Source organism: Acromyrmex echinatior, chromosome 10 (genome assembly GCF_024713525.1).
Source record: "Acromyrmex echinatior isolate Ae372 chromosome 10, ASM2471352v2, whole genome shotgun sequence".
NCBI lineage: Eukaryota > Metazoa > Arthropoda > Insecta > Hymenoptera > Formicidae > Acromyrmex > Acromyrmex echinatior.
Genome location: NC_141861.1, coordinates 9660425 through 9788905, shown reverse-complemented (window position 1 = coordinate 9788905; position 128481 = coordinate 9660425). Strand labels below are relative to the sequence as shown.

Below are 128481 nucleotides of genomic sequence, written 5' to 3'. Positions count from 1 at the left end.
TCATTAAATAAAGTGTATATAATTAATGTTTAATAGTATATTGTAATGCGTAATGTACAAAAATCTACATTTATTCATTTATGATTTTTTTATATACACATATGAGCAAATAAAATTATTTTTAATGCTAAACATGCAATAAAAAATATAATATACTTGTGAAAGATCAACTTTTGTGAATACATAATACATTTCCATTAACTATAGTTATTTTTAATGTAACTTTTTATATATCTAACTTTTTACAGATGCCAATATACCTGTATTTATACATTTAATAAATTTAATTGCTAAAGAGAAAGAAAAATCATCGTAAAGAAAATAGCAATATTACATATATTTTATATCCAACAAGCAACAAAATGTGTTAAGACATTATATATACATAATTTTGTAATTAAACATAAATAACATATCAAAACTCTAAAATATCGATAAATTGATTGCAATTTATAGCAATGTTAAAATTCAGTAAAACCGTTGTGTATAAAAATATATATAGGTTTCTCTTGAGTATTAGTCAACAGTGATGTTTTTTTGTATCGATGCAGTTTTATTCCCTCCCTCTTGTAACATTCTACATGCTGCGGCTAAGATATTTGGTTTCATTGATGCGCTCGGCACTTTTAGACTGTGCAGATAATGGAAAAATCGATTGCCTCTTTTGTAATTTGTACTCGAGCGAGATTCTTCTGCGCGGCATATCGTTCGCGCAGTCGGAAGATAATCTAACGCCATGATTCGTCGATCTAAACACGTGGATGTGACATGCGATAGCGCTAAATCCACTCCTTGTTTTAATTGCTTCCTCAGAATAATGTTACTTTGATTTTGCACATGCTTGTTTGCATCAAAGTTTTTATACAGTATTTGGCTGTTTATAAAATCCGCTATATCCGCATTCAAATCGTGTAAGGCGGAATAGAAAGACAGATTTTCAGCTAAGGATAAATTAGGTTGCGTTTTCTCCTCTGACATGTCTAATGTCATATCTTCGACATCAATTAAAGACGACATTAGAGATAAACTGTCCAAATCTTCCGCTAAATTGTTCAATATGTATGTATCATTAGAGTTTTTTGTATTTGTAGTTTTCTTTGTCTTGTGTCTCTTGTTTAGCTTAATCGCAGGTTTGTATAAATAGCGTTGCACGTCCTGCCAAAGTAACGACTTTACAATCATTGATTGTTGTGATAATATCGGTAGACCTGACAATAGTAAATATTGCAACTGGAGCAATGCCTGTCTTAAGTCGCCTTCTTGCAGTAATTTCTAAACAATGAAATAAATTTATTTGCTTGATTCAATAATAAAAGAGTACAGAAGATTGTATAACTTGTGCAACTTCAATAGAATAGTTGAATTTTAAACATTATGATCTTTACATATAATTTTCAAATTTTTCTTTTCATAAAAAAAACTTCTTTAGAATAAATTTTATATCATAATTTAAAGATCACTTACCCTTAAACAATTAGGCGGAATTCTGTAACCTGTCTCTGCAAGCGCAATTAATTCCAGTAAGGTAGACACTCTGTTACCACTCACTTTATGAAAGTAAACTTTGTTTTGTTGTGGTGCCATTTTGTTCAAATGAGGACACGTATTCCTACATGTCATAACAATTGGTCGTTTGGTGTTCGATGCTAATTGATACGCGGCAGAAACAAATCCTTCATCCTCTTCAAAAACAAGATCAATATCTTCCAAAAAAATTAACGAATTTTGCGATATCTTTGAGGTTTCATCTTCATTTGTAATTCGTTCGAATAGAGATTTATGTTTACTTTTTTTAATTCTATGCGACTTTGTGGCTTCCTCTAATTCTTTTAAGATTCTCTTTCCAGTCCGTTTGGAAGATGCATTCACTTCAATTACGCTGTAAAAGCAAAACTTTAATTTACTTTGAATAAGCTAACGTGTAAAGGCGAGACTTTAATTTACTTTGAATAAGAAATAATGTGTTTGAATTTATTTTAGTTTTAATTTATTAATTTAAAGATTATTTTGCATATATTAGGTGTTGGAATTAATTCGTAGCGTTTTACAAGTGATGGGAAGTACTTTCATTAAAAACGCTACGAATTAATTCCAACACCTAATACTTTCTTTGAGTCATGATTACCAACCTGTAGCCAAGTTCCTCTGCTATCGCATATACGCTTGCGCTTTTTCCACTACCATGTGGCCCTAATAAGACAGCAATTTGATTATTTTCAATGTTGAACGAGGAACTGCAATCTGAGGAATAAAACTCATCACCACTACTGTCATCGTTCTCCTTTGTTAAAGATGTTCTCCAGCCACTCAACCAATCTTTTAGCTTATTCGCACCTTCTTCATTTCCAACTATTTCTTGCGCGCTCATCGGTTTATATTTGTACATCCATGCGCAATTGTGCGATTGCTTTTCCTCGGACTCAACATTCTCTATTAACATTCTCTTTCGTTCATGCGCTCGCGTTTTTCTACCTTCTGGAGATGGCGATTTCTTTTTCAAATCCCCCTTAATTGTTGATATAGTCTCCCACATTTTTCGAACATCTGGATAAAGCTTCTCGATTTCTGATAACACTTGCTCCACATTTTCTTTCATGGATTCTTTAATCGTTTTAATCATTTTTGATGCTTCCCTACAATTAGTAATATATTTATAATTACTAATCTCTATCGAAGGCAAATATTGTTTCTCGATTTTCATTGAAAATTTGTGTTCTATTTCAGATCTGATCGAGTCTGATTCATCTTCTAATTGTGTAATATGACTGATAGCAGGAAATGGTAATACAGGTATGCCATTATTTACTTTATGGTCTGTATTTTTTGTGTTTTCTACATCGATTATATCCGATTGTAGGAATAAACGTTTTGCTGCTGTGACTGCTGGATCCATTTTATGTCGTTTAATGAATAAAGGTGCCAGTTTTTCATTCGGTTTTCTTTTCAGAATATTCTCATTGCTGATATTGCATTCGGAATCATCAATTATTATAACTGTTTCACTCATTTCATTAATCTTCTGTTCTTTCTTATTAATTCTGTTTGATTTTTTAAAATCAGTATTTCCATTACGAGCATCTTTAATAATGTTTGAAATGTTGCTATCTTTTACAATTAATTCTTTTCTTTCCTTATTTCGCTCTTTCATTTTAAGATGTTGATTCTTCATATAGACTTCATCATTATCTATATTTACGGACTTTCCAGATTTACTCGAAGCACTAAACTTTGATTTGCTTCTTGGTGAAAACAATTCGTCATCGGTATCTGCAAGTAAAATTATAAATGTTAATTTTACAAATGTTATTAAAGCTAGATACTCGTTTGAAAGAGTATTAAAATCAGCGATCAAAGTGTGAAAAAACAATCATTGCCATCAACCAATAGATATTGGGAGACTCAATTATGTTTTACATCATATATATATATATATATATATATATATATATATATATATATAAATATACATGTATATAATGATAATTGTACTACGTTACCATATAAAGAATCGTTATCTTCAGAAGAATGTAATTTTATGCGCAAGGACCAACGAGGTTTTTCTCGTTTCTGCTTATCTTGTTTGATTGGCTGTAGAGAAAATAAATTTTCAGACTCTATGACATGAATATCATCCATTGTAGAAAGATCTAACTCTGACTTCAGACATTTCTTATTAAAATATTTCTCATTTGATTTCAGCTTCCTCATAGGTTCAATATCAGAGTTATCAGTCCTATGTACATCTGCTTTTACAGTAAAAGTAGACACACATTTTTCATCCTTATTTGTCAATCCCAAGGGTGACTTGCTATATGATAAAAAAATCAGTAATGAAATTTAACAATATAAATTATATTATATAAAATTATACAGATAAAAATATAAATTTAGATCTTACCTAAAATAATTTAGCAAGTTTCCAGATTGTTTGTTAGTTTTTATGGATAATTCAAAGCTGTTATCCTTTTCAAGTATGTTGCTTTTATTCTCGCCCTTAAAGAACCTTATACGATTTTCAATATTCTTTTCTATTTTCTCACCCTCTTCCATTTCAGCTATTTTTTTTCTTGAATATCCTTTTTTATCAGCCAAAGCTATGAGCTTCTCTTTGCACTTAGATCTGAATTCTTTTGATTTCTCTTTATTCTCACTGTCTTCTATGGGTTGCTGTGGTGGTGATTTATATTGTATTGGTTTACTGCGACTCATCAGAACCTGAAAAGCATTTGATTCTTTCCGTTGAGAATCAATTTCATCATGAAATTCTATATTTGATTCAGTTTCATCTTTAGAATTAATATTGTCATTAAGAGAACCGTTTAAATTCATAACAATCTGATTATTTAATTTTTGTTCTTGCGAGATATTCCTTGTTTCTTCAGACTGATTTCGGTTTATTTCCACAGTGGATTTTGAACGCTTAAAAATAAGAAAAATTCAACTATAGCGATTATCAATAGTGACATCAACTGTAATTCTTATTAAAATAAAAAATACCTTCTTAAGATGACGTTTTATGCTTGATTCGGTTAAACCTGATTTTGGCGTTCCATCTTGCAAAGTTCTTTCACCATTATTTATCTCACCATTGAATGGACTGGGCGTTTTGTCGATTAGATCGTTCTTATTCTCGATGTCGTATATTCTGCTTGAAGAACCATTGCTGGATATCCGGATCCTCATACGTTTGTGTTTATTTGTCGCGATATCTTCTTGTTCTTGATCCTCCTCTTTTACATTGCTTAGATCAGTATCAATCTCCTTATCAATGATATTCTTGCCATTGGCAAAATATTGCTTGATATCTTTCATACTTTGACATTAATATCCTTTTTCTACTTTATTTGCAATCTCTCGATCCCTTAAGAACGTAGTACATCGATTTTCCCTTCTTCGATTTCCTCAAAATTTCTCGAAAAGCAATAGAAACATTTCAATGATCAAAAACTAACGGATGTTGAGAACGAAATAACCTGGAATGGACATCAGTGACGAACGTATCAAGTATGCACTCTGTCGAAGACTTCTTCGTTAATGATAAACGATTAAACTCGTGAAAATTACTTTCGCGTTGCAATTTCGAATAAAATATTTATTTTGCTCGTCTTTGGGTCACAAAGCGTAACACGATGACATCAATGGCATGTTGCATGACATGATCACGGATTCCCGCCTTTTTAATAAGAGCTTCGAGAACTCTTTTTATCAACATTATGTTCCAAAACTCATTGAAATTCCATAGTTTATATTTATTCCGATAGAGGACTATCTTTTGTCCATTGCGTTCGAAAACTTAGGCTCTGCGCACAATGTAGAAAATATTGTATTAGAAATAGAAATAAATATTAACATTTCAACTTCGTAAAGAAATCTAGGTAACTGGTATCTGATAGGTAAATATTTTAAGATAATTTAGTTTATAAAAATCAATGAAATTAAGCTTATTCGACGCGTTTTTTTACATGAAACAAAAGAATCTAGCAAAAAAAGTGTCGCTTTATCCTGTGATTCGAGATATTGAGCGTTAAAGTTGATGACTATTGAGATTGGAAAATCTGTCATACTGGCGCGTTTGAATTTCTGCAAATAAACTAAAAAATTGATTGGTTGACAGATATCCTCACTATTTTCAACCCATTGCGCATCCGCGGAAATGGTTCACCTTATGTACCTCCGGTACATCATTATTTGTACTTTATCGTAGTTTGTTTAATATAATATAATATTGACTATATAATAATACTGATAGTTGTCGTTACGCAGCTTTTTCACTATATAAAATATCTGCGCAACAACATCAACAATTGTCGGTAGGCGTATAAAGTCAGTTACAGAATAGGGACAAATTTTCGTGACTATCAGTGAGGTCTGAAGGACCCAGAGATAATTAAAGAACGATGACGTTACCGACAATTAATAAAAATTTATAATTATTAACATAAATGTTTCGGTAATACACTATTAAATTCGTGACTTTTTTTATTATATAAATACTGTATAAATAAATATGTACACATACTTTTAATGCTATAATATCTTATATATTGTTGACAAATTAGAATTTTTTCACTGCAATTATCATCTCTATTGACAATCAAACTTGGATGATACTATTAAAATCACAGTTTTTAATAAAAATTGAATATTATTAAGTTTCAAACATATGTATGTACATGTCTACGAAACATAAATCATGAAATTAGTATTGTATTTACTAGTTTCTTATTCAGGTCTGAAAATCGATTCTGTATTGTAAGAAATTCACTAAATATACACACAACAGAGATACCAACAGTGTCAGAGCGAAAGTCTATTAACTCAGAGAAGAGAACAGGCTTGGAATCGAGATCGATCCTCCAGATTTGAATAAGAAATTAGTAAATACAATACTAATCTGAGACGAGGGGCGCCCTGATATTTTTGTCTGTTGTCGTCAATTGTTTACAGTATCTTGAAATGAGGTGAAAATTATAAAAGTGAGCGAATTTACTAGAATACTGATTATTTCATTGGTCAGTATCTAGTAAATTTGCTCGCTTTTGTAATTTTCATCTTGTTTGAAGATACAGGGATTGATTCTGTATCTTGAAATGAGGTGAAAATTAAAAAAGTGAGCGAATTTATAAGAATACTGATAATTTCATTAGTTAACACCTAGTAAATTTGCTTACTTTTGTAATTTTCACCTTGTTTGAAGATACAGAATCGATTTCCTAAAGTCCCCTATTCTTGAAAAGAAACATATACAAAAGTCTAGAGAAATGCTACAGTATACGTTATTTACAATAATATAGTATTTCCCTAGACTTTCGTACGTTTCTTTTCAAGAATACAGCCCTGGTTACTTTGACTTAAAACTCTATCTCGTTTTAAAACTGAAAAAAAAAAAACAGGAACAAAAAGTTTTAAGCCTCGCTTAAAATTAAAGTAACGTTGATGTAATCGGACCTTAATGATTTAAATTTTAACAGGCACGCGAATTTCGCCGACCGTCTTTAATATCTCGTCGGTGTCGTCAGTGAACGCGCCCATTGATTTTTAAACCTTTGATTATCCACCATGTGATCATTCACGATTCTTATTGATTCTCCGCGCGAATCAGCTATTTTGTCGTGTTCCGTTCGAAATGTTGATGCTGATATTCCTATTATTCCCGCTGATTCTTCTTATTGTGCGTAAATTCTACCTGAACAAATTCAAATCCGGCAATAATGTTTGCGTGCTGGTACTTGGTGATATTGGCAGAAGTCCGCGAATGCAATATCATGCGATTTCCTTCGCCCGAGAAGGTTTTACCGTGGATGTTGTAGGTTATCCCGGCTCATCACCGATCAAGGAGATCAGTGAAAATGCGCACGTACAAATCCATTATCTGCGACCGCCTCCTGAGTTACGAAATAGTACGAATTGGATATTATTATTATCTTTTTACAGATTCCTCATGATCCTTTTTATATAATTTATATTTTGATCTCTCAACATTTTTGTATTTGTTTATAGATTTCGATAAAAATTGCACTCTTGTTATTATTTCAGAATTACCACGTTTTTTTTGTTACATAATAAAAGTGATATGGCAAACGGCTGATCTTTTATGGTTGTTACTTCGTAAACGCCTATCAGATTCAGTAATAACACAGAATCCACCTGCAATACCAACCATTCCAATATGCTGGTTTTATTGTGTTTTAACTGAAGCACAATTTACCATTGATTGGCATAATTATGCCCATTCAATCATGGCATTGAGCTTAGGAGAAAATCATATCTTAGTTAAATTATCAAAAAATATCGAGTCAATGTTTGGTTGCAGAGCAAAGAATAATTTCTGTGTCAGCAAAGCAATGAAGGAAGATTTGGAAAAGAAATGGACTATCCAGTAAGTGTTAGTTGTTACATTTATATTACATTTTAATAACAAATGGTTTACTTAATGAGCTTTTTTTATTACAGAGCAAAGATTTTATATGATAGACCAACAGATAAATTTCATCCAATAACTTTAACAGAGAAGAATGAGTTTTTGCAAGAATTAGAAACATATGGTATATATATACCGCCCAAAAGATCAGGTTTTATTGTATCCAGTACTAGTTGGACTGAAGATGAAGATTTTTCAATTTTGCTAAACGCATTACAAGGTATATATTCTAATAAGGATAGATTTAGTAATCTTATGATAATTTAAAAGGATTACATTTGTAATATTTTTTTATAGAATATGAGAATGCATGTGAAAATGGCAAGTTAAACTTGCCAGATTTGGTTTGCGTAATAACAGGTAAAGGACCATTAAAGGATTTTTATATGGCAATCATTGATTTAAAAAAATGGAAACATGTTAAAATAAAGACACCATGGCTCAAGAATGAGGAATACCCCAAAATATTAGGTATAACATGTCCATATTTTTGCATATTGTTGCTAATTAAAAATGAAAATTATTTTTTTATTAATATTTTATTAAAAACTTCTATAATATTTTGACTTCATCTGTATCAGTATAAATTTTAATATATGTGAACTTTTTTTATCTTTTAAAATTTTTTAATTATAGTGATTTTAGGCAGAGTTGATATAATATAATCATTTATAAAATATTTTTATAGAATACTTCAAATACTTTTTATCTTTAAAATAGCTAGTGCAGACTTAGGTGTGTGTCTTCACACCTCATCCAGTGGACTGGATTTACCAATGAAAGTCGTCGACATGTTTGGCTGCCGTTTACCAGTTTGCGCATACAATTTTAATTGGTATTGTATTAGTATTGTCCTTCTAACTTTTCTTTTTTCCTCCTTGCTCTTCATATACCGATACGATCCTCATCCTTCCCTTATTTATTATTAATTCCGAGTATACTATACCCTCTTCCTCTTTTTGTATAAACTTTCTTCAAATTCATCAACTTTTCCTTTTTCCTATTATAAAATCTCTAGCCCTCCTCCTATTATTATAATACGATTAATGTAACATTACTATATACAGGATGTTTCAGAAATAAAGTAGGAGCCGCATTGGAGGCATAGAATAAGTCAAGAGGAACAAAAAAGTCCAATACTATTTTGAGATATTCGCTGTAATTTTCGAATCAAAAAAGAAAACTTATAAGCTAATGTATGGTGAAGCCGCGTCGCGTGAATCATTCGTAGCGCAGCTCGCGCCTCGCTTGACAGCGGCGGCGTTCGAAAACTACAGCGAATATCAAAATGATATCACACTTTTTTGTTCCCTTTGACCCATTCTACGCCTCCAATGTGGCTCCTACCTTATTTCTGAGACACCTTGTATAGAGTAGATCTGCTTACTAAGAGAATGCGTCTTATTTAGCTTGTCAGAGTTAGTAAAGCATAATGAGAATAGTTTGGTATTCGCTGACGAAAAGGAGCTGGCTGAACAATTGAAGATGTGGTTTCAAGATTTCCCCAATAACAAGATCCAACAACAATTACGTGAAAAGTTTCAAGAGAACATGTTTACATCTCAGCAGAATTGTAATGAGTGGCACAGTAATTGGAAGCTCAATGTATTGCCTTATTTTCAAAAGTGACTTTGATTATAATGTTCCATTATATTTTCATAAACTGAGAGTGACATTTATTATATTAATATGTAAGAATATTTTATTATGTTTTATAATATATAATAAAGTATAAGATTTTAATTTGTAAAAATATGGACTAACGTTACAAAGTTAATGATTTTCTTGGCATCATGCTCATTATTGTATCTTCGATATCTTTAAGTTTCTCAGAGAAATAAGAAGTTCCAATCTTGATTGCAATAACACTTATACCGGTAGGTATACAACATGCTTGACCAAGTTGCTCCTTCTTACATATATAAATATAAGGTATTTCTTTTGTCTCTGCTAATTTTGTCAAACGTGTGAGAAAATCCAATGGTTCCATCAAATGCGTTACATTTTCGGCAAGTACAATAAATTTCACTAAATTTTGTTTCATCGAACTTATCACATCTATCAGTCCGATGATAAGCATACTTCTCTCTGCATAATACATTTGTCGAATCAATGTTAATAATTCGTTACATAATTTCTTTGTTACAGTGAGGTCAGCAATACATTTACATTCTTCAGACTATACAAAAATAAGTAAGAATTAGTGTAAATACTTAAATTATAAGCACGGAAGCGTTATTTTTGCATAACGTTGCATAAGAGAACCAGCTAATCAAAGTTTTTCATTTTATATCCTGCTTGATTGAATCTCTTATGCCTTATACAAATTTTTATTCCCAGCTTTATGGTACGATTTACTTGACGCTGCAATTCATTGAAAAAAACAAAACAAAATTAAAAAAAAAACATTTTACAAATTGATCAATCAGACAATACTTCAAAGTATTTGTAGTGTTAAGTAGATCACGCTCTTAAATGTATGATAATTGTTTATTTTAAATTAAAATGTTAATATTAACTTTTAAAAAACTTGAGTAAATTAGTTGTACACTGAAGAGCAAAAATAGGGTCCTATTTTAGAATAGATAAATGTAGATAATTGTTATCTGCGAATTATGATAGGTAGGATGACTTATATACATCAATCTGCTCCAAAAAAGGACCTCATTTTTTCTTAGCATACCAATTTAGTTTCTTGGTATAACAACAATTTAATGATTCAAGCATTCAATTATTTTTAAAGTTTCTTTTTTTGTAATATGTTATGAAAACAAACTTGTTTTGTTTGGACTTTTTATTAATGCTTTAAGTTTATCTTGTATACAAAAAAATTCCATATGTAAAAGAGATTGAATATAGATTTTTTTTTATAAATATAGGACAATGAAATTGTTTCATACATGTCAAATATTGGATGCATTCAGCGAATACATCAAGTGAGCGTTCAATAATTATTGCTTGTGATTGGAGTAAACCTTTTGATTCATAATCTAAAAGAATATACATATATAATAGCAATAAGCGCTCATTCAAATATTCGCTAAATACACCAATTTGAGTAGCAATAAACAATTATATTATGTGTTACTAATAATGAGGTATTAAAAATAACAAAGAGATAGATATCATTTAGATTAAAAGCCTCTCAATCTCTTGTTGTATGGCTTTGATTTGTGGTTTTAATTGCGAGCCTTCATTGACCAATACTGAACAGGCTACTACTGGTCTTGAAACACCACAAGCTCGTCCTAAGGCCTGCTTGCTCCGCACGAAAACATAGGGTACATTCTTGTCTTCGCACAATAGTGGCAAGTGGAGCAGAATTTCCAGTGGTTGGGTATCTGCAGCCATCACTATAAACTCAGACAGGCCACGATTCAATGACTTTGTAGCCTCGTTTGCTCCCTTCTTCAGTTGACCATAGCTCAATGCCTGCTGTACCAAATTCAATATCTTTATGGTCAGCGATGCATCTGCCAGTGGATACGCCTTTGGTGATACTTCATCCATCTGAAAAAGAAATCCAAAAATCAATATGACGTATTTGGAGCATCTTGATAAAGAGAAAAGTTTACTAATCTATCTCACTGACATGCATGGACATATACAAACTTTTTTCGGAATAATACTAAGACTGACGCTAGATTTTTGAAGCAGAAGTCTATATAGCTAATATTGGGATATTTTCCAGAAAGGATATTATGTAACACGGTGAACCACTTAATCTTTGTTTAACGTTGATAACAAGGATATAATGATACACTATACCTTACTAGAAAATGTCCTCAAATATACAAACAACTCGCGATACATCCACGTGGGAAAACTAACCACAAACAACAGTTGTGCGTATCGCGATAAATAGTGACAAATATTGTGTCAAACACTACTCACCGTATAATCGCCAATGGAGCTTTTTCTGTTCTTTTTTAATTCTTCTTTATGATTACGTATTACTTTTAAAACACAGTATTGCACTTTACTTTTTCTTTCGCCTTTTTCCTAGATTTCATAAGCTTCCTCGGAGCAAAGTCTGTCCTCTAAAGGAGTACCTTGACTGTTCTTTCTATCGCTTTTCTCTTAAACAGTCAACGACTTCAGTTATATGCAATTCAAGTTTCTCGATTACTGTATATTATTGTATATTTCTCAAAAATTATTCACAACTACGCACTGCCGCGCAAGTCTTAAAACAGAAGACCGCGGAACCGCGGAGGATGAATCACCGGCAAACGGAAAGCACAAACGTCCACATGATCTAGCGTAAAGTGCATGAACTAAGCTAAACTATGACGAGATACTATTAAAGAGCGTCAATCCTGAGGAAATTTTCGGCGGTATAAAAAGGGCCTGAAGGTAATTGAACGCTGACATTATCGACAATTGATATAAATTTGTTATTATTAGCATAAATATTTGGCTCATGCATTATTAAATTCATGATTTTTTATTATATATTCCATATAAATGTTCCATAAATAAATGTGCATACTTGTAAAGCTATAATATCTTATATTGCAGAAAAATTACAATTTTTCTTTGCAGTTATCATCTCTGTTGATAATCAAACTTTGACGATAACACTGAAATCACAATTTTAAAGAAAAATCGAGTATTATTGAGTTCTAAATACATAAATACGTCTACTAAACTAATAATAAATCATAAAATTAATACAATACTATCAGTTTTTAACTCTTAATCACTTCAATATTCTCAAGGACGCGAACTCCCGTAAGGATATCGGTCTTTAATATAGTATCTCGGTGGCTAAAAACCGACAATAAGCAAAAACTTCTACAAAATTACATTTTTATACGGCTGATCGATTTCGCCGAAGAGATACTATAATATTAAAGACTGTCAGCGCTTATGGAAATTCGCGTGCCTGTTAAAATTTGAATTATTAAGAGCAAAAAATCTAATAATACAATATTAATTTCACGATTTATTAGTTTTGTAGACTTGTATATATGTTTAAAACTTAATATAATACTCGATTTTGATCAATAGAGATAGTTGCAGAGATAGAGAAAATATTATAATTTTTTAGCAATATATAAAATATTATAGCATTAAAAGTATGGATACTTATACAGCATTTATAATAACTCACAGCACAGAAAATAGAAGCAATATTGCTGCAATGTTGCAATATTACAGATTGTAATGTAACATTGTAGAGATGTAAATTAACAATATGCCTGCAAAATTTCAGTAATATGCCTGTAATATTCCAGAAACGTTGCAAAACTGTAATTCTTTAATTGTTACAATAATAATATAAAAATATAATTTTTTCTAATATTTATATAGTCTTTTAGTTTATCAGCCGTTTTTGATATAATAATTAATGTAATCCATTTTTATATATTTTTTTTTATTTTATATTCGAATTGTTTAGCAGAAAAAAAATTATTGGGAGAGGGGGGGGCTAGCTTAATATTAAGTTAGTCCCCCAATACAAAAAATAAATAATTATTGTGTAAACAAAAAAAAATAAAAAGAGTTTGTTTTTTAATATTATTTAAGGATCTAGTTGTCGAATTAGGTGCTCGTTTCGTTTGATAAAAATTCGAATAGTCATGTTTACCCTTAAGTCATTTAAAATTGCAAAATTAAGTACTCTGACTATGCAAAATAATTCTTTGCTTTATGCGCTACTATTTCCAAGCATTTTTTATTTTTGCGCTGCAACCCTTAAGGCATTTCCCTCTTGGAGCGAAAGTGTTGGACACTTTATGACAGCGAACTTCTAAAATAATGATAAAATAATGATTGGAATACGATGATTCAAGAAATCAACCAAAAAAACTTCCATCTCTATGTCCACAAATCTCTATGTTAAACATCATGTTAAAATCGGAGAGATGAAGAAAATATGTACAAAGTACATGTCAGTCTTGAAAATAATCTCCATCTTTTGATACAATTTTGCCATCTCTCAGATAACTGGCGAATCCCTGCTCGAAAGAACAATGGTGATTTTAATTCAATAAATTCGATTATGGGATCTTTGATCTCTTCGGGTGTTTAAAAATGCGTACTACCGAGATGGTGCTGTAGAAGATAAAAGAGATGGAAATCTGTACGGGCCATATCTGGAGAATAAGCCGCTATGATGAATTTCCCAACCTAAAATATAGATTAATTCTTTGGTTGCATCGTTGAATGGAGTCGTGCGTTATCGTGCAGCAGTATCACCTGACAAGTTCCCTAACCGATATAGAGTTTTCGTTCGATTTCGTCACTTAAATGCATTATTGTTGGTAACGCTCAGACATTATATTGGTTCATCTAAAAAGTATCCGCGGTTTTTTGTCACTAGATGTGTGTTGATCGTCATATATCTAGTGACAAAGTACCGCTTTGTCACTTTTAGATAACCCAATAGTTTTTTCCAGGTTTTTAGCAATTCTCTAGTGAGAAATGATAATCGAATCGACGTCAAATCGATGTCGATTCATTGTTATTTCCCACTGAGTCAAAATATGTAGTACATCTTTCATATCCCACCAAATGCATACTTTTTTTCCGAGTGAATATTCGGTTTTGCAATTGACATTGATGGTTCTCCAGGATAAATGATTTTTTTTCTTTTAGGGTTCTCGTATAGGACCCACTTCTCATTACTAGTTACAATTTTAAACAGAAAATCCTTCTGCTTAAATCTTGATAACAGGCAAACTGCTGTCGTAGCGTCTCGCTTTATTTTCTGTGCCAAGCATGCGGGACCCAACAACTAACCTTCTGTATTCTTTCCAACTTCTGCAATCGATGAGAAATCGCTTGTTGAGTAACACCCAGTTGTTCAGCAAGCTCCCTTTTGTGTTTGACAAGGATTTTCTTACAACAACTGATCCTATTTCTCGTCTTCAACTTTCTTTGGTGCTTCCGAACGATATTGATCGAAATTACCCGTCCGAAACTTTTTTGTACCACCTTTTGCACATACTTTCAAACACCACATTTTCTCCTAAAGCATTCTTTATTTTTGCACTGCAAAAATCATTTCTTTCGCTTCGAGAATACTTTTTTAAATTGAAAAACAAACAGAATATAATGCCTTAGTGATTGTCGACATCATGCTCACTTTTAAAGTTGTCTAGCAAGGTTTCCATATTGTAAACAATTGACAACAGAGAAAAATATCTGTTAAAAATAGCTGTTGGTATCTCTGTTGTGTGTATATCTAGAATTTCTTACAGTTCGGCCCGCCTGACATCACATTCATCCTCGAATGCTTAAATCAAGACCGTAATTGTTGGACAAGTCCCTAATGAGCTCGACCTGCCTGACAACACATTCGATTTGGAATGTCTCGATGGCATTTTCTCATCCATATCCAGGATCTTCTTCTAGAAGTCGTCGGGATCCCCGGGACACGACCGCCATCTGACCAACCAATTCTCGTGTTCACCGTCTAGACATCTCTTGGTCATCTGAATTATTCATTATTTTTGTCTTTGTTTTGTATCCGAGTCTCAGTCTCTCCTTTTACCGAATCATTCCGAGCACACTTCGGGCATTCTCGCCCGGCTCCGATTCCTTATAGAGCTGACTCCAGAACATTTTTCTAAAATCCTGATCCTCTTCCCCTGAGAAGTTAGCAGGCACACTAATCCCACTTCTGAGCTGTAAACAATTGACGACAACAAAAAAATATCAGGGCACTCCTTGTCTCAATCCCAGGCCTGTTTCTCTCCTCCAAGTTGATAGACTTTCGCTCTGCCACTGAGCTACACAGCCCTGACGCTGTTGGTATCTCTGTTGTGTGTATATCTAGTGAATTTCTTACAATATGTATTTTTTTTATCTAAAGGTTGGTACTACGAATCTTCAAAGCAGCGGGAAAACGATTTGAATGTATAGTAAAGTTACAGTTAATTCGGAGAGGTCAGAATTTATTTGTAGACCTTTTACACACACACACACACACACACACACACACACACACACGCACCACGCACACGCACGCACACGCACGCACACACGCACACGCACACGCACGCACACACGCACACGCACACGCACACGCACACGCACACGCACACGCACACGCACACGCACACGCACACGCACCATGAAAATATACGAATTTACAAAATACAGAAAAATTAGAGATGGAGCTAGGCATATTTGTCCACAAATCTAAATTCTTAAAAATTAACAAATTGAATAACATATATATTGCGCGCGTTATCTAAAATTTCCTGAATTACGATTCTAGGAGAATTCGAGATTTTTAATTATCGGCAAAAAGTATTAAGAGAATAGACTTATAGTTTTTAAATTCATTGATTTTGATTAATATCGCATGCGTAAATGCATGTATAACTTTACTCCATGAAAGCTGTATTTGCGAATAATGCAGTTATAATCAGTTAATGAATTAAAACTTGCCATAATATCAGCTAGGAGGTCGCACTATATAAAATTCCAAGAATTTTAAAAAATTCCAAAAACTATGATTTTGAGATTCCAGGATTTTAATCATGACAATCAAGTGTTTCAAAAATCGATGTTCTTATTAATGCATATATATTTCTCTGTGACATTTCCTTTAATTTTTCGTTTAATTATGTCGACGCGTGACACTGAAATATAATAAAAAATATTAAAATTTTAAATCTTATTCGAGTAAATATTTTTATAGGTTAATTCTTTTCTTACAATTGCATTCTTTTCAATCGTGTGTCAAAAAGAACACACGTGTTTTTGTCAGAAGGAAAATATTTTTTATTTTTTTTATTTACTGTGTCTGTTAGAATAATCAATCTAAATATAAGGTAGTATTACTCTCATAGAAAATTTACAGAATTTAATTTAAATTTTAGAATTCATGAAAATACCGAGAAAATTTATTTTAAATAAATGAATCGCGTATTTTTTCAGCATTTTGTCATTCGCATCATTTTAATGTATCAATAAACGTCTAATTGAATTATGATGTACTCTTACTCCTTATTTCGTCTTTTAATCGTTCTTTTCTTTCATCAACTTCGGTTAAATTAATCGACGATTACACAGCCCTGACGCTGTTGGGACTCAGATCCAGTTTCACAACTTAACTTTTAACTGAGATTTAACTTATTTTAAGTAATAATGAGTAATAATGAGTTGTGAAACTGGGTCTAAATGAGCCCCATGTAACTTAATCCCCATGTTAACTTAATCGAGGTTGATAAAAGAGATCCTATTATTGCATATCTTTTGTATGCAATATTAACATAAGAGAGAAAGAAAAAAAAACAAGACAAAAACAATAAAATTACTTCGATTTTTAAAACTAACTTTCTTTATTCACGTTGCCATTTTATTCGCATTCTTATTGTATCCAATATGATTTAAATTTTTCAAACTCTCATCAGCCATTCTCTGCTTATTAACTATATACTAAAAACAATTTCACATACAAAAATAATAACAATAAGAGATAATAAACAACAAAGATTCAATAACATATAATTCATATTCACATAGAAAGTAATAAAAACTTGTCTATTTATATATATATTTTTATATATATATATATATATATATATATATATATATATATATATGGATCATATGCAAAAAATACTAATTCTGATGGTCCTGCATATTTCATGTTTATACATATCAAAAGGCATTCCTACATTTCGGTACTTTAATGCTACATAAAATATTTTCAGTTCAAAATATCATTATCAGAATTACGGATATGCAATATATTATATGTGTTATAATATAGAACAATTGTTACATCATATGATAAACTGTCGGTAATATCCGAAATAGAATATGTGTGTATTATTCAGAATTCTATGACTTTACATATAAAAAGTCTTCTTAAAGTATGTATTACAACTTTAAGTGAGCTTAATCTCGATATTTTTTAACAATTTTCTATTCTTCAATGTAATATTTCTAAAGATTAAACAAAAATTGTTTCCAAAGTGTTTATTCATTCAATAGTTTGATTACCGAAATATTTTAACCGTTAAAAGCGAGACCTTTATTTGAAGCCTCATTGTTCCAATTGTATTTTTTTCTCCTCGATCATCATTGACGTTTTTTTTCTTTTTTTAAGGAATTTCCTTCGATTTGTTTTACATAATATACATCTTAAAGTATTTACTTTCACTTATCCAATTATATAAAACAATTATTATCATACGCACTGTTGTAAATAAATAAAATAATAATGAAACAATTAACTTGATGTTAGGTATATCAATGCATTATGATTGTAATTACAATATTATCCTGTAGCAATTCGTAATAATTTTTTATGTTTAGTATCGAAAGTTGTATACGCGATTCGGCGTCTCTAGCAGCAATGTAGCGATATAAATCTCGCAACAATGTTCTGTTGTATTATATTATACTTCGTAATATTCAATGCGTTAATAATGGCGTAACTTCTTGTGCCTCTTTGACTCGTGAACATCGGTTGCTTAACAGTATCACAACATGGATCTTCAAACATGTAATACAGCGACATTTGGAGAACTCTACGAGATACATTGGATAAATATATAAGTTATATGGCGCATATAGTAGTATATTGTACATATTTTCTCCATGGAAACATTAAGAAAGGAAGTGTAAGTAAAAAGGCACTATTTCCGGGTATGGGAAAGAATCAGTTTCTTTAGGCCTCCCTAACTTCTATCAAGTCCCACCACGACATCACAGACCTCGCATTAACAGAAGTTACGCCGCTGTGAATATGTCACCCTCATTTCATTACACTTGCATACTTGTAAAGTCTTAATCCATTATTCATTCATCATAGAACATACCAAAATATTTTAATGGAGTAAATTATAAATATAGCCACTCTTAAATTCAATATGTTCAAGCATACCCAACAAATATACTGGAAGCATAAACTTATTGATTAGTTGCTTTATAAACTAGAATGGAATTTATCATACGCTACAAAACGATGGAATTTTCTCTTATTATCGCATACGGTTGACTAGCCACTGGGAAAATTATTAATTGGCAAGAGAAAGTTCAATTTTTTCTACGCACAGTTTCAATATGCACATTATTTAGTCACAATAAATATCAGCTTGCTGTAATTGCATTATGTAAAAACACCGGTGTTACGTTATATTGACTGTCGAGGATGACATCGATTTAACAATCATTTCATTAAACAGGTGTTTCGTGATCAGTCTCTTCGATTCTTCCCAATCTCCAAGCATTCGGATCTCCTGCCGCTGTAAATCGAAAGCAACTTTTAATCATAATATAAAATAATTTTTAATCATAATATGAAAAGAATATAAATAAATAAATAAATTTTAAAATAAACATATTTAAATTATCATGTATTATATATTATAATTATACTTTCTTACTTGTAAGAAAGTTGTAGAGATAATACAGATATTAGAAACAAATACATTATGTTTTTATATTTTCAAATCAGTTATAATTGTGAAAGAAGATAAGAATTACACAACACAGTATCGAAATATACATTATTCTCCTTTCAATTATTATTATTATTAATTTTCAAGATTAAACATATTTTTGAAAACGAGTGTGCTTAAAGAATGTTATTTATGGATACTACTTTACATGTATTTGGATTTATCATGTACAAAAATTTTCGAAAACATGAAGAAACTCACCTCTTGATACAATATCCAGGAAGAATAATTAATGGAATTACTCTGCGACATTTGTGTAATATATATGCATCCATTGCAGGAACATACATGTACATCACATACGATTTTTGTGCTAGAGTGTTGTACGATCGGTAGGCAAGGATATTACAGCGAAGTCTGAACGCTGTTCGATATAGGATGCGGGAGAAATGTACAGGGTGGTACACATAGGTTCGTATGGTGAAGCGTATTATTCAATACTTCTTGATTCGTGTACAGCAGCGGCATTCTCTCTTCTATTTCCAAAGCGAAATCAAAGTTGTTGCAAAATCATAAAAAAGGTGCATATAAATCAATACAAAGATCTAAGACATGTTTACTATATCTTGACAAATATAATAAAATGTTACATATCAAAACTATATTACTTTAAAATAAAAAATATGATATATTTTAAAAATGTAAAATCATGATATGTAAGTGTACATATGCACACTATGTAAATGGCTATTATTTGTATAAAATATAAAGATTATGCGTTTCGCGGGTTTTCTCCGTGTCCACATCCATTCTTGGAATGCTATTCTTAGAACGGAGAAAACCCGCAATCCCCATAATCTTTATATTTTAATCTTATATAGAAACCCATAATCTTTATATAGAAAGTACCCACCCATGGAAGTCTCAAGAATATTATTTGTATAAAATGTTCACAAAAATTTTAACATATATAACAAATTTTAAGATACATATATAATGAACAAAATTATATTTACTATGGGATTATACCATAAAAGTGTTAAAAACGTAAGAGTATTATTACAAAAGTAAACAAACTGGATACGTATAAAACATGCACATGCCTGATTAATGTAGAAAATGTGCATTTTGCTAATTATACATAGAAAGGGATTGACAAAAAATAAACAAGATACAGATAGTCTCTTTTGTTTTAAGAAGAAATTGTGTCTCAATATTAAAATGTATCAGTAAAAGTGAAAATAAACCAATTTTATACACATTTTTAGTTGAAATCTTTAATATTCGCAAAAATAAAAATTGCAGAAAAATATTTATATGTACCTTGAAGTTGACGACTGATGAGAGCAGTAATCCCTTGACTATCACCAGTCTTTTTTACAACAAAAAGTTTTGTATCAGGATCATTTTCTAAGGCTCCAATACCACCCAGACCAATTATCTGTCCATTCTGTTGCTGATGACTGCTAGCAGCCATCGTTTCACTCACCTATTACAAATAAATATGAGACACATACAAATTGAAATTTTTTATTAAGCTTCAATAGCTAACAATTCTATAATTTAACAAACCAGTTAGTAAACATTCGATATTATTGTGATTTTTAAAAAAGAGTATACCTGCATCAATTTTTTAACTACATCTCTGCCCAAAATGTGATCAAACACTGCCTGCAGGAATTGATCGCTAATAATGCTTAATTTTAGTTTGTCTCTATGCCATAATAGTATTCTTGACTCTTCCATAGCTGTTATAGACACCTAAGCAAATATAACATGACATCACACATATATATATGTGTATGTGTGTGTGTGTGTGTGTGTGTGTGTATTGGCACATATTGAAATTATTAAATTAGATAGATAAAAAAAACTAGAACTGTTTATAAGAAAATTTACTGATATGAAGAATATCAATGATAAATAAAAATTTACCTGGAAGTATTCATCTGTCGAGACACCAAACCATTCTGGAGAATCCAGGAACTGATGTGGGAAGACGATATGCAATGCTCTTCCATTTTGTGATACAACTAGTCTGTTAAAATTGAAAAAAAAAAATTTTTAATAACAGAGATCTTACATATAACAGTGAATAAATCTAAAAATATGAAAAATGAATTCTTACTTTCCCGACAGCACCAACGATAAAGAATCAACTTTGGTCACTTTTTCTTGTGCATAAACCTCTTGATACTTCAACTGGCGAATGATCTTCATACAATTTAATACTTTTCTGAATTGATGACGTGACACTCGTAATGGCTGGAATACTGCAACATATACCTACATAAAAGAAGACGATTATAAAATATTTTTATTTTAAGTGACTATTTTAAATAAATACAAATCAAAGATTTCAAATAAAACTTTATCTGTTATACTATAAATATATTAAATATTGTTTTATTAATTGCTAATTAAGAAGAATTAAGAAGATTAAGAAGAATAGAGTCTACTAAATAGAATATAAATTTTATAACATATATACTTGATTTTGATAGATTAAATAAAATGTCACACACACGCGCGCGCGCGCATCCACACGCACACATTAGTAATAATATATATATATATATATATATATATATATATATATATATATATATTGTAATAAAACAGTGCAAAAATAAACTAGAAAACTTTGTGTATGATATAAATGCAGTCAAATGAAAGCAAATTACACAGAAATGACTATATGCTTAACTGTACTATTTTTCAAGAATTTCTAGAGTAGACCTATATATAAAAAATATATTATAATAATAATTCTAAAGAATATAGATAAATTAGCATGAGAGATTTCCATAATATACTTAATGCTATATGTTAAATGTCATATAAATTATACTATTGTTTTTCTTAGTTTTGTAAATAATTAATATTCTCTCACAAATCATTGTCTTCTATTTTCTTTGATCTTCACTTACCTCTTCAATTTCCCTTGTAAACTTGATAGGCCTGAGCTTGTAAAGAAGCGTGCATACATGGACGAAGTTGATGGCAACAAATAGAGCATTCCAGAGAGCAGCATCCAGCCAGCAAGCTATTGTCCAGCCCCACAAAGCAAGAAAGGCACAGCCCACAAGTAGAGTGCACCTTAAATAAAGTACACCATGTATGCCGCTTGGTGCAAGGTGTGACAATAGGAAGAAGGCATTTGCGAGTTGAAAGTAGATGTGATTCACGTAAATTCCTTGATAGGGTTGGCAGGTAAGAGCTCCGTTCAGAAAGGTTGGAGGCACTATCGGCGAATGAGGATAACCGGATCCATGGCTGACCACTGACAGTCCAGTACCTGTATAGACACAAAAATCACACATTTCACCGATCATCAAGTGATCGCAACTCAAAAGAAATCATCTTTGGGTTATGCACTGCGATCTCAACTAATAAATTGTCAAACGTACCCTCTCTATTGTCAGTGGTCACATTCCTGCATTCGTCGTTCTCGTGGTGTGCCGACGCGGGTATCGATATATCCGACGTGACAGTATTACGAGGGACATTGGACGCCGCTGCATTCGTTAGGCTGGCATCAATAGAGGTCCAATACAAGAGTATGACGAACGAAATGGAAGTAACCCAGCCTATTCGGCTTCCTATTGGGTCGAAACAGATCCACATCCCCGCATTACCACCAAGCTGGACTGTATTCGTTTCGCTCTACAACATGCAAATCCATTTGTATATTTTATTGTAAATTATATTATTTATACATAACAATATTTACTTAAAATGCTACCAAGTCAAAATTACATTTTTTCATATTATATATATTTTCAGGTAACACAACATTTATATTAAGTCATATAAATTATTAATGTAATAAATTTTAAATATACATATGTATACATGCATATGTGTATATATATGTGTATGCATGTGTGTGTGTGTGTATGTGTGTGTGTGTGTGTTTGTATTTATATTTTAATTTTATATAATCTCTTTAACACTATAAATTCATACTGTATTAATGATGCAGATTAAATTACTTGTTATGACTACATTTCATATTTATTTCTAAATAATATAAAAGCAAATGCTATCATTTGTGAATGTTCAGTTACTGCTTACATTTCTGTATTAATCTCAGCTAAAATTGGAACTGGACAATGAGAACCATCTTGCAGACTTCAAATCAAGGAAGGATATTTGCATCACCAACGGTTGTGGGAAGACGATATCAACATCTGAAATGTATATAAATAAATGTTTGATCAATCATATAAAAATATAAGAGAATTAAATGTTTCTTAGAGATTCAGATTATAAAATTATCACTTATAAGAAATTGCCTCTTTCAAATCTCTATCTCTATTAATACTTAAATAATGAATTAAATAAAACCATCTATCATTGTTATTGATACAAGACCTTTGCAGTTGTCATGGAAGGATTATCAGTGGAAGACAATATGACAAGTCAGTTTGTAAAAGTTATAAGATTTCATCACTCACTGGCATCCTCAAATTCTGACTCTGCAAAGTCTTTAATTTATTACTACTTATATATCTCAGAGATTGGATCTTTCAGAAATGTAATATTTACAAATAAGATAAAAGACAATTAATCTTACACGTCTATCGTAATATTTCAGTTGCAGGAGGAATAGATGCTTAAACATTGATTTATACTCATTCTTGGAATGACTGAAATGGACTGAGACCATTTGAATCGCCGCGAGAACGATTTAATCCAGTTTCCACGATCCCATTCCCCGTTTCACTCGGCGCACATTTGTGATGCACATGTGTGCGAATACTTCTCTATCTGCCATTTTATACACGCGATCTCGGTATAATATCCATTCTGAAACTCGAAATAGAAGTCGAGATAGACCGTTGAACGCACGGAAGACACGTATGATTTTCACGCGAGCATTATACAAGATTACATATCGCGATATATATACGGTGGCCGGATGACACGAGAAGTCGCCGTTTGAATTCGCGGAGTTCAGTCGTCATCGGAAAAACAGAAACTGCCGCCGTCGTCGTGGATACACCCTCCTAAATTCACCGTCGTCGCCGTTGTCGTGACGCTAGTTATTAAGAGTATCCCTTTCGAAATCAATAAATAACTTACTCATGGAAAATCGGCGACGGTGGGGGCGTACGCAAGGCATACAGATGAGAGGGCGAACGATGGTGTGACGACCGTCGTTCGTGAGGAAAGGGAATCCGAGGAAATTATCGATGCCGTTGGATCGGTCGTAATCGCCCAGTCAAAATTGGCAAGAGCCACGTAATAGACGCGAAACAAATCGAGCTCGCTTGCTTCTGCTTCTGCTTCTGCCGTTCTACCGTCGCCGCTGCGATCGTGCCAGATCGCGCACCTCTCACCACTCGTGACGGAAACGTCAAACCAGTCAAACTAGCGCGGCGGTCGCCGTTGCAACTTGCAAGCGACGTTGGTCGCAAACCCACGATCGGACGGGAGCCGGGAGCGGGGGCGAACACTGAACAGGGGCGAACGCGAAGACGAGGCTGACGAGGTGGTAGCAACGGGGAAGAGCGACGACATAACGCATAGTAAATATAGATTGCGCGTATGTTTGTACGATCATGCGCTATACCATGCTGGAAGGGATAACACGGTGTGTGTAGTTGAATAGTAGCCGGTATCACCGACGAGAACTATTAAGGACTGACATTCTTACGAGAGTTTGCATCCATGTGAATATTGAAATGATTAATAATTCGAAACTGATAATATTGTACTAATTTTATGATTTATTAGTTTAGTAGATGCATTTAGAACTCAATAATACTCGATTTTTCTTTAAAATTGTGATTCCAGTGTTATCGTCAAAGTTTGATTATCAACAGAGATGATAATTGTAGAGAAAAAAATTGTAATTTTTCTGCAATATGTAGAATATTATAGCTTTACAAGTATGCATATTTATTTATGAAACATCTATGTAATAAAAAATCATAAATTTAATAATGTATGAGCCAAATATAGTTATGTTAATAATAGCAAAGGCCTATGCCCAGTTTAGGCTTTGGTTGAACAGCATTGAGACATAGGCTGCGTTCAGCAGAGAAAACTAATTAGTTAGCGCTTAATGATTCTTTAATATGGTTTCTATACTTAAATCCAACGAAGAACTAAAGACAAGAACCAATCATATTAAAAAATCACTAAGCGCTAATTGATTAGTTTTCTCTGCTGAACGCAGTCATAGCTAGGATTGTAGAGCATAAAAAAAAGATTAAAAAGTTCCATATGCACAACTTTGTAAAATGAATCTCTTTCTACAGCTTAGAAGTGGAAAATCATCGATAATTGCCGCCACTGATACACTAATCCAATTAGACTTATTTAGACTATGAATCTAGAGAACTTCTTAAGACTGTATTTAACATGATCTTGAATATAAGAACGAACTATGGTTGGTATTCATAATCGAGTCTTATTTCAAGACCGTCTCAAGTAATGTCTTAAGTCGCTAAAGCAGCCTTCTGATTGGTTCGTGATTTCTTAATGGCTTCTACACACTGAACGCAGAAACACTTGCTGCGCGGCAAATGTACAGAAGCTATAAGACTATACTTAAGACGGTCTCAAATATAAGATCCGACTATGAATATCGGCCTAAGATCTGACTATGAATACTGACCTATGAATACCGGCCTAAGTGTTTTAAGCCTTAAAGGTATGTATTCATGGTGTCGCTCGTCACTCATATTCAGCGATAAATGAGTCACGTGATTTCATATGCTAACCTCGAATGTCACGTATAAACGGCCTAGCAGCGATAAATTTTTGATTGTAATTATATAATAATTTGTGTTTCTAAAACAGAGAATTTATTTTTTAAAACTAAAAAAAAATTACATATGACTATTTGAACAGTTCTAACAATTCATAGAAATTAAAATTATGTCATTTGGAGATTTTCATTGGTATCAACATTATCTCCTCCATTTTTCAGAAAAATGTCTAATCCATTTTTCGATAGTCAAGCATGGAATATAAAGAATAACAGGCCGAACTAGGTATTGAAAAATGTGATAAAAATTAGGTTTCTAAATTGGTATTGATAATACTCGATAGGAGGTGTTCAAATCGCAAAATTCTTCTCATATGCGCTTACACACATACAATCGAATAACCTAAAATAGAGACGTTATTCTTTGACATCATGCTCTAATAGTAAGGGACTTCGCACAATAAAAGAAACAGAGAACAAAGAATAAGGGCACACAAAAAATTTAAGACATAAGCAATAAGGAAATCAACATGTTGAATTTGTTACTGCTTATGTTATGGCTTTACGGACTCTACTGTGATTGGTCAATTCGCTTATTGCTTCCGTTTTACTGCTTAATCTTTTTTGTGTGCCATGGCTCTAAAAATTTCAACCTATCAGAAATCATGTATTATATATTATAGTATCATGGAATATATAGTTTCTGATAGGTTGAAATTCTCATTCTCTGTTCTCTCTGTCTTTTATTGTGCGGAGTCCCTAACAAGAAGATGTAAATTGTCATTAAAACTGCATGAAGAATGAAGCATTCTTTATGTAAAATTGATATGACCTACCATGCAAATTGTGAGAACGATGTCTGTCACCTTTCGATTGAACTAATTCAGATGACCACTTTTGACCTCACTTTTCGACGGCCTCATCCATATAAGTTCGGCTTCCTATTCTCTGTACTTCATGGTCACAAGAAACAATCGATGAACTATCGATTATTTTAAAAGCAAGCGAAATTTGAAGCCGGCTGAAAAGAATTTGTGTTATTGTTAGATATATCAGAATATACTAGAATTCGATTTTAAATTAATTTTTAAATTATTAATTAAATTGTTTGAACTAACTCAGATAATAAAACGTTCCTTGGCATAAAAAAAGAAATAGGTGCTTAGCACAAGTTTCTCTTCAATTACCATCATATTGCTGTCATCAATAATAATTTCGTTTAAATCAACCTAGAAACATTACGCGAACAACGATTGTTTGCGCAAATGAGCGGAAATGCTGTAACAAACTAATTCCCATAAATATTGCTATAATCTGTTAGAAATCGTTTTTGTAAAATATTTAGTTCACATTTTTGTCAATCGAATAGAAATGGAGCGTCGTGGAGCAGTATGCGATGTTGCCACCAGAGAGATGCATCGAATTAAATTTCTTTATTTTAAAATACGACATAGAATAGAATAAAAGACGTAGCATTAGAAGATTTTTCAGCTGTGTTATAATAAAATAATCTTTTGAAGTGAGCCCCAAAGGTTCTAAAATGAAAGGCATAATCCTTTTTTTGAAATGTATACCAAGTAAATGAAATGTCCTTATACTTTAATATGTATTTTGTTCTGCATTGTAATTTTATTCATTTAATTTATAATTAACTTACACCTGTCAACCAAATGAGTAAAATGTCTATAACTCATAAGTCACTTTAAGATATCTTTCAGAGTTCTTTATGAAGTTTTTTAAAAATGTTTTTTAAAGGATTCTCTTAAAGATGTCTTAAAGTTCTCTTTTGAATCGCGCGCGCAATTTTAAACAGGAAAGTTTGTTAGAGATTAATCTTTTTTACTACAACATTTCTTTTATATCGCTGTCAAATTGCTAGCAAATTTGTTTTATGTAGAATTAATTTTCATCATGTTGTCGTGCGATTGTTCTAACCTATAAAACTTATAAAAGGAAGAGGGAAATTGTTTCGATTGTACATAACCGTTTATGATATATATTGCCGCCAATATCATAAGCAAAATGAAAGTCGCTTTCCTAAAAAAAAATGGCAACTCAGGCTATGCAATTTGTATCAAATTTATAGCAACATACAAGGAACTTGCTCTGGGAAGAGCCAATACGCAAAAAACTTAAAACAGTAAAACGTAAACAATAAAAAAATCAACATATTCGATTAGCTACTACTTACGTTATGGCCTTACGGACTCTATTATGATTTGTCAATTTGCTTACTGCTTACGTTTTACTGCTTAAGTTTTTTGTATGCCACGGCTCTAAATAGAAAATTATTTTATTAAATAAAATAAAATTAACAACAAAAGTTATTAAATAATTTGTTTGACATTCTTAAACGATTTACGACTTAGACAAATTGATATTGATTTAAAAGGAAATTGATAAAAAGGATGTAAATAAAAGAAATATATTATTTTTTAACTTTACTTATCACATGTATGTATCACATTTTACATTTTCATTAAATTTATGAATTTATTTTTATTTGGAACATGTATTTCTATTACATGAACTTTAACTATTAAGGCATATTCATACAAACTTGCACAGCCGCATAAACGTATGCATAGAGAAAATTATTCAATCGCATTTCTTCTATAAAAACGCACGTAAAATGTGATTGGATAATTTTCTTTATGCATACGTTTATGCAACTATGCAAATTGGCGTGGATGTATCCTTACTTAATTTTATTACAAAAACATAAACTTTATTCTAATGTATAACAAAATAATATTCTTCTTTAAGTATTAATTAATGCAATATTAATAATACCGTTATAAATCGATATTTAACAGCCATTTATTTTATCTTATGAAAAGTAAACAGTTAAAATTTTTTTGTTTTAGCGAATATCGATGATTTGATATAACTTGCCCTGCATCTGAAAAAAACGTTTTGAAAATACAGATGTACATTCACCAACTAAAAGATTGAACACTTTATTTTAAATGAATTTCGGAATGCAGTTTGCTCACCGAGCGATTGGTTCTTACTTATAAATCCATAAGTACAAATCAATCGCTCGATAGGCTGCATTCCGAAAACCATAGAAAAAAATTTGTTGCAACCTTTCAAGGTCATGGTACACCTTCCGTAATAGTAATCATTACCTTCCGTAATAGTAACCATAACAGTATATCCACACAAATTTGCATAGTCGCACAAACGTATGCATAAAGAAAATTATCCAATCGCATTTCTTCTATATAGATGCATGTAGAATGTGATTGGATAATTTTTTTTTTGCATACGTTTATGCGGTTATGCAAGTTTGTATGGATATATCCTAAGACGTACAATAAGAACGAGCCAATCACAGAATTGAGAATTCTTTCGAACTCTTAATTTTAATTGGCTGATTCATATGATACGTCTTATAATTACTGTTACAGAAGGTGTGCACCATGGCCTTTATAGCTCCTGCACACTAGACGTGAAAACGCTTACCGTGCAGCAAAATGAGTGGTAACCAATAAACACATTAGAAGCTTATTGGCTACCGCATCACATTTTGCCGCGCGGCAAACATTTCCGTCTAGTGTGCAGAAGTCATTAATCGGTTTGCTGGAAATGTGTGCAATTGGAATTTAGTGTCTCTTTCTAAATCTCTGCCCTCTCTAGAACTGTTTATAAGGTTCAAGGGCTACTAACTGTAAAACGCGAAACATGAAATGGTATAGTTCGTTTTTATTTTAACACTCTTAAATATAATATCTTAAAATTATTTTAATCTTAAAAGTAAACAGTTAAAATTTTTTTGTTTTAGCGAAAACTTTATCCCTAGGATGAAAAGTTTTAAATTGAAGTTACTGGAGAAATTTTTCACTTTTTACTTTTCATCCTAGAAAAAAAATTTCATGATTAATACCCTAGGAAGAGATATCCTTCAAGGTACAGAATCGATTCCCAGGTGGAAATCCGAACGCAGCCCTGGGTAGCGATTATGTAACTTTTTCCCTAGTGCGGAACATGAAAAGTAAAAATTTTTTGTATATATTAGGTCATCTAAAAAGTATCCGCGGTTTTTAGATGACCCAATACATATGTACGAACATATATACATTTTCATTTTTTACGTTTTCGCTTTAGCGGAAAAGTTACATGATCGCTATCCAGGGCTGCGTTCGGATTTCTACCCGGAAATCGATTCTGTATCTTGAAGGATACCTCTTCCTAGGATATCAATCATGAAATTTTTTTCCTAAGATGAAAAATAAAAAGTGAAAAATTTCTTCATTAATCAATGGTTAAAACTCCATAAAGTTTTCGCTAAAACAAAAAAATTTTAACTGTTTACTTTTAAGATAAAATAATTTTAAGACATTATATTTAAGAGTGTTAAAATAAAACGGACTATACCATCTCATGTTTCGCGTTTTACAGTTGTAGCTTATAAACAGTGAACTTTATGAACAGTTCTAGACGGAGAGGGCAGAGATTTAGAAACAGACACTGTCCAATTGCACACACTCCCAGCAAACAAGAATGGATTAACATAGATTAAAATTTTTTTCTATCCGAATGTATATTATATATATATATAAATAGCGAATACTTTTTTTGGACTTAATTGGATGCAATTGGATTGAAAAACTGTATTTCCTATTAAAAATTTTGAATTCATAATTGTGTATTGTGTATAGAAAAAGCTAATATTATTTTTAGATTGAAAGGCATAGAGATATGCTCCATGTAATTCCCATAAATGAATAAAATACATTCAGGGATAAAAAGTATTTCATTTTAACATTCATGAATCAATATTTCTGAAAATCTGAATCCATTTCAATTCATTCTCGTTTGCTGGATAGTTACATACCCTTCCAAACTCTAGTTTTATAAATTATATATTGGGTCATCTAAAAAGTATCCGCGGTTTTTTGTCACTAGATGTGTGTTGATGATCATATATCTAGTGACAAAGTACCGCGGATACTTTTTAGATGACCCAATAGATTGAAATATATAAATGTATAAGACACAGTTCCCAGAAAACGAGAATGAATTGAAATGATGACTTTTCAATCTAAAAATAATATTACAATATTATATGTGTGCATCGTGAATACTGCTCAATTCAAAATTCTGAATAGGAAATGCAGTTTTTTAATCTAATTGAATGAAAAAGTTTCTTTTAAAATAGACCATGAATGCTATTTAATTCAACATTGAGTAGAAAATCCATTGTTTCATTTAAAAATGTATCATAAATGCTACTTCAGAATTATGAATAAGAAATTTTTCATTATAATCCAACTGAGTTAAAAAAAAGTTACTATAAAAACATATCATGAATTCTATTTCATTTAATAGTTAAAAGAAACATAAAAAGAATTACGTAAATATGTACAATAAATGTTACATATATAAATTACTTATTTTTAATTAATAAATTAATTAATAAATTAATTAATCGCTTTTATGTACATTTTACATTAATACGTTTCCTTCATTATACATCTAGCGTATATTTTTTGTATAAAAGATTTAAAATAATAACTATAGAAGTTCATGTAATTACTACTTTAATTAATTTAAACTTTTCCACGTATAAAAATTTTTTATGTGGAATTTAATTCATTTTTATGAGTTTAAAATACAAATTCGGATGAATTGAAAATTTACAATCCATTTTCATTTGCTAAAATATTTTTATTAATTTAATATGCAATTTCATCAAATATGAATCATGTATAATATTAATATTGATGTAAAAAATTTAATAATTTACAATGTCACAATGAGCACATTTTAAATATTCACTTTAAAATTGCTAGTTATTAAACTTTTCTCAACAAATCTTGCAACATATCTTGAAATACCAAAATCTTCTTTTGCAAGCATTTGTTTCTTTGTCGCATAAGTCTATTTACACGTTTATTGTAAGTAATACATTTTAGAAACGCTGTCCACTTTTCTTCTGATGAAAAATCTGTTTTTGTGAAACGTTCTGTAGTGTGTTTGGAAGATTTTAAAATTTTTTCATTTATTTCATAATTTTCTAAATTAGGTGATGGAAATTCTCTAAAAAAAGTTTTTATTTACAACATTTGCAAGATATAAAATAAAAAGATTAATTTTTTTTCTTCTTGTTTACCTTACCTTTCTCTATTCAAATCATTTATATCATTTTCAAAATAAGCATCAATTTTTTCTTGATTATTGATACAAGTAGCATTCATTTCTTGTTCGGAATTTAAGGAAATAATGAAATCTTCACTTGTGTCTTGAGTCAATTCTCGTTCATTACTTATATTTTCACTGTAAATAAAAGTGTTACTTGAAAGTAAAAATTATTAAAAAATAGATCTGTACTTTGCCACTGCACTTAAAACTTTTTATATTGTTCTTACCAAACTTCAAATATATATCTATTTTAATTCAAATACAAGTGTATATTAATTCAGCAAAGAAAAACTTAACATGCAATATTAATTAAATTTTAGACATGACAATTGAGTTAGGTATCTACTTTGTAATAACAAACCACTGAAAATTATTTTTGCCACAAGAATCTTTTATAAAATGATAGATTCCATATATTGTCAAATATATGTATATGCTAACCTTTCTTTGATATCAATATTACAGTTGCTTGCATTAATTTCATGATTTTCTGAATTGTGAAGAGTAATAACATTTTCATCTTGAAACATGATTCCAGAATTATTATATAAATTTACTTCAATGTTTTGATATGATAATGTCCTCTTTGTATCTTTTCTAAATAGAGATGTATAAAATAATTTATAGATTTATTATTATAAATTATTTGAACTCTCAATACATATTATTTTTAATTAAAAAAATCTTGTCTCACTTTTTTTGTAGGATCACAGAAGGAACTGCAGTATTCTTTAATCTTTTGACTTTTGTATAAGGATTTATGTCATGATAATCATTTTCCGTAAAATGATCACTACAAACTCTGGCTCCTTTGTATGACAGATTACGGCCAATTATCTGTAACCATTTATTCCTCATTTCTTCATTCGCTGGTATCCTATAGATGTTATATATTTTAAAACTTTTGTCAAAAAACGTGTATAAAATTAAGAAAAATTATTTATCAAAAGCTTAGGGATTTATTATCTATATAATTAAATATAATTAAATATGCCTACATAGCAAGCTTTTTTTAAAAAATAAATTTACAATTAATACATTGCATCGTTATCAACAATCATTACTATAATTCTTGTAATTAATCAGATTTTTAATTGCTTGATTATCACTATTAATATGATTATTCGTTATTACAATCAAATATTAAGTTTTTGCAATTACCTGTGAAATGATCGATGTGGTTCTGAAGGAATATTTTCCTTCGAACATATACAACACGATGAAACCATTTTTTCATCAATTTATAAAATTGTAGTATATAAGTAGGTACTCAGGAATATACTACCATTTAGAATAAACGATATCTTTAATAATAAATCAGTTGCTTATTATTATGTATGTTGACCGTGTTCCAAATTTATTGCCAACACTGAAAATACGACAGTTTACGTTACGTGCATTATAGATTTTCAGTACAGTCAATTTTGGAGCATAGCCGTTGTTGTAAGACAAGGATAGAAACAATAGAAAAAAATGTGGTTAAAATGGAAATATTTACATTTTTTCTTACCAATATTATAAAAAATCCCTACAATTATCTACGCTAGAGAAAAAAAAGATAATTGGCGCGAAATTCAAAAGTAATCAATAAAATGAAAAAAATGATGGAAATACCGCATATAAATATGAATATATATTTTTTCAAATTGAAACACTATATACATACACATAAATATACATTAGATAACATATATATTATATTATGTATATATTGGGTCATCTAAAAAGTATCCGCGGTTTTTTGTCACTAGATGTGTGTTGATGGTCATATATCTAGTGACAAAGTACCGCGGATACTTTTTAGATGACCCAATATTATACAATATTAAGTAAAGGTGTTTTCCAACAACGTACATACATACACAGAGGGACAGTGTAATGCTTGTTCTACAATAGCCATAAGCGTAGTTATAAGGGCTGCCGCACATAAAATTCCGTAACAGTATGCGTAAGATGTAAACTTAAGTCAATGAGCCAATCAGGATACCGCTTTAGGTTACGTAATCTAACGGAAATGGAAATAACAGTAAACTTATCCATAACCTCGCAAGATGAATTTCAACTGGTTGAAACTTGCCTTGCTGGATAAGCTTACTGCTAATTCTATTTCCGTTAGAATACGTAGATCTAAAGCAGTATTCTGATTAGCTCATCCACTTGAGTTCACGTCTTAAGCCCCAGACACAATGCAAAGGAATAGCGATAGCGATAGAAATAATACGATTTTAATCTATTAGAAATCAGATACACTGTAATATACAGTTTCTGATAACTTGAAATCGTATTATTTCGCTATCGCTATTCCTTCGAATTACTGGGCCTTTAAGGTTACTGTTACAGAAATTTTATCTGCGGCAGTCCTAAGTCATTGTAGTTGTATGAATTGACCAATCACAGTCCAAATATTCTTCTTACATTTGATTTGATTGGTTAATTCTTACAACTACACCATTTACTACGTTTATGACTATAGAATAGGCTTAAGGGAGCGTTTATATTGGCCGATCACCTTCAAATATTTCCTTTTCTCTCGTTGAATGAGAAGAGAATATTTGACTGTGATTAATCAATTTTTACAGATTACAGCATACGGCATACGATTACGGCTAATATAAACGCTCCCTTATTCTAGAGTGTTTATATACCCATGAGGCGTATTTTGTGCATATCGCATAACTAATCAGAAGCGATCAGTTTCTTTGATTTCGTGTTTTACTAGTAAATATGCCTCATGGGACTCCAGCCTTTATCCTAGATTTATAAAAGAAGCGCGATTTGTGTTAAGTGTTCTGATTGCTCGTTGCAATTATGTGATTAGCAACCAATGATGATATTCTTATTTTTGTGTACTAAAAATGGCTGCTTAATAAATGATTGGTGAATTTCAAAGTCTTAAAAACAACGCCATTTTTAGTACTTCTTGAAGATAACAAAATCATACAGTTTATGACACAACCACCTTAAAAGTTAATAAAATTATGCTTATTCGAAATTATGCTTACGCGTTTTTGCATGGAATGAAAAAAATCTGACAGAAAGAAGATCGCTATGTTCCGCAATCCGAGATATTAAGCGTTAAAATTGACAATTATTGAAATTAGGAAATCTGTCACGGAGGCAAAATGAAGTTTATAATTGTATTGTTCTACATGGATTTCGACTTTCTACGCGAAGCGATTTTTATCCTTCCTTCTTCCCCCTGCAAAGGGATGCATGACTTCTATAATTGTACTGTTGTTGTTACTGAGGTTAGAAAATCTGTCATGTAGATAGTAGGGTGTATAGTGCTTATCGGGACGGCTACCCGAACAAAAAAAAATAACATATCCTATTTGCTTGGGGCCTTGAAGAAGTTGCAGCGTAGACAGTGGCCTAGTTTTCACCGAGAGTTTAATCCGGATCGGAATGTAAGAACTAACCAATTACAGTCGAGCATTCCCCTGTCGACAGGGGAATACTCGACTGTAGTTGGTCTTGTACGTCATATGCCAAAGTTTGTGCGTTATTTATATCTACAATTTAAGTCTAAGTAAATGTTACGACAATTCTTGTGCCCAGACCCTGTATGTATTACACCGAAGTGTACAAGCTCATTTTTGATACATTCTCTATTCCGCAGTCTTATTCCGTATCGTGTGATTTCACCATTAGCGGTCCATGATTATATAGTCCACGGAGTAATAAGAAGAGTGAAATCACACAGTACGGAATAAGACTGCGGAATAGAGAATGCGTCATTGAAACAACCACTCAGCGCTATTCTGCATTTGTTTGATGTTGCAGAATAGCGAGTGCGTCATTTTCTTGTTATAAACTGTCGTATTTTGAGAGGTTAAAATAATTTGATGATTGATATGATGGAATTGCGTAATGTCGAGACGAATAAAACAAAATGACAAAATCTGAGTGCATAAATATAGATACAAGATAAAAAAAACAATGATGCATTATGTGCGATTTCAGTGCGCCCTTTTCCGCATTTTTCCATCACGCAAGTTTTGTGTGCTATGTTCACATGATGCATCAAAGATATATCCAATATGAATATAATTTAAATTTCGGAATAGATATTTAAATTTCGCTGATTGGTTGCTTCAATGACGCATTCTGTATTCCGCAGTTCTATTCCGGACGGTGTGATTTCACCCTAACGTCAACTTTACGTTGGTAGTAGATATATTGGGTCATCTAAAAAGTATCCGGTACTTTGCCACTAGATATATGACCATCAACACACATCTAGTGACAAAAAACCGCGGATACTTTTTAGATGACCCAATACTACCAACTAGTGTAAAGCCCATTTTACATTGTAGAATGCAATCGTAGTAAGCAGTAGATAGTAAGAAGTTTTTGCGCCTTATCGCGTCTTTTTCGCCTTATCTCATAATGAGCTTTGATTGGTTGGCTGTAAAGTAATAAGGCGTACGAAATGAGAATAACCTATTTCACTTACTCCCGTCTTAATGCTTTATACATTATATTGGGTCATCTAAAAAATATCCGCGATACTTTGTCACTAGATATATGACTATCAACACACATCTAGTGACAAAAAACCGCGGATACTTTTTAGATGACCCAATATATTTTACTTACTCTTACGACAGTCTTACTACTGCATTATAGAATGGGCTTAAAGTCTATTCTACATAGTCGTAAGTTATTTTATAATTGTTCTAGTGGTTGTAATTGTAAGAATTGACTAATCAAGTCGAATGTGAGGAGAATATTTGACTGTGATTGGTCAATTCTTACAACTACACCACTTACAAACTACGCTTACTATTGTATTGTAGAATAGGCTTAACAGATATTCGTAAAGTGTCACGTAATCAATGTATTTCTCTGATTGGTTGGAGTAGCTGTAATTCGTTGTAGCTGCCATATTGAATTTACTATTAACATCACCTCCTGTCGACTGTTGTGTGAAATCATGTCAAATCTATTTATATTACGTCTATGGTTCGTGTCTGGACGGCGGTTTTGGAAGCGTCTTTTAAAGTGAGGTTATGATTATACATAAGCCACAAGGTCACAAAAATAAATGTTCATGTATAGTTATCACATGGGCAAAATAGTCTTGCCATTTCATTGAGTTCTTTTTGTAAGAGAGTCAAAAAGATTAGGTGAGTGTTTGTGGATACAAAAATTATATTCAAGACATAATTGTTGCATGTATTGTACACATTGCTATGTAACATTTGCATACTACTATTACTGCCATCAAGAATTTAAGAAGATATTGAGTGCTTTCCAGTAAGAACACAGACACTGTGTAACAGTGAATCATTTTATCTTTATTTAATATAGGCAAACAACAAGGATGTAATAATTCACTGTGTTATACTGTGTCTTTGCTGGAAAGCATCCATTCAACAATTAAAATATTACATACAATACGTTTCTTATATCACAAATATTATTTTTGAAGGAACTCACTGATTTTCCAAAATGTCGGGCGGTATGTTGTATGGTGGAGATGAAATAGGAGCGTTAGTTTTTGACTTGGGTCATCATTCCTTAAGAGTGGGCTATGCTCAGGAAGATACTCCAAAGGCAGAAATTCCAGCTGTTGTCGGAATAGGAGAAGACTCTAATGGCACAGCCAATAAGGTTGAACCCATGGATATCGATGATAAAAAACCTGACAATAATATTACACAAAATGGGACCAAATATTACATTGATACCACTATTCTTCATGTTCCAAGGAAGAATACAGAGATTGCAAGTTATATGAAAGATGGTATGATTGAAGATTGGGATCATTTTGAGAAGGTAAATGAACAGTATTTTATTTTTAAGACTTATAATATATGCATCTTTTTACATTGAAACCTTGATCATACATTTGCCTGTTAGGTTTTAGATTACACATATTCAAAAATAATTCAGTCTGATGCCGAATATCATCCTGTATTATTTTCTGAATCACCATGGAATGTGCGTAGCAAAAGGGAAAAGTTAACTGAGCTAATGTTTGAAAAATATAATGTACCAGCTTATTTTCTTGTGAAAAATGCAGTTTTGGCTGCATTTGCCAATGGTAGAGCAACTGGTATCGTCGTCGATAGTGGTGCCACACATACGTCTGCAGTACCTGTACAAGATGGATTTGTGTTGACACAAGCCATTGGTAAATCACCCCTTGGTGGAGACTACATAAGTATGCAGTGCAGACAATTTTTACAAGTATGTAAATATTACTTATGTTTATTAACATGTCTTCGAAGTCTGTTAGCCTTGTGTATTTTTTTTTAAATAAATGTAGGATAACGATATCGACTTGTCACCTCCTTATATGGTGGGTAGTAAAGAAGTAGTTAAAGATCATGATAAACCACGATGGATTAAAAAGAAAGGTTTGCCTGAAGTTACCAAGTCTTGGCATAATTATATGGTAAAGAAAGTAGTTCAGGATTTCCAAGCCACAGTTCTTCAAGTATCAGAAACACCGTATGACGAGAAGATTGTTTCTACGATTCCTGCAGTTCAGTATGAATTCCCGACTGGTTATCATCAGGTATATATTTTATATAATGTCTATAACTTTGTATATACAAACTTTAAAATAAGATAATAAAAAATAATTATTTTAAGGATTTTGGAAGTGAGAGATTTCGAATACCAGAGGCATTATTTGATCCTAGTATAGTACAAATGCGTGGAGGTATGGTCGGTAATACTATGTTGGGAGTAGGGCATATCGTCACAACCAGTGTTGGCATGTGCGACGTTGATGTACGACCAGCGCTATACGGAAGTGTTGTAGTAACTGGTGGCAATTCGTTTATTCAGGTAGAATTTTAATAGATAGAGAACTAGCAAATGTTTTCCTTCTTGCATATATTGACAAATTACTATGTATTTGTAGGGTTTCCCAGAACGTTTGAATAGAGATTTATCTATGAGAATACCCTCTAGCATGCGTCTTAAATTGATCAGTGCGAACGGATGTGCAGAAAGAAGATTTGGAGCATGGATCGGTGGTTCGATATTAGCATCGATTGGTACTTTCCAACAAATGTGGATCTCCAGTCAGGAATATGAAGAAAGCGGAAAAAGTCAAGTAGAAAGGAAATGTCCTTAAAACACGATAACTCCTCGTATGTTTTCATCGTATTAGTGTCAGTGTTTGTATAAACATCGTCCGGAGAGTGAGTACAACTTTTGAAAAAGGGAACTCTACATTCTATATTAATTTGTATCATTTAATACAAGTTATGATGCATAAAGCACGTTAGACTAAAGCACTTTTAAATAACATCTTTTTATAACGTATCATGATGACAAATATATTCGTGACGATATGGAATTAAGTATCTGCTAGTATGTATGGATATAAACGTATTCTAACTGTAAATTACATATTGTTCCAAATTATATTATAAACAGATAACATATAAGAAAATCGATCTTTATTTATTACTGATATGTGCTGCGTGCACAAATAATGAAATTTTGTAAATCATAATAAGATTTTTTTATAAAAAAACTCACATGCCATAGCAAATTGTCATGGAAATAAATTTGTTGTTTTTTCGATTTCACACGTCCTTGCATTTGCACAATGTCCTCGGTCTTGTTTCACTACCAATAATGTTATATGCATCATATTGGAATTGTAAGTGTCCAACCCCACTTGTAGCAAATGTCACTATGAGAGCGAGATGGAGTATACGTTCACCCGGAAGCTATAATTATTCTTTGTGACATATACATGTATTGTATGGAAATAATAAATAAGTATAAGGTACAAAAGTACAAAGGAAACCATCTGTCTCTTAAAATGCCTTATTAGTGGTTAACCAAGGAAATAGCACATCCTTTGCTAAGTGAAAAAGCAAATTGAAGGGAAGGTCTTTAACACTTTGTCTTTATGCCTTCAATAATGAAAGACAGTGGATCTTATAAATTAGCTAGTTCAACTTAACTTCATTAAGTATGAAATATTAATAAACAGAGGACAATTATAAAGCCTATATTTCATATTTGTCTCTAGATAGATATTTCTAGTAGAGTTTACTAATTGGAATTCGTTAGTGATCGGTAACGTTTACTAATTGCTTGTGTAAAATTAAATAAAGAAAACTTAATTAAAAATACATAGAATGCCAACTATTCAAGACTAATAATACATTTTGAAATATCAAAAAATTTATAACATCTATTCATAAATTAGTCTTTTTATATCTATATCAATCTATCAGCATAGATCTGATGTATAAAGTTCGTGCTTGTCATCTCTTCCAAAACATCATTTTTTATTGTATATCCTTTTAATGAAACTAACATGGATATCAATAATTATGTATTTATTAACAGAAAGGTTTTAAAATTTGTTGGCCTTTATCCAACGAATATCGTGAGATATATCATATGTTTTACGTGTATGATTACTATTGTTATACCGCAAGGACTGCAAATTTATCAAAATTGGCAAGATCTGTCTACTGTATTGGAAACGAGGTATATGATCATAATAAATCTCCAGTATTGACACAAAGCAGTTATATTATAATTTTGTTATGTTTTAAGGAAAACTCAAATAATTCTATTTCTTTTATTTTTATAGTTCAGTATTGCTCACTATTTTACTTGCTATATTAAAATCGTTAGTTTGGATAAGCAATAGAAGAAAAATGGATCCTTTTATCAAATATATGTTAACCGATTATTGGAATATATTGACAACATATATTTCGAAGAAACACACAGATGTATATGCAATGTAAATAAATGTTTTTTTTTTAATTATAAATGCATAAGTGCATTTACGGATTCACATATACTTCATTGTGTTACTTACAGATACGTGAAGAAAGGATATTTATATACTAAAGGATATTTATTTTTAATTTGTAATTCTTTAATGTTTTTCTTTAGTCTACCTATAATTGAAATAGTTATTGCTGTGATTAAAGGCACTAACAATAATACTATAAAGCATTTTCCGTTTTTAGCTTTGTATCCAGAATATTATTATAATTTTCCGATGTATGAGGTAAGATCCTTATTTCCAGGGGCTCGTCAAAATTGTGATTGTAATATTCGTATATATTCTCATTTACGTAGATTACTTATTTCTCACAAATGATAGCAACAAGCTTATGTGGCCTTATTATCCTGGGAACTGATACTTTAATTGCAACAGCGTTGTTTCACACATGTGGCCATTTCAAAGTACTTAAAAAAAAAATTAAAAATATTAGTACTTTGCAAATTGATTTCGTTAGTATTTATTTGAGAAGATTCATATTTTAGCATATTATTATTAAATTAATATGTTTTGAATGCTATTTTATTCTTGTAAACATATTAAATTTTTTTATTTAGATACAACATACATATCTCGAAGAAAATACTATGCAAAAAATTAAATTACATATAATAGACATTATTAAACATCATTACACGATTCTCTGGTAATAATTTTAAATATATATATATATATATATATGTACATATATATGTACATACACGCGCGCGCGCGCGCACACACACGCACACATGAAAAATATCGAAATTTTGTATCTAGGTTTTGTGATTATATGGAAACAGTTTTTAGCCCAATGTTATTTCTGCAAACGTTAGCTAGCAGTCTCATAATATGTTTAGTAGGTTTTCAAATTGCGACTGCAAACATAACTGCAAGTACAATCTCCAAGTCGATTAAATACATCTCATATTTAATCATGGCACTTTTTCAATTGCTGCTCTTTTGTATACCTGGTGATGCTTTGATATATGAGGTAAAATAAAATTAGCATCTCATTGGAAAAGACGTATAACGACTTAAGCTCCGTTCCGTTTCACATATGATGCGCTTGATCTATCCTTTTATCATTCTTTAATATTCGATGAACAATAAAGATAAAATGATAATCATGCGCATCATGTGTAAAACAGAACGCATCTTTACATACATATGTAAGTATGCATATAGATAAATATATGCATACTTGCATATATACTTATACATGTATATATATATATATATATATATATATATATATATATATATATATATATAGGGTATCCTATAATTCTTAATTAATATTTCTTTCGGAGTGAAAGAGGATGAAATTTTGAACTAAAAGTTCTTTTCTCACTTTTGACTCACAAGAGAATCTCGCGAGGTTCAAATTCTGAATCCTGGAGATCGAATTCTGATCTTAATGAAACTTTGTGTACTTATAGCTTAAAGAGATGAATTTAGAAAATATCAATCGCGATTAAAAAACGATTTGGAGTGAAATCACTTATGTATAGAGCGGTTTGTAACTTTTTCCATTATATCTCGAAAACTATTCGAAATATCAAAAAATGTCTTGCACAAAACATTTTTTTGTACAAAAGTTTTACAACAAAATTAGCTGTATTCATTCGCGTTAATAATATTTTTTAAAAATTATTTTTCAAAATTTTATTTTCAAAATTTCCAAAAAAAGTTTTTAAATAAATATTCGGTAAATATGCCGAATAGGGAAGGCAGCTCCGATTTGTGATTAGAAATAGTAAAAAAACGGTTTTTTATTTCAGAGAAAAATATCAAGTAAAAAACTAGTTTTTTACTGTAAAAAAATGGTATTTTTGAACAAATTACATAAAATTCATGAAAAATCTTAGAATTCACGTTAAATATTAATTAATAAAATTTTTCTTATTATTTCGATACTTTTTAATACTTTTATCTTTATAATTTTATGTCGAAACGGAAATATGTATTATTGGCTGTTGCAATTCTATTTCTCTAATAATAATAGAATTTATTTTTCTAATAATATCACTTTAAGTGTAAAAATTTTGGAGGATTTCAAGCAAAACGAACAGATCTAAATGATTTAAAAAAAATATCTGGCATAAAATATATCTGGAGTAAAAAACTGTCAAAGTAAAAGGAAAAAAATTATTAATTTCCAAGATTTTACCTTAAAATTCTAGTGTTTTTCCGTCGTTTACATCTCTAGTTATGATCCTGAGTGACCTGCACCAGATTTTAGCCGTTGCTTGTTATACGTTAAAAAGTTCATTATTAAAATCTAACTTTTGGACACAACTGTACTTTGATGAAACAAATTCCCTGCTCTTTAATGCAAATACTTTCTTACATAATTTTTTATATAACTTTAGCAGGGGGAAAGTGGGGTGAGAGTCATTTCGCCTGGAAAGTTGTAAAATATACTTTAAAGCAGAAAATTTCTGTTTTGTATAGTAGAAAAGAGACATCATTTTTTGAATTTCTTTTGTTAATAACGTTTAATGAATAATGAGCGACGGCTAAAACCTGGTGGAAGTTAACAAGTCAAAAATGTTACTTAATTCAAGAGACAGGTTGCCATTACTCCTTTGATATCTGAACAGTGGTGTCATATATTTATTATCGTTTTCAGTTATCGTATCATATATTTCCTGTAATGTATAAGCATCTCTTTTATTATGAACAGCAATGAATGTATTTATTGTAAATTTTAAAATTAATTGTAAATCTCGTTGTTAATACTAACATAATTATTGTATGATAAAATGTTCACAATTATAATATTCATAACAAAAGTGCTGCATACAAAAATATTTCTTGCATCAGGAACATCTCAGAACATATTATAGCAGGTGCATCACATATGGAGCAGCGTGGTATTTCTTGAATATCCTCTTTCAGAAAAATCTATTGAAGTTTCGAAATGTGCCGGCTCTTCGATGTACCCACTTTTGAATCAGGCATATTTAAAAAAATTATGAAATCGTGAAGAACAAGCTGTATATGCATCAAAAATTGTAATTTGATATTATTTGTCAAATGTAAATTAATATCATGATTTAATAACATAACACGAATGTTCTCATAAAATTTTTCCATAGTCTGAAATCAAATCTACTCATAAATATCAAAAGATTGAATCATTTCTGTAGTTTTCTTTGGTATAGTTAAAATCCATATATCTTTATCTTTTTGACATAAATTTTTGCAGACTTGCAGGACAATGTTCTCTAAGAATCTAATAATAGTACACTGAAACTTCCGTAGCGAATACAAATACATTTGTAAAAGACTTATACAAGACTGAAAGTATTGTTTAGTTCATTTGCTGCAATGTAAATGTTTGCAGGTCTAAACAAACTTTTCTATTGGCTTTTACACTCCTTTATTGATCCAAATTAAATCTACTTTCGTCTACATTATATATACTTTCTAGTTCAAAAAGACTTATATAAGATTTTACGGTAGCCATGAATTCCTGACATGCAGTTGTAATTGCTTTTTATCTACAGAACAATTTACAAATTTTGTTATTTTTCTTTATATAATTCTATGTTCTTTTTAATAATTTAATATCCATGTTGCACCAGCTTTAAATGAAGGAAAATCGATTTGTGTTTTGACTTCTAGAGCCTATCATCGTAAATCCATATCATGAATAATTCTTTTCTTATCATTAGCTTCTTTAAAATTTTGTAAGACATTCAGAAATATACATATATGTATAATATCTTTTCTTTATGGATACCTTTTTGTAGGTAATATTCCCATCGATAATTGCTGCGCGCAAAGACTTCATCTTTTTAAAATTACCAATGAAAAGGAATCGCTCCTTTTTTGCACTTTTTCAAAATTTAATAGCTCTTCTTTTATAATCATTAATAACAATTTTTCGTTCTTCTGAAATACAACTTTTCTGCTTGATCTCTTCTGCTTACCCTCTGAATTATCTTGGCGGATTATCTTTATTCGATGGGCTCCTTGTTCGGATGATCTCCGCTTCTAATTGACATCCGAATTTGACATCTTCTCTCGGCAGAGGCTCCTTTACTCTCGCTCGTACTATGGCAGAAAGTGGTCATTCCCTCATGCCGCTTTAGTCGCTTCTTTTTAGTAATTGCCTGTAAGAAATTCAGCAATAGGATGACAAGTTCATAAACAAAGCATTAATTCGGAAAATTCAAAACAGTATTACCTGCGTGCTATTTTTTTCTCTAAGTGACCTCCGATACGAGTCTTCCATCTTCTTCCTTGTCGTCAGTTGAAGTGGTGAAACGATGCTTCGTACAACAAATCATCAAAATCGCCGATTATCCTAAATAAACTCGCAAACAATAATAATATTTCGCGAGAAATGTAATAATAAAAACCGTTCGAAAATTGTGATAAGCGCTGACACGCCTTCTGCGTCGGGAGGATACAGGACGATAATGCCGCGCTATTTCGATCGTCGGATCCTTGTGACGAACGATAAAAAATGTCACGTCACAAAGTATACAAAGTTTCATTAAAATCAAAATTTGACACTTCGCGAGGTTCCCTTGTCAGACTATTATTTACAGAGTTATTAATAATTAAAGTTGATTAATCAGCGACGAATTAAGACAGCGCGCAGCTGAGTACGCAGGAGCGTAGCATGCCATAAAACTCCTCACACTTACTATGTATTTTCCGAATTGAAATTTTATTTTAATTTTTCATATAATAAAATTTAATTTTTCATATATTATTAATAAATAAATAAATGAATAAATGAACAGATAGATAAATGAATAAACAAGTAAATAAAAAATAAATATTACAAGGAATTAGAAAGGAGGATGTTAAAGAGGTTTTTCTTCATAAAGGTGTAAATAAAAGGAATAGCATTTTTTAAATAGATTTTGACTTTCTGAGTACGATAATATTAAGAAAAAGTTGGGGTTCGATAGAGAACATCTTGAAAATTGAGTATGAATATGATATACAATATTTGAACAAATTTCAATATTCTTACTTACTTTTCAAGGTGTTCCCCAAGTGCCACAAACTTTTTAATAATTTTATCATATTCAGGAAGTCAAAATCTACAAAAAAACACTATTTCTTTTACATTCTTTAGACAAAAATCGAACCTTTTTTAATATCCCCTAAAAAGGACAGATTTTTCTACTTTGTCCAATTTCTGATTAGTTTTATTCATATTTATTTACTTATTCGTTTATTTAATTCAATTATTTAATCCATTTACTCAATTTAATTATTTTATTTCCACAGCTAACTTAGCAACCTAGCAACGATAACTAAAAACTAACTATGGAATGTTTATCGTGGGTATTAAAAGAAGATTATTGACAAGAAATATTATCAAACTAAATTATTCGTAAATAATTTATTGATATCTACCTATTTGTTGATTTATTCATTACTTATAAATGATGTGTTAATACCTATCTATTTATTGATTTAGACATTTATTTATTGATATAAAAATGGCTTAGAACGCTCGTACGGAATACAGAGATCCGGATTTAAGTCCCGGCTGAGGTAATATTTTTCACAATAAATTTATTTGAAGTTTTTCAGCACATTAACATTCTTATAATATGATATCGGATTGAACATCAAAATTTGCTTGTCAATTTAATTTAATTTGTGATATTATTCCAGTAATTTAATTGTGTTTGTAAATGCAGAAAAAATTCGGCGCGCAGTTTGTATAACTATAAAATATGATATATATGCATGTATAGTACATACATATATAATATATACATATATAAATAATTCACTTTGAATTATTTAGGCATTGAAAGATCTAACTTCGACCGCTATAGGTTTGAATATACTTACTTATTGTTAGTATTTCATATTACGGTCTTAATAAAATCATTTATTACTGTTAATATAAAAAATAAGAATAAAATTTCAATCGAGAGAATGCATAGTAAGCGCGAGCAGTTCCATGACATAATACATTCCTGCGTACTCCGGCTACGCGCTATCTGATTAATCAACTTTAATCGTTAATAATACAATAAATAATGGCTTAAGCCAAAAGTGGAAGAGGAATTTTTAATTCAAAATTTCATCCTTTTTCACTTCCAGAAATATTAATTAAAAGTTATGGAACACTGTATATATATTGGGAGGCCATCCTCACACCCAATTTATAAGGGAAATGGTTATTTTGAAAAATGTTTCAGAGAGAGACAAAATTGTTGGGGATTAAGTAATACATTACATGAGCGTATGTGATTGATCTTAGGTGACGTCGTGAAGGTTGATTTGAATTTTTTAAATGGGAATGCATATTTCTTATTCCATATTCTTGTAACTGGCGTTTCAAGACATTTTGAAAACTGATTATAAATCCTTTTAATTGAGATCTTTCTGAGTTATGAGACTTCAAAATTTAAGTTGATATTAACATTACCCAAGATGTACTGCGTGGAGGTCCACAGAAATTTTAATCCCGAAGAGATGTAAATCCGACCGTGCGACCTCCACGCAGTACATCTTGAGTAATCTTAACGCCGATGGTACTAAAATTTTGAAGTCTCATAATTCAGGAAGATCTCAACTAAAAAGATAGACACTTCATAAAATGTTTCATCTTGAGGTGAACTACAGGAAAATACAATAAAAGATATAGATATAGCTCCCATTTGAAAAATTCAAGTTGACCTTGACATGACCTTTACGACAGCACCCAAGGTCAATTGCATACGCCCTTGTAATACATTACCTGATCCCCAACAACTTTATCTGAAATATTTTTCAAAATAACTACTTTCTGTTTTAAATGGAGTGTACGGATGATCTGAAACATCCAGTACATATGTATATACACATACGTGTTTATAGTATATATTATATTATAGAGTTCCATGATCTACAAAACTGTATATACAATTGCTTGGTATGAATTACCAGTTTCATTCAAAACAGAGATATGTTTGCTTATGTTGCGTAGTCAAAAACCGAGTAAAATAACCGCAGGAAAATTTTACGTAATGCATCTGGAGAATTTTAATGCAGTAAGAAATTATCACTTCTTGTATCACAAAATGTATAAAAAATATGGAATTCTTGTAATATACATATCATAAAAAATATTCTAATTTTAATATTTTTAGGTGTTGAGCACGGCTGCCTCATACTTCATGTTGCTCCGAAGTTTTGGTTCGGATGAAACTACTTAAATTATAATTGAATAAAATCGTAATGTGTAATTAAGAAATATAATACTGAAAAAATAAAAAAATACAACACTTGAAAATTGTGTATAAAAGTTCCGACAATAGCATGATTCATACATTACTGTCTATTAATATCCATATATGTGGGATCTTATCCTGTATGTAATTTTATTTCGGCAATTGTTACAAATATGCACCCCAACCAAAATACATTTGACACAAATTATCTGTATTTGTCGCTTCCAAAATTAAATGATTAGTTTGTCCTTCGACACTAAGATGCAACGCGATATTTTCTGCCTTTCTTCCAGGATATCGTATCAAGCCTTTCAATCGTTGCTCAATATTTTTTATATGTTCTACAGCCTAAAAAAAAAATAAATGGATTATTCTTGTATCGTTTCTTGTATAATTTATAAAAAAATGTATTTGCGTTACTTTTTCATTTGTTTTTTCAGCTGCATCACCAGGCTGATTCTTAGTCCAAGTGACGAGTGGATCGTAGACGAAAGGTGTGAGTACGCTCAACAATGTACTCGATTCTTGCCGAAGTACTCGCATAGTAATTTGGGAGGCGCGTCTAAATGGTCCTTCAATTTTTAAAGGACCCATAGCGTCCACCATATTATGTGTCAAGCGAAATGGTACTCGTTCAGGCCAATCAAAAAATTCACCCTAAGAATTATAGATATATATATATATATATATGTATATTAATTAGAATATGAGAGATTTATAATTTTAAGTTGAAAAAGAAATTTGTTTTTTTTATTTCTAATATTTAATTTCTAAGTGCAAGATTTACCCTGTTAAACAAACAGTTGAAATCAACATGTACGCAATCTCCACATTTAGAATCGAATAATATATTTTCTCCATGACGATCACCAAGTCCAAGTATGTATCCCACCATGGACATAACAGCAGTTGTTCTAATATACGCCGTGCGAGCTTCATACCTTTTTCAAAAGTTAGATAATTGATATCTATATATATATATATATATACAAAATTACGGAAAATATATGTAAGATGTATTTTATTAGTATATACCATCCATATGAATCAGGAAACGTAATGCGAAACCAATCCCCGAATATAGGAGGATGTCGTGGTAATAACTTTTCCAGAAACATTTGTCTCTTCTTTTCTAATGGATCTCTTAATGCTAATGAAAAGATTTAGAAATGAGATAAAATAATTTTTTTTACATGTTTAAACGTTCTCCATAATCATATTATAGCTTACCACATATCATCGTTTTAAGTTCCTTATTTGTAGGTGCAATACCTCTTTCTCTATAGAGATTCATGATAGTAGGTCGAAGACCAACCAGATTTGGTACCCATTCTATTAAACCGCATTCCTCGTTCAAAGGCACCACGCTCTGCAAATCAATTTAACGATTTATTGAAATCAAATCTAAAGAAAATGTATCACTAGCAAGTCTTACATATGTGCGTATATAAAGCCTCCTTTGTCGTGATTCTGGATCATTTTGAAGATACTTATTCACGATATCGTTAAATTCCATCAATCTGAAGTCCCTACGTAAATCATCTTTTGGCTTACACATGAAAAGATATTCTTTACCATCTGATCCTCTCAGCGCGATTCGTCGAGGACGTTGAAGTGAAGGCATTATTACCACGCTTTCTTCTATTTTTGTTATATGTACCCATCTCCTATATTGCAAGCATAACAAAATATATCGCACTATTACAAGAAAAGAGAATATTGTTTAAATAAAACGTACAATAAGAATGGATTGTGATTTTCAACTGAAGCGTTCTTGGATGGAAGATGTAGTTGTCTGAATTTCGTTGTTGGCATCATGATTAAGCTGAAATCTTTACTTGAAAGTAACTTTGGCAAATTTTTTGACAAATGAGTCACAGTGGTATTTAATATTCCCTGTATAGAATTAGAAGAATTTTATTATTTATGATATAAATATATACATATAAACGTATACATCATTCTTCAATTTTTGATACATCACATATATTTTTACACTATGATTAATTTTGCTGATATTACAGTTGAATAACTTACTTCTGGTATAGCTTTATTGGATAATTCGATCAGTCTTTCCCAAAGTCTGTGAAAATCTCTAATAAGTTTAGCCATATTTGACGTTTTCAATTGCGCATGATTTAAGATTTCTTGACATCGTTTTTGTCGCGTTGGGTATGAAGACTGCAAAATAAACAAAGCATTCTTTAGATTTTGTTAATCATATAAAAATAGTGTCATGTTAATAACATATACATTAAAAACTGATGCCATCATCCATAAGCAATGTTGCGGATATGCTGAAATTAATTTTACTAAAATCGCGCAAAGAGTATTTTGTACTAGCAGAGATGGATGACAAATCCTTGATACAAGTTGACTGAATGCTGTTAGCCACATGAACGTCGGTAATCTATGATGGTAGACTTCTGAAATGTAAAAATCAATTCACATTTTTTATTTAATGATATAAAAAAAAATTTAATTATAAATCTGTTACTTAATTCAAATAGATACCCATGATTTGAGTCATCTTTAACAGACGATCTTGACGAAGTTTAATAATATCTGATGGATCAGAAGTAATCGTAGCACGAGAAGCGTTATCTAACCAAATAGTCAACATCTTAGGCATTGAATGATGAATATACTTGCAGCCATATTGAAGTGATTTACCATAAAAGTTCATCATATGTATTTGCAGATCTCTAAAATATTAATGATAAATGTTATTATAATTGCAATCATATCATAATAAAATTAAATTGCATCCAAACACAAACTTACCGTTTATTTTTATCTTTGTCGTCTTCAGACATTCTCTCAACAATAGTATCATAATACTGAGCACACGATACCCAACTTTTTTCCCAGCATCTCCATACTTCGATTGCTTCTTTATAATTAAGGATACAACCATCTGTATCGACATTAAGAGTTTCATCGTTGTATTTGGCAAAAAGAAGCTTTGCCTAAAAGAAGATATGAAATAACTATAATTACTTTCTGATAGTCAATAAGTTTCATAGTAGCATTAGATACATACCTTTGCACAGTATCTTCTTTCTTCGTTACATTCTCCTGAAGGTAATTGTTTGTAATATTGTGCTGGTTGAAAACAATTTGAGAAACAACGATTTAAAGTAGTAAAAGCATCTTCTTGACAACCTTTTTGCCAATATAATTGAGCTTGTTCTATGTACAACGGCTGTGGTGGGCACCAATCAATGGCTGATAAAATATGCATATACGCTTGTTGATGCAAGCCAGTCCTGAATGAAACAATTCATTTAATACAGAAATTACTAAATATGAAAAGTCATACGTACTTTCTAGCAATTTTGGCACTTTTTAACCAGATTTTACCAATTTCTTTCTTAAGCATTAAATTTTCTGTGTTTTGAATCTTTCGTTGTAGCTGTACAGCTAAATCTAAAGTAGCTCTGCGCATACTCAGAACAAATTCTACACCGCGAGATGCTCTCAACAATTGTCCACGTTTCTCCCATTCTTCTAATATTGATGGGAGACCTTCTGCGTTGTTTAACATCATTGAAGTTGCTTTATCAAATTCATTTAATATATGTAATCTGAAAATGATATAATAAATATATTTTAATAATTTAGAAAGAATATGAATTATAATATTAATACTTACTTCATAATGTACGAGTAACTCTGTTGATAAGCTCCTGGTCGAGAAGCATCTTCTAATAATGATACTAAATTTTTCTTCAATGAGAGCAAATCAGGTTTTGTTCCCTTTATGAGATCATCTAATAGTACATGTTTTATATTTTTTTGTGAAGACTCATCAAATCGGGAAAAGTGAGCAAGTTTCCAAAAAAGTTCACGTTCGGTTATGAGAGGCTCTAATTCTGGTCTATCACATAAAAAAAAAATGTTTCAGGTTATACAGTTTAATTATTTACATTTATTTGTACACTATAATAAGTATTACCTATTATTTAATAGACCTTCGGTAATGTGTTTGGCAGTGAAAGGTTGATCTAAGCCAAGGTAACATTGAATAATACCTTGTAAGTACATGTGCTTTGAGTCTCTTGTTTGCATGAGTCTCTCGTAACACGTAGCTGCATCCTAGTATCCGAAGGGTAATTTAGCAAAACTATAAAATTATAATTTCAAAGTAGAATTATTTAATTTATCTAATAATACCTGAAGCTGTCCATTGACTTCATGAGCTAAAACCAATTGTTGCAATGTAGGAGACTGATTTTGGGTCGCCAGAATACCAGAAACTCCATCAGGTTCATCGAGTTGCGCATAAATTTTCTGCAATAGATAATTCTAAATTGTGAAACAAAAAAATGTATCATGTATATGATATTAAAATATACCATGTATTACATACAGCGAGTAAACCACCTTCTGTTAATTCAGATAAACCTTTATTACTAGATGCCATGTGTTGTTCTAGATACATTAGTGCACGATGATATTCCCGTGATTGGTAACATCCTTCTGCCACTACCAAACTATCTAAGCTAGTGCAGAATTCTAGAGAAATATCAACAAAAACATCAACCATCAATCATGTTACATTTGATCTATACAAATCATATAAATTAACGCTATACATGACAGAATATCTTTTTTATTACAAACTTTTTATAGCTTCATATCTATTGTCTTGAAATAATCTTCGTTCTCTGAGCCATCTTTGCAAATGATCCAATATATGAAAGATTATCTGTATTAATCATACGAAAACGTTTAACAATATCAAGATTTAATATTAAATAAAATTATTAAAAAATTTATGCTAACTTGCGAGCAGCGTGTACGTCTAGTTTCTTCCGACATTCTCTTGTCATCAGCCTCTACACTCTGTCCATATCGAAGTGGTCGGTGACGCAGAAGTTCAGGATCTAATACAGATTTCTGTCTAACATTGATAACAGCTAACATCTCTTCTGTAATCTTAATATATTCTTCTTCTCCATTATTTGCGATTATATATGCTGAAAGCAGCATATATATATATAATATATATACATATATATATATATATATATATATATATATATATATATATATATAATATATTAAAATAATTATTATTTAAACAGACATTAATATTCCAACTTACACACAATGTACGGTAGACAAAATATTAATGTTTTTATATCTCGTTTGAATGCCAATTTGCATGCCTGTAATACATTATTGAGTGTAGTGTCACGTACAGCATTAGACATGCTGCAAAGCCAGTTATAAGCCCAATTTTCAACTGAAGAACCTGCTTCCGAACTATAAATTTTTGTATCAGTTATCGATCAGTGTAAGATAATAGTAGCTTGAAATTTCATATCAAGATTACCCGTAAATAGGATGCGAAAATTCATCGTCATCGCTAACAGTTACTATCTTGTAATGCGATGTCAAGAAGGGGATAATAATCTGTTGCGTTGTGGACGGTAAATTATTCCACAATTCATTATTTCGACCTTGCGGGGAAATATCATATGCTCTTAATATCTCCTAAAAAATAATTACATTAATAAATAGAATTGATTTTTTGCATCGCATACGTATAGCGTATATATGGAATTATATACCTGTATAGCAAGTGAAAAACAATCCATACTTTGGCTATTCTTTTGCATTTGAAAAGCTCGCACATGTTCAGAAAGTAATGCACACGCAAATTCTTCATTTATATCTGATATAAATTTACTATCCTCTATAACATAAAAAGAATTTTAAGTGGATTTAGAAAGTTTATAAAAGATAAGAATTATTACATTTATTACGATAAAAATATAAAACTTAGTACCTCTAGAAATAATTCTCCGCGGAAGAAGACTCGGTTCAATAGCTCCTAATTCTCCGAGACATTCTCCATAACATAAACGGATAGATTCGTCTTTGTCTTGACATCCGATCAGCAGAGTATCTAATAGCTTGAAAATACAATATGAATATATATTACATGATAATAACATAGATAATAATATAATATGCATGCACAATACATTTGAATAATATGTAATAATTATAAATATACTTCAACGATTAATGGATGGACATCAGTTTCACTTAATATCATTTTATTAAGCTCACTACGATGCTCCGCCAAAAATATTTGCAAATGCTTCAGAGCTCTAATTCGCACTTCATCAGTTTCGTGCATAATCCGTTTCAACCATAACTTTAAATTAGCATTAAATCCGTCAGGTCTAAGATTGAAGATTTTTATAAAATATACAAGAAAGCAAATAAAAAAATAAATATATGTTAATTAAATTAAATGATTTACCTTGCTTGTAAAATATGTGCTTTTACTATATCAGATATATGAATCGGAACATTCATGTCATCTATAAAAAATAATTCTGAAATATGATTGTTATTTTCTTCACTATTTTGAACAATCAGAAACTCTAACATATTATTGACTTTTTCTGGAAATATTTTTTGCAATGGTATTAACGATACACATATTGTTGGAAATAGTGGTCCTAAGTCTTCAATAGCTATACTGGAAATAGATTTTAATAGATTTTGAGAATTACCATTTTAATATATAATTAGCATTCCACATATATTAGTTTAATACTTACTTGTGAATAAATGCATCCCATGCATCACAGACTAAGCGAGAGAAGCCTGGTCTTTTAAATCCAAGTGAAGTTCGTAACGTGGCTAAAATTTTGTATCTAAGCGGAGTCAAACTAGTAGCACCCATGTAACGAATTAAAACAACTAGTGAAGCAAGTGCAGATTGTTGCGTATATTCATCTGATTTAGGACCAAGCTTTATGTCAAAATTCACTAATATACCATGTAATCGTAAATTCAAATAAGACACCTGTGTATATATATTATAATTCATTTAATATCGCTCTATTAATAATCGTAAAATAATTATTAAAGCACTTACAACTTGTTTTCGCGTATCAAACTTTCCTCTCTGAGTAGTATCATATTCCAAGATAATTCCTAACAAATCTATTATTTTTTCAGGTGATTCATGAAAATTTAACATAAGTTCTTCAAAAATACCCTGCAAAATTACACACACACACACATATATATATATATATATATATATATATCGTATATATTTCATTATATTTTCATATTAAATAATAAAAATTGAGAGAATTTAACAAAAAAATTTGAAATTTTTTACCATAAAAGATTGCTTTGTAAGAAATCCAAGATTAGTTTCTGTTATTTTTGTTACAAGTTTTAAACATTCTGTAGTTATTCGAAGAGGCGTTTCTAAGAACGCGTAACTATAAATATACTAAAAAAGAGGAAAAAAGACATACAGTATATCGATTAAATTGCATTATTTCAATCTAGTTAAATCATTAAATACATACTGGAAAATATTCTTGAAGCATTTGCTTTATGTCCATACGTATTAATTCAGCGATATCGTACAAAAGCACATTTGTTTGTGGCATTTCAACAATAATAGCGATCAGAAAGGAAACCGCATAATGCCCATCTTTAGACAACAATTGACGTGATCCTTCATAGCCTATACATTTAGCAACGCGATGTACTGTAGTTGCCATATTATATGAGAAATTTATATAATTGCTAACAGCACGTTTCATTAGAAGCTGCAAAATAAATTGATAATGCAACGAGACATCATAATTTGTAAACAACAACTTAAAAGATAGTTACTTTCAAAAAATCTTTCCGATATCGAATGTATAGAGTCTTCGGAGAAACGTTTAGAAAATCAGCAACATCCCGATACGCAGCTGTAGCAGATGCTACAGCTGCGTGTGATGAATTTGGATGTGTTATTGTGATTATAAATACATCCAGAATTCTTCTTTCTGTTAAATGTAATGGAACACTAAAATTGTTACATCAATAGTTAATTAATAAGTTACCTAATATTTACAAGAATTAATATTTGCACTATTCTAAATATTCTATTAAATATCTTACCATACGAAATTTTTTGCAGTGGCAAGTAATGTATCGTGTAAAGAATGATTGGAGGTGTTCAATGCAGTCATAAGCGTATTGGCTATAACATTAATTACTAGATCAACATACTCATCCAAATCATCTGGTACAGTATCTGGCAAATGTTCATTGTCATTTTCCAACGCAGCGATTTTATTACTTAATAATTGCCCGATTATTGATGCAATATTCGATCGAATCTCATCATTCTCATCGTGTATATAAGAAATCCATTTTTTCGTTATCTCATTTGAATTAAATGATTTTATATGATTTGAAAAAGAAAGAATACTTTTAGAAATATTCAAACGTATGGAAACGTCGGTAGAGGAAAGTAATTTAAAATATGTATTAAAAATATGATCGTAGTCCCTTGATAGATAATACATATTGGATTCGACATCTTTTTTTACATCTTCTGTACAACATTTACAATATATCCTCCATTTTCTGTTATTTAAGGATTCGCTAAAAATAAGAGTGTTATTAGTTATTTCATTATTTCACAAATATGAATTACATACAATGTAATAAAGTACCTTAATAAAATAATTCTTCCCTTTCCTGATAAGACACAAGCTACTTGACCCAAGACGTTTGCAAGAGCTTCATGTATTTCTATTTTCGTCGAACATAAGGCAGTATTTAAAACATATTGACAAACATCTTCCAATTTTATGTTTGCATTATTCAACAATAATACACTGTGTCTATATTCGGATATAATTTTATAATTAAAAGATATGCAGTGTATATACAGGGAGTCCCAGAATGACCGCCAAATATTTCGTATGCTGGTAGAGCGGACTAAACTGAGTCAAAAAGGTCTCTACCAATTTGCAATTTTCGCAATAGTTAACAAGATTAATTATTATTAAAAATCGTCGAATATTAGTTTTCAATAATTCCTTACTCAAGTAGTCAATTTTACAAAAAATACGACAAGAGATAGAAATTGTTTATTTTCTTCTTATAGAGCTGTAAGAATTTTTTCAGAATTTTTTATCAACTTTTTAGTGCATTTTCTTATTGGCAACTACTGGTTGGAGAAAAAATTCTGCGGAATTTTGTTAATTCAAAATTATATACAGAGTATATTTGTTGCGAAATTTTTGACTATCTGTGAAAGTTTAAAGTCTCCTAAAAGTTCGTTTTAAGAAAATGTTCCTACAACTTTTTGTTATCAAATTACACGTGGATTAAATAAAAGAGCATTCTGATTTTAATTGCTCATAACTCCGTTAACTTAACTCGCGTTTAACTCAAGAACAAAAAATCATAGAAAAAAAATGATTTTCTAAGAAAAACTTCAAACTTTCATGATATAGATAATCGAAAATTTTTGCAAATTTTTTTGATACGTGACAGACAAAGTGAGAAGAAAAATTTCCCTTTTTTTGGCTGACAGTTTTCTATATATAAAAATTACAAATCTCATAAATTCAAAAAATATAATAACCATCCTGTAATATATATATATATATATATATATATATATATATATATATATATGTGTAGCAGAGATTTCAAGCTTTAAAACTCTTTTTTTAAATTTAAATTTTGATCATTTTTAGTGAAAATATTGTATACATAATTTTGAGCTAACAAAATATCGCAGAACTTTTCCTTCAATCCAACATTTTTATTAACATGAGAAAATGCAGTACTAAAAAATTCTGAAAAGATTCTCAGAACTCTATGAAAAGAAAATAAATAATTTTTATCATTTGCTGTTTTTCTGTAAAGTTGATAGTATTTGAGTAAAAAATTATTGAAAACCAATATTCAGCGATTTTTTTAGTAATTAATATCTTGTTAACTATTACAAAAATTGCAAAATAATAGAGGATTTTTCGACTCAATTTAGTCCGCTCTATCAGCACACGAAATATTTGATGGTCATTCTGGGACACTCTGTGTATATATATATATACATATGAAACATCCCGTATATATATATATATATATATATATATATATATATATATATATATACATACATACAATATATATATAGGATGTTTCATTTTAAGTAAATTTTTCAATAAAATCATCGATTCATGAGATAATCGACTATATCACTTAAAATGAAACACCCTGTATACATATATAGAGAGTGTTCAGCGTAACGGTTCCGCATGATTTTTTAGACACTTCCAACAATTAAAAAAAAAGGGGTTGAAAGGTGATTATCCATCTACTTCATGCGGGCTACACATGCAATAAAAAAATTAAAAAAAATTTTTTTAAATAAAAAAATCAAGATCATCTTGAATTTTTTAAAAGCACTATACAATTTTTTCCATAATATCGTAGAGATCTTTAAGACAAATTCAACGTACTAGAGATTATTACTTTCATTGGTGATTTTATTACATAATATTTATCATAAATACATTAATAAAGGAACTTATGTCAACAAATTTTATTGATTTTATTGATATTTAATATAAAAATTTGCAGCATTATCAATATAAATTAATGAAGAAAAACTGTAACTTATGTAAGCAAATGTTCAAATTGTTTGCCTCCAACACAAAGGCCGGTATTCATAGTCGATTCTTATGGGCCTTCTACAATAAACCATAGTCATAAATCAGAAATCAGAAGCTAAAAATTGACCAATCACAGTCGTTAGTTTTTAATTTCTGACTTCTGATTTATGATTAATGGCTTATTGTAGAAGGCGCATTATTTCAAGACCATCTTAACTAATGTCTTAAGACGCTAATGTGGCCCTCTGATTGGAGAGGGCTGGCATTTTTGCTTTGAAATTTTGAATTTTTTTTGTATAAAATTCATATATGTATTGAATGTTTATCTCACGAGGAATCAACCGAGTTTTCCGCTGGCCACTATAGTGACCAGTCCGACCCTCTAAAGGTTAAATATCAACAAAATCAATAAAATTTGTTCACATAAGTTAATAAGTTTACATTAGTATTCCTTTATTAATGAGTATTTATGATAAATATTATGTAATAAAATCAATAAAACATCAATGAAAATTATAATCGCGAAAATTATAATTCGTCTTGAAAATCTCTACAATATTATTGAAAAAAATTGTATGGTGCTATTTAAAAAATTCAAGATGATCTTGAATCTTTTTTAAATTTTTTTATCATATGTTGTAGTCCATATGAAATAGACGGATAATCATCTTTTTTTTTTAATTATCGGAAGTGTCTAAAAATCGTACGGACCGTTATGCTGAACACCCTGTATATACACATGAGTATACAGGGTATCTCAGAAATAAGGTAGGAGCCGCATTGGAGATGTAGAATGGGTCAAGAGGAACAAAAAAGTCTGATACCATTTCGAGATATTAACTGTAGTTTTCAAATTAAAAAAGGAAAACGTATAAGCCAATGTGCGGTGAAGCTGCGCCGTGCGAATTCGTATGTCGGCGCCGCCGTTATCGAGTGAGGCGCGAGTGGTGTTACGAATTCGCGCGGCACGGCTTCACTGCACATTGGCTTATACGTTTCCTTTTTTAATTCGAAACTACAGCGAAATCTCAAAATGGTATCAGACTTTTTCCTCTTGATCCATTCTACGCCCCCAATGCGGCTCTTATCTTATTTCTAAGACACCCTGTGTATATGTGTATGTATGTGAATATATATAGAGGGGGGGGGGAGAGGAAGAGAAGGAGGAAGGAAGGGAGAGGGGTAGAAGCCCCCTATTATGAGATAGGCACCTAACATGAGATAGCGACGTTTCTGTTAAATTAATAAATGCTACCTATTGATACCACCATGAATTTATTGCTCTTGGATTGAAAAATTTAATGGGAAATTCGTTATTAGATCATGCCGTTATTAGATCATGCCTGTCATTGTAAAAAAAAATTTTAGAATTTGTATGTCTTCAAGTTTCTGAGATGAGCCTTTAAATCCTGTTTATTATTTAATAAATAAATATGTCAATACATTTTTCATAAAATGATAGAGCAAAGTCGTACTAATAGAAAAATACGGAATACGTTGAATTGCTCAATTACAGAAATTAGATTTGGTATTCGTAAAACCGTAAGGCGTGGAAATTGTAATATGAGATATTCGGGTATTTCATGCTTCTATGTCATAATGAAAATTATTGCTACAGTATAAATATTATTGTACAATAATGAAAAGAATAACCGGAATGAACATCGAGTGTCTATTTTTGCAATTCTTGATTCCAACTACCTGAAGACGAATTCTGGGTATAATCTATCGCATGCTCATTTTTCGCGCACACTGGTTATTTGTATTTTAGAAACATTAAATACAGTTTTTTTAATTATAATACTCATATACTTTGCATTTTACTATCGATTTCTCGGAGCATCTCATATTAGGAGCATAATTTTTTGACTTTGCGATTTTTTTCACTTTTTACATTTCTTTAATTTAAAAAAAAATGGAATTATAATAGAATTAAATTTTATATAACATTATCTTAAAGTTTGTTAAATTCCCTCCAAAATGACCTATTATTTTTTTAAATTCTGCTTATAGACTTCTAGCATTTACCCAAAATGAATTCGGTATCTCATAATAAGGGGTCTTTCCTCTCTTCTCTCTCTCTTTCTCTCTCTCTCTCTCTCTCTCTCTCTCTCTCTCTCTCTCTATATATATATATATATATATATTAGGTGTTGGAATTAATTCGTAGCGTTTTTAATGAAAGAATGTTATTTATTTCACATGAGCATTAAAAAATACATTAATGAAAGTACTTCCCATCACTTGTAAAACGCTACGAATTAATTCCAACACCTAATATATATATGAGACATTACAAACGTATGATAACATGTAACTTACGATACTGCTGTAATAGCTATTTGCGTCTCACTATTTAATATGCATGTACGTAGTAATTTCAATCTTTCCTTTCCATTGCCATGTATGCATAAGGTTTCAAGGCATTCTGACATTATTTTCATATCAAGAGATTTTGCTCGGTGCACCATTTTTTGACTGATGTCCATAGATCCTTTAAAATCTTGAGTAAATGGCAATGCTAATATCGATTGCAATATAACTTTATTCGATTCATTATGAGCCATTAAATTCATTAAAATTTGAAAAATAATTTGCTCATTTTGACATCTATCAGAATTTAAATTTTGTATGAGAATCTTTAATATGACATTTAAGTCATTCTCATATAGTTTTACTTGAATTTTCTGGTTCTCTAGCCACAATTGTAATAAAGATGAGGCTTTAACAATATGTAACACTTCTGTAAATTTTTCGGCTTCCATAAGATGCGCTAATTCTTTTTTTAGTAATTTCCATGGTTCGCTGATCTCTGTTGCAAGAATAATTTTATCTGGTTCAACGGTTCGTCGAATATCGATAAAAACAAATTGCATAAAAATCTCAATAACAGTCTAAAATAAAAACAAATTATTAAAAATAGAAATAATGCATAATTTTTAAATAAAAAACAAAATAGTTTTATAAAACATATACAACTGTCAGGATTACAGACTGGACAATGTACGAATTGAGCCAAGAATTTTTTAGCTTCTAAAGTGGTACAGGACCGTGGTTCTACAATTAAATATTGTTTAATCATGTAACATGCTGCTTTTTCTAATTTCTTTATCGCTTCAATTTTAACATTATACGCTGGAAAAAATATAACAATTTATACAATGCGTATAAGACAAATTTGAATAAATTGAAATAAAATAGAATGCAATACTTACTAACAAATTCTAAAGCTATAAAATCAATTACTTGAAAACACAAGTCTGTTGTATTAAGAGAAACATGTGACGATTGTATTAAACGTATCAATGTTTCTGCAAATTGAGACATTATATGTATTGATAACAGATCTGAATTAATCCAAATTGGAAGACTTTTCACTATTTCTAGAGTATACATAATTACGGTTCTTCGTTCCTAAAACATCCAAATACAATATATTAACATACAACACAAACTTTATTTAATTTATTTTACAATTAAAACTTTACATACATTATCATGAACAATATGATTTTCTATTATTTCTGTAAGTAATTGTATTGCTTCAATCTTCAGATTTGGAGAAGAATTGATTACTATTGTCATAATTCTATTCCATAAGTTTACTTCATCCCAAATACCAGCTTTCGCAATTATCTATCAATACAAATATCATTGTTATTGAACCCAATGAATGTTAGAGAATTTTTTTATTAAAAAATCTGTAAGTTGGAAAAGCAAAACCTTTAATAAAGATGATTGAATTGATGGCACATCTGAAGATTTAATCTTTACAGGAAACGGTGTCAAGTCTAAATTTTCTATAATATCCTTTTCTGTATGAAACTTTGAGAGAGTTATTTCTTCTGCAGCACTCATATAAAATTCCAATATTTCTGTTTAAAGAAAATATTTTGTAATTTTATTGTCAGTAAATATATTTCAAGTTTTTATTTAATATTTACTGTTGATTCATTATTATACGTACCATCCAGTATACTTAGGTACTCTGAAGTAATGGTCTGAAACATTGCCATATGATGCCTTGATAATATTCTGAGCATACAAGCTTGTACTTCAATACTATTTGAAAGCACCACATCGCTCGATTGTTTGCAAATCAAATAAAACATTGTGCCAAATAACCAAGTTGTGAATGCTAATGACATATACAATAATATATTATCAAATACAGTTTTGGACAGTACAGTATTATTTTTATACAAATTTGCTACCTGTAAATTGTTGTTGTACCGTAATATTTGCTGTACCATTACTAAATGGTGGGACTAATACAGTGGTTAAAGTGGAAGATCTTTTTAATAAAGATTCGAGAAGAGAACAGAGCATCTGTTCTGTCGGAGGATTTTCCAAATCCGAGAATATCGCTATTATAGGATTGTTGATGAATTTCCATACCGAATCTGATACAGTTATCCTACAACAGGAAATATTTGTTGTCAAAGTACTTATCTATTTCATCTTGCAATAAAAATTTAAAAAAATAATTCATTAATCTTTAAAATTGCTCTTTAACCTTCAAAGTTAGTTTGACATATATATTTAAAATATTTTACTGTTACAATGAATAAAGCTGTGATGAGAGTATTAAATCATTATATAAAATTATTTTTGTTATTACTTAAAACCTTATGTTATGCTTTAAGTATCGATTGTATATTGATTGCATTTATTGCAATTTTCCTCGTAATCGTAATTGTACTTATAATAGAAGCTTACACTTACGTATTACTATCTTGAGGTGTCGATGAATCGTCATTCACTTCCATTATTGCACACAAATTGTAAATAAACAATTACGTGATATATATTCAATCCGGCATTAGATCAAAGGGTTCTCTACATTTGTTCTTATTGAGACAAAGATCCATAAATTTTCCTATAGATCTTTACGTTCGCTGTACATACACTATTTATTCTTCTTGACCAAAAAACATATCTTTATATACAAGTTATTAAATTAATTTGTGTAATTAAACCTTCCGCGTTCATTCAAAACCTCATTTAAGCCGTGTTTACATATAAAATGCAGCTGTGCACAGCAGTGTGTGAATATTGTTTCAAATCCAAGCTTCTTAAAAATCAAGCAAGAATCTGCAAGAATGCCAAGCAACAACTGTCAAGTGCTACCAACTACCAAGTGTTGTATAAGAAAACATCATGGGCTTCACAGAAGAATTTATTAATTTTGGAAATAAATATACTGACAAAAGGTGAAATTTATACACAATCTTTTCGTAAATTTATCTTTTTTATAGATCAAATATTATCAAATAGATCAAATATAGATCAAATATTCATATATAATATTATATTATAAATATTATAATATTATTTTATAGATAAAATATTTGTAAGACTAAAAAGCTCGAAGAAAATGTTGAGATTTTTTTTAAATCTGAAAAGGTGTTATATACCTGAGAAGAAATTCTTCAGAGATTTTTACAATAGCATTTATCAATTTTGTAGATACAATATAAATGAACAAATCGATTGAATATCGATTGAAGATAAAAGTTAGCTTTTAAATAAAATTACTCATAACCATTCATCCTTTTTGTAATATCATGTGTTCTAAAACTCATAAAGAAAGTGTTTTTCCAGCTTTTTAAATGATGAATGTAAATAATCGTTTCGAGCAATTCGAGCACGCTAAAGGTTGTCAAAGGTGCAGGAAAGAGCAGATTAGAGCCACTCTGGGCGATTCACAAGTTTCGCAACTTTTGTAAGGCGCAGACGCGATCAGCTGTTCCCGACTATTCACGATCAGTCACGACCAGTCACGATTTCTCGTGCGGGCGTGCAACTGTTCGTGATGTTTTTCTCTATTTTTTCCGCGTGGAGATTTACACGCACGCCGATAATGATTCGCGTCGCGCTCCCTGCCCATTGAAATTTCTTTCAAGTATCTCGTTCCTACCTTCGCCTCCTCGGATGGACAACTCGCGATCCCGCTCGGCGCCGGAAGTTTTTCGATAATACACCACGTCAGGTTTTCGCGGTGACGGTAGTGGTGGTGGCGGTGGTGGTGGTAGTGATGGTCATCATCGTCGACGTCGCTCGTCGTCGATTGCAATACTGTGTCTTGTGCTTTTAAGAGCGACGACGTGTGACATAAAAAAGCCGCTCCTAATGCGGCGAACAACAACGCCGGCGTCCCGTAAAAGGAGAGAGAGATGAAACCCCGCGTGCTGTTCGTGTACTGGGCGCTGCTCCTAATATCGACGGTGTCCAGGTAAGACATCGACGCCGATCCGTTCGAACGTAATAAATCGATTGAATTCAAGTCGCGACGAACAATCTCGTTCCCAGTCGTATCGGAAACGTGAAAGCGAATTCTTGCTCAAAGCTTTCGTTCTTTTTCGCACCTATTTGTACAGCAAATTAAAATTTTTGCCAACTACTGGAGTATCAGTGGATATCCCGCGAGCCATTTGTCTTGGAATATTTTTGAGCAAAAATTCTGATTAACGCGATGGAACAAAATTATGTATAACTTATGTAGAATGAATATATATATATATTTTTATTTTGACAAAGTTTATAATTAAACTTTATTTATTACATCGTCAGATGCGGTTTTTTAAATGATTATTAAAATAGCAATTTAATTGAATGTTGAATTAAATTTCTGAATATAATTTGTTTCTTGTATATATTTTATATTATTTTTATAAATTAAATTTTATGGACAGAATGAGGCAAAATTTGGTAGGATTGTGTTTAATTGCAAAGAATTGATCTTTTTTTATCATGCTTTTGTAAGAGATAATTGCTTTTGCATTATGCAACACTGGCACAATGTTACTTAATAGACAATAATACTAGCCACTTCTTTCCGTTACAGTGGACTTTTGTTTCTAATAGTAGCTTCGGAGAACGCACAAACCAAAGATTCTTTTTTCCATCCTGAGAAGAATGAGACTTACGGAGCTTATAATAATGTTACGTTCAATTACGAGGACCATGAAAGTTTTGAGTCTTCGTCTATACTGGATGCTGAAACTGCAACAGCGACATTAAAGACTAACCAGAACAATTTATATGACCAGGTAAGTCACTTATAATTGTATAATTTCTCATGTAAGGATATTCATTTACTACATAATATGTACGAAAAGATGTATTTTTCTCATATTGAATGTAATAGCAATAATACATGTCTACTATAATAATGGTATACATATAAGGATACTTAAATTTTGTTCTACATTTTCCATTTACATACATTTATATTTCATGTATTTTTTATTAAATTATATATTGATATATTATAGCAAGAAGCTACAGTCTCTGCTAGTTTTGAGACAATTACCAACGATGATGCAGGGGAGAAAAAGAATATAGATATTTTAGCTGAGAGTCTCACCCAACAGCCTAATCTCTCTCAAGGGTGAGTTTATTACATTTATTTTATTTTTTAGTAAACAAGCGCTTTTGAATAGCAGATGTATAGGGATATAAACTGATCAATACTGTGTGTGTATAAAAATAAAGCTATTATTCTTATCTAGTTAATCAATGTAGACTGTTAATAAATGCAGTAATTTATGTTGCATATCGATTATTTTATTATATGACATGCATGCAAAATACTTTTCTATTCTAAAATATTTGTGCTTGACAATTTATTATTGTGCATAAATACAATGTAATTTAAATATTTTTATAAATAATAAAAATAAAATAAAATATCATTGTGAAAATAAAATATATAGGATATTTCGAAGTTGTAGAAAATTTTTTTTCACGATTATTAATATAAATTACTGTAAAGAGTTTTATTTAATTGAGATTGAAGGATGATTAAAAAATATGTGCATAAAACAATATGAAAAAATCGCCATTTAGTCGAATCAGATTAAATATATTGCTTCTATTGGAATACTTTTTACCAGATTTTATTTAAACGTCTTTATAGAATGACATTTTAATCATAAAATCAGTGTAAACGATTTTATAACGAAAATATTATTGAATATAATAATAAATTTTATTTGCCACTCTGTTATATATTTTATCATCAAAAAATATAATAACAATAATATATTGTATTTGTGCATTGTTTCTATTATCTTTTTTGTGCTTTATATTTTTTTGTTGCATTTTTACAATATGCGATTGCAGTCATTATGTCATTATGCAACGAACATTTGACGAAATTGCTGCTTTCTGAGTTTATTTAATATGCCATGACATTTTCTGTTGATCTTTATAGGATCATCTTTATAGATTGATCTTATATTCTTTTCTTATTTTAATGTAGATTTTTGGATATTAATATAATGTAATATTGCAGAATAATAACAAAATTTTTAATTTTAATTAAAAAAATTTTTAATTGTAATTTTTTTTTAAATTTTAAACAAATTTAGCTTTTTCTACGGAAACATTTTTGTATAACAAAAATTAAACTTCGGAAATTTTTATGTACTATTAAGAATTCCTTTTTTTTGTAGTAGATTTTTGTGAGTCAAATATATCTATTATTTAATATTTATGCTGATGTTAAAGAGGCTAGCAATTGACTTATATCTTTTGATTGTTAACGAATACGTGTATGTATAATATTTCTTTATGCTTTTCGATTTTATTCTCAGTGACTGAATAATATATTTCTTTATATTTTATTCTACATTATTTTATACTACACGTTGAATTACTTTTTTGTGAAACACGAATAAAATATAACTAGTATTTATCTTTAAATCTAAAAAAAATTGTCTTTAATACAAAAAAAAATCTGCTCACCTACGTATATTTTTCTATGCTGTTGTCTGCGCTGAATTCTGTAAAATATGCATGCATATTATAAACGCAATATCATACATATTCCGCGGAAATTTATATACTTGTAAATTATGATGCACGGAAATATAAAATGGGAATATTATAGGCGATATAAGGGAAAAATTTTCTATATTTTCTTACATAAAGGGCAAATAAATTTAATTATATCATTTATTCGTCGTATTTTCGTATTGCAATGAAGCATATTTTTCGAGAATTTATATACCTATTTATATATAATACCTTTTTTGTCCGTGAATATGTTTGTTTTCATGATATGGAGATATGATTACGGTGACAATATTTTCTTAAAGAAAACAAAGGACAAATCTGAAAAATGTAGGGCTTTGTCCCTACATATTTTCAAACCAGTTTGTGATTGTCACAAATCTGTGCATTATAAAATTTTATTGCACAGTATAATCAGATTGAGATAATGCGCAGTTTTCTGATAATTTAAGATTGGTCCAACTGTATTGGAATAAATTTTTGGTCTAAAATAAAAAATAAAAACAATTCTAGTTTAAATAAATTTAATTTAAAAAATTAAGAAATATAATTAACAAAAACAAATTGTATTTATGCATGAAACTAAAATATTTTTTGTAAAAATTTATTCATTAATATAATATTAGACATTGGAACGCTAGTTATAAAAGAATTTCCCGTAATATATGTCAAAATAAAGAACAGCAAAGGATAATATTATATTTGAAAATAATTTACACAAAATTTAACGATTAAATATAACGTCGCTGAAAAAGCGATTCTTTACTCATTAACCCAGACGATGCGTCATTATCTTCATTACCGGTGTATTTTTATCGCGTTAATTGTATTCGTTTGCGTTTAATGATCTTCATATCGAGAGAAGATATATTAATAATGTAGTAATATTGCGAAGAATTCAATAATCGTTACCTTCCAAGATACATATGAAGAGAGATTTAAGTAAAATTTATAGTATTTCAAAATGGTGTTTTCTTTATTGCAATATGTAAAAAAGAAATTTCCTTGTTGTTAGTAGATAAAAGCATTTACACATATAATAACACATCGTAACGTATGCGATGACGTTTATGATATGTTTATTCATTTATGTGACATCCTCATAGACTACATTAATTTTACCATTAATCTTTCGTATACTTTTGCATTGTAGCGTAGAATAAGGTTTACAATAGCAGTTTCCGGTAACGTTTCACGAATACAAAATTATCGAAGGATTATGAATAATGTAAAATACACTTAATTAAAGCGTGCAAAGTGCTGACCCATCTCTTCGTTGTTTTCGCTAAATTTTTAGAATCATGCGTAGCGCATGATTCGATGTGACCAAGAAAAATTAATTGGTAACAATATAACTTTACAAAGAGAATAAAATCTTATGCAAATAATTTTATAATGAAATTTACAAGAAATCATTGTCTTTTGTTCTTTTATTATTATATTTTTAATGTTTTTTTTAATATTTAGCTAATTTGTCATGAAGCTTCCACAGTTTATTTGTTAGATTAATTTGCGAGTTGAATTTTATTGAAAATTTGATCGAGGATTATTATTTATCCGTTTTAACTCACATTATTGAATATTAACATAATAGAATATTGTAACTTTAAACGTTTCTATCGAAGAATTGTTTTGAAAATCTATATAAACAGCGATGTACGTGTATTTTTCTTCGCAAACAATAAAAAATATTTTTGCTTTTCTTCTTCGATAAAAGCAATATGAATTTGTATTGCTCGTTGTTAAATAAATATTATTTACTCTTAAATCAAATAATTTAACAGAAACGAATTTATTTATGTAGCTACTATAAATTGCTAAGTAATATTACATCGGCATATTTGCTATGCAATTTCGATGTTTGTCAGCTTTCATATTTTTTTTATTTGTTGATATAAAAAATATAATTTGTTGCAAAAGATATTGCGTGATATTAATTATATGTTTTAAAATCATTTTTAACAATTGTTTTTTAATTAAGACATCAAATCATTAATAATTCTGTAATTAAAATTATTGAGAAAATGATAAGATTTTTATAAATAAAACTTTCGTTCCGGTAATGCAAAAGTCTCATTATCTTCATAAATGTAGGTACATTAATTTAAAAAAGATTTGGTTACAATTTAATATCTTTAATAGTGTTGTGTGTGAATATATGTGTGAGGTTAAAATTAACATTGGGCATTACAGAGTTTTCTTTCTAGGACATCTCAGAATAAATGCACACTACACGAAAGAAATATTAATAGATACCAATTGATAGATACTAGATCATTCGCAACAAGTACAAGTGACACATTGATATTCATGCTAATCAAATATTTATCTTATAGACTGTATATACTGCGCCACTGAATTGCTCGGGCTTGCCTCGATCGCCAAGTTCTCTTATTGATAACCGATAGAACTTAAACAGAAACAATTAATTGCTATATATATATATGCATGCGTCATATCTTCGATTCATTAATATCCAGGTAGATCCATCTTCATATATGCTCCTTTCGCTCTTTATTTTTGATTTTAATATTGAGCCACTAGGATCAAATCTTGATCACCTGAGTGCCTTTCAAATCGATATTGCTGTGTATTTAGTAAGAGAAATTAGCCACTGGGTATTTAGTGGAATTAGTTTAGAGGAATTAGGCGCGTATTCGAAGCTTATTGTTAAAGCAAGTTAATCCTATCCAATACTGGCATATGCGATGTTGTATACATGTACGTACATTGCGCTCAATAATAGAATAACGATTTTTTCAGATAGGTACCGATATCTCGATATGTTGCTGTATTTCGTTATTTATATTTGCTATTTGTTATTTATATTTGTACATTTATTATATATTCATATTTTGTACATATGTGTGACGATAGGGACAATATAATTATGCAATGATGATTGTATACATTTCTCCGATATATCTCATAAATCAACTAAAATTATTTCTTAATGACGTCAAACAACGACTAATTAATGAGGCATCTGTTATTAATGCGATTGACAAATGACTGGATACAATGGATTAGTGGCAGGTTATATAACAGCTCACACATTCCGTTCGTAGTCTCTTCCCTCTCCCTTTTCCTATTGAATGTTTGACATACATTATTTTAATTAATTCGTAATAATAATTTATAAAAACGTGAAGTAATTCCATGTCCAATTTAATCATTTAATTTAATTTAATATTGAATCAATTATTTCTGTGAAATACTAATAAGAGCTTGATATATCGCACGGTATATTCTCTTTATTGTTGCAATTTTTAATTCTCATATTTAAATAAATGTTTAGAGATTTGTATATAGAGGCAATATCACACATATTTTAGAAAACAAAAGCATTAGTAAAATAACAAATAAATAACAAACAAATTGAAATATAAAGTGATCATATTGTATAAATCGATACGATTTTATTGTATAATATTCACGTGATATTATATCATTAAAAAAAAAAAGATAATTTTTAAAGCATACAGAATCTAAAGCCAAAGGGTATTTATTAGTTTTGAAATAGCTTACATATATCCACCTATCGCATTTAATGAACACACGTATAATGTCTGCAAAATTATCTCTCCATTTAAAAAATTGTAATATAATTGATAAAATTATGACTTATCCCCAAAGAGTTGCAGAACTCTCAAGGACAGAAAGTTTTTAAGAACTAATATAACGATAGTGAGAAAATTTGAAGAAAGCAAAAATTTAAACAGTATTTCAACAAACAAATGCATTATGATCGATGGAAACAGTGTTTTAATTGAATTGGAAAACAAGTATTTAATTATTCATTATAATTAATAATGATTGCTACTAATTAGTATTGCATTAGCAGTAATTATTGTTGACATTTCTGGAATCGTGTTCTTAATGCGATTAAAATTCGATTTAAGCAATTACAGAATATTCTAGGCACTTTTATATTTTTCTTCGCGTAGCAGCACAGATTAGGGGCACGTCCACTTTACGGATGTTGAGATGAAAAACGGGTCGCCAGGAAGCGTTTATTTCGTTTTCTATTGCGAAAACCTATCGCGCCAGTACGTGGGGGTTGAAGGTTGTACGAGGGATGCTTCTGGCGAGCGTCCAACTCGGCCGTGTAACCGATCCCAAACGGGTGAAGTTTTATACAAAACCCCTTCGCTTCCTCGCACACTCGTTCAAGAACTTGCGCGTTCATTGCTCGCGTGTCACTAGAGCCATTCGTCGAAAGCGACTTGCGCGAAGCTGGAAATTGCCTTGCAGTATATGCCTTGCAGTATGATGCAGTTGCAGCTGTGTCCTTCTTTTTGTGATATCTACAGTAAGATTATGCTTGTATCTCTTTCGCGAATTACGTCTCTTATCGATAACGCGAAACGCGGAACAAGTTGCATTCGGTGATGCCGACATTTTTCTGCACAGGATGTTGTAGAATCTCTGATCTCATTTCTCATGTCGAGTTCTTTGATAAACTTAAAGTCGAGAAAAATTCTGGGGAGACATCATCCGTTACGATTTCTTTATTGTTAAATTTAAAATAAAAAAATTTTGCATTTTATTTTGTATTTTATTTGCAGTTTCTGGTAATGGAGCTTTTTATAAAAATTTCTGTGTTTTGTCTAATCTCTTTTAAATTAGTTTCGCTGCTGTTTTAGAAGTAAAAGTTCATTATTTTCTCGAGAAACTGCACTTGTATTTTGCATCTTGCGGTATATTGATTTTTTTCACAGTATACATCATCTATTTCTAACGCGAAGAAATTCAATCTCGATAGGAAAAAATGTTCTATATAAAGAAGAATAAATCGACGGCTCAAGTATATATTTGGACGCGCGGCATACGCGCAGTCAATATCGGAGTAACGCATTTTTTTATTATCCTATACGCAATAAAACATAATATTTGTATGATGTAGAGAGGCAGGTATTTCCGACATATTCGAAAAATTATCATTGATAGTGGTAAAGGAAGCTTTTCCATCTTTTCATCTCCGAAATACGTCTCTTGAAGTACATATAGATCAATAAATCACCGCGCTTTCTATCTCCGACGATCTTTAATTCCACATATAGAGTATCAAGTTTATCTCAGATTGCCTTATGTAGCATTTTCTTTACCTGGATAGATTTTGACATCTCGATCAACATGCATCTTTGAACATCTATACCTTTTTACTCATTTCAAATTACTTTCAAGTGATTTATATAAAACAGACATAAAATTCATAGATTGTTGTGGAATTTTGGAGCGCATAATAATTTATACAGATATCATAAGATTATATTAACTATAATTGATGCCTATTTAATAAAATTAAGAAAAGAATGATTAAAGAATGATCAATGCAAGTGAATAATTCACATGTCGAGAAACTGTATAAATGATTTGTCATTTTATTACTTTAATTCCTGTCTTATTCAACGTATTTTATTTTGATATTTATTGATATACTTGTATTGATATACAGAGTATTTTTGTACATCATGTTTGCATTTGCTCAACATTTCAGATTTTTTAACAAAGCCATTTTATTCAGAGCTTAGCGTTTTACATTGAATATTTTCACAATAAAATCTCGGGAAAAGATACAAAAGGACTTTCTAAGAAAAATTCAGAAAAGAAAGCACCTATCACGTGAATTCCACCATACATGTATACGTAACACAATCTAGAAAATGCAGAGCGTTAAAAATTTATAAACCAAATATTTTCCGGGCAAGGCACGCGCCGTTCCTGCTCGTCTCACTTTTACACGTAAATACTTTATAGGGCATAAAAAGCTCACAGCAACCGCGGTTAACTGCAAATTATTAAGAGTTCTGCAGTGGCAGGGGGATGAGTAATCGGGACCAAGAGGGGGCTCCTGAAGAAAAAGGGCAGATTAGAAAGCATGAGAAAGCCTCGATAGAGGGAAAGTTGTGGCAATGCGATACGAGAGGGAATGCGAAAGAGAGAAGGGTGCTGGTGGAAGTAGACTGACGGTGTGGTCGTGAGGGGGTGGTGGCGTGGAAAGGTCGCTCGCTGCGACGCTGTGCGAGAGGGCGGATGTCAGTCCACGTTCGAGCGGCCACCGGTATGGCCGTGTCAACGGATCGGTTCGCGTTTCTTCGCCACCCTTTGTGATTTTACGACAAAAGTTGGACAAAGGTTGGATAAATCGCGAGGTCTAAGACGTGCGATCGTAGACTAAAAGAGAGAAAGTGCAGAAACGAAGCGTAGAGTCGACTCACAATCAGTGAGATGACCATTGGTGCGGTGCAGCGTATCGTTAATCACTCGTTGGATGTATCGCTCGAAAGAGCTTCCTGATTGATCAATATTTAGTATCGATTTGAAATTGAATAGCGATTATCTTTTGATGCACGTATATCGGAGAGGAAACCGGTATCCGTTCTGTATAATTTTATATCTATAATAGTGTCAGTTTTTTCAACGTGATGAAAAGATTCTTCTTGCGAAAAGATTGATTAGTGAAATTATTGCCAATACACACACGACAGGATTATAAATCTATCACATATTGTCAATATTTATCATGCACGATGACGAAAAGTATATTAATTTTGCAAATATGCATCGTTTTTTTTCATTTGACAACGTTTTATCATCGTATATTTAGTAATTGTTAAGATCAGAGTTTATAAATATCGATAATTTAAAGAGATTTCTTAGAGAGTTTACAATTATAATAGATTGGATTAATTTGTCAACATACATATGTTCATTTATTGTTAGATATGATTAGATTACGTCTTGATAAGGAAGTGTATCTGGAAATGTATGTATATTCTTACCGCGATCTTATCGCGATTTACTTTGGCTAAGTCAAGGAATCACAGAAATATGTTCACGTGTTTTGCGCGAGTTTGTTCAGCTCAATACGGCATGTATACCGCGTGATCGTTAACTTGCTATTTAGCAAACTGAATGTAAGAATCCTTCCTGATTCATTCGTAAACCACGCTCTTAAATTCTTTTTATGAAATTTTATACAAACTATTTATTTCATTTTCTCTTAAAATCTAATTAATGAAGATTGACAATTACATTTCTTCGTCCGATCATACCTAGACCCGTTCTACTACGAGTTTCTGATGAACGATACTTAGATTCATTCATTTTTTTTTATTGTTAGAAAATATCATTTTTAGAATGAAATAATGTTTATTAAGATTAAATTTTATTTTAATACAAATGAATGGAAAAACGCCATATTCGATTAAAATAAATTGTTATGCATAATAATATAATTTAATATCTATAAACGCGAAGATTCGTCTTAACCGAATATAGAGTTTTCCATTTATTTGTGTTTAACATTTCATCGGTCGATTTACTTAATATTGTTTGTTAATTGACAATTTATGACTTTATTGTATTAAATTTGAAAAATTTGTATTGAAGTAGGTATGTAAATGATCTCATGTGTCTGTATAGACATGCTAAAACTTCAAATCGTTGTATGTTTCACTTGACTAATTATATATTTGATGAAACTATATATCTTTTATTTTATTTACTTTTTAATTAAATTTTTATTTATATTAAATTTTTATTTTATATTTTTATTTATATTTTTATCTCTAATTAATTGCTAATGATTTACAATGTAAACAAAGTTATTTCATACTTTTTATTGAATAAAATTAGGTATTTATTTTGTATTTTTCTTGCAATTTTAAAATAAATTAATTATATTCTCTGTATTTTTTGTACAATATGATTTATAAGCTTGAGTTTCCAAAATTCTAAGTGCAAAATTAACGTCTACATTGGAAAGTGGAAAAATGCGAGGTATTTAAATCTTTTAGCGTCGGAGAAAATGAGATCACGGTAAATTTATTACGACACCTTTTTAAGGTTTCTAAAGATCAAGAAAATGCTTGTACCATTTAATTTATTTTTTTGTGTGGAGGAAAAGTATTCTTGTTACTGTGATGATATTTCGACGTTATATTCTTCGTTCTTTATCAAAAGAATATAAAAATGTTATCCGACATAATAATAAATGAAGAATTATGAATAGAGATTGAAAACGTTATCAGTATAAAATCTTTTTTTTATTTATGAAGATAGCATGAGTAAATCTGGAAAAGCTTTTGAGAATACATATATTACAGCATTGATTTCAAATGTACAATATATTTATCTATCAAAAATAAAAAGGTCTTTGCACTGCTGATATAAACGATATGAAAAAGAAATGATTGGTACGTGCATTCTTGAACTGTTCTTTCTACTTCGTCTTATGGAATTTCCTTCATTGAACTTTTCTTAGCAGGGTAGTCGGCGGATAAACTTTCACGTTTCCCTTGCATTTCTCGAAGTACTGAACAGAATTTGTCGAATTTGTTATACGCTCTTGCGTGCGAAGAAAATACATGAAAGCCTTCGTTCCTCGAAAAGGAGAGACTACATTCTTTCCGGAATCATCTTTCGGATTTCAACAAATAGACAAGAACCGCCAAATGATTTTTTTTGTGATAACAAAGCTAATAAAACTTTTCATTACTTGCGATTCAATGCTAGAAAATAAAAAGCGCAATCATGTAGATTTTTTTCTTCAAGATCTAGCTTTTATAGAGCTTAGGAAATGTCTTCATTTCCGGAAAAAGCTTCTCATGAACTTCATCAGTTTCGCTTTGCTCGCTATGTTTTAAAGTGTTTAAAGAATGGAATCTTTTTTATTATCTTTGTGCAGAGAATAAAGTTTTAAGAGTGTGCTGTTGTTTTTGAATGCATTATTTGCAAGTTTTAAGAGTGATTACGCTTGTAAATAAGTATTTGGTTATTTACATTTTCATATCATTATGTAGTAATTTTTATATCAATCCATAAATATAATAATAAAAATAAACGGTATTAATGGGAATGTAATCTTGTACGTGAAATATAAAATTTGATCTTTGAGCGATAAATCACATCTTACAAACAACATTTTTTTTTCTGCAAATAGCTTGCAAAGAAAATGATTTTGATTAAAATGCTTTTTTCCTTGCCCGTGATAAAAAAGTTTTATCTTTCTTTTTGAAGCTCTGATAGCAATATCTTTGTTATCGTAGAACTTTTTTGGATCCTTTTACGACACGGAACGTTTTTCATTTTTATTTCGCGCTGTAACTTGAATTTGCACGAACAGTTTGTAGAATGAGTTTGTAATATGAGTATAAAAACTTTTCATTCAATATTACATACAACTTCCAATTTTTCTATTTGAGATCATATAAAAAATTCATGTTTGTGCAAGTATTTTACATTTGCTTAAAATATCTTCCTACATAACGAAAATTTAATGCTCATATATGTAAAGGGAAGGAGAAACTAATTAGCGTAAATATTTTGTATCTTAAACTGCAAGTACGCGAGAATAGTGTAAAACAGTATTTATGCTAATTATTCATTGTAAGCATTGTATATTCCATGAAATACATAATAAAATAAATGTGCTTGTTAATAAAAAGCAATTACAAATGCCACATTTTTAAGATAAATTTTACATTTTTATTTTAAAATGATCTCATGATCATTTTCTTGATATGCTAACGAAGATAATATTAGCAAAAACACTTAAGAAGCTAAGAACATTTTTCACAAAAATCGATACGGTAGAACAAAAAAAATAATCAGTGAAATAATAGCTTTAATAAAGCAGGATTGTAACAACAAACCGATTGGTTCCCTCTCGCTCTTTACAATGACGATGATCGAAATCTATGAACGATCAGTCGTTTTTGTTGGTGAAATACGTATCTATGGCAAATACTAAAGCTGCCAAGATCGCGAAAGAACCAGCCGCTACCGTTTGATCGCTGTATTCCTGCAGATACGCGTGAATCAGATTACTCGAAAAATTGTCCCAGTCGCGAATCAGAATGAGGCCGGCGGTGCAACAGAGAATCGCGCCCATCGTCGAAAAAATAAGAGCCTGCAAGAGAAAAGAGTGAAAAACAATACCTTGTCGATAATATATTATTTAATATGATATTGCATCGTCATATGTTAAGGTCAGATACATGAAAATTGCGACAGAGAGAAGAAAAGTTAAATTTTGTAAGGTGGAATTTTTTTTTCAAGTAACGCGAAAAAGAATATATAACGAAATAATAATACACGTATAACTCTGCGTTTGATTTTCAGTGTATTTTGTAAATTTTCCGCGTGAAACATAAAAGTTAGGGAATTTCAACTTTTTTCAAGATTCCTCGTTTTCAATCGTTTCGTTGGCAATCATAGATAGATTTTATAGATGTCGATTAATAGATTTGTTGCGAATAACGTAATATTTTGGTTTTTAACTCACGGTTTTTTTAGGCAATCTTTCGCCTAAGAGATGGCTCATAATAAGAACTGCATTTATGAAAATATAACCACACACTGCCACGTGAAATATCGCTATGTGATGTATATCATTTGGTCGAAACTGATTCTGTTGAAATGGTCCTGTCACTAATCCCGTTGCAATGACACAGAGAACCTGTAACGCATTCAATTATTATATTTTGTACAAAAAAAGGACTTGGTAGAAACATTCGAAATAAACAATCTCCTAAAACAAATGCGTTTCTAACTCAAGTCATAATATAACGATATTTCAGTTATATTTAACAGAAAAATCAGCTTTACAACTATTATAAAATTCTTTGATATAATAAGATATCTTATCCTTATTGTTTTTCACTGAATCTAAAAACTGATAATCATATTAAAGAATCTTTCAGCAGTTGCAAAGATGCTTTTTTTTGCTGGACGCAATTATTGCTCTTAAAAACGTTAGATCGTTCACATAATATATTTTGAAATATGAGAATTGTTTATTGTTAAATCGGACATAATAATGAATTATTTTTGAGCGATTTTACCAATTCGATAATTTTGCAAAAGAACGGCGCTTCTTTAAGATATCCCTTCATTCTCGTGAGGAGGCTGGGTCTAGAGCTGGTCTCCTCAGCCATTTTCAAATCACACTTTGTAGTACTTTTGTCAGCTCAGATACGCGCAAATATAATCACGACAAAAAAAATATTCGCCGAGACATTCGAAGTGTGATGACGTCTGTTTCCAACTACGCTGAGAAACGCCCCAACTATTGACCTGTCAGTAGCTAGTGTGACACTGACTAACATTAAACCGACTAAAGTCCCCACTTCCTCGCTAAATACATTTAATGCGTAAGTGACAATAGTTCTTGGTACTCAACCTTGGCGGTGGGTCTGAGATGATCTGTGCTTCATATCTTTCAAGATGGGCCTTATCATCGCGAAATATAAAACGATCTTTCACTGCCAAATTGATTATGCTCGATAATAGTTTCAGATGGACAGTTTATTAATTTAAAAATAAACTTGTGTAGCGAGTCATTTTTTGATTTGCGTCAATAAAACATAGCAATTGTTATTAGTGAATCTATTCTGGCAATCTAGAATAAGGATGTACGTTCTCGTAAAATTTTATTACGATATAATATTAAGGATGCAAGAAAGAGAGAGAGAGAGAGAGATAAATCCGAAAGTAGTCTAATCCGACCAAGAATTACTTCGTAAAAGTACCTACCGTTGGAAATTCGGCGGAGGAAACTTTGTCGCGCGACAAAAACTTCTGTCGAGTTTCATGATGGTGTAAAAAATAAAAGAGTAGTTATTGGCTAAAGTGGCGAGTAGAGAAATGCAGCGAATAATTTTGCATTTCATTGCATCGCGCTCAGATTGTTGCAGACGACTCCTCGTACGATGAGTGCTATTGAGATATTGAATCACCCTTCGGATCATAGTGTTTGAATTCGACGAGAAATGCTGAGAGAAGATAGAAACTATTCATTCGTTGTCAATTCCAAGCATTCCTCTCGAATTTATTTAAACTATTATCTTGGAATTAAATAAGATGTTTTGACGTACCGATTCAACAATTATATACTTATTTTCAATCGAGATTGCACACAGGAGGAATTATTTTACTCATTTTGCCGGTATCGTTGTGTACGCGAATTTACTATTTTCGCAAGAAAAAAATCATTTTTGTTTTACACAAAAAAAGAAGTTTTAAATTATTTCGGGGCTTTTAATAAATCTTACAGAAAATTACGGGTCTATAAACATCGATTCTAACAGAGAAGAGCTTTTGTTTTACAACCGTGGAAAATGCATCCTTGCGATTTTAAAAGTATATTATCCGCATCTTTTACCGGATAGGAACCACGCACGAAAATATACTCGACATGTACTTGCGCTATCCACCCACGTTCATCTCATTGCTGCACTCGGTCACTCACTTAATTTATCATAACTCTTTCCGAGTTCACTTCTCCAGCCACCGCTTCGCCTTCTTGTCCTCCCCTCGTCACTTTTCTTCTTCTTTCCAACCATTAACGAATTCCCTACTTGCTTCCATTACGCGTCGTCTTTCTCTTTCCCCGTTCTTCGGCTTCTTCTTTGACATGTCTCGCAAGTTTCATTAGGTCGACGCTGACAAGAGACGTTACATCGTAGAAAATTCAATATGTCTAGCGAATTTTTGAAATTCAATCGCAAAGCGAATTTACGAAGAATCTTTTCTTTCGCGTACTATTTGATTGCAATAAACATCGCTAAATATATATGTTTTCCTATAGGTTTTCGTATTTATTTTCTTTGTGCTTATTTCATATATATAACAGATATATTATATAATTTGACATTATCGTTTTATTTCACTCATCTCCTCTTTTTCTATTGCTTATCTCAATTTTTGCTTCTCTTAATAAATGAGTTTCGTGTCATTTACAATGCATTTCGCAAAACTGAACATAAAAGTTTTTAATCTATCGTTAGGAAAGATCCGATAATTGTATTCATATCATATTTTTTCAATTGAATATATGCAATGTAGCAACATAAAGTGCATAATAAAATGCATAATAAAATATATAAAATTTATAATTATCTTTTTTTATTTTGATAAAAATCGTATGAAAATACGTAAATTCACAGATAATAAACAGAAGGATATATGAAACAATTTATTGAAATCAAACAATTTTAAGTTATTTTCGATGGAAAAGCATAAATTTTACTCAGAGTTATTATGAATAAGAAAAGTTTAATATCAATTCTTCTTAATTAATTAATTAAATTAATTTTTTTTATAAAAATAAATTTGAAGTAAAGAATTAAAAAAAATGGTTTTATTCTGTTGTAAATCTCTATAAATTCTCTATACTATACAGTTTGAATTCTATCTCATGGCTTCACTAAATTATGTCATTTTTACAAAGGCTTGTTGTGTAGAGCGCTGCTGCAACTCATGTTAATAAAAATCGAACTTGTCGCCGCAATGTTCACCTCCTTTTCATAAATCTACTTCTACTTTAATTAAACGTCCATGTAAATTTTGTCGTCGCGCGTATCCGCATTTAATAATACCGTGATAACAACGACGAATTTGACAATCGTTCAATTCTCGTTAAACGAACGCGAACCATATTGCCAGGTGGCTCTGCGATAAAGCCGATCTCTGAAAAGCGGGTGAAATCTCCCCGCCCGCTAATTAGAGCTTTCACTCCGCTTATGGCCGGGCAACCTATATTTTTCAACCTATATATTTTTCGCGGCACAATCGATGAGCGACCGCAATTTTCTCTGTCAAATCTCCCGTTCCTCGACAAGGTCGATAAGTCACACGTGACGCGGAATTTTATGAAGTACGTGCGATCGCGACCTCAAACGCAATCGAAGTGTTCGACGAAAATGTATCCTCGGGATGTGTAGATCCGGAATATGCTACGTATTTACCAATAAAGAAAATAAGCACGACTTTTCCATCGTATTTTAAAGACAGTCACTGTCAAGATGCCAGTTTCACTCATGTGAAAAGTACTTATGTTGAAAGAGAAGAAATTTGTTAGTTGAGTCTTATATATTTTTAATAGTGAGAAGAGAGAAAGAGCTCAAGAGAGCGCATTCGGAAAACAGATATATATACTCGTTGCCAATCTTAATCTGCATCAGTCTTACAATTAGTGAAAAAGAGTTTTTCGAACGTAGGCACAATGAAAATAACATTATATTAAATCGCGGATGAAATTTAACTAAAAGACGAATCGTAATTTATCAAATACAATTTATATTCTTCGTGCTTAATATGTATATGGTTAAAAACCGGTTGTGCTGGTTCAATATTGCTGGCGTAACGATTTATACATCGCTGAGAGGTAAAGGGAGCATAAAGAGATTAGAAAAGTTGACGATCATTAATTTGTACAACATTCGAAAGACGAATATCATTCTTGTCATCTGGCTAATTATTCACATCGGTTCCGATTTCTAAGAAGAGTTTTGTATAGCGAACGCATCTAATACCTTATCATTCGTTATTATCTTCGCTTTCATCTGATCGAACGCGATTCTATTTAGCACGACAATCTAGATTTTTTTATAGTGTGGTTATGTTCACGTTAACATAATATGTGTGATTGTGAATGTGATTTTTAGACTATACTGTCAATGATATTTGCTTTTGTCGTCCACACGCCCATAAAACCAGCTGACTGACGTCCCTATTTCACATCGGTAATGGCAATTTGTACTTTCGCGATACACTATTGCTACACGCAATTACTCTTCATCTCCAATAGGATAATCTCAATAGGATAAAGTGTTTACTTTTACTCTTGCATACATGTATATGTATCGCAATTCCGAATGGAGACGATAATCAATCCACATATTTCGATTGTCACATAGATTAGCGTTGCAACGTGTAATTTTCTCTAGAGAAACTAATCTGTTAATTGTTTTATTTATCACGTTTAGTAATAATTTGTTATCATAATAATACTGTACTGTGTATGTTATCAAAGGTTTATGCACTCATTTATTAGAAATTTAAAACTTATCTGATCTGTGATAGTTTCTCGAAGAAGCATATATAATTTTATATATTTCATCGATTTTCAATGAATTTTATTCGAGACATAATATTCAAAATTACGAGATTTTATTTTAAAGAAATCTATAACTGAGAGTAATGTATTTATATAAAATTGAAGTATTTTTTTATTGTAGTAGAACATTGCAGATTTTGAAGAGAATTAAAAATTTCAGTAGTCCTCATTTCTGTTACATGTGCATTAGATGTTTAATTATGAAATTAATTGCTTTTATTTGTACTACGTTTATGAAAGAGATTTAATATTTTTCATTTGAAATACACGTGAAATACAGTATTACAAACTTCTAAAGAGATTAAATTTTTGAAGCAATTATAAAAGTTTATTATTAATAATAATGAATAATTACTATAATTATCAATTTATAATAATTAAAACTATAAGATAAGAAATATAATAATTTATTCTTATACCCTTTTCTCTCTCTTTTTACTAGTCTCACTCTCTCTTTACTAGATATCTACAGTTATCGATTAGTGCGAATTGCAGTGTGCGTGATACAGATGCAGCCACATAAAGTGATGACTTAAGTCTTAATCGCACGTTTCTCGACGGTAATGTCTTAGCGAAGAACGCTTTTCACGGATATGTTTGCAATGTTCGTGTAATCCGACGAGGAACATTCGCCTTAATCTCCTAGATTTCATGGTGTGCGTGAAAACCTGATTTCATTATCCATTGTCGACACAAGTTTTCTCTGTTGACCTCGCTGACCTCGCCGTAGGAATGTGTAACGTATCGACATCTATCAGGATTAAATCGCGCGATTAGCGATTTATAAACTGAGTTGTTTAATAGAATGACGTGCGTGGAGATTATCGAAAACAGAAACTATTAAATAAAACTTTAACATTATTACACAATAAATGTAACGAAACACGAGTAATAAAAGTCTAACTGAATTCCACATCAAGAAGCATCATTTTATGCGAAGCTAATTAGCATATTAATTGCATCTGTTAAAACGTGACGCAATTATTCGCATTTTCAACATTATTACAAGTTTGGTTTCTGTGTTTTGTTTAATAATTTCTCGCATAATATTAACATTATTGTGTACGAATTTACGACACGATTGAAATGTCTGCTCTGTGGCTAACAGCTGTTAACGATCTGATATGAGCAATACTCAGAATTGTTTCCATAATACGCAGTGTTCTCGGTTATCTCATCGCACGAATTCTCGTTGCGGCAAATACCGGCAAAATTCTGACTTTCGTGTCGAGAATGGTCCATGGCAAAACCGCATCTGCAACGCGGAGGGTGTAGCCCATTTTTCGAATACATCGCATCGAAACTTTTCACCGACGAGACGGGGATGTCCCCAACGAGTAAATATGTACGTATGTTGCGATGCACGTACATATGTCGTTGAAGGAAAGAAACAAATTGTGAATGTAAAATTTAGAAAAAGAAAGGACAGTAACGAGCATGTTAACTTTATTTTGAGGGCTTTTTTAAGTATTTGCATTGTGTTACATTCTTTATTTAATGTATTTTATATAATGTGTATGCTTTGAGTGTCGTAAGGATATAAAAGTAATATAAAAATGTGTGAGAAAGAGGGGAGGGGAGAGGGAAAGAGAGAGAGATTATAGAAACGACATATACCTATGTTCCTTATCATTAATAATTTCAATTTTTATAGTTTTATAATATTATATTTTTATAGTATAATTTTTTTATATCATATATCACTTCAATCAATCTTAATAGCTGAAAGATATTTTTCAAAAAAATGTATGATAAATGTAGTATAGTTTTAAAAATCGTTCTACACAGTTACGTGAAAATTTTTTGCAGTGTGAGCTTTCACTTTGCAATCACAGACTATAGAAATTATACATGATCGAGTAAGTGTCGGTTGATCAATTAAATTTACTCAACATAAATAGATACTCATATTTATTTTCCGTCATAGCGTGATGTGATTGGTCATGTTTGCATCCAGTTGCAATCGTTGCTGTAGCGTCCTTCTACTCGCAGATTCCGATTCAAGTGGGTCATCGAGCAAACGAGAACAGTTTGCATAATAATAGAGTTGATTATTCTGACAATGTTAAGATTTCATTGCCACGAGATATCAATTGTCCGCATGAATTTATTATTAACATTGAACACAGCGCGAACTTTTTAATTTGGTCGTATTTTTGATTGAACGATTGATTAAGTATTGAAAGTTGACGGTTTATAAAATTAATATTTATGTATTATATTATATTAACGGAATTAACATTATTAAACTATGATATTAATATGTATTACTTTTATTGCAGCAATTAAATTGATGAAGTCGATATGTTAATAACTAATCAGTGTACTATATTACGAAGATGCGCAGAAAATGTTAAAATACAATTTCAGCCAAGTTATTTTTATGCCAAAATATTGGTTTTCTTTATGAAAATGAAATAATATTTGTTTAATAATAACAATATTAATGAAAAAATAATATTTGGTCCAATAAAAATAATGAATATGATCAATATTTGATAAATAAAACGGAATGGACGAACAAATTCATTTTTTGCAATTTGGAAACAGTTATCAAAAAATCATGATATATTCTCATTTATGTTAAAATATATTGCGAGAAAATGAACATAAACGAATTCTTTGTGAGAGTTTGATCTTTTCAGTTGTTTATCAGAATATAATACATTCGCGCGTACATATGTTACGATATTATTTAATAACATGAAATAACGATCCGTGGAATGTACAATAATGCCATTAAGATTGATAACGTCTCACGATTTCTCGTTCAATTTCGCTCCGAGGTCAAGCGACATGTCTCGACGAGGAAGAATTTCTGCAAGCATTTAAAACACGTAGATAGTTGCAAAGATACGTGAGACAAAAATACGTTGATCGTTTTATTTTTCTCGTATAAGATTATTTCAGAATAATAATAGCTCATTCTTTATCTCTATTTTTAACGAACGATGAAAATAATGAATAGGCAGAAAATAATTAAAAAGATTTTAAATAGTGAATTTGAAATTTTTGAAACTCTCTTGAACCATTAGACCTTTTTTTTTAATTTTTAAATATTTTTTTATTTTTACAATTTTTTAAAATAGTGTTTATACTTCTATACACACATAAACTGAAGAGTGATTTGAAATAATAATGCAGTATAACAGAAAAATATATAAATTTTCTAGCTCGAGATTGCAAAAATTAATAATTAAAAAGGTAAAATAACACGAGCAACGTTTATAGGATCTTTAAAAATAAACTATTTATAAACTTATTATATAACATACATTAAGAGTTAGAAACAAAAATCAAAGAGCATATTAATAACATAAAATTAGATTAATTAAAACCTCCGTGATTTCCGAACACATTAAAAATTATAATCACTCATTTGATTGGGATAACATAAAAGTATTAGATTCTGAATGGAATTATAATAAAAGATTAGTTTCTGAAATGTTTTGCATTAAGAACAAACACATGGCATAAATTTACAAAAAGATATGGAATGTTTGACCGAATCGTATATTTGCCTATTAAAATTGGTTTCAAAATAAAAATTTCAAAATAAAAATTCAATCTTGACTTCTACAGTAAAAACATATTGTATTGCAATATTTTCTGTTTCGCATGATTTTGTCGCCTCATTTATCTGTTTGCATTTGATACTACATGAAGTCTTACTTGAGCACATATTCATAGCTTATCCAGGATCTTTATATTTGTAAGTCTGTAATTTCATTTAATTATTTATATTTTACGATATGCATTTGTTTTTCACACAGATTTAATTTGTTTACTTGGATTTTCAATTTTTCTAAAGATGACATTAATAACAGAATTTTAACTTTGGACTTTGCTTTTTCTCACCATTTAACGACGAAATAGTCAAACTCACTTGACAATAAGTTGACGTTATTATCAATTTTTATAACTTTGTAAATCTATTGTGCTCAACCTATGATATAATGACTTCATGGTTTTGATATATTTTATCTTTCTTTCCAACGTTTTAATTATGAACCTTATCAATATTTCTTTTTCTTATTTTTCGTATATGAAAGATTTAATATGAAGAAGACTTAGCACAGTCGAAACGTTTTCGATTAATTTATAGGAAAAAAACTAGTTTAATTCTTAATTGTATATTACAATAAACTAGTTTATTTTTAAAGATCCAATAAACATTGCTCGTGTTACTTGACTTTTCTAATTATTAAGAAAAAAATATTTTTAAAAGCATTGAAGACAAATGCAGTTAATTGCATGTCATGTAATTACAATCGAGAACAAATCGAAACAGGATTTTTGTCAAATATTCCAAATAATTCCAAATGTTTTAAGTCATCCTTATTATTGATTCACAGATCAGAATGACACGCCTCTAGAGCATCCTTCGTAATATGCTTATGTGCACTTGCATATAATAAAGTTTTCTTCTAATACTGCTAAGTGCTTGTGTTATTTAATAAAACCCCACAAGACTATATTAGTTTTATCGAGGATCGGATGAAGCCATTGTAGCTGCCAAGAAAGATGTTTCGAAACATGTCGATCGACATGGTTACAATATTAACCGCGTCTAGTTGCATCTATTGCAACCGTCGAGCTAATATGATATACGGTGCTGACATTTATCAACGTGAAAAGAAAAACCGCTTAGCGCCAGAATGTTGATACGTCTTTAGACGATAAATTACACAATATGTATAACATTTTCTTTGTATGATGTTTTACAGCTCTGGCTGTAATCGAATTGCTGTCGTGATCGTGTTGTTATCGGACGGTATTTCTTCATTTTACTGCGCAATATTTCAGTATTAACCATTTATATACGTGTCCATCGCATGTTTCCCGTGGAAAAAAAAAAACGAAAGGTTCACAATTAGTTTACGTGCGTGTATCCACTTAACCATCCTTAATAATGGATCGTGCGAGATGGAACAGCGATTACATGCAAACCATATCGGTTTCGCAACGAGTCACGTTTCCGTTCCGAGCAATCCGCCGTATGCTCGATCGCTCGTATGCTGCAGATGCACTTGAGCGACTTCGTCGCGGCAGCGCGCCGACTAATCGCGCAGGACAGATCGATCGACCTTACGGAGGTGACAAAGACACGTGGAAGCCGATACCCACATTCGACGGTCGGACACGCCTTGAAAACGTGCCTAAACCGTGAAGAATTCCGCGACGACTATTATTGAGTTTTCGCGTGGGTTGCGGCCGAATAAGAGAACAGGAAGAGAAAAGCCGACAAGCACGACGAGCGGTCGCGTGAGACCGCGTTTCTTTTTCCTCTTCGTCGAGAGCGAGATCCAGCGCTAATCAAGATAGGTTTACGACAGGCACGTCTGAGTACGCGATCTATAAATCTAGTCCACATGAAAGCTGTCGTCTCTTACTGAACGTAACCTGAACGGCACGATTTTATAGTCGAGTATATCTATTGGAACGTTTCTTTTATTTTTTTTAAAAATAATATCCCATAAACGTAGGCGGTCGTGCGACGTAGGCGCGGTTGCGAACACGCGGAACGAAATCCCGCAACGGAATTCATCCCTGCGACAGTTTTCACGTCAGCGACCGTATCTTAAGCTATCATTTGAATATATCCGCCATCCGATCTTGTTATCGCGTGCAGAATGTTCCTTGGAAAGTATTCGCCATAACTGGACATAATAATAGGATAGGCAATCTAATGTTGATAATCTTCGGTAAATCCTTTCTATTTACCGATCGTGTACAGAAAGTCCCGAGCACGGTGATGCGCTCTGATTTCTATAACACAAACGCATTATGTTGCGTGTGGGCTATGGATTTCCGTGCCAGTTTTCTCTGGTGGTTGAAAAGGCCAAGACATGTTTTCAGCTCGGTAGATTGTTGATATACAATCGATTTCGACCACGCGTCCCGTTATTACGATCTATTAGTTGAGAGAAATCGCGCCTTTGTATCTATAGACCGAAAAGAAAAGTCTGTCCCATGGCTACCAATTTGTCACATTAATTTCCTTCATTGAATGTCAATTTATATGGTCTGCTAGGCGTGTAAACATGAAAAAAAATTTTTAAGCGAACAAGATATTTATCACCGCTTTAATTCTCGATATGTTGAGACATGATCAATTCTCATCCTTCTCTTTCACGTTTGCCTTATATTCACTGTAACTATCGATCATACGACTTTCATTAATGAATAATAGCCGTTAATGATGCTTTGATTGTTAGCTACGCTTAACTAATACATATTTCTATCTTCAAATTTTAGACTATTTTAAGCCATTTCAAGACCATAAATTGAATTTTCCCTATTTTAGAAAGGTATCAATTAAATAAATTTAAAAAACGTAATTTATTCGATATTATAAATAAATAATTAATTTAGATATTTAATTATACAAAATTATATTTAGCTGATTATATATACATGAAATATGATGCTTTCATTATTTTATTAATGGGATAAGAGAAGAGAAAAAGTGATCTTTGGATGTGTGTACATCTCTCAAAATTAAATTTAGAAAAGGGAAATTATTATTTTAATATATTATTAACGCATTTAATATCGCGCGATAAATAATTAATGTTTAAGTCTACATTGTGAAATGACCGAACGAGGGTGTAACGTTAGAAAGGATCTATATGGCCAAGAGCACTCTTACATTTTTATGTGCCTTACGAGAAAAGGCCATTTAGAAAGCCGTTAAGTCGATAGAATTTCCAAGCTACTTTCGTGCGTAGTCACTTCGTGATTTCGCTGTCACTCGAGATTTATCGATCGCCTAAGTACACGCAATGGAGGATGCAGTGCTTACTAATATGAACAGGAACATTATTTATATAGTGCCATCACAAAGAGCCATCGATATTCGATTGAGAAAGTGCACTTCTTGAGAACTCTCCGAGTGCATTCAATTACACACATCCAATTGTCTGATTATATGTATATATACGAGATACGTAAATTTCGTATCAATTTTCAGCGTGAGGTACGTATTGGTTTTCGGAGAGAGAAAATATGTTTTTGAACATTGAAGACTGTTGAAATACTCGATTATCATCTCAACGGTATGTTTCTTTGTGATTTATATTTTTATTACATAATATACATATATATGTATAAAGTCTGTCTCTTAAATTTTCTATATTGTGTGTATATATATATATATATATATATATATATACTAAATTTATGGATTATATAATTATTGAATTTTAAAATAATGTTAGATTTTGCGCGAAAAGAAATTCATTTTAATTGCAAATGCGCGTTCAATTGATTTTTACGATGAAATGTGAGAAAAGATAAGGACTAATGACTTTTCGATTGAACGTGCATCGCTTACTTAATATTGACATTAAATTGCACTGCGCTGTACTAAAGTAATATTTATTAAAATTTTAATAATCAATATACAATTTGTATTCCTGTTTAATCCTTTATTATTCTCATGGGGTGTCCCTGGGATACCTCGGTCTTATAAATTTGTTAAATGTGTGAATGCTATTTATATACATTATTATATTTAGTACAATTTATTACACAATTTAAAAAAAGTTTGAAAATTTTTGCATAAAGATGTATATGTAAAATACGATCAGTCTTTATTAATTGTAAATCATCAAAGGGAACAATAAAAATTGAGATCTAATATTCTGATGTATAAACACCCATGAATAATTATGTTAAAAAAACCACGTAACTAATGTAGAGATAATGACTTATTTCTGACGTAACGTTATAAATCTCCTTATTTTTAATTTCTGTAAAAATTTAAATTGTTACGTCTAATAATCTAATATAAATATGAGTAATTCAAATTATATACAATGTTTTTATAGCCCAATTCATAAATATAGCCTAATCGCATAAATAACTTATTTTCTATTTTTTTCTGTTTCGCTCTTCAAGTTTTTTAGTCTTATTTCTTATTTAATATCTCGCTCGTTCCGTATTTCTTTGTTTATTAAGTTAGACCTTTGACTCCAATGAGTTAATTTTTCCACGCTTATATTTTTAGCATTTATAATGCGCGTTAATTTTGTTACTTAGATGACATTTGAAATTCTTAATGCGTGAGCTCCGTATAATTGACTGTCCCGCGTTGACGTTTCCCTCGCATAATTGGTGTAATTCTGAAGGTAACGTGTATGTTCATAACTATGATATATTTAATGATAACTTGTTTATAAGACGAGTAAAAGACGTCTGGAAAGGAAAAACTAGTTCACAAGAGTTGTTCTAATTCTACGATTGACAGATTTATAGTTTATACGTATTGCCTTCGTTATCTAGCAAATAAATTTCTTTGGTTAATTATTGTGTTTTCACTATTGACTGCTATTTATTAGTTCGCCGCGCGTAAATCTTCTATCTCGGTTCTTCTCATGAATAACATAAAAAAATATTAATATTTTTTAAAGAAGAAAGTGGTATTATGGCCAGTGTATATATTGCGACCTCCCTTAATATCTCCGTTATTATATAGCGAATCCTAATGATTACTTGTGGAATTATTTATTCAGTAGCTTGCCGTTACATTATGCTAATATACCAATACTCAATAGCCAGTACTTATTATAACGCAATTTTACTTTCAAGCATTTCGAAGCGTGTCTGAGATTTTAGCATTTAATATTACTTTCTCATTTTTCTTAAACTTGAGTGTATTATCATACGAATATATGTACTTTTGAATGTGTTATTTGCTATTTAACATTTTATTTTCTGTATATATTTTGAGTTATGCAAAACAATAGCATGGCATTTTGCTAATGGCCTTCACGAATGGATTACGACTTTTTTTTGAAGTTTTTATATCAAAATAATTATTTGATAACCGATTGTAGCTTTACTGTTAATCTATAGTTTATATTACGTATACTATTTTTAGTACTGAGATTTTTAGTATTGAGCATCTTATATATAGAAATTATGTGAATGTATATACATTTATTTGCATACATTTAAAAATGTTTTACTTTTTTATTAATTTTGTGACTGAATACCGTTTTCTAAATAAAATGAATTTTTTAAGAGTTATTTTTATGGTGGGTCACATTACTACCCATGTTTTTCTTCGAGTCATTATGCAATGTCGCCGTATTTTTATTAATAGTGTCCTAAATAATAAATATTTCGTAACTTTGAATCCAGAATCGATTCAATGACATTTTAACGATGTAATTGTCGAGTTTTAAATTTAAATATTGATTATTAACCAATTAGTTATTGCGTTAAATGTAATTGGGGTGCCATAGTACCACTTTTTCCTCTATTATTTTAATTGTATTTATTAGCGTATCTATTTTTCTACCATATGAGAAATCGAATAAGGAATTGTACATTATAAAAATAATATTAAATTGAACATTATCTACTCAACTGTTAGATTGCATTCTTATTTTAGTTTCTTATTTTAGTTTCTTCTATTTTCTATATTTTGTTAACCATATATTATCCCTCGCAATTGAATCAAATAGATTAACAATTCAATGAATATAAAACTTATATTATGTCAGAATTGTGCGTTAAGCGCTTTTATTTCACACACTTTAACGTCTTTATTTGTGTGTCTTGCATTATAATAGTACACGCATAATCGAGCTGTTGCGTAACAATGCGAATAGCGAATGACTTCTAAATCGCGTAGCGTTATTAATAGCCCATTGAAGAAACGGGAAATGCAACGCATTTCGCTTGCCTACGTTAAATGATTGTAGTCTATGAATGAAACCTGCGAATGCTTATAGTCATAAACGTATCGCGTGCATTGATGCGAAAAATACTACGTTATGGGCGTTGACAGTAACATGCTGTTAGTTGCTAGACTACTCGACAATTATTGTTATGTTAGAATAAGAAATGATTATTTCTTTTATTAAATATTGATACATGAAGTTGTAACATAGTTTTTTTAACATCTATAAGTAACATTATTAGTCCAATAAATAATAAATAAATGATTTGTTATTGCCCTGCGAATGAGTGATTATTTTAATCTTGAAAAGAAATAATGAGCCGATGTGTCAATAATTGATGAATAATTGAAATGATGTATATTTTTATCTTTCGGATTTTTTATGTATACTTTTTACTCTTTATTGCTGGCCAGTTATTCATGTCCAGCATCGCCGTGATTCTGGATCCATTCAGTTCCCGATGACTATTTCGTCGAAACTGATTGCCATCGTATTAGTTTAGCTAGATTCTCTCGATTGCATTTGAAATCGGTGTTCGCAAGCTACAGCCTTGCATGGACAGCAGTCAGTAGGATTGCGGTTTCTCAACGGCAATCGTTCTCGCACAAACCAGTTCGTTCATTGATCGATATTCGCCAGACCATGAAACGATCTCAACGAAGCTTTTACGGAGCATTCGCGGTGACATCGCCTTCGTCTGAGGGTCTGTTCACAATGCGCTATTCGTTCCGATTAAATGCACACGCGATAGTTGGGTCGTTCGAAGTCAATTGTTGTAATCAAGATATAATAATCTTTTTTTAAGGGAAGCATTGAGCGGAAATCGATTTTTTTCCCATCGCATAAGCGTAATGCATTCAGCAAGTATTTGTATTGCTCAATGTACGAGCTTAAATGTTCTAAATTTTGATTTCTTAATCTTTTATTTCTTTTGATTGATATAATAATTGTATTATTATATCATTAAATATTGATATTCTTTACCGAAATTTTCATAATGATATAATAATTGTATTATTTGATTGTAATATTTGATATTTAGTATATTAAAAAATTTAGTTTTAGAAAAATAAATATAGGTTCATACGATACTAATGTAGTAGCTAATGAAATTATTTCAATATTTAGTTTTTGGTAGAATAATTTTATGTTTTTCATTCGAATAAGAGAGATAAACAATATATCTACAATACATAAGTCTACATTGGCTAGCCAAAATATATATATTGGCTAGAATGCCAAAATATGAGTAACAAAACTTGTTTATCAATTAATTTGTATGATATTATACATATATAATTTCTGAACTACCGAGATATACGTATATTAATTTTCTTTATAAGAATTCTAATTTTTTAATACTAAATCTTTAGTTATAACTGGTCAGTCTCACAATTTGTACCAGTTTAACGAGATTTATACTAGATTTTCCGGCACGCGGTGGCTGAATGATCAGTACTTTCTAACTATGTAGTTATACTAAGACCATTAGTCGAGCCGGTAATAGCAACTTGTCGACACTTCTCGCGGTCTTACGCGACGTTAAATTCGATTCTTAAGTGTGACATCGGAAATACATTGCGGTATATATGCTCAAGATGTCGATACTTCATAAAAAAATTTATATTATTGCTATATAAAAGAAAAACTATGCAAACTCCATTTTACGAGCGTTAAATCTTTCAACGTCTAGTATAAATGAAATCGTCGAATGGAATTAATGTTATATTACTCAGGGTTGCCATAGATCTGAAAAACCGGGACAAATCAGGAGAAAAAAGTTTGGAATTTTTATTTGCTCACAATTTCTTTAAACTGCTCCTATTTCAGATAATTGTTATAATTTTTTAATATTATATTTGACGTTTATAGTGAAGTACGTTGAAAACTCGCACACTTTAAACGATTTTAATAAAATGATAAAAATTTATATTTTTATCATTTTAAAATTTTTATTCAGTATTTTTATTTGATCCCCTTTTTTCGTAACTACATTCTTTTTTCCAATACTAATTTATTTTTTGTTGGCTTGAATTTGCACCCAAAATTTTATTGTGCTATTAAGTTCTTTTACGTTGTTTTTTAATAATATAGGCTAGCTTTCCTACAATTCTTGACTTTAAAGATGTTAAAATTTACATATTTACATATGTATGATATTATACACATGTAATTTCTGAACTACCGAGATATACGTATATTAACGAGAAATATTATTTACGAGAAATACGTATATTTTAGATTGGAAAATTTTTCATTTTTATCTGGAAAACCTGGAAAAATAAGGAAATTTAAAAATTTATTTTCTGACAATTCTGACGAAAGGCAGTTTTCTAAAAGTCAAATTACTAAATATTATAAATAAGAACAAAAACTTGGAATCAAATTTTCTATACTCAATTTTGCAGATAGCAATTAAATTCTGATATGACATAGTAGAGAGATTTGGTCCATAATTTCCTCGAATCAATTTCGAGTATTGAATGCATATAGCAGCACTAATGGCACATTCTAAGATATATATGCAGGCATTCAATAATAAACGTTGCGTGCCTCATAACTCTTAATTGAACTCCGGGACAAATAGCACGTTAACACATAAAGTAATATTCTTGAAACGAGAATACAGTGTCAATCAAATGCCACTACATTTCATCTAACTACTTGGTTGTATTATCACTTCTGTCTTCCGCTATACTATTACTGCTGTTATTAGAGAGATCATAAACACTTGATTAATTTCTGTTCGTATCTTTATTTACTCCGAAATTATTGCAAATCACAACGATGCGATGCGGAGAATTCATTTGAATTGTGCAGTAATATTTCTTATCTCTTGACACATTGTTGAGCGGATTGTGTATTTTTATTTCTATTGTGTTTTGGTATTTAGAATACAAGAAAAGAATCTATTTCCTGATAAAAGAACACGTCAATAAATAAAGAGACAATAAATAGTCACAACAAATTTATCTCAATTTTAAAATTTATCTTATGTTTCTTTGAAGCTATGACTTAGACACTCCGATCGTTCCGACTATCTAGCAATAGAGAACAACCATTAACTTACAGCACTTCCTATTATAAAACCATCGTAAAAATAATCCCAAGGAACGTTGTTCGTGCGTAAACAGACACTAAGGTGTGATAAAATATAAAGTATAAAATAAATATGATAAGCCGGAGAAGGGAATCGTGACGATTAGACAGAGCGAAGCAACGGTGAAGTAATTGCTAGTGTGTGTGTGTGCCTCATCCTAAAATCATGGTCAAAGACACCGTCAAGAACAGCAACGGCGGATGTCCTCTGCATTGGACTGTTAATCACGCCGGGCAACACAGACATCTTCTTCAGGCGGCCGCCTTCTACCTGGCTGTATTAGCGGTCTTGTGGTGCATTCCTGCATGCATCTATCATCGGTGAGAAAGGACGTTTCTCGCGTTAACGAGAAGTTAAAACGAATGTTAAGACGAATGTCTTTTATTGCTGACATACGTTTCTTCATTCGTTTTGTTAATGAGGATAAATTCTTTTACACTTATAAGGATGCAGTTGTGGAATTACGAGTTTTGTAAATCTGCTGTTCGTATCTAATTGAATGGGAAACAGTGATATTTATGGATTTTTAAAAAAGTATTATAAGCTAAATTAAAATATTTTTTATTATAGTTCTGAAAGATTTGTAAAAATTATGATGTATTGTAATAATATCTAAATGCTTACAATAATCTCCTTTCAGAGCAAAGAGATTACTTCATGTATTTTTTAAAATTCTCACATGTTTTATATATTTTAAAGTAAAGTTTCTTTTATATTAAAAACTTATTAAACATGTTTACATGATATAATCTAAAAAGTGTTCTTATTAGTAATAAATTGGTTTTTTTTCAGAAATTATGCACGCTATATTCCAGTACATCAGCTATGTTGCTCCAAGTTTATTCAGTTTCTCATCACTATGCGTCACATTTTCAACATACATGATCGCGAGTAAAAATTCTATGTATTTGAAAGTGACTGTAGTTTGCTTCGTTTTAATATTCGAAAATGTCACATCTGTTATTCATAATTATGCATATTATATAAATAAATATGTAATATGTAGCGTTGTCCTTGAGACCTGTTTTTGAGACAATTTTATAATATTGTCGCATGTAATTATATTCTTTAGTAACGGATACTGTATAATAAATTGATATGAATATATCAATATAGGATGATCTGAAATTCTCATATTCGAATCGGACATGATACTTTATGCTAAATTGATAAATAATTTTTGTACTTATTTGTTAACTTCAACTTGCTCTCCTGCAAAAATTATTACTTATCGGACGCATGATAAAGGAAAAAGTTATTTTTTGTGCTAAAACGAATAACTTTTTCCTGTAATAAAATTATATTCGATAAATAATTTTTGTATTTACTCGTACAACTTCAACCTATTTTCCTGCAAAACTACTTATCGGAAGCAATTTTGCTAAAGTTGTTTGTTTTAACATAAAGTATCATGTCCTATACTCCGAATGCGAGAATTTCGGAGCACCGTGTATATATGATTAAATATTTTAGAAACATGAAGAGAATTAATATATATATGTCTTTAAAATTTAATTATTTTAAATAAATGCGAATAACTCTCGAAATTATCGATAAAGTAATAAAAAAAAACAAGAATTAATAAGAATTTTAACGCGATAATTGATGCGTGAAAATATTTTCAAAAAATACTATTATAAGTTATTTTATAGATTCGGCTCCACTTTGAGTTATCAGTATACAATGATGCAATTCCACGAATTCATTATTAATTAATTATATTAGGTGTTGGAATTAATTCGTAGCGTTTTTTAATGAAAGAATGTTATTTATTTCACATGAGCATTAAAAAATACATTAATGAAAGTACTTCCCATCACTTGTAAAATGCTACGAATTAATTCCAACACCTAATATATAGGGTGTTTCCTGTAACTTGATCATTTAAAATATCTCCTAAAAGTATTTATTATATTTCTACCATATCTCATAAGTACCTAATTAAGATAGTGATATCAAAAACAGTATGAGTGAGCAAAATAGAGCGCACTGGTCAGCTAGACATCCAGGGTTCGATTCCCGGTAGAATCAAAATATTTTTATACCCTCGTATCTCCTCTCGTGTCTCGGAAGGAAGCGACAACTCACCAAGAGTATCTTTGCCAAGAAGTGGCTCACTCTAAAGGCCATGGCAGATAGAAAAACTTAAGACGTAAGACTTAAGCAGTAAGCGAATCGACGAATCACAGTAAAGACCATAACGTAAGCAGTAGTAAATCTAACATATTGATTTTTTTATTACCTAATAGCGAATTCAATTGGACGCACTCAGTGTGCACATTAAAGCCATCATACATAAAATAAAAAGATATATTTATACATAAATATAGAAATCGATTAAATCCTGAAATACTCAATATATTTTATTGTACTATTAGATAAAATATGTATTTTATAATTCGAAATATTTGCATTTTACATTTATACTCAAATTAAATCAGTGTACAACGGTTTTAATATGTACCAGTATGCATTAGTGTTTTCAATCGAATTCAGTCATAAGTTTTACGATTTAAGTATTATGTGTCAGAGCCTTAACAAAATTTCTCTAACAAAATTTCGTCTGAAATCGATAAACTGTAGATCTCATATGACTGTGTAGAACCAGCACCACAGGTTTGAGAAAAGTTACACTTAGCCACGAACAACAGAATTAAGAAGAAGAAAATAAAAAACTAATAGTATTTATGAGTTATTTAACATTTTATATGCTAATATACACTAGAATACAATATAAAAAATCTCGTAAATTATTGGTTTTTTAATATTATTACCTTAATATTTTTATATGCAGAATAATTAGAGGAATCATATTGTGCAAAAAATCATTAATTCCATTTTAAAAAATGGAGATGACCTTGAAGTCTAAAAAAAATGATCTTGAGAAAAATTTTTTGCTCATAATATGTGTTCCTTCAAATCGAATAAGATTCCCTGTAATATCTTCTCGTATCATTAAAAACGACGAAGATATTTTAAACGATCAAATTACAGAAAACATCCTGTATAAAGGTAGTTAAACCATTTTCTTTCTTATAGCAATAACAAATACAGCGCGAAAAGCACAGCAAAACTGTAATGTACAAAATGTATAATGATTTATACATTTTTTCTTTGTCATTTTAAAAAAATTAAAGAAAATTGGGAAAAAATTTAAGAAGAAAAATTTAAGAGAATAATAGAAATGATAGGATTTATTTAATTTTAATTATTGATATTGTTCCATCTGTTAAACAATAAAAAATAATCTATTTTCATAGATTTCATGATTAATGAAATAAATTAAAATATGTATAAAGTATACATTATAAGTTATTGATTATGTACGTCTGTCTGATTTGCAGGATCTCTGAGACTGGCCAGGCGGTAGTGTTGACTTTGGTGGACACTGCGGCTGAATTGCAAAATCTAGCCGAGCCGAAAATCGATCATGAGTTTTCTTCGCGATCGTCTATCAAAAATTCATCATTGCTGGGCACCAATCAGGTCAGACAATCGGAGCATTTGAAGGAGACCGTGCCAACAACGCAGATTCCACCGCCGCCGATCGTCGACGAGACGACAGAGAGACCGAATGACACCGATGTCCTCGAAGACGAGGAAGAAGTGCTTTTACTAAAGAAAATCACTGCTGAGGAACCGCCGGAGGTTGTAGTGATCGTAAGAGCGGAGCAGAAGATTAACACGGACGAATTAGAGCTAAGAGTCGAGGAAGAGGACGCTGGTCAAGCTCAGGTGTCTGAGGAATTGTCATCAAAGATCGATGACACCTTCACCACGGCACCAGAATTAAACGACACGGCGGCCAGAGCACGATTGGTCGGTGATAGCAGAGACGAGACTGCAGCAGTGATTTTGAACGGACTTGTCACTTCAGGTCCCACCGAGCCACATGAGGACATACCATCTTTCAGTGAATGGGCACAAAAACGTTTGGAGGAGGCCGAAAAGAAAAAAAGTAATTATCGATAATTCTATTGATTGATGTTTGTTATAATGAAGATAAAACGTAGAATCTTAAATTAAATTTAATATTATTATTTAGAATAGTTGTTATTTAATATACAATCTATTTTGTCTCTTTATTTTCCAGCTCATCCGAACGCTTCCGTGCAGACCCCGGGTGGTCCAGGACGAAGCGTAAGCGGAATGAAAATTCGTAATAAGAATTATGCTTCTCCAGACTGCGGCGCCAAAATCGTAGCAGCCAACCCCGAAGCGAATAGTGCCAAAAACGTTCTGGTGTCCACGCGGGACGAATATATGCTGAACGCCTGTACATCGCGTGTCTGGTTTGTCGTCGAGCTATGTGAAGCGATACAAGCAAAAAAGATCGAGTTGGCAAACTTTGAGCTCTTCAGCTCGTCGCCGAAAGACTTTTCTGTCTACGTGAGTGATCGTTTTCCTACTAAGGACTGGAGCCCAGTCGGTCAATTCACTGCCAAGGATGTGAAAGACGTCCAGAGCTTCACTCTACATCCTCATTTCTTTGGCAAGTTTATCAAGGTTGAACTCCAATCACATTATGGTTCGGAGCACTTCTGTCCTGTCTCATTATTTCGCGCTTATGGCACTAGCGAGTTCGAAGTGCTGGAAACCGAAACGGAGAATGAGACCTTAGAAGAGAAAAACACGGACGAAGATGACGACGAGGATAGTGACGAAGAGGAGTTGTTAGATGGTGAATCAGCGAGTAATCTTTTCGGTAGTGCACGCGATGCCGTGCTAAGTGTAGTGAAAAAAGCCGCAGAGATCTTGGTTAAGTCCAGTGGTCTCACTGGAAACAACATCACGCAAATCCAACAAAGTATTGATCACGGTAACATCTTAGACAATTCGTACACTAGCTGTACGACACCAAGATACACGATCCTCTGTGGCAACTGTACCGATCAGAAGTTTGCCAGTGTTTTCCAACTGGTCAGCTGCAAGAATCAGCAGTTGGATGATTTGCTTAGAATTGATTTGGTAAACAGAACTTTAAGACGAGGAAAATTGTGTGGTCTTCATGGCGTAGAAATTGAATCGTTTTGGCAGGAAAGAGAGGAGGACAAAACAAAAGATGATGATTTGACGCATTTTAATTTGGCAGAAGATTTCCAGGCGACTTTTTTAACATCTTTCTTCAAACCTGAGTATATTGTAGCATTGTGCAATGTTTTAGCAACAAAGGAACGTAAGGTGGTAATGAATACAAGTTACGAAATTCCCGTAAATAAATCTAAAGACGCTGCTAGTAAAAATATTTTATCCACTAAAGATACCGATCGCGTCGATATCACTTTTCATCAAACTTCCTCCACTCCGGATCCATGTACTCTGGATTCGAGTTCTTCCGCTTGCAAATCTGCCGCGTCCTCCAAGGAAGTCCGGCAGCATCCATTGACTCAGGATGTTAAAGAGAGCGAAAATATTAGCATTGCGACCATAGAGACTTCCTCCAGTTTTCCGGAGAGCTTAGCATCGCAGATCAAACCTACGAAGACACTCAGCAAAGAAGATTTGAAAAAGGAATCGTCTGTACCTATTTTGGAACCTAGTAAGGAGTTTACGGAAGAGACGTTGCAGTCGAAAGTGCTGACGACCGCTGCACCGCTCTCTAATCCGACACCGACGTTGAAGATTGCTGAAGAATTGGCGGTTTTAGGAACTCCTATCGAGACATTATCTATAAGTAACGTTCCGCTAATAAATATCGATAGTAAAGAAACTGAGACCCTTATGCCTGATATGGAAAGTGCCGAAACTATCACGCAAGTCAAAACAGAAAAGTCAGAAAATAACGAACAAGACGGAAGACAGGTGAAAGATCTGAGTGAGCAAGAAGCTCGATTGTCGCCTCAAGATCATCTCTCGTTGGATTCATTACTATCCGATTTGAAAGATTTGGAGGTCGACACGGCTAACATACAGAATGGAGCATCTAGCTCTTCGCCGACGACACAGCCCACAGCAAATGTTGTTCCTCAGAAAGAGTCTGTTTTTCTTCGATTGTCCAACAGAATCAAAGTAAGAGAGAATAGTTGGGTTTAAAAAAAAATATCAATTACATTAATATTTATCAATTACATTATTTTAGAAAATGTTGATAAATTTGTTAGAAAGTAAATACGAAAAAAAGTTGTGTTGAATATCATCCCTGTAATACATTAATATAACATGTGTATGTAAACTATTTATTTATTATCATCAATTAAATTATCAATATTATTAATGCAATTAATACTCTTTTTTCAGATTTTAGAAAGAAACATGTCACTCAGCGGACAATATTTGGAGGAATTAAGTCGTCGCTACAAAAAGCAAGTCGAAGAAATGCAGCGCTCATTGGAGCGTGCAGTAGCTGCTATGGGTGAGGAATCGCGAAAGGGCGAAGAACGTGATGCTAAAAGAGCAGAAGAAATCACCGCTTTGAGGGAAGAAATTGTGATACTCTCTAAATCTGTTGAAACTCTTCTTTATGATCGGGACAGTTGGCGCAGCCGAATATCTGCGATTGTTCAGCACGCCTTGTTGATCTGTCTGGAAGTTATCGTTATTATCTTGATTCTCTCTTATTGTCGTCGAAGAGAAGGTTTTGAGGAAGAAAAACTCGAATCGGACACGAGAAAGGACACTATGCGTCGAAAGAGTGCGGAGAATTTTAGTTCTCATGCCGCAGCCAAGAAAATAAAGAAACGGCGACCCAGCGAGATTGCTTCTTATATTAGCGGCACATATCACGAATTGATGATCGATGATCGACCCTTTGAGACAAAGAAGGAACGAAAGAAAAAACGCAAGAAAGAAGCACTTACCGCCGGTACTAAAGCAGTTAATATCGATGCGAAACAAGAAGTGGTTCATTACAAGAGTGTATTAAATGCGATCCCTGGTGGTACGACGTTACCGTCGAGAAGAGCATCGTCCATAGATCCTCCACACTCCAAAGAATCGCAGGATTCGGTCGATAAGAGACCAGAATCCGCACCCGAGACTGCCATTGGTTGGTTCGATGATCAAATAGAAAGAATAGAACGAATCACGCAACCTACATCAGAAGATAAAACTTATAAGATAGAATCCAGAATGAATTCCGACCTTAGTCGTCAAGACAAACTCGGTAAACTCGGTAAACCTAATACGTCATTAGTGATCGTAAATAGGTCCGTTGAAAAATCAGGCCCGCGTTTGAATACAGTTGAACGGAAGAACGAGACGTCAAAGAATGGCTCGTTCAGAGCTGGCAGTATTCTTAAAGGTACGAGATTGAGTTCGCCATCCTTTATGAAAACTGCCTTAGGTAAAAGGAAATTGTCTACGAATTCCACAAATTCTACGAATTCTGAAAAATGGGAGTGGAGCCAAGATTCGGAGCATTCAAATGACAGGTCCTCTCAGTCCAGTCCTACGGACTTTAAAACGCTGTCGCAGATTATCAGTGATCGTGCCAATGGGAGTACCGCGAACGGTTTGATTGAAGAAAGTGACGAGTCGAGAAGCAGTAGCGCTACGCCTACTTCAATCAAGAAAGAGAAGAGAAGCACTGGTTTGAAGAAAATGGTGAGAAAGTTTTTCTGATTGAAATAGATCCGTCGCAGATACAAGTCGAACTGGAGCATCGATTCTTATGTCGATTCGATCGCCATATAAATATTGCATATTTGTGAAAGTTTTTGGTTTGATCTTGCTTCATCATTACTTTTTTCTTACTTTCCTTGTTTTGCTCATTTAATTCAATTAATTCAATTGTATAAACGTAAGACTTTAGATACTTGTTATCGCACGATAAATTGAAGTAATTGATTAAAATAGGGAAGATGAAAATATGAAACAAAATCAAACCAAAAAATTTTGCGAATTTAACTAAATGTAGGGATATTTGCATTTGATAGAAAATGAAAAGTGGTTGAATGGAGTTAAAAAAAAAACTTATTATAACTATACGAATTAATGTACGAATACTTTCTGTGAAGCACGATCTTTATTTCACAATTACTAGTCTTTCTATGGATTGGAGTAAACAGTGTGTGTTAATTATTCAAACTATGTGTGATTAAAGTTTAATTCTTTTTTTTATTAAAGACTGCATATAATTTGAAAAATATATACTTAGAGAGGGAGACTTGAAATAATTTATACGTTTTGAAATAGATAATAGATCGAAATTAAGAAAACCCTTTTACGTGATCGCCTAAATTTAAGACACTTCTTCCACTTTGTAATAATTCTTAGCTTTATGCGCCGTTATCAGAGAATTACGCTTTACTTATTAGTGATCATAGTATCATACGTAATCAGTTTGGCGTACATATTAATGGCGAATACGTAAAATACGTTTATTATAAAGCATTCTCCAACGAGAGATTTAAATGTGATCCCACCAATTGCGACAAATAGAAAAAGAGGAATAAAATGACTTACGAAGATTAGCTTAGGATATATATGATAATATGATTGTTTAGTAATCAATACAACGGCAGTTACTACAACGGTCTAGAGAACATTTCTACGGTTTTATTTTAGATCGGAAATTAAATTTCTACCTATAAATCATCGCCAAAGAGAAAAAGAAAAAAAGAAAGAATGAAAGTGAATGAGCAAACGAAATGTTGCAAGTAAAATCTTATTAGAATATTAGCAATAGTAATATTGTAACCAACGTTTACTGCATAATCAAAGAGATCTAATTTGTTGTCAATGGTATATCTGAATATATAAAACAGTATCAAAAGAGAAAAATGAAATCTTTTAAGTTCACCGGTGATTAATACGCATTTCATTATTTTCTTTTATGATATTTTGTAAAACTAAAAGTGATACCATGATACAAAGATAAAAGAAACGTATAATTAAAGTAATTCAATTCAATTTTATTATTAACGAATTATGTATGCATACTAAAGGAATTGATCGGATAACTTCATATGGAAAACCAACGATCTAATTTTCTTGTATATAAAAAGAACTAATGTTTAATTTATTATCATTATACGTGTGAATAGATAAAATAATATCAAAAGTGGGAAAAAAATGAGATCTTTTTATCTTAAGAATAAAATTGTTGTTACTTTGGATTCAAATTCATGAAACATTGGCATGGTACTTCATAAATGTATTATGTATACTTAATCTATCCATTATTTTATAAATTTTTGGCTATATATTATTTAGTATAGTTCAAGCTCTTTCGAATTTTAAATGAATGTAAAATTTCAAAAAGGAATTGAATTTTACTTGGCTGCAAGAATAAGATAAGTTTGGTTTTTCTAACAAATAAATTTTCTATTTATATTGAAATAATGTATGGTTTTATCTAGCCTAACTATATAAAAAAATCATATTTTATGCTGGTCATTTCACATCTGTTAACAATAACTCTTACAATATTTAAAATGTATTATAATTAAAGAGAGAAAAGTTAAAAGATCAAAAGAAAGATAACTGCAATCAAATAATTGCAGTTTCTATTTTTTATTTCTTCAAGTAAAGCGATATAAATATTCGATAAAATATTAAACTTTCAGATTTCTCTTGTGTTTCTCTTTTTTTCCTAAAAATAAGAATTGTAAATAATAAATTTTTTTGTGTATCTAAATTTTTAATTATTGAAAATTTTAATTGTTTTGCAGATTTTATTTATAAATGAAATAAGAATTTAAAGATATGTGAACTTTCAAAAAAAAGATTTTTTATTTGCTCAATCTTTCATGAATTATTATTTGACTTGCTTTCTTTGATCCGTTCTCGTCTTCCAGCAACAATATATTAAGTAACATTTATTCTATAAAAACATGGATTTTTAGATATAAGTAGTGATGTCAACATGAGTCTTAATTCTTTTCCTTTTCCTGAGATTTAGCTTTATGTCTATATCGAAAATTATAAATAATACTAAATGCAAGTGTATAATTTTCGACATATAACAGTATGTTTAGCATTAAATGTAAAAGAGGTATACGTGCAGACGTTTCTTTGTCGACATACTAATTTTACATGTATTGTGAAGATATTTCATTAATAATGATTGTGCCAGCATTTTGTATTTGATAAAGAAATGTGCTGTGATAAAACCCTTCTGAGATTTGCGAAATGCAACGGTTGCAAATTGAATGCGAGGAGATGTAGGGAAAAAAAAGAAGGATTAAAAGCAGAAAAGTAAGGAAGAGTAAGAATGCAAACTGACTTAAACTTTAATCGAAGATGTGTCCTATTACTTAACGTGCATTTAAAGACTACAAGTAATGATTATGTGAAACATATGTGGTGTTTGTGAACAGTGGTCAAGACTTTTTTTCACGACCTTGTAGGAAATATATTTTCTAATTGTAAATTTTATTATTATTCGCATATATTGTCAATTCGATTATATTTATATGCGTTACAATAAAATACTTTAGTAATTTTATAGTAGTTTCCGTTACTGAATGAAACCTATTGTCATTAATGAATTTATGTACATGATATTTATGAAATGTTGTAAAAATTAAACGAAAATATGGAACTATTTACAGTTTCATTAGTGTGATATGTATTTTTTTTTTAATTTAATATAAGAAAATATGTGTCATCGATAGATAACAGACAATTACGCAAATAAGAAAATGACCTGTAATTACTGTATCATTACTATTTTATTATATTTTATTATATTTTATATGTTATAACCCAAAATTATTTATAGCAACTTACAATTGCATATGTTACAGTTATACTTAAAATCTGTGTTTAGAGACATTAGATACTTTAGTTTGATAACTAAGAATTTGATAACTAAAATTGTAAAACGTAAAATTTAATGTAAGAGATGCATGCTTTGAATTGTAGAGTTGATTTAAGCAATTTTCGAGTTTTTCACATATCTATTTATATACATATTTGCATTATTATAAAAATATTTAAAAATATTTAGTCAAATACATTGTTTTATATCCATCGAAAAAACAATTAAACACAATATTTAAGCATCACGTAAGAGAACATTACATATTGTTTATTTACAGTTATTAGAATTATATAATATTTGTTAATCTTCGTGTTATTTATTCATTTACGACAAGGATTATTTATTTAATGCTTTATATTATTTAATGCCTTGTGTGTAATTGTTAAATTATAATGCGAATGATTTTTTAAATTCTATTCTAATTATTCGTTAGTAACGTTTTATTGAAGAATTATGGGTCTCATCAACTGTATTATTTTTGCGTGGTTATTTTATGCTAGTCTTAACTGCGAGACATCTGTCATTTACATGATTATAAGATATTAATTTTTTCGAAAAAGAAAGTACATAGCACATATCTACTGATATTTTAATTTTTATAAACGTATGAATGAGAAATTTAATGTCACGTTTTGATGCGGGTGTTTGAATTTTTAAATAGACGTGTATAAAAAGGTATGTAAATATATTGTAGAACAAGTAAAATGATAATATCGCGGATAATAATAATCACGAATAGTTGTAATTTCTGTATACATTATTTCTATTTATCAAGCTTTATATGTACACATATATATGTTATGTAATGTCGACATTGCTCGGGCAATGCTGACATTGTACAGCAGGCAACTTGGGCAATGTCGACATTGTCCACTTGCACACTTTGCTCGCACATATATACATGTATGTGTGTGTGTGGGAGGAAGGCATGTGTGTGTGTGTGTGTATGTATATACATATATATATATATATACATACATACATATATATATATAAACTTTGTGTGTACTGTTCCCATTTATAACTTTGTCTTACACATATTATTATTTATTTTTAATAAATATATATATGTATATTATATAGAAGTTTTAAATAAAGTTGATTGTTTAAATTTTCTTTTTGAAAAGAGAAAATGAGTTGAATCTCAATTCCAACGATTACTCATGGGAGCAGTCATATGGAAATAAAATCCTGATATTAAATAATGAATATTTATTTAGCCGGACCAATTTTCCGTACTTATATTTTCAATATTAATTTATTAAGCGTAATAGAATACACGAAAAGATTGTAAACAAACTTTATGTTAAATATTCATATGAATCACTTGTTTATATACTATAAATACATCTTTCATACATATCAATGTGTCATACAGAACGACAATTTATGATTTTTTTTTATTTATACTTATATTTATTTGCTGTAGATACGTTCCTATTTTGTATAAATTTATAATATATAATAAATATTTGAATAATTTCTTATATTATACTTATACATTAGGAAGGTATGTGTGAAAAAACAGAAATTATATATATGGTGAAGGAAAATATATATATATAAGATCGTTTGCGCCTATTGTTGAATATTTAGTCAATTATTGTAGTGACTATTACATACTTATGCGCCTGAATTCCAATTGCTTGTAATTAAATTGTATCTCTGTAAATATAAAAGAGTAATGTACGTTGCATATAATTAATTAATGAAGGAATAAAGTTGCCAAAAAATTCATAAATATTGTATTGTAGATTTTTATGGGTATACATACAAGTACATATTTTTTGTTTAAGTAGTGTACTTTTTTGAATTTTTAAAGTGTTTTTTGAAATCAAGTATAAATTATAAACTATCGATTCGTTATAATTATATTTATTATGACTATACTTAAACGCTTAGCATCACATTTTGAACTTGTCTTCAAACGTAATTGTAATTTTTAAAATCATTTTTTTTTAATACAATTATTTTTGAAATTGAGGGAGAGTATTACGTGCTAGTGTATTACGTGAACCGGAAAATATATATATAAATACAATAATGAAAAACTGACGATCTATCATTTTATTATTTTTTATTATTTAAAATTTATTGATATCACATATATCGATTGTTTATCTTTCAAATATCGCGGCTCTGGTATATCAGCACGATATTCGTCACGCAACGGGATGTCCAATGAGCACGCAGGCTTTAGCGAACATTATATTCTGAAGCTACACTGATTGGATATCGTGCTTCCGCGCAATAAACATCGCGCTAATGCATTGGAGCCGTGAAGCATGTTTTGTTTCACATTATTATGATGCGTAGGATATGTATTATTTATCCTTGTTGTTCATCGAATGCTAAAGAAGGTTGAAATGATATATTATCCAATAACTGCGTCATGTGTGAGCAACAAAATCCCGAGGCATGATGAAAAGTGCAGCTCGAAGTGACATCGTCGACAACGTCAACACGTCGCCGTAATGGATGTGTAATGTTAAGGCTTAAACATAATAACAGACAATAGGCACAGCCAACAGGGAATAACGAGCTATTCAATCAGAACTCTGGGATATAATATCGAACTTACACACCAGAACTCTGATTCCGTGCCGGTAGAGCAACCTTGGAATCAGTACAATTTATTATTTATGTATTGTTATCACGAAATTGACTATTTATTTCTATTTTATGGCATATTCTACACGCTATTTTGTATTATAAATACGCACATTATGATATAATATTTTTGATTTTTTAGACATTTTACAAAATATTCATGACATTTAATATATTTTTATATGTAACATATTTTTTCAATGCGTTTAACATTTACAATTACTTAAATCTTAAAAAAATAAAATTTCTTAATATGTATCTGTCTTAATATGTCCCTCTAGTTGGTTCGTGACATCTTAAGATAGTTTTAAAATAAGAATTGAATATTGGTTTATTTTTTACTATTACAAGTTTACTATTATAAATTATAGGAAGAGCGATATTTGCACTAATTTGGAAAACATTGTTTTTATAAATATCTCAAGTACTTGACAAAGAAATACTTGAACAAATTGCGTGATTGATTGTGAGTAATATCGAAAGCAAGGAAACGTACGAGTTACGATACTTTCAGATTAACAGTCAAGAAGATAATGATGAAGAAGATGTGGAATAATTCTCTTTATTCTTTTAATTACAGATGCTGCATATATTTCTTTGCTATATATATTTCTTTTAATAAAGAACACTAAAATTGGATATTCTTGATTATGTGAATACAAAATAATTAACTTCGATCACATAACTATTTTTAATTTTTTAATTATAATTTTGTAATCATGCAATTTTATCATGCAGCTATATATGCATTTCTGTAATTATTACAAAGTATAACTGCAAAAATGAGATGCACGAATTTTTACAAAAATTTATACTGTATAAGTTTTCTAAAAATAAGTTAACTAAAAAAATTAAGTAAGTCCTATAATGCAAATTAAATTATCTTTTTTATACCTTTTTTCTTGAGAAGTTGTTAAATATTCATCGAATATTAGCAAAGCTTCTAAACCGTTTGGCTGATGGCTCTAAATTTTAAAGACAAAACAAACAATAATAAAATGAGGAGTAAGAATATACTTGGTCGATCATTTCAAAAATCTAAATGCATTGATTTCTTTCAAAAGAAACTTCTTTACCATCTTATTATGTCTCACGTCTATTGTGATCGAAATCGTGCTTATTGCTAAGTATTTACTCGCGTTTTACCTATATTCCCTCTTGTCATTCTCTAATTTGTCAGGCTGATGCAAATGTTCAACTAGGCTCTTCGAACTATCCCAACTCTTCACAACTGGCATTATGTCAACATGCAGAAAATTAGAATCGAAATTATGTCGATTTGTGAAATACGACTTGATCCGGAAAAACCCAATGGTTTTCAGTTCTTTTCAACTTCTTTTTCAATAAACTTGACATCATTTGAATCAACACATTAATTGAAAGATCTTTCTTTGCCTTCATATTCTCGAATAAAGATCAATATGGCTAATATCTAATGTATATTATACGTATTTTATATATATATAGAGCCTTTTATTCTTATTAAATTTTTTAAACGATTGTATTTCAGAGAAATACAATGTGTTAAACATAAGAAATAAAATCTCTTTTTTTAAAGAAATTGTATAATTATTTTTTGAAATATGAATTTCAATCTTGCTTTAATTTTCATAAATTTCTATTTTACAGTTCAACGAATTTTACAACTCTGCTGCTACGCATCGTATTGGTGAGTCGAATTAATCTTTATTTTAATTTCAGATAATTTATGAAAATTGTATTATATAAAATTAGTATTTGATTTATCAAAATTATCGCACATTCAAAATCGTTTGATCTTTGTTTAATAAGTAACAAAAAATATTTCCATTGAAAAGTAGTACATTGACAGAAAATATTTTGAAAGATACATATTAATCACCATTAGAAATTATATTTTTTATTTTATTTGTCACGACGAATATATTTGTACAAAGCATTACAATTCCGTAGATAAATTTTCTAAAAGTGTGGAATTGTCAAATGATTCCTTGAAAGAGGATAATTTTCTCGTAGTTGCTTGTTTGTTCAAGTCAATGGCTGCGAGTCTAAGTCTATTTTTCCATTCTTTCGGATTGTGTTTTTCAACGGAACACATAACAATTTCATTAATTTCATCTTGAATGTCATGACAAGTAATTGATTGGAATACCGATTTCAGATCATCTTTAGTTTTCTGTTTTAGGCTTTTGTCTCTGCTGACTAAATTCAAGATAAAAAGACCGTTCTTCGTTAAACACGAGGCAACTGATTTCAGCACTGACATTTCGAGAAATTGTTTAGGTGGGCAACTCATTCCGATGGTGGTATCTTTGCTATCAATATCGAAAAGTATCGCCTTATACTTTGTCTTGGATGCCGCAACGTCTTTAATATATTGAATTCCGTCTGCGATCTCCACTTTCATCCGATCATCAAGAACAAGATTGAAGTATTCGGTAGCTACTTTTAACATAGTATTATCAATTTCGACTACAGTAATTTTTAGCTGAAAAAATTAAAATTTTCGATTTATGTTATGAAAAAGATTTCTAACGACTTAATGATGAATCCTATCCAAAAATACATACTTTAGGAAAACATTGATGTAAGAACATGCAAAGACCACCACCTCCAAGTCCTATAATCATAATATTGTCTTGTTCTTTTAAATCGATTACTGCATTTACTCCAGTGCTCATATATATATGATGTTCACAAGCTAAAAATCCAGGATCAGCAATTTTCTTCGTTTTACCACGTCTAGATTTTGCTGTAAATAATTGTCATCAGTCACAATCCTATGCAATCATTGTGTGTCATTATAGAATTTCCAAATTGATTATAAATTAGTACCGTCTTTTAGTCTGGCTTCGCTCTGAATGACATAAGGATTATTCAAGAACACAAGCCGCCTGAATTCGTGGCCATCCTTCTCTACTTCTTCGATAACAAACGATCCACTGATGTCACTTTTTCCTTCATAGCAAATATTTCGAACCCCAACATCTGAACCCAAAGAAAGAAAAGGAATATCATTTTTGCCACACAAGCCAGCCGGTGCTAAGTTAAGAACGCAATTTTCTAATTCTGTTTTCACGGCATCCCAATTATCAAACTTGTGTTCTCTACGTAAGGTGACAATTGCGAGTCTGTCTCGCTGCGCGCTTTTCAGGACTTGTTGTCGTCCTTCTTTCGTACTGAATAACCAATCTGTTTCTCTGTTAAATCAAGAAAGAAAAATATATAGTGACAGGACTCAATAGTAAAATATTTATTCAACTAATAAATCAAACGTACTTTCCCTGTGGCACAATGAAAGCTGCGTATGTCTTTGCTCCCTGTATGCGTGGTTGATCGAGAACATAGACGGTATATCGTGGATGCTTATCACCTGGACGATGTAAATCCAACGATACTTCTCCCACATCAGCAACGTTTCTCTTATAAAGATTATTACACACCAGTGCCGATTGTTGTGCAGATAATACAGCGGATATCACATCGTCTGTCGTAGATAATCGTTCCGGTGGGCCATCGACCAGAGCTATCTCGAGAACCTATAAGATTATAATCTACAAAAATAAGTTTGACTAACTTGCTCATTTAGCTAAGGCTAAGATAAGACAACATAAGAATTCTAAAGATCTTTTGTTACAACATACGTTCTGGGATAATTTAGTAAATTTTGTAGCAACGATCACAAAGACAGGAACTGAACTGCCTTCTTCTATACGAGCTTTCAACTCGGCTTCGTGACATCGTGCTATGCGAAACATGAAGCCTGAAGTAGGAAAGTATGATAAAAGTTTACGTAGGATGTGCTCTTGGAGCAACGATATACAGATGTATCTGCCTCCGTTTCGTAACACTCGTGTGATTTCCTAAAGTAAATTTTAATTAATTTAGTTTATTGAAAAAATTTTTCTAGTAATTTCTCTAATCAGAAACTTACTTTGAAATATCTATCAATTATAGACAATGTTGCCTCTTTGGTATCTGGCATTAGAGCATCCAGTGTACCTTTGTCGAGAACCACACTAAATTTTCCATCAGGATATGTCATTTGTGTGGCATCCATATGTTCGTATACTAGACCTGGTCTTGTACCGTTATTTATATCACGCATTTGTTGAATCACAATATGTGATATATCAATATTGACTATATTTCTGTAATATCAATCTTGATTTATTTTTCTATAGGAACTTAAAATTGAATTTGATAATTTTGTATATTATACTGGATTAGTACATGTTAAAGGCTGCTTTATATAAAGTCTAAATGCAGTAACATAATGTCTAATCAACTTTGACAATGAAATAATACATATATATTCTGCTAATATTTTGTTAAACATGGCAATATCATTTATATTGAGTATTTAATTGTTAAATATGTATATACTTTTATATTTTACTGTACTAATTTCATGTACAGCACTTTTAATATACTAATCTAGTGTAATACAAGTGATTGAATTAAATATTGACTATACATTAGAAACCTAGCAAATTATGATTTATATAAATATATATATATATATATATATTTATATATATATATATACACACACATACAAAAGAAATTATACCTATAACCAACATCATATAAAGACATGCTTAATGTAGAATTCCCGCAACCAACGATCAGAATGTCATCTTTCATTTTGATATACTTCACAAGTATTTCACATAATTCTGGATATTCACCGTACCTAAAGCCAAACAAAATGAATAAACATTAAGTTACTAAAAAAAATATAAAATAACATTATTAACATAAATAGAATGTTTACCATTCGAATGCCTTCTTGCCACGTTTTTTGAAGAATGTGTTCCAGTATTCCGCGTGACTAAATTCCTCATGTGCTTTTGGGAGGAGATTCATGTTTTACAGTATTATATTCGTAATATAAGATAAATACACATAGGAAAAGTTGAATTGGCTGCTTGATATTATCTTTTAATATTATAGGTTAGATTTTAATATTGCTTATCTTGGCCTGAATTGAGAGTTTATTACAAAATAAATCATAACGTGATTTTGTAAACTCTACTATGCAAATTTAACGTCATATCATGAATATTTTTGCGTAAAGTTTCCTGTTTTTTTTTTTTTTTTTTTTTTTTAAGAGAAAGAACAATATACATCTGATTCACATAACCATGTTCATCGAACTATATACACTGGAATGGGCATCTCCGCTGTGATGTACAATATAAGGGTGAAATCACACGGTCCGGAATAGGACTACGGAATACAGAATGCGTCATTGAAGCAACCAATCAGCGCTATTCCGTACTTTTCCATCATCCAAGTTTTGTATGCTATGTTCACATGATGCATCAAAGATATATCCAACATGAATATAATTTAAAAATTACTAACTTTATGTTAACAATTTGCTTATTAAAATGAAATATAATTTTTCAAATTGTAAAAACAATTATCACTGTTGTAATATTTAATGTTTTACAATTAATATTTATAATCTCATAACAATTTTTTGAACTGTTTTAATGCATTTACTATCATTTTTCCGCATCGTGTGAACATAGCACACAAAACACTGGCGTGATGGAAAAGCGCGGAAAAGGGCACATTGAAATCGCACATAATGCATCATTATTTTTTTTTATCTTGGTATCTATATTTATGCATTCAGATTTTGTCATTTTGCTTCATTCGTTTCGACATTACATAATTTCATCATATCAATCAGCATCAAATTATTTTAACCTCTCAAAATTATAAATAAACCTCTCGACGGTTTATTATAAAAACAATGACGCACTCGCTATTCCGCAACATTAAATGCGAAATAGCGCTGAGTGGTTGTTTCAATGATGCATTCTCTATTTTGCAGCCTATTCCGCACTGTGTGATTTCACTTTTATATTTGAAAGATTACTTTAAAATATTATAAAATTGCGTGACTATAAAACGCGTAGACGAGATACAGATTACTAAAGCCATCTATTGGAAGAATAATGGATTTCTTTTTACTACACCTAATATCATTCAAATCCATATAGATTTCCATACATTGATAGTACATCAATCGATACGGTCGCAGTGCACGTGTGAACGCTTCTGGATATCATGAAACTTTATCTCTAGGATGGAGAATGAAAAGTCAAAATTTTAACCATTGAAGTTAATGAAGAAAATTTTCATTTTCCATCCTAAGGACAAAGTTTCATGATTGATACCCTGATTCGCTCAAATATCGTCCCAACTAAAATGGCGGCTGATCAATTGTGGCCACGAATTTTTCTCGATGCCCATTCCAGTGTACATATAGTTCAGTGCCATAGTTTTTTCTTTTTATTTTTTTGGCTCCTATCCCTTGAATTTTGGCTTCCAATCTTGAATTAGTATTACCACGAGTCCAAAAAATAATTTCACTAAATCCCTGCTCTAAAATTCACTAAAAAGCTTCATTTCACCAAATGCGAGAAATAACTAAAGCCCGATGTCTACGATGCTAGAAATCGATCCAAGATCTCGGACAGAGAAAAAATTAACAAATCATTTGAATAATTTGGTTACATGTCCATTAATCAATTCTTTCTTCATCTCGGACTGACTTCTAGCATCGTGGACACAAGGTTTAAAAAAAAGGGATAAAACAGAGTAAACACATTTTTGCAATCCAGTATGGTTGCTCTTCAATAAATAAATACCACCGTTTGCAATTTATACAGATATATTTAAGGTGATATTTCATTTGTGCGTTTTTGTCGTACGACAAATTTTTCAAGCCTATTGGCTATAGGATAAAGAGATCCGAGGACCTTTCTGTTCTGTATATATTTGTCGTATGACAAAAACACACAAATGAAATAACACTTTTATTCCTGCACTATAATGATTACATTGTTACTTCCTGCCCTCCGTAGAAATATAATTTTATTTTATTTTTGTCTTTTCGTTTCGCGCCGAATTATTTTATTTAATCTCACATCGTCTATTTAAGATATTTCTATTAATTAATTGCGGATATTCTTAGTAAGAAACTTATTAGGCATAGTATGATTAGTCCAGACCAGTAGTTTGGAAAGATTAGTCCGGATTAGTCCAGAAATAAAAGCGGGTTGTTCTATCTTTCGTATAATGGACGGATTAATAGTTCCTGCACAGAACACGACAACGCTTGCCGCGCGGCGGAAGTTGTCGCATTAACCAATAATTCTATGTTTTTAAGTCGGTCTCAAAACCTTGCAAAACTTCTAAAAATGATGTAATACTTCTTCCGTCGTGCGACAAAAATTGGATTAAGTTTAATTTTTGTCGCGCGATAGAAATTATCTATTACTTCCGAGCAAGCGAGACGTTGGCTAACGCCAACTTTCGTCGCGCGGCAAGCGTTGCCACGTTCCGTGTGCAGGAGCCATTAGGGTGCCGTCCCATAGAGCGGAAATTGGCAACAGAACGGAATTCGCGGAATCAATACGACGAATCACAGCCATTCCGTTTTCTTTCTTACGCTTTTTTTAAATCCTTTTGTTCCATTGAGCGGAATAAATGGACAGACGGAATAATATAAAATCATACTTTTTATGTTATTTATAATACTTGTAATAATAAAAATGTAGTAATAATATTTTAATGTAAATATAATAATATATGTAACAAACTGATAACATTAGAATTTCTTTAGCAGTAAAATATTTTTAACATAATTATAAAACATTTTATGATTAGCTGAAACTTGATTTTACTGTCGCGTTTACTGCTCAATGGGATATAAAAAAAAAAAGAAAATAAACGGAATCGTAAACTGTTAATTAATATCTACATTCATATTTACTGTAATTATCGAATCATTAACATTCTGCTATGTCCATATTAATGAAGAAGTATAAAAAATAGTATGTAACCAATCGCATTATATGGACAAATATATGGCTGTAATATACATCAACAGTATATATAATAATATTGAGGTTATGTGCAACTTTTGTTTATTCCGCAAATTGTAATGGTGAAATTATAATGAAAATAGCAGAACGATTGTTGATTCCGCGAGCTCCGTTCTGTTATCAATTTCCGCTCTATGGGACGGCACCCTTAAGCCGGATTCACACCTTGACGCAAAAGCGGAAGTCAATCGGAACTCGCAATAGTAGCAGGCGATACATTTCGTTTATCTGCTTCTGTCTTTCCGCGAGTTCTAATTGGTTTCCGCTTTTCCGTTTTCCGTTTTTCCGTTAAGGTGAACCCGGCCTTAAATTCTGCATTTAAATATTCATTAATTATAGGTGCGTTTGACATTGCAAATCGGAAGCGTTCGTTTTTGCTCTTTTATCTCGAAAATCGTTCGGCAACTCGCATTTTTCTGTTAGATATCATCTCATCTACGTTCGGTATTATTTCTAGTCAATCGAGCTGCTCGATCTACTCCGGTTTCAAAAACCGAGCTCACAGAGCTAATGCAGATTTTCGCCCCTAAATTAAATTCATAACCTATATATTTATGATAATGTATCCAACTGATTCGTTAACACATAATGCACATTCATCTCTTTTAATACATCTATTTTATAAATAGTGTATTTGAACTTTTATAATGTCTGAGTCTACAAACGCTCAAACAAATATTATCAAATAGAAATTGATGGAGTATATTATGTATAATATTTATAACGGGGAAAGTAAATTTTTAATTATTTTCCTCTTTATGAATTTGAAGTTACGTATTTGAATGCAAAAAGAATTTGCTAGTTAATTTTTAGATCAAAGCTTATATTGCACATATAGAATGAAATAAAATCAAACTGCATTAATATATTAAAGATTATATAAATCAAGTGATATAACTTATACATTGTTGAAATTTATTTTGCAATGTAGTATTTTCTTTTAAGAAAACACACCTTGCATATGAATGTACTACGATCTATTTTTAGTATATAAGACTATTATCAGTTTCTAGTAAAATAAAAAAAATTTTAATATAGATAAAATATTTTTAAATAGATAAAAAGATGTGGATTATTATTTTTTTTATTTTCTTATTAATTAATTGAAATCATAATATCACCATTACATTGAAAATTTCGCAACAACAAAACATATGAATACATAAATTATATCCTTTACAAAATTTTTGAATTATTCTATTTAAATATTATTCAATGAAATAAATATTCAACTAACTAAATATAAAACTTATTTTAAATACTATATTATTTGAGAACTTTTCCACTTTTATTCTTAAAGCTCCATGAATTGTGTGCTGGTTAAACTATTTAGAAGTATACGTTCGGTGGTACATGGTTCATCTGCAAACATTTCTAATTATACAAACATTACCAATATATATTTACCTCTATATCTATATATATATATCTTGGTAATGTGATTAGATAATTATATATATATATACTTTTTACTATATATATATATATATAGGGGAAACCGGGGTCATAGGGGGGAGGTACTATGGGTCATCGATTGTTTAACACAATCTAGAATGTTTAAATTAATACTTTTGATCCAATACTTTGTTACCTATACTTTTTATCTAGGTAACAGTGATTAAATTCCATTGTATCGGAAAACATCGATCATTAGTGATTTTCATGGTGCAATAATAACTTTTTACACGCATAAAAATGTTTTAATATTGTTTTTATAGTAGAAGAAATGTATAAAGATAAAGTGCAAATTTCTGCGCATCTTTTCTCAACTTACTACATTACAAGTAATAATCTAACATTTATTTTTTATAGTTTTCTATTAAATATATAATTAAATTACAATTAGGGTACCGTGGTTATGTATTAAATATTTATTATGAAACAATATAGAAAACCTATGTACTAAAAGAGCAGTCTATACTTCTAAGCAATTAATTTTATTCGATCGTATTAAATTTTTTATCTTATATTAATGATCATTTGTTTTTTTATAAATTATTTGGTTTCTATTTTATTATTTAATTATTAGTTATAATTATATTTTGTTAGTGACTATGCTAAGAATGTGTAAGTTTGAAAATATTTTTCAACTTTCATCACCGTTATTTCTTGCATAATCCTACTATTTTGTGCGTGACCTATAATATCGGGTATGGATTATTTCTTAAAATTTTATATTTAAATGCACTTTTAAGAGTTCGAATTTTTGTGACTCATAGTGAAAGAAGAATTATGAAGGAAACTATGAATTATGTATTTAATTATTATATATAGAATATATAGTATATTTTTAATTATTTTACTACAAAATTTATATTTTTGTGGTCCGATTTCAATTAATCTTTGAGTAGATAGATTTTTGAAACGCAAGTAGATAGGTGCTAAAATATCCAAAAATTTTTATTTTTATAATTATATTTTTTTACTAGAATATTATATTTTAGTTAAATTTACATTAGTTAGAGAATGTGACGCAATAATGAGAGAATGTAATGTAATAATGAGATAGAGAATTATAAAAATAATGAACTTTAATACTTTCAGGCAATATTTTTTAGTTTTTTTTTCTAGAACGTGTTTTTAGTTATGGATTTTCCTGTTTTATTTCTTAACAACATTTATTATTAAAAAACAGAATTCATACCTAAAAAAGGGTTAAAATACGAATATTCTAATATTAAATAGTACTTCATAACATAAATCAGACAAAATTGTCATTAAAAAATATTGAGTTCAAGATAAGATAAATAGCGAAATAAAAAATATAAAAATTGTTAATTTCTTCTTTCAAGAAATGAATATTGTAATGACAAAAATATATAAAATAGTCAATGTTTGAATTAAAAAAACATAAAATTAAATTTTATTTTATAGAATTAAAATATAACAAAAATAAAAAAAAAGATAATTTACTTTTTATAATTTTACATTAGTTTCATTTTAATAAAATAGAGACATGTGTGAGTGTAAAATTAATATAAATAAGACAAATAATATAAACAAGACAACTTGATTACAGCAGAGAAGAACCTCTGATTATATAAAAACTCAAAAAAAGATAAAGTATAAAAAGAAAATACAAGTGGATAAGTGGGATATTCACAGCACTCCCATTATGTTTATTCTATTATTATTTACTGCTTCAATATTGATGAGCCACTATCACTTTAATCTGTCAAGTTATCATTAATAGAAAAATATTAAATCGATGCGCTCTGTTGTCAATCTAAAAGTATGAAATATTATATTTAAAAAAAAATGCTTGGGATACCTATCCCACATATCTTGAAGTTAATGTATATCATGAATGGTGATTAATGTGAACAGAGTATTATTCACATAATAGTTTTTAAAAATGATAAAAGAAACATGAGATTATAAAATTCAACTTCTCTTTGCTTCATTCATTTGATTTTAAAGAGAAAAAAAGAAAGAAAGATCGGATTATAAAAGTATTAAAAAATTTTTTTCTGGTATAAGCATCACATTAAAATATAACGGCGGTTAAACTGTTAAATACTTGCAAAAACTGTAGAAATTAATTCAAATCATAAAGTTAGTCGATGTTGTATGTTGTATATCAAAAATGTGAATCATATGAATACATCTCTGATTATAACTTACCGAATTCATATCCCCTATCTTCATTCCATGAGTTGTTTCTCGCAGAATCCAGTGCGCAGCGAATCGCCAGCGGAATTACGAAACTCATACAAAGAGGTACTTCATCGATTGCTGTAAAAATATTTTTGGATTATTATGGATTTTATTAATTATTAAGGATTATTCGGACATCAATGATATAATGTTTCTACTGATTTAATATTTTTAATTACGATATCCTACACAGAAATCTGTTTATTTTTATTGAATTTCTTATTTCTTCTTTTCTTATTTTATTCATCTTAAATAAAATAAATTAGTGAAACGCGCGCTTGTAAATCGATTAAATTCTGGTGAATTTGAAAATTTTTCTAAAGAATTTCTACGAATTTATCAATTATATGCAAATATGTATAATATAATATATTCTAGATTTAATTTTTAGTAAATGTATTTTGAATAGAAGGGTTTTAACTTTACATTTTGAACCGTAGATACCGGCGTTGACCGAGTTGTTATCGCTTAAATATATGCGGAAATCTTCAGGGATATCCTTTGCTCCTGGTGGCTTATAATTCTATGAAAATAGTCAAACATTTCAGCTAATTTAATTATATATATTCATGACAAATTTAGTGAATCAAAATAATTGCGTCTTGACGACATTAAGTGTATCAAAATTTGATGAAGATAACGTACCCAACTTTTGTAATTTGTTAATACTCCTTTATCATCGTATATCAAATCTTCAGAAGTCCAATATCCTATTCCCATCACGAAAGCTCCCTCTACCTGACCTACGTCAATCATCGGATTTAAGCTTCGACCTGCATCGATCATCAAATCAACCCTTCTGATAACGTGCTCACCAGTCAGAACATCGATCTCTACTTCGGCAATGGTAACACCGTAAACGGAATAAGGCTTCATCGTATCTTTCGTTGGCTCGGTCACCAACCTGCCAAGGTAAATGGAATTATGTATTATATAATAATTAATTATGTGTATAGCCATCAAGGAATATTTTCCCACTATATAAATACAGTTTAAATTTTATTTATCGAAATCATTCCGAAAACACATGATAAATATGCTTAATACTAATTACAGGAAATGCAAATGAATATTTAAACTGCATTTTTTACAATAGAATTACTTCAAGCAAAAGATAAGACAAATATTTCTTTCTGGTGAGAGTACAGTATTTTCGAAAAGATATTAAAATGCTTTAAGACATTGTATGATGTAATATATCACTGATGTGTTAAATAAGATATAATGGCATTTACATATAACGTGCGCATAAATCAACATCTTCATACACTTTAAAAACAAGATTCTTCCATGTCGGATTTTTCATTTTTTTTCTTATTAGCTCGAGTCTATTTAAAATCTGCAAGCAAGCTTGGCGCGTTGTCTAAAATGAATGCAACAATCGATGTCATTATCAAGTTTTTAATATATATATATAAAAGACATCACAGTGATGGAGACAAATTGAATTCTTACGTATCCACAGGTTTCTGTAGTAATGCTGTGTCCTGTAGTTGAGTCGTTGGTTAAATTATTACTTTGTTTGATGGAAATTAATTTAATATTTATATTCAGTGTTTGAGCTGCTATTTGTGCGATCTAGTGTACAAGAATTATTTTTAATAAATTGGCAGAAATGTAATATACATATTAAATTGAATTTTTTTCCAGTTTCATAAATCAATATGATAATTAATCTGTATTCAAAGTATAGAAAATATGTATATATAGAATAAAAAGTGAAAAAAGTAAATATCTAAAGATTTCGTATATCAAAGTTTCCGATTCTAATTTTTTAAAATAGAAATTCGATTTCAAAGGAATAGGATAAATCTTTATATTAAGGACCTCTTCGATGACTTTGCATATGTTATAAAAGTGAAGATACTGATCCACTTTTCCTTATAAATTAATCGATGGTTTCTTATAGATCTTATATTTCTAAGATATTTATATTATAATTAGTAAATAATCTCGTTTAAGGGAGACCTCTCCCTCTCCAAGATCTTTATTTTGACATATGTTATCATGGTCATGACCTTGAGTAATCTCCAACAGGTTTTAACAGTCGCTCGTTATTCGTCAAAAAATTATCAAGAAGAAAAGTTTAAAAAAATAACATCTCTTTTCTATTGTACTATGTAGATAAAAAATTCTCTTTAAAATAGATTTCCTGCTTTAAAAATAAAAATTTTCTTTAAAATTTTTTTATATAATTTTTTATGTAGTAACGCATAGCAGGGGGAAAGTAGGATGAGAGTCGCTTCTAATATCTAATAAACAAGATCAATAGTAGTAAATAAAATGTAAATATTAACTTGAAATAACTCTAATTCTATACATATATAATATAAATATATATATATACTATCCATCATATACAAGATCTCATATAGTATACACATGACTCAAATAAGTGATTATAGTGTATCAAAGGTACTTTGCATAGCAAATTTTGCGTTTTTGATATCATAGATCAAAAACTATTCATTATTGAACTTCATGTATCGGACATTTTCTGTTTATCACATTATAAGCTAACATATAAAACCAACTAATTTCACTGGGACACAATTTTTTATACCATAATTAATTGGTACCAGCAAGAAATTCTTTATTTTACAGGATATTAGAACCGTCAAATATTTTGTGATACAGATGAAAATATACAATTTTTGTCTCTTGTTTTTCTGTAAAGTTGATAGTACTTAATAAAAAATTATTGAAGTATTTAACGATTTTTAGTAATTAATATTTTGTTAACTATTGCGAAAATTGCAAAGTGGTAAAGGACTTTTTGACTCAGTTTAGTCTGCTCTATCAGCACACGAAATATTTAGCGGTCATTCTGAGACACCTTGTATGGATTGATTAATCTATATCATCTAATAAAGAATTACCGTACGCAGTATTTTCTCCATATAATATATATGTGAATTTTGGGTTGTGTTCAAATATATTAAATAAATCCTGGATAGTGAAAATTTTGTAGAAGTATCCGTGGTCCTTTAACTTTATGCTCAACATTGTATTTCTATCAGAAGATTGTTTATTGTGACAACTACTTATACGTAGCATTCCGTATTTCTGGCAAGGTTTGATTTTGTATAACTCCTACGAAGTATATTTTATTATATTTAAAACAGGATGAAGTTAATATAAAAAGACATCATAATAATGGGTATATGATTCTTATTTCTATCAAAATCAAATTGTCCTTCTGAGAATAAAATTGAAAGTGTAATTTCAAAATAAAGATTAAATTTTTGAAATAGAAAAGAAATTTTTCACAAAGCACCTCAATATCGTGAATGTCTTTCACCATTGATGGAGGTGCATCGGATGCATATCCTTTGAATGCATCCAAAATTGCACGACATATCCGGTGCATCGACAAATGTTGCCACCAAATGAATTTTCAATTTCCTGCATAGACAGATCCTTAGAAATGAGGCTGCGAAATATACACAACAATACATTAATGCAAAGTTTTAGTTATATAAACTTTCAATTGTACCTATTTAAATGATTTTTACTTGAACTAAACATAGCAATATTCTACGATTTTATACATGATTTTTTATATTTGTTTGTTTATTATTGGACATTTATAACCATAAGGATTCATTTATTAATGTATGTTTTAAGGGTACTTTTTTAATATGTATAAAATATAATGATATTTCCTTAACATTAAAAATTAATTAATGATCTTATTATTATTAATTAGCAATTTTATTCGTACCTATACATATTCATTACCATGCCAGGAGAGCAATAGCCACATTGCGAGCCATTTTTTTCAGCAAGCAAAGCTTGTATTGTATTATAACCGTTTGTCTTGTCATTTAGACCTTCAATCGTTACAATATTCCATCTACGACATTACATGATATGAAATATTAATTAATATTTACATACACTCGGCATAGAAATAAAACAATTGGTAAGAATAAGAAATGAAATTGGCAAATATGAATGTGAAAAAAAGAGATTTTAACATTTCGATGAAAATTTCTTGTGTCAAAGATGATAGTTTTGTGCGCGCGTATAACGTCATTAAACAAATCCTTTTACTTTTTTAGAAATTAATTAAGCTTGATCGTTCAGTTTCTTTTCAATACACATACATACCCGTGGCAGATTATTATCGATACAAGACAGGAATTCACGGCTATGTTGCCCTCGGATTGTTTTACACTTACGATACAGGCACCGCAACCACCCTCATGACACATCGCTTTTGTGCCTCGAAGACCCACATATTGGCGGATATATACAAGAAGGGACGTATTACCGAATACATTATCATCGGGTACTGGAAGCGATTTTATAATTATAAAATTGTCTCACAAAATTCTCATTTAATATACATATTACTATCATTTATTTCTAAGGGATCATTTATATTTGTCGTAACCAATATGCCGTATGCCAAATTGTATTAATTGATTAATTACAATCAAGCATTTTCCTTATAAAATCGAATGAGCGGGGAATACTCAATTGTGAATTTGTGATTAGTCAATTCTTACAGATTACAGCATATAACATATGGTTATGGTCAGTATAAATGATACTTAAAGCTTACAATCAAAGTTAAAGTTCCATAATCAAATTTTATAATATCTGTATAGTGCTTTTTGTGGGATAAATCTTGAACTGAATATGATTTTGTCACTATATAGTAAATAATATGTTATAGCTTCTGATTAGATTTTTAAAATATTTTTGAATCTCTGAAATTTTTTTATATCTTATTCTATATGTTACTTCGCTTTTTAATAATATAATAAAAAATTTTTATTTTCTTCATTACATATTTCATACAAAGAATACATACCCACATATTGTATTCCATTAATTGTAAATTGGATAATGTCGTTGGCACTAAACATATTAGATTGATTAACATTTTAACTTTATCTTTAATAAAAAAAGTATAACTATAGTATTTTATAAGAATATTTTCTGATTCGTTTTATATTAAGTCGTAAAAATATAAATAAAAAAAGATCGTATAAAAATATTTGTCATAAAATAAAACATTTTGAATCCCTTAAATATTATTAACCCAATTTTATTTTGACTGTTTATCACACCTATATTGCAATAGCTTTTACATCCAATAAGGATGTTCTTGCAAAGACTTACACTTTTGCAGTTTTCATTTTCACTTGTCAGTTGTGTCAAATCACGACTAACTGTTTCCTCATCTAAAGATATGGAGTACTTATAAAAATAATGCACTATTCGTAGGACATTACAGAAGCGCTGTTTAAAAATCATTAAAATGATAATTATTGGATATTACAATGTCATTTACTAGTAGTTAATAATTGTGTAGTAATACTAGAATTATGCATAAAAATACGTTGTGGAGCAGAGATTTGTATAACATTTTTAAAATTGGAACACAAAATCTTTAATGTTTAAAAATGTACTCACATTTACGAAAATATATAGAAACATGTATCATTAACATATAAAATAATATAAATTTTATATTATTTCAGAAAAATTGAATAAAAAGTTATTTTTCAAATTAATTAGCAAATAAAGAACATATTCTGCTTGAATTTTTTGTATGTATGTATATATGTATACATATATATTAGGTGTTGGAATTAATTCGTAGCGTTTTACAAGTGATGGGAAGTACTTTCATTAATGTATTTTTTAATGCTCATGTGAAATAAATAACATTCTTTCATTAAAAAACGCTACGAATTAATTCCAACACCTAATATATTTCTTTACACCGAATGTTTAAAGTGCCCTTGGTGAACATTTTGAAACGCTCGGTGTGAAAAACAAATTCGAATCTTAAAAGCAATTCAAAATGTTTATATAGGCCACGCTTGTCCAATTTGAGCTCTGAAGTTAAAACGAAAAGTCATCGACGCAAAAAATTCAATGTATAGGTAAGATTTCGGAGACTAAAGTATTGATACGCATTTAAGTGACGCTTATCAACAGTTTATAATTGCTAAAATCTTACTTATTGAATTTTTTTACGTCAAATTGGACAAGCCTGACAAGCTTATAGGCATTTATTTCATCTAATCTTGTTTTCTAGTAACAAACGTTTTCATACGTATTTCACTATATCTTGTTATAATTTCAGGTAGCGTAACCTTATCACACGTCCTCACGTTCTCACGTCCTCTTACTATCAGTAAATTTTCTCTAAACATATCGAACGTTTAATTCGCAATAATACGAAACAGTGTTACATACGTGTTTGTAAACAGTTTCAAATAAGATAATGGTTTATATAGGTTTGTGTCTTGTTTGGAAAGTATGTCCACATATTATTATATAAAACACTTTCCATGTACTTTATGCATGTATTCATATATATATATACAAAATTTTTGAATTTTTTTTAAGTATAATACAGCAATTAAAAAGATAATTAATTAAAGAATTTATTTTATACATCGATTTATTAGCAAACGGTTCTCATGTCTGCTACTAAAGTACCATTTTTGCTGGTTAAATTAGTTAGAATACGTTTTGTAATACATGATCTATTTGTAAACATTAGGAATTATATGTATATACTTATACCTTATTGTAATAATATTTTATAAATATGCATTATCTAACTTATAAAAAGAAAATTTTAGTAGTAAGTCTGATAATAAGTCATATCCGATTTCAAAATAATATATTTTGTACAATTTTATTACAATTAAATGTTTATGGTTCGACTTCGAGTAATGCATATCGATTAATATGTATATGAAATGAATGTTATGAATATAGTTTTAGAAAAACAATAAAAGATCGATTAGAGATTATAAACTTCAACGTTTTTTCTTTAAATCATTGCCTCGCACATTTTATTCTAATAAGAGAAAAAAAGAATAAAAAAATTAGGATTTAAAGAAGTAATAGAATTAAAAGAAGTTACCGTAAGGGCATTGTAATACATACAATAACGATTAAATGATTTGCTTATTGAAAAAAACTGCAGAAATTAATCCAATGAAATTAGAAGGTAAATGCAAACATCGCGAATGTTCTTTATCAATAATTGGGATGCGTCCGTGGCAAATGCCACTCTTTTTTAAACTCTTTGAGAATTGCATTGACATCTTCTAGTATGTACATTCAGAGTATCGTCAAATGGTGCACACAACGAATTTTCAATTTGCTGCATAACCAACTTTTTATTATGCACGAGAATATTATGCGAATTACGATAAATGCATTAATGTTGTTTTGTACACAGTTCTTGTTTTTGAGTACAAATGCATAATGTACAATATTTAATTTCGAGATCTTTATTACAGATAAATGTAGCTGTATACATATAATTTTATGCACATGATTTTAACTTACAATTTATTTGTTTATTATTAGACAATCAATAATTACTGTAACACCATAAGAATTTATTCATTAAAATATTAATACGTTAATTTTTCTTAAGAGTATATATTCTTGAATGCAACTTGTAAAAAATTTAATAAATTTAAAAAAGTCATAATATATCTTATTATACATTTTGAGCAAATAAAATAGTTCAAAAATAGCATAAGCAGCACCAAAAAAAAACATATTTTTCTATTATGCGACAACAGCTAAAATACGTTAATTAATTTTACTATATTGCTGCAATCTCCATTCGTTCCATTTTATTTTCTCTCACATACATTTTTAATATAAATATTGTAAACGACATCTCTGAGATCTGCTTATGCATATCTACACTGAAAAAAACATTTTAATAAATATTTTTTTGAATAATTCTAGCTGAATATTTATATACTAAGTATAAACACATAGTTATTACATACAAGAATCATTAGTTTGATATAATTATTATTTTTTTATTTATCTACATATATATTTACTATATATAAATATTCAACATATTTATTTACATATATATTTACTATATATAAATATTCAGCTAGGACTATTCAAAGAAACATTTATTAAAATGTAATATAAATTTTTTTTCAGTAATTATTGTTTTGTACATTCATCTGATAGAAATACTGTACGAATTAATTTTTTTAATTTTATATTATATTATATGATTTTTTTGGACTAATATATTACATTAATATTGTTACATTACAATGATATCTTATAAATATTCTAATGTGGTATTCAATATATTGTATTTAACTTTAAAACTATTAATATTGAGTGATATAGTATTGCTGTTGATAAACTTTATGTACAAAGAACTGGCCGTTAATTAATTAAAATAAGATTTTCAAACGTTTCACACTTTAATTTAATGACAAAATAATAATAACAACAACAATAAAAAATAATAAAAATACAGATGAGACTAATGACAGTCATACGCTGTTGTAAATGTTGTAGATGCGAAGAGATAGGAAAAGTAGATAATCCTCAGATGTTAATAATTATCTTCATTTTATTTTGAATGTTAGCTTACTTTGGAATTCTTCATCAGCGATTACAAATTCAAAATTTTATTTATAATTTTTATTTTTATTTATTTATTAATTAATTGACAAAATATTTATAATCTTTAAATATTTATAATCTTTATAATCATAAATATCATAATTATTAACTTAAAA

At 30.4% G+C, this 128481-nt stretch overlaps 13 protein-coding genes and 2 long non-coding RNA genes across 29 annotated transcripts in view; 6 read left to right on the top strand and 9 right to left on the bottom strand.

Moving 5' to 3' along the window:
• The window catches only part of eIF3l (eukaryotic translation initiation factor 3 subunit L), a 2717-nt gene extending 2547 nt beyond the window's left edge, over window positions 1–170 (top strand). Inside the window, exon 3 of the mRNA XM_011066997.2 lies at window positions 1–170. This exon is cut by the window's left edge and continues 262 nt beyond it. The gene's annotated coding sequence lies outside the window, so the exon portion shown is untranslated.
• On the bottom strand, window positions 56–5414 carry elg1 (enhanced level of genomic instability 1). The gene is made up of 6 exons (XM_087410361.1): window positions 4498–5414; window positions 3899–4419; window positions 3498–3808; window positions 2130–3267; window positions 1465–1879; window positions 56–1272 (listed from the first exon to the last, which is right to left on the bottom strand). The coding sequence occupies exons 1-6, from the start codon at window positions 4810–4812 to the stop codon at window positions 517–519; spliced, it is 3456 nt and encodes a 1151-aa protein (XP_087266487.1). The 5' UTR covers window positions 4813–5414; the 3' UTR covers window positions 56–516.
• Window positions 5415–6800: 1386 nt separating this feature from the next.
• On the top strand, window positions 6801–9674 carry LOC105152616 (ALG1, chitobiosyldiphosphodolichol beta-mannosyltransferase). Of its 2 annotated transcripts, none has more exons than XM_011067020.2 (6): window positions 6801–7400; window positions 7537–7879; window positions 7954–8141; window positions 8219–8392; window positions 8642–8756; window positions 9386–9622. In XM_011067020.2, exons 1-6 carry the CDS (start codon window positions 7127–7129, stop codon window positions 9402–9404), a joined length of 1113 nt encoding a protein of 370 aa, XP_011065322.1. In that variant the 5' UTR covers window positions 6801–7126; the 3' UTR covers window positions 9405–9622. The 2 variants fall into 2 exon arrangements, with proteins under 2 accessions (XP_011065322.1, XP_011065311.1); XM_011067009.2 differs by having other exon boundaries at window positions 6805–7400; window positions 9331–9674.
• Window positions 9675–10697: 1023 nt separating this feature from the next.
• On the bottom strand, window positions 10698–12217 carry hoip (NHP2-like protein 1 hoip). Its single transcript, XM_011067032.2, has 2 exons — window positions 11816–12217; window positions 10698–11431 (listed from the first exon to the last, which is right to left on the bottom strand). The coding sequence occupies exon 2, from the start codon at window positions 11429–11431 to the stop codon at window positions 11051–11053; it is 381 nt and encodes a 126-aa protein (XP_011065334.1). The 5' UTR covers window positions 11816–12217; the 3' UTR covers window positions 10698–11050.
• Window positions 12218–17196: 4979 nt separating this feature from the next.
• Window positions 17197–24788, bottom strand: LOC105152635 (popeye domain-containing protein 3). Of its 3 annotated transcripts, none has more exons than XR_846970.2 (10): window positions 24379–24788; window positions 23368–23483; window positions 22701–22956; window positions 22221–22588; window positions 21419–21576; window positions 21226–21328; window positions 20911–21051; window positions 20614–20779; window positions 19552–19826; window positions 17197–19134 (listed from the first exon to the last, which is right to left on the bottom strand). XR_846970.2 is itself a non-coding variant. In XM_011067059.2 (9 exons), exons 3-9 carry the CDS (start codon window positions 22915–22917, stop codon window positions 19067–19069), a joined length of 1221 nt encoding a protein of 406 aa, XP_011065361.1. In that variant the 5' UTR covers window positions 22918–22956; window positions 23368–23483; window positions 24379–24787; the 3' UTR covers window positions 17197–19066. The 3 variants fall into 3 exon arrangements, 1 of the variants encoding a protein (XP_011065361.1); XR_846974.2 differs by having other exon boundaries at window positions 19552–19823; XM_011067059.2 differs by lacking the exon at window positions 19552–19826 and having other exon boundaries at window positions 24379–24787.
• Window positions 24789–31663: 6875 nt separating this feature from the next.
• Window positions 31664–33814, bottom strand: LOC105152656 (uncharacterized). Of its 3 annotated transcripts, XM_087410365.1 has the most exons (6): window positions 33669–33814; window positions 33320–33527; window positions 32853–33035; window positions 32600–32755; window positions 32135–32293; window positions 31664–32056 (listed from the first exon to the last, which is right to left on the bottom strand). In XM_087410365.1, exons 2-6 carry the CDS (start codon window positions 33385–33387, stop codon window positions 31813–31815), a joined length of 810 nt encoding a protein of 269 aa, XP_087266491.1. In that variant the 5' UTR covers window positions 33388–33527; window positions 33669–33814; the 3' UTR covers window positions 31664–31812. The 3 variants fall into 3 exon arrangements, with proteins under 3 accessions (XP_087266491.1, XP_011065371.1, XP_087266492.1); XM_011067069.2 differs by lacking the exon at window positions 33669–33814 and having other exon boundaries at window positions 33320–33650; XM_087410366.1 differs by lacking the exon at window positions 33669–33814 and having other exon boundaries at window positions 32853–32995; window positions 33320–33650.
• A 3274-nt stretch (window positions 33815–37088) lies between these two features.
• Window positions 37089–39690, top strand: Bap55 (Brahma associated protein 55kD). Its single transcript, XM_011067079.2, has 6 exons — window positions 37089–37287; window positions 37593–37939; window positions 38024–38353; window positions 38433–38684; window positions 38762–38959; window positions 39036–39690. Exons 2-6 carry the CDS (start codon window positions 37613–37615, stop codon window positions 39249–39251), a joined length of 1323 nt encoding a protein of 440 aa, XP_011065381.1. The 5' UTR covers window positions 37089–37287; window positions 37593–37612; the 3' UTR covers window positions 39252–39690.
• Window positions 39691–39833: 143 nt separating this feature from the next.
• On the top strand, window positions 39834–48183 carry LOC105152676 (odorant receptor 13a-like). Of its 3 annotated transcripts, none has more exons than XM_087410364.1 (8): window positions 39834–40630; window positions 40737–40892; window positions 40973–41022; window positions 41125–41165; window positions 41237–41392; window positions 41498–41586; window positions 41700–41913; window positions 47786–48183. In XM_087410364.1, the coding sequence occupies exons 1-8, from the start codon at window positions 40455–40457 to the stop codon at window positions 48011–48013; spliced, it is 1110 nt and encodes a 369-aa protein (XP_087266490.1). In that variant the 5' UTR covers window positions 39834–40454; the 3' UTR covers window positions 48014–48183. The 3 variants fall into 3 exon arrangements, with proteins under 3 accessions (XP_087266490.1, XP_087266489.1, XP_087266488.1); XM_087410363.1 differs by having other exon boundaries at window positions 40973–41165; window positions 47786–47941; window positions 48041–48183; XM_087410362.1 differs by having other exon boundaries at window positions 40973–41165.
• LOC147908272 (uncharacterized) lies at window positions 43393–47477 on the bottom strand. Of its 2 annotated transcripts, XR_015546390.1 has the most exons (3): window positions 45118–47477; window positions 44861–45043; window positions 43393–43870 (listed from the first exon to the last, which is right to left on the bottom strand). It is a non-coding gene; the product is annotated as an uncharacterized LOC147908272 (long non-coding RNA). The 2 variants fall into 2 exon arrangements; XR_015546389.1 differs by having other exon boundaries at window positions 43393–45043.
• A 64-nt stretch (window positions 48184–48247) lies between the features above and the next one.
• On the bottom strand, window positions 48248–64636 carry LOC105152790 (serine/threonine-protein kinase ATR). 2 transcript variants are annotated; one of them, XM_087410355.1, is made up of 41 exons: window positions 64496–64636; window positions 63301–63669; window positions 62790–62992; window positions 62543–62713; window positions 62299–62450; window positions 62068–62211; window positions 61791–61989; window positions 61571–61710; window positions 60898–61469; window positions 56620–56790; window positions 56060–56548; window positions 55787–55964; window positions 55474–55719; window positions 55278–55394; window positions 55026–55148; window positions 54706–54953; window positions 54402–54623; window positions 54150–54321; window positions 53919–54045; window positions 53701–53825; window positions 53463–53623; window positions 53232–53392; window positions 52910–53103; window positions 52748–52832; window positions 52494–52639; window positions 52298–52414; window positions 52080–52219; window positions 51777–52001; window positions 51448–51708; window positions 51165–51390; window positions 50906–51090; window positions 50636–50826; window positions 50375–50547; window positions 50159–50302; window positions 49860–50017; window positions 49557–49788; window positions 49352–49490; window positions 49157–49271; window positions 48909–49062; window positions 48542–48778; window positions 48248–48469 (listed from the first exon to the last, which is right to left on the bottom strand). In XM_087410355.1, exons 2-41 carry the CDS (start codon window positions 63342–63344, stop codon window positions 48287–48289), a joined length of 7470 nt encoding a protein of 2489 aa, XP_087266481.1. In that variant the 5' UTR covers window positions 63345–63669; window positions 64496–64636; the 3' UTR covers window positions 48248–48286. The 2 variants fall into 2 exon arrangements, with proteins under 2 accessions (XP_087266481.1, XP_087266480.1); XM_087410354.1 differs by lacking the exon at window positions 64496–64636 and adding an exon at window positions 63993–64208.
• On the top strand, window positions 64344–107517 carry LOC105152697 (SUN domain-containing ossification factor). Of its 6 annotated transcripts, XM_011067121.2 has the most exons (6): window positions 64344–64810; window positions 65423–65627; window positions 65853–65968; window positions 98416–99029; window positions 99165–101080; window positions 101309–107517. In XM_011067121.2, the coding sequence occupies exons 1-6, from the start codon at window positions 64752–64754 to the stop codon at window positions 102629–102631; spliced, it is 4233 nt and encodes a 1410-aa protein (XP_011065423.1). In that variant the 5' UTR covers window positions 64344–64751; the 3' UTR covers window positions 102632–107517. The 6 variants fall into 6 exon arrangements, with proteins under 6 accessions (XP_011065423.1, XP_087266486.1, XP_087266485.1 ...); XM_087410360.1 differs by lacking the exons at window positions 64344–64810; window positions 65423–65627; window positions 65853–65968 and adding exons at window positions 73411–73512; window positions 95044–95391; XM_087410359.1 differs by lacking the exons at window positions 64344–64810; window positions 65423–65627; window positions 65853–65968 and adding exons at window positions 73418–73512; window positions 94980–95391.
• On the bottom strand, window positions 76759–78530 carry LOC105152691 (hypothetical protein). The gene is made up of 3 exons (XM_011067107.2): window positions 78225–78530; window positions 77666–77839; window positions 76759–77290 (listed from the first exon to the last, which is right to left on the bottom strand). Exons 1-3 carry the CDS (start codon window positions 78315–78317, stop codon window positions 77087–77089), a joined length of 471 nt encoding a protein of 156 aa, XP_011065409.1. The 5' UTR covers window positions 78318–78530; the 3' UTR covers window positions 76759–77086.
• A 537-nt stretch (window positions 107518–108054) lies between the features above and the next one.
• LOC147908271 (uncharacterized) lies at window positions 108055–110891 on the top strand. Its single transcript, XR_015546391.1, has 3 exons — window positions 108055–108382; window positions 110016–110055; window positions 110551–110891. It is a non-coding gene; the product is annotated as an uncharacterized LOC147908271 (long non-coding RNA).
• LOC105152706 (eEF1A lysine and N-terminal methyltransferase homolog) lies at window positions 110154–113576 on the bottom strand. Its single transcript, XM_011067133.2, has 8 exons — window positions 113143–113576; window positions 112939–113061; window positions 112300–112516; window positions 112010–112228; window positions 111645–111904; window positions 111201–111565; window positions 110936–111117; window positions 110154–110853 (listed from the first exon to the last, which is right to left on the bottom strand). Exons 1-8 carry the CDS (start codon window positions 113232–113234, stop codon window positions 110305–110307), a joined length of 2007 nt encoding a protein of 668 aa, XP_011065435.1. The 5' UTR covers window positions 113235–113576; the 3' UTR covers window positions 110154–110304.
• Window positions 113577–117431: 3855 nt separating this feature from the next.
• On the bottom strand, window positions 117432–124378 carry LOC147908270 (xanthine dehydrogenase/oxidase-like). Its single transcript, XM_087410515.1, is given in 12 exon segments — window positions 117432–117634; window positions 119897–120007; window positions 120356–120452; window positions 120575–120833; window positions 121165–121292; window positions 121385–121507; window positions 122786–123022; window positions 123207–123284; window positions 123287–123362; window positions 123654–123785; window positions 124043–124256; window positions 124369–124378. Coding segments are annotated over 12 exon segments (1533 nt in total). The 3' UTR covers window positions 117432–117566.
• Window positions 124379–128481: the final 4103 nt, after the last annotated feature.

Excerpts from the sequence above, each read along its gene's own strand:
- LOC105152790 (XM_087410355.1), bottom strand. The coding sequence starts at position 63,344 with ATGGAAGTGAATGACGATTCATCGACACCTCAAGATAGTAATAC. Across the intron at positions 62,451-62,542 it reads GTACCTAAGTATACTGGATG|AAATATTGGAATTTTATATG; the intron begins GTACGTATAATA and ends TTCTTTAAACAG. Across the intron at positions 55,149-55,277 it reads TTACAAAGCAATCTTTTATG|GGTATTTTTGAAGAACTTAT; the intron begins GTAAAAAATTTC and ends GTAATTTTGCAG.
- elg1 (XM_087410361.1), bottom strand. The coding sequence starts at position 4,812 with ATGAAAGATATCAAGCAATATTTTGCCAATGGCAAGAATATCATTGAT. Across the intron at positions 4,420-4,497 it reads TAAAACGTCATCTTAAGAAG|CGTTCAAAATCCACTGTGGA; the intron begins GTATTTTTTATT and ends CTTATTTTTAAG. Across the intron at positions 3,268-3,497 it reads AGATAACGATTCTTTATATG|ATACCGATGACGAATTGTTT; the intron begins GTAACGTAGTAC and ends TTTTACTTGCAG.
- LOC105152635 (XM_011067059.2), bottom strand. The coding sequence starts at position 22,917 with ATGTGGATCTGTTTCGACCCAATAGGAAGCCGAATAGGCTGGGTTACT. Across the intron at positions 22,589-22,700 it reads GACCACTGACAATAGAGAGG|GTACTGGACTGTCAGTGGTC; the intron begins GTACGTTTGACA and ends GTGTCTATACAG. Across the intron at positions 21,329-21,418 it reads TCGTTGGTGCTGTCGGGAAA|ACTAGTTGTATCACAAAATG; the intron begins GTAAGAATTCAT and ends CAATTTTAACAG.
- LOC105152691 (XM_011067107.2), bottom strand. The coding sequence starts at position 78,317 with ATGGCTGAGGAGACCAGCTCTAGACCCAGCCTCCTCACGAGAATGAAG. Across the intron at positions 77,840-78,224 it reads TTTGCAAAATTATCGAATTG|GTTCTCTGTGTCATTGCAAC; the intron begins GTAAAATCGCTC and ends AATGCGTTACAG. Across the intron at positions 77,291-77,665 it reads AAAGATTGCCTAAAAAAACC|GCTCTTATTTTTTCGACGAT; the intron begins GTGAGTTAAAAA and ends TTTCTCTTGCAG.
- LOC105152616 (XM_011067009.2), top strand. The coding sequence starts at position 7,127 with ATGTTGATGCTGATATTCCTATTATTCCCGCTGATTCTTCTTATTGTG. Across the intron at positions 7,880-7,953 it reads GAAAAGAAATGGACTATCCA|AGCAAAGATTTTATATGATA; the intron begins GTAAGTGTTAGT and ends TTTTTATTACAG. Across the intron at positions 8,757-9,330 it reads TGCGCATACAATTTTAATTG|CTTGTCAGAGTTAGTAAAGC; the intron begins GTATTGTATTAG and ends CGTCTTATTTAG.
- LOC105152706 (XM_011067133.2), bottom strand. The coding sequence starts at position 113,234 with ATGAATCTCCTCCCAAAAGCACATGAGGAATTTAGTCACGCGGAATAC. Across the intron at positions 111,118-111,200 it reads CGAAGCCAGACTAAAAGACG|CAAAATCTAGACGTGGTAAA; the intron begins GTACTAATTTAT and ends AATTATTTACAG. Across the intron at positions 110,854-110,935 it reads TACATCAATGTTTTCCTAAA|CTAAAAATTACTGTAGTCGA; the intron begins GTATGTATTTTT and ends TAATTTTTTCAG.
- LOC105152676 (XM_087410362.1), top strand. The coding sequence starts at position 40,455 with ATGGATATCAATAATTATGTATTTATTAACAGAAAGGTTTTAAAATTT. Across the intron at positions 40,631-40,736 it reads TCTACTGTATTGGAAACGAG|TTCAGTATTGCTCACTATTT; the intron begins GTATATGATCAT and ends TTATTTTTATAG. Across the intron at positions 41,393-41,497 it reads GTACTTTGCAAATTGATTTC|ATACAACATACATATCTCGA; the intron begins GTTAGTATTTAT and ends TTTTTTATTTAG.
- Bap55 (XM_011067079.2), top strand. The coding sequence starts at position 37,613 with ATGTCGGGCGGTATGTTGTATGGTGGAGATGAAATAGGAGCGTTAGTT. Across the intron at positions 37,940-38,023 it reads ATTGGGATCATTTTGAGAAG|GTTTTAGATTACACATATTC; the intron begins GTAAATGAACAG and ends TTTGCCTGTTAG. Across the intron at positions 38,354-38,432 it reads AGTGCAGACAATTTTTACAA|GATAACGATATCGACTTGTC; the intron begins GTATGTAAATAT and ends AAATAAATGTAG.
- LOC105152656 (XM_087410365.1), bottom strand. The coding sequence starts at position 33,387 with ATGGTTTCATCGTGTTGTATATGTTCGAAGGAAAATATTCCTTCAGAA. Across the intron at positions 33,036-33,319 it reads CCACATCGATCATTTCACAG|GATACCAGCGAATGAAGAAA; the intron begins GTAATTGCAAAA and ends TAACATCTATAG. Across the intron at positions 32,057-32,134 it reads AATGATTTGAATAGAGAAAG|AGAATTTCCATCACCTAATT; the intron begins GTAAGGTAAACA and ends AACTTTTTTTAG.
- LOC105152697 (XM_011067121.2), top strand. The coding sequence starts at position 64,752 with ATGAAACCCCGCGTGCTGTTCGTGTACTGGGCGCTGCTCCTAATATCG. Across the intron at positions 64,811-65,422 it reads CTAATATCGACGGTGTCCAG|TGGACTTTTGTTTCTAATAG; the intron begins GTAAGACATCGA and ends TTTCCGTTACAG. Across the intron at positions 65,628-65,852 it reads AGAACAATTTATATGACCAG|CAAGAAGCTACAGTCTCTGC; the intron begins GTAAGTCACTTA and ends GATATATTATAG.
- hoip (XM_011067032.2), bottom strand. The coding sequence starts at position 11,431 with ATGGATGAAGTATCACCAAAGGCGTATCCACTGGCAGATGCATCGCTG.